The sequence below is a fragment of the Durio zibethinus genome, chromosome 8, assembly GCF_047325235.1.
Source record: "Durio zibethinus cultivar Kanyao isolate XHJ-2024 chromosome 8, ASM4732523v1, whole genome shotgun sequence".
Taxonomy (NCBI): domain Eukaryota; kingdom Viridiplantae; phylum Streptophyta; class Magnoliopsida; order Malvales; family Malvaceae; genus Durio; species Durio zibethinus.
Genome location: NC_143169.1, coordinates 25256024 through 25392437, shown reverse-complemented (window position 1 = coordinate 25392437; position 136414 = coordinate 25256024). Strand labels below are relative to the sequence as shown.

The window sequence follows — 136414 nt, the reverse complement described above, 5'->3', positions numbered from 1 at the left end:
TGTTCCGGAGAACTTAATCAAGATGAGGTTGAATCACCAGAGAGAAAGCTGTGTATACATGGTTTGCATGGCTTGCATTGCTTACTGCTCGATACTTCTATCTTTTGGAAGAGGTAAATTTGCTGGAGAAACTAGGAATACCTGCAGGTTGTTTGTAAATATGTAGGTACTAAGTTTTGTAGTGTTAGATTTATCTACATCTGAATTATTTTCAATGAAATTCTCCACAATGTGTCTTGCTTGTAGTTTTATCATGCACCAGTTGCTTATCTGAAGTTGATAAACATGAATATGCTTTATTCCTTTATCCCTCCCATGATCTACTTCAGCCTTTTTTATCTCTTTCTTATTGCAGGAAAAATGAACTCCATCAAGTGGCCCAACAAGCTTCTAACATTGAGGATTTAATTGAAGTTATCCGTACATCATTATCCATAATGTCCAAGCAGTGGTCAGATGCCATGCACACTTTTCATGAGAAGTTTGATTCTCTATCTAGTTTAATAATTGACCATGGTAACTTTTGATTAGAGTACTAATAATTGCATATTCCATTTCTGCTGCATATCCATTTATTGATTTCTATCACATGCATATAGGGTTGGACTCGTCTCCCCAAGAGGAGTTTCTGAGCCTTCTAGGTGGTGCTCGAACTAGTCCACCAGTTCATCAGTTTCTTGTTAACTCTCTGGGTGAATTGGTAAACTTGCATTATGTAATGATTTTTTTTTCTCACAAGAGAATTAGTTTTCATATTTTATTCAATGAATTTCTTACTAAATAGGGAGTGAAGCGTGTGTCAAAGGTCGTTTGTGGTGCTGGAAAAGAGCTTCAGAATATTGTTCTTGATCATCTTCAGGTGCATGGTTGAATTTTTCTCTGCAATTCATTGAATAATCACGATTTAGAAGAATCTTATTATTAGTTGTTATCACATCATGAAACATCTCATGGAAATTTGGTGGATCAGGTTGACAGATCCACAATTTAGGTGCATAAATGAAAGTTAAGCTTCCAACTAAGGCTGCGCAATTTGCAGTTTGCTTATACAATCTATTTTCTATTTAAAATTTTTGTGGCCCAAACTGTTTGTTACAGCCAAATTGGGTATATGCTGAATTTTAGGGTTTTCCATCTACTTTCTTAATCTAATGAATGTTAGCGATATTATGTTAAAACCTATCAGCTTAGATGGTTGCTCTTTAGGACAAGGATGAGTTAACAATATATGGTTAAAATAGCAATGCCTTGATGTACATAAACCTCTATGAAACCGTGGTGTGACACTTTCTGTTATCGTGTTGAGACAATGTTTAATTGTGACGATCTATTTCAAAAATAGAATATCTATTTTAGGCGTTAATTTTCTATCTACTTATCACAAAATGTTATATGGTGAGCACTTCTGATGTGATCCTGCTGAAGCTGAAAATCCCTTTCTCAGCCTGCTGCAGAAATTATTGTATTCAGGATGGGAGAGCTAAGAGGTCTTTCAAGATGGCGAACTCGTTTTAAGGGTATTGGCCTGGATGAGACTCTGATTGATAATGCAACAGAAAAATCTGGAATGTTACTAGTACAAGTTGAGCGGTTTATGAGGGTGCTTTCCTCTGTGGTACAGCAGGTGTGCTAACTTGAGAGCCTTAATATTTGAATTTATTTTCTTTCTTTCTTTCTTCCTCCATTTCTATTTCTTAATTCCCCTTTCCACCCCCCCCCCCCCCCCCCCCCAAAAAAAAAGAAAAAAAAAAACCAAATTACAACACTGAAACACACACACACAAACATAATTCTGATGAGATACTTCAAACTAGTTTGCTTTAAGTAGTCTGAGTAAACAATTTGTCTTCTGCTCCAAATGAACAGCTAAGTTTCCAAAATAATGAGATTAGAAAATGAAGATTATTTGGTCTTTTAGACTGTAATCTTCTTATCAGAACAATTTCATCCTGCTGCGGTATTTTGTAATTTCTTCATGTAGTGAATAAATAATGTGGAATCTTGCTTATATGGGACTTGTTTCCTAAATTTTCAATCAATTTTGAAACATTGGATATGCAATATACGAACCTCTTCTAAGTGCCAAATCTCCTCTCTGCCTAATTTGTCAGTTTGTCTTGCCTTTGGATCAGTTGGAATAATAATGACAAAAGGTAGGAGACTTTTTGGTACAAATGAAATGCTGGAGATGCATGTCTTTTCTGTCAAGAAGAATTTACAATGCACTCACTGATTGACAGTCAACCACAATTCTCTTTGATGTTATGATGAATTTCACTAATTGTAATCTTTAAAAAACAAGATATGGATCATAACTGTTCTGTGAAGTGATTGCTAATACATATTGGTAAACAGATGTGACATTATAGGCTTGAAATGACAAAAAGCAGTTTCAACTATTATTATTATTATTATTATTATTATTATTATTAAGCAATTAAGTTTTTGACTGTGCAGGTGAGGTTTTGTTAACATCCTTTCCTGCAGTATGGAATGAAAGTGAATAATTTTCTTCTCATGGAATTGTGTTATTGTTCTGTTGGAGTTCTGATATCTGTCTTTGCTTTCAGTTTTCAAATTTCTTTAATTGGCTACTAAAATGTATAAAGCTACTTATGCAAGAGCCAAGTGATCAGCTTCTACCCTATAATAGGTATGTTTTTCAGATGTCTTTCCATTCCCGTTTATAATTATACTTGATTTGGTAGCCTTACATTTTGCCTTTGACAGCGAACTTCTTGTTATATTCCTGAAGTTTTTATACGACCAAGATCCTATTAAGCCCTTTCTGGAGCCATCTGAAGTTGATATTGAAACTGATATGTGAGTTATCTTTTCAACCATAATAGTCTGTAACTAATTGATGTATGTTTAATTTTTTTTCTTACTTTGGTCTGTCATGTAACAAAGACTTATGCATATTGTTTGTCACTTAAGCTTACACAAAAATGTGGCTGACAGCATGTCTACACATATATTTTACGTATACTTATGTTCTTGAGCTAGCAGGCAGGCTTTTTATCTACAGGAAGAAAAATGTACTCCTTATAAACAATCAATTTGAATGATGCTGAATCTACTGATTAAGGATGTAAAAATGTAAAACTTTTTTAGTTTAGAACTTATCAGGCGGCATACTTAGCATTAACTCCCCTTCAATGACTGAGCATTAACTCTTCTTCGATGACTGTTAATTTAAATGCATATGCATATGGCATGCATGAATGTGAACTTATGCATGCATCTCTAATAGATGTATGATGTATGATGCATGCGGGTAAATATTTTGTGCATCAACAGTGTCATTTTTTATCCTTGAGAGAATCTGCTGTTTGTAATCGTTCAGGGAAACACTGCAAAGAGTTAGAGAGTTGGTTCATTTTGGGGGATTTTCAGATTGTGGATATCTGCGAAGGACATTAGCAGAGGAATTTCAACAGATGGAGTCTAGGTACTTCGGCTTTCTATTGCCTTCATCATGCTATCAGTAAATACTGTTAATAGAGATTTTATCATGGTTGAAGCACGCACCATGTTCTGCTGACTCCTGAATATGCATAGGAATTATGTAAATGTAAATATAAATGATTGATTGTTGAAGCAGAACTTAATGTCAACGATTATTGCTTCCAAGGAAATGGGTTTTCAATGGAATCACACTAATATATGTAGTAATTTAGCCTTCTGTATTCATTTCATTTGCATTGCTTTTCTGCTGTTTTTCAAATCAAAAAGTGCCTTATCAAAGGCTCTGCAATTTCAGTTTCAAGGAGGCTTTCCTTATGCCTTTTACTACAATTTCATGTAAGATACTTTGTAAGGGTGTGCTACCACTATTTGCTCTCCCATCTTCACCAGCATCCATGTCTTTAAGTCTTCCTATGTCGGTAACATACTACAAGGTAGTCCCCTGCCTGCCTTTCCCTCTTTTTCAATCTCTAATCATGGTCATACATTTCTTGGTTTCTATATTTAAATGAAAGTTGTAAATGCTACATATTTTGTATTATCATTTCTAACATTGGTAGCAATTTAGGTTTGTATCTTGTTTGATTCTTCTGCAACGATGTTTTCTCTTTTCTTGTTGAAGGATGGCTCCACAACTTTATCACCTTATCAGACTCGTGAACATGGGTTTATTGATTATATTTCTTTCCAAATACCTGGTGACTCTTCCTCAGACATTGCTAATTGTATAGGCATATCAAGGGGATTCATGCATAGTTTGAGCAATAGTACTGAGGAGTCTAATCTGGAAGCTATTTTGCTTTCTGTTCCTGATGGTTATCACTGTGTGGATCTATCTTTATATAAGGTGAAACCATTCCTTTCTCTTCTTTTGAATCTAACAAGGAAAAGCCAAAGTGTTTTTGGTTGTATAATGATTCAGCCTTTGCTTTTTTAGTTTGAGGTTTTTGGGATGTTTTCTAACTCGTTTGATCCTTAAAAAAAAAAAATCTAAAACAGGAAGGTCAAATTGTTTTGTTATTAAATGAAACAACCGCTGCTTCTGAAAGCTCTGGAGAATCTTGTATGATGATCGTCCAAGCTAATGATCTCCCATTTGTGTCTATTTCTAGATCCACTTTTATAGACCTTTGGAACTTAAATCAGCTAAAGGTAAATATTGCTTCTCATAGATCCTATTCACACTTGGACTAATTGATAAGACCTTTAACTTGATTGTTTCTGCTGCTCAATATCACTACAAATTCAAATACTCCATATTTTTACATGCCTGTGAACACCAGTTACCGTAGTTTCATGTTCCTTGAACATTTCAATATCGTTGTAAACTCGTGTAGATTTGTCACTTTTACATGTTTTGATATCCTTCTGATAATTTTTTGCACTTACGTCCTTAGACCACACAATTGGACCATGCTTTTATTAATGGCCCGCCTTACTGTTGGTGAAAACGTATACATATTTTGCTCCTGTCATTATGAACTACAAACTATACCCTGGTTTTTCCTTCTCCATCTGAAGCATCTTTTTTTCATCTCCTCCCTTGTTTCTGTAATTTATGTGAGCATATATAGTTCCGCGAGCTGATATACTTTGCTTATAGCTTAGTTGCAATTGTGTACTTTGTAGTGGAGTACTTACTAGTTGTAAACTATATCTATGTGCATATAGGACTCTGTTCGGTACTTACAACTGGAGAATGAAAAGGTTCGAATTATTCCTCACTCTGTCGTCGCTCCTCTGGCAGTTAGTGGTAAACTTTCAAACTAAAACATCCTTGCACTGCCCTATATGTCAATTCGGTTGGATCTTCTTGACGTTTATGTTCAAATTTATTGTAACAGCATCTAGAGGCGTAGCTTGTGTTTTTGCTGCAAGAAAGCGTGCCTTGGTCTACATACTGGATGAAGATGAAGATAATGTTTCGGATACCGAATGACTGTTCCCTCTGACGTTCATCATATTTCTCTGCAAACTTTTTGTCAACTATAAGAAAAAAAATTGTTATATATATTTATATATTATAGAGATTGTATTGCACTAACGCCGAATCTTAGGGTTCTAGTTTGAGAGATTAGTTGGCAGACAAAAATGTTTTTCTTGTTTCACGAGCTTATCTGCATTCGTTTTCTTAATAAGACGGATTAATGTTTTCAAGGTGCCCCGCAGAGGAAAAGCAGAGAGACAGAGACAGGCAGAGTCAAAGAGATTCATAGATAATGAAAGGACATTGAAGGGTGGCTTGGGATCTCCTGAGAGGGATCAGATGAGCACATTGTATTCTTAACTATGGTTGGACCTACCCTCTGTTATGTACGCTGTCATATTTCCTCAATTATGTCGAACTTGATCCCCGCATAAGGGGCGGGCAAGTATTTTCATGTAGCCATCCATGCACTATGCAGCCGTGAACAAGACATTTCCATAACTCCCTTAAACAGAGCTTCCTCATGGACAACTTTTTAAGCACAAAAAACCATAATAGCCTCAAGTGAGAATATGAATCTCATTGTAATACAGGAGGAAAGGCCCAGGGTAAATAAAAACAGAGTTCCATTATGCAGCAATGAGATTTTAAGCGGGGTTATCACTACCACTGACATTTACTTTTCATGTCACAAGTCAAAAAACATAAAACATGCCCCTTTTATTTCGTTAGATCTCAACAGAAGAAAATACGTAGCAGAGATGCTAGTCAAGTAGTAACATACATCTGTTACACCTGCCACTAGAAGTCGTGCTGGATACGCTTCCCGTTGATAACATTTCAAGCCTCTGCCGTTAGGACACTAACTGAACCGAAACCTACTAGTTATGATGGAAGCTTACCGTACAGAGAAGAAATGTCCAAGCAGAAAGGTCCCTGGATGGCAGAGTTAGAATCCAACCTATGCAAGGGTTTGAAGAGACAGACCCTGCCAAAAACTCAAAAGTCCTTGAGTCCTTGCTCTGGTTGGGTTAGAATCGGGCAGGGAGATGGAAGGATGCCTACTAACACCGCATCCAGACAGCTTTGCCTCAAACGCTAAATCTATGAATCATCCACCTCAACAAGGTGTGCCCGCCTTTCAGCAGCCTTTTTCCTAATAAAGATGCCCCATCTCAGAGCTGCCTTGAGCTTGAGCCATCCAACTACAGCTTTGCCAGATGAACGAGAACCTTTGTTAACAAAACCATAATTCAGAGATGGGGTGGGCGTATATGTTGAGGAATAAGGATGACCATCTTCAGAAGCATTAAAGGGAGGATGTTCATGGCTTCCCATGTTAAAGATACGAAGCAAATGCTGCATATCTTCATTTTCAAGCATCTCATTACTTCTCATTCGAATCTCCTCCTCTGAGAAGATATCCTCGACTCCCTTATAAGTAGGAATATTTGATGTGGCAGCACCATGGAAACCTGGCATGGATGACTGAGATGGACCAAGCGCTAGCTCATTCTCATTTCCTGAAAGCTGGACCTGCTGTGAATCACTGACCAAGGGGTTCTGTAGAGTGAATGAAGCACCGTTCAACAAAGTCTGAGAATTAAGATGTACATTTCGTGATTGCATCGACATTCTGGCAGCCATACTATCGTCATAACCTAGAGAGACGGAGAACAAAGTCAAACAAACATGTACAGATGGAAAAATTTAATATGCAAGTAACAGTCTGAAAAGCAAGAAAGCAGACACCATGAGTAAGGAACCTTTTTCATTTTATTGTACTTTTAAGAAAAGAGCAAGGAAGAGGGATTGTTTTCACTTCACCTATGTACTCAAAAGTAGTTTGTAAAAAATGACAATTTTATATGAAATTCAAGTTCATGTTCAGTCAAGGATTTATACCTCCAAAATCCATGGGAGGCTGCTCCGAAGGAACTGAAACTGACAGGCTTGGCAGAGTCTGCTGCTGGTTAATCAAACTTGGATAACCTTGCGGATCCATTGGAACTTTGGCTTCTGAAGCACCTGCACTATCATCTTCGTTACAGCCTAGTAGAGACTCGCCATCATACTCTATAACATGCATCCAATTTTCATATGCCTTCTTTACCAAGTCATCCACATAAACCTATAAGAACATAACGATTGGAAGTTTTCTCAAGCTTTTTTTGTATGTATCATTTATATTATGGCACGAACATTAAGGAACATAGGCAAGTGCTGTACCAAATTAAGTACTCGAAACAAAAGAGTAGTTGAATTCAACTTGTTAAAACAAAAGACTGACTTTCAAACAAAGTTTGCACAGCTCCAACCAACATAAAAAAGGTAAATCATATGGGAAAATTAGGGGAAGGAGTAGACAATCTTCCATTTTATTATTAATACATGAACACATTGTAAACTAAACGGGTTTGAAGATAAATGCAAACTAAATCAAATACATATCAGAAGTGCAAGTTTTTTTTACCTTCTGATCATCTGAAAGAGAATCAGCTGCATAATATTGTCCATTAGCAATTAGGCCACTCAACTCATAGATGTTGTTAAAGACTATGCCAACACTCCTCACATCGTCAGGGTAATAAACATAAAGTTTCCCACTTAGAACACAAGTTTTTGCATGCTCCACCAGAACATCCCACATCTTATTAGACATTCCACTTCCAAGAATCTACAAGAAATGGATCCAAAAATAGTTACAGACAGAAGAACAAAATATAATTCTAATTTGAGGGTGAGACGCAAAAGTCTTACATTTCTCAGCCTCTGTAAGTCTGTAACCACAAGTCGTAGAAAGTTTTCAACTGTAAAAATTCCAGCTTTATGGAGCCTCTTGTGAAATGACCCATCTTTGCCAATCTTCTCCAATCTCCAGACCTCATCGTTTAATGCAGGCGGATAGTGTTTCTTGTATACTGTTAAGGAAAAACAAGGAAAAGGCAATGATTAACTGGCTGTCAAATAACCAAAGTCTATTTTCGCTTAACAAATACAGATGTTAAAACTTACATTCTCCTCGGTGATCCTTAACAGTGAAGGCATCTGTTTTCGCTTCACGAATTCGGATGGCTTCACAAGAGCCAGAGGCAACCTTTAGCCCTAGCCTGAATTTCCTGCTCCTAATCCAGCTCGAGTTGTCAGTAAATGTTAGCTCCCCTAGTGTTCCTACACCATCCTTCAGCATCACCTGCAGATCTCCAGTTAGTAGTGGCTTCTTCCCTTCGCGCTCTTTGACAATGTGGCTGTCAAATTCTTCTTGAGTCCAGTCATCATCATCTTCCTTGTTGAAATCACCCTCAAGCACAACAACATCGAGTCTCACTGAGGATTCTGGACCACATGTGATGACATGACCAGTGTTTGTATCAATCAAGACAATATGGATAGTAGCACCCTGCTCCCCTTCGACTTTTGCTCCAGTAAAGAGAGGGAGGGACAACCTGGATCTAAAGTGCAGCTGCAAATTTCTTCCACCAGGTCCTTCTATCCGTTTAGGAGAAGACCTGCATTTTCTATATCATTTCAAGAACGAAAACAAGAGGTAGAGGCATAACAAACACTTTCCAAAATACACTAATGGTACATATACACACAAAACACATTAATTTGAAGAATGCAGGGAGGAAGTGCATCAATCGGAACAACAGTCACCAGACTTCTGAATAATCAAGAGAGAGGTCATGCCAAATATGCTATCCTAAATGGAGAGATGAAATTTGAAGCGAAATAACATGGGAATTAATGCAATAAAGGACACAACAGGTCTATAACAGATGATAATGTTAGCACAAGCACAACAGTGATGGGGCACATTTGTTAAGGAAAAACAAAATGCACCAGTACAACACAAGGGTAATTCCAAACCTCCTCTTATTTATTTTGCAGTACAATATTAATGGAGGTTCAGCAATGACAAATAAAGAAACTTTCCAAATGTATTGAAACCATTTTATTCTGATATTTACAAGATTTAAAGCTAAAATAAAAGAGTTCATACTTAGCAGTAAGCTTGGCAGGGCCTAGTTTTGCTAAAGCACGTTCCACTTCTTCACTGACCTGTTAATATAGCCGATACCAGAAGAGTTATGAGTTTATAGAACATCACCCCTCCAAATGAGAACATTAACTAAGTAAGAACTTCAAAGAGAAGAATAAAATTCAGGATCTTACAACTCTCCGAAGAATAGGCTCCAATGATGAGCAAAGTTTCTGCAGACCATCCACCTTCAGAGCTTCAACAATCACACTGCATTAAGGTCAAAGCTCTATGTTTACAAAACAACTTCTTTAGTATTTCCCCACTGACAAATAGCAGGAGTTTCAATAAAATTTTGACACAAAGATGAATCAAACCCCAGTCAGAAGTATACATCAAATATAGATTCCTCAGTAGTCAATATCAGTAAAGTCAAGGCAAGAAAGACTTTTTTTTATCAGTTTCCTAAGGTCTGTCAAGAAACTGCAACTGCACCAACACCCACGTCCCATTTTAACCTTGCTGACATGACAGAGTTAGTGACACAAGTATGGCCTTCGTGCTTTTTTTTCACATTTTCTCTTGATTTGTCAACTTTTTTTATTTTATTAATCAAATTAGAATAATCCAAAATTATTTCTTTTAAATTAAAAAACATTTTTTTTATAAAAGAGAAAACCCCACATTTTATTTCTTGTGACAGCAGTTAAGAGTTTTTTTTTTTTTTTTTTTTTCTGTTCCAACAACTTCTTACAGCATCTAAACCATTTAATAATAACTTTTTTTCAGATTCAGTTCACTCAAGGCTCGATAAAACCCTTTTCCTTACATCAACAAAAAAAAAAACGAAAAACATGAAAGACAGACAAAAAATAACAAAATGTTTGATTTGGAACAGAAAAGAAGGATAAAGATAGACCTTGCAAGGGCTGGTCGTTTCCTTTCAGGCCCTTCATCACCAGAACTCGAATCCAAACCTCTCTTATCTCGCGCCATACTATTCGACCTCTCCATATACCTCGTTTGCATCTTCAAACTCAGTCTGTTTGGTTGCCAAGAAAATACCAGAAAAAAATACTAAAATCAAATCAAACTCTTCTGTTTTTTTTCTGCTCTTCACTTTGAACTTTTCTTTTCTTAAAAAACAAACACAAACTCGAAAACCTTCTCTTTCTCTTCAATTGCGATTCAATTATATCCAGAAAAAATGAATCAAATTTCTCTCTCTCACTTTTTCCTTTCTTTTCATTTTAATTTTCCAAAAAAATTGAAAGAGAAAGGTAAAAAAGAGGGAAGCGGGAAAGCGAAAAGATGGAGAATTGGGTTTTATGGAGAGAAGCTTCAAGGAAACGTCTGCGAATTTTCCTAATTGTTTTTGTTTGTCGACTTGTTTCTACAGTGACGGCTTTGGTACTGTGGCTACTCTGTCTTGTTCACTAGCTTCCATGGTTATTGATTGAAAGAGTGTTGCTTTCGAAAAGACAAATGCTAACTAGCAAGTTTTAAGCTCATAGCAACAGGCAAAAAGTAACCATCTTTTCCTATCGTTCGTCAAAGATTCCAGAAAAGTTTTTTGTTTTTCATAGAGGCAAAAAGCAATTTTGGTCCCATTCCTTCTCTAAGAGACAAAAAACATGATCAGACTCTGTTATATGACAATGAAAGAGTTTTTTTCTTCTAAACAATAAGAATCTATCCTTTTATCTTGTAGGGTTTCTTGCTCTGGCGTGTCTTCAAAGTAATAATAATTGGAGAAAAAAAGATAAGAAGCAAAGCCCCAAAACATAAGCACCACTGAAACAAGTTGATGCTTTAAGTATTGTGCCCCGAAATGCATGCTACAGATGGAACAAATCCCCTACATGTGAGAGAGCTCAACACACTTAAAACTGGAAGCAAAAACGTCTGGCATATTTGAACTCGAATGGAAAAGGAACAATCATGTGTTACAAGCGGGAGTTTTTCCGTTAAAAACTGTTACGTAACGGCATCAAGACGCAATATGATCATATTATTTTAAAATAAATTTTAAAGTAATATAAATTTTTTTTTATTAATTATTTTAAAATTCGTTAATAAATTGATATAATTTATATCTTTAATCTAATTAATGATATATTTTCATACATCCAAATACAAATTATATAAAATATAAAATCGTTTCATAAAATCTCATTGGTCAATATTATCTTTGACGATTAAGTAATTTTCTCATTTGATCTTTTGGTTTTTCATAAAATTAAGCAAACTCATCACTTACTCATCTGTAAAGAAAAAACAAAAAAAGAATGAACAAATCACAGCTAAACAAGTATAAGCTCACACATGTTATCAAATCAAGCATCGTTTTTATGCATATCATATAGATCATTCAAAATATTCATCAAATCATAATGTCAAAATATTTTAAATATTATCATTACCTCAAATATTTCGTAGATCATAAATCAAATCAAAACATGTCAATTCATCAATTATTAATCACAAATCATTGTTAAATACATATTTTATCAAATCATGGATCAATTTTTTATTACGCCTGAAGCAATAATCACAACAATACAGAAGCAATAGACAACAATCAATAATCAAATACGCAAGAAAAATAAAGCACACCAAGATTTACATGGAAAACCCTTCAGTGTAAAGGAAAAAAATCACGGGCCACCAGAAAAATCTTCACTATCAAATAATAGTTATACAAAGTTCTTCTCTAGCTAAAACTAGAGCTAATCAACAACTAGAGAAACAATTGGAGAAATCTCATCAAATAAGTGACTCAACAAATACACCCTGGATTTATTCCTAGAGAGCTTCAAACCCGATCTTCACCGTTCAAAATGTAGAACTCTGAATCATAAACCTCCTAACAAGGTTCCAACTCAATCGGACCACGGATCGACTTCCGTTCAACCAACTCTCCCTTCTCTTTTTTCTCTCTCTACTTTTCCTGGCTTTTTTTCTTTTTTTGCTTGATTTTCGACACACACCTAAAACAACCCCACCTCTTTTTTATTAAGTAGCTAGGGCTCTGTGTAAAATAAAAGATCAAGGCTTATGGCCTTTACTTGGTCCAAAACCACTTACATGGGACTGGACCCTATTTTTCTAACAATCTCCCCCTCCAGCCCCATTAGGAGGAGATTCATCACCATAACAGTTTCATTTGGAACTTACCTTGGCCAGGAAACTCATTCCGACCAAGTTACTACAAAGCTCAAGCTTTTTTCTGGAAAGTATCTTAGTCAACATATCTGTTACATTCTTATTAGTATGGACTTTCTTCAATAACATCTACTGTTCTTCAATCACTGAACGTAACCAATGATATCTAACATCAATGTGCTTTGTTCTAGCATGGTACATGGTATTCTTACTCAAATCTAAAGCACTCTGGCTATCACAAAATACCATATACTCTTTCTGATTCAACCCGAATTCAAGAAGAAAACGTTTCATCCAAAGCATTTTTTTACATGCTTCGATTGCTGTAATATACTCAGCCTCTGTAGTTGATAAAGCAACACACTTCTGCAATTTAGATTGCCAAGATACAGCTCTTCTTACAAAAGTGAACAAATACCCTGAAGTAGATTTTCTACCATTAAGATCGCCTACCATGTCAGTATCAGTAAACCCTTCTAGAACTGATTGTGAAACTCCATAAGTCAAGCACATTTTTGAGGTACCCCTCAAATATCTAAAAATCCATTTCACTGCTTCCTAGTGAACCTTTCCTAGTTAAAAAGAAATCTGCTCACTACACCAACTGCATGAGCAATGTCAGGCCTTGTATAAACCATAAGATACATTAAAGAACCGACTGCAGAAGAATAAGGAATACTAGACATAGCTAGTTGCTCTTCCTTAGACACTGGATAAGATTTCTTACTTAGATGAAAATGGTTGGTAAGTGAACTGCTAACTGATTTAGTATGTTGCATGTTGAATCTACCAAGCACTCGTTCAACATACTTTTTTTGTGACAATCACAGCTTTTCAGCTCTCTTATCCCGGATAATGTCCATATCAAAAATCTGCTTTGCTGAACCTAAATCCTTCATATCAAAGGACTTAGACAATTGTTCTTTCAACCTGCAAACCATACTAGCATCTTATCTTACAATCAATATATCATCAACATATAATAATAGGATAATGAAGTTACCATTAGAAAATTGTTTAACATACACATAAGAATCCGCTGCTGTTCTTTTATAGCTATGACTCATCATAAAAGAATCAAACTTCTTGTACCACTATCACGGAGCTTGTTTCAAGCCATATAAGTTTTTTTTCAATTTGTAAACTAAATGTTCTTTCCCCCTTTCACTTCAAAACCCTTAGGTTGATTCATATAAATGTCCTCTTGTAAATCACCATGCAAAAATACAGTTTTAACATCAAGTTGCTCAAGTTCAAGATTCAAACTAGCTGCCAATCCCAGTACCACTCAAATAAAACTCATTTTTACAACTAAAGCAAAAATCTCATCAAAATCGATGCTTGGTTTCTGAGAAAAACTTTTTACTACCAATCGAGCTTTGTACCTCACTAGTTTATCACCATCTTTTTTTAACTTGAATACCCATTTATTCTTTAATGGCCTCTTCCCTGTTGAAAGTTTAACAAGATCATAAGTACCATTCTTTTGTAATGACCCCATCTCTTCTTTTATTACTTTTAACCAGTGCTCTCTATCCGGAGTAACCTACACATCTTGGAAGCTTTCTAGCTCCCCTTTACTGGTAACTAAAATAAAATATAAACTTGAATACCTGGTAGATGGTCTGTGCTCTCTAGTAGATCTCTTGGGCTGAGACTCTACATCACTTGATGTCGAAGGTAGCTCTCCCTACTCAACACTCTCAAGTAGAGAAGATTGACCCATCTGCTCAAAACTAATAGCATCTGGCTCATCACCAACTGTGGCTGGCTCATTCATATCTCCAAGTTCTATTTCTTGCTTATTTTCACCATCTGTGGCTCTTTCCTGTGGAATCTTTATCGGTGTTAAAATATCACACTCAACAGTAACTCGTGTAGTCTTCTCATTTTTTTAAGGTCTGCTATGATTTTTTTTTCATGAAAGACCACATCTCTGCTTCTTACTGTCTTTCTCTTTACTAGATCCCATATCCTATAACCAAATTCTTCATCACCATATCTTACAAACACACATTGTATGGCTTTACTGTCAAGCTTTGATCTCTGCTCTTTTGGTACATGTATGAATACTTTACACCAAAAAACTTTCAAATGAGAGTATGAAGTATCTTTTTCTGTCCACACTCTTTCTGGAATGTCAAAGCCCAAAGGAACTGATGGTGACCTGTTAAGTAAATAACAATCTGTGTTGACTGCTTCACCCTAGAATGGCTTTGGTAATTTTACCATCCTCAACATACATCTGATTTTTTTCACAATGGTGCGATTCATTCTTTCAACTATACTATTATGTTACGGTATTCCAAGTTCTATCCTTTCATGCCTGATCCCATGCTTTGAACAATATTCTTCAAAGCCTTTAGATGTGTATTCTCCACCATTATCAGTTCGAATACACTTCAAGGGTAACCCTGTCATCCTTTCAACCATGGCATAAAATTTTTGAAAATACTGCAGTACCTAACTTTTGTATTTCAACATATACACCCAAGTCTTACGTGAAGCATCATCAATAAAAGTAACAAAATATCTACTACCACCTAATGACTTAACCTCAATGAGACCACATACGTCAGAATAAATTAATTTCAATCTATTTTCTTTTCTCTGAGAACTTTTACGAAAAGAAACTCTATGATGCTTACCAAACAAACAATAATCACATGAATCGAGAGACATATTTTTGGTCAAAAGAATGAGAGACTGCCTTGCCAAAACCTGTAACCTTTTTTCACTCATGTGTGCCAGCCTCCTGTGCTACAAGTTTGCTGAAGTATCATTTTCAACGGTATTTACCTGGTTACCGTTCAATTACATCCATGTCTTATACATTGTGCAGCATAGTTTTCCCCTTGTAATTACCATAGATTCTTTGAGAAGCTTCCACTATCTATTCTTTTGTCGACTTTCATATCCCTCCTTATCAAGGACATTAATAGCAAGTAAGTTCATTCTTATATCTGAAATGTGTTTGACATCCCTCAAAGTCAACATGCAGCCTGTACTACTTTGTACAATAATATCACCAATCCCAATAATCTGTGACACACTTTTATTTCTTATTTTGGTACAACTAAAGTCTCCTACTTTGTAAGTTGTAAATAACTCTCTTAGGAACACAATGAAATACCGCTCTTGTGTCAACTATCCACTCAATATCGGGATCACTAACATGATTACAATCACTATGTGTACAAATCAAAGTAACTGAATCACTATCTGAATTCACTACTGTAACATTACCATCATCTAAACTCTTGTCTTTCTCATCTTTTCGCTCTTGCTTCAAGATTTTACATTTTCGTTTTATATGACCTGTCTTACCACAATAGAAACACTTCACTTTACCTCTAGACTTGGATCTATGTTTAGACTTACCACGGCCTTTTGGATCTTGACCTCTGTCGATGTTTCTACCCCTGTTCTCTATAACCAGAGCTTGATTCTTAGGGTCTACATCTTTTTACCTTGCTTTTTCATTAAGCATACTGTCTTTTGCCATCTCCAATGTCACCCTATAATCAGGAGTTGAATTAAGAACAGTCACAATTAGAGTATTTCAGCTGTCTGGTAATGAACCCAAAAGAAATAATACCTTCATTTCATCATCCATTTTAAGCTCTATAGTAGTCATCCGATTAAATATATCTTAAAAATCACTCAAGTGCTCTGTAACAGATCGTCCATCCCTATACTATAAAGTTACAAACCTTTTAACAAGCATAACTTTATTCATACCTGTTTTTCTCTTATACAATGCTACTAACTTTTTTCAAACAATGTGAGCATCTGACTCCTGCGCTACATAATGGAACACATTGATATCAATCCATTTTTTGATTGTAGCCAGCGTCTTTCTACCTAGCTTCTTTCAGCTTTCATCTTTCATATCTGCTGGTTTAGTCGAATCACCCAATACTAGCTCATACAAATCTTTGCAGTATAGATGATCTTTCATCATAGGCTTTCAAATTAAATAATTCGATGCTGTCAATTTTATCATGGAACTTGTATCACCCTTCATGATCCCAAACAGAATTTACTTCTATCCTGAGTTGCTTCTGTATCGATGTCTCAAAATAACCCTCGCTCTGATACCACTTGTTGCACCTGAAGCAATACTCACAACAATACAGAAGCAATAGACAACAATCATTAATCAAATACGCAAGAAAAATAAAGCACACCAAGATTTACTTGGAAAACACTCTAGTGTAGAGGAAAAAAACTACGGGCCACCAAAAAAATCTTCACTATCAAATAATAGTTATACAAAGTTCTTCTCTAGCTCAAACTAGAACTAATCAACAACTAGAGAAAACAATTGAAGAAATCTCACCAAATAAATGACTCAACAAATACACCATGGATTTGTTCTTAGAGAGCTTCAAACCCGATCTTCACCGTTCAGAATATAGAACTCTGAATCATAAATCTCCTGACAAGGTTTCAACTCAATCAGACCACGGATCGACTTCCGTTCAACCAACTCTCCCTTCTCTTTTTTCTCTCTCTGCTTTTTCTGACTTTTTTTTTCTGCTTGATTTTCGACACACACCTAAAACAACCCCACCTTTTTTTTATTAAGTAGCTAGGGCTCTGTGTAAAATAAAAGATCAAGGCCCATGGCCTTTACTTAGTCCAAAACCACTTACATGGGACTGGACCCCATTTTTCTAACATTTTTAAAATCATCATAAATCATCATCATTATCATTCGTTTATCATTAACTACGGTCACTATTATAACCCGTGACATTGACCATATCGACAATTTCATCTTCATAATCATTATTAATTATTATAACCCACTAGCTAGGACCTTATGTTAAGTACTATAAACCGTTAGTAGGGTCGTATGATCATGTTTATGCTAACTACTATAATACGTTAACCAGGGCTATAAAATTAGTTCTAGTGTCGATGATCTCACTTTCCAATGATGTAAAAATCTATGTATCATAAAATCGTTCTTTAAACATAAATCATATTTTTATTTCATTCATAAGCATGATCCAATATGTATATAGAAAAATACAAAATAATCATATGCTTGATCTTATTTTCATACATAAAAAATAATGAAATAAAACATTCATTCATTTAAAAACATATATATATATATACATAGATTTGAAGATAAGCAAAGTGTGTGAGATTTTACTTACTTTTTTTTTTTTATTTCACCACTTAATTATTTCTCCCAAAATAATTAATAGCCTATTCAAGATAATTTCAACATAATAGAAATTAATCAACCTATTTCGAGACAAATAATACAAAAAATAATTAAGTTAAACAAATGTTAACTCAACTAATTAATAATGACAACCTGAGCTCCTTTCACTAAAACAACCATATCTCAAGATATCCAACCAGAATTAAGTTCTCTTTAATATGTTAGAAACTAGAATTGATAAGCTTTCTAACCATATATGGCCCATCTCGTAATTCCTTGTAGATTAATTATAATAATTTTTGCAATCCACGTCAGATGGTGCTACCAGTTAGCCTATATACCTTCTAATAAAAATTACGTATTTATTCATAGGAAACTCCAAATTCAATTTTGCTTATTTCGTTGGAAAGTAGACTCAATAAGCTTTTCAAATATATATGGCTTAATCTGTAAATCTTTGTATAAAAATTAAGAAAAAATTTTTAATTCTTCTCTGCTGCTGCTATTAAGCAACTTACATATCCTTAAATAAAAATGAGACAAGTTTTCATGAAAAACTCATATTCGACTTTCGTTTATTTTATTAAAAAGTAGATTCAACACGTTTTCCAACAATACATAATGATCATAGCAATAACCTATCCATTAATACAATATTTTATTTTTATTCAGTATTGCAAATCAGAGTGTCTCATTTAGAGATAGAATTTCTCCTTCAATCATAATTTTCTTGGTTTCTTCTCAAAACTTTAACTCCAAATAATATCAGCCAACATAATATATCTCTTAAATAAAAAGATGACATATACTCACTTTTTAAGAGATTTACTCAATTGTAGTCTCCGATTTTGAATCTTGTACTTGATTTTTCGTGCTCTCCAACCTTAAGGAAGACGAAGAATAAGAACTCCATGTTCTTTTTGTTTCACGATAGCTAAATTTTCTTTCATCTAATACTTTAATTATTTTTTTTACTAATTAATCTCTTAATAAACTGATAAATTTTGGTATTAGTCTAACCCAATCATCATTTGGGCTGAGGTATTATATTCTCCCCTCCTTATAAAAAGTTTTGTCCTTAAAACTTGATTTACATCCATATCTTATTCTTCCATCTTTGAAATCATTTCTCTTTCCATATAATTGTTTCATTAAACTTTTATAAAAGGCAGCAATTCCATCTCAAAACTTATTCTTTCCAATCAATCATTCAAAAAAGATATTTTCAATATGTTAAAACTTATATCATTTTGAAATTCTAAATACTCATATCCTACCACATGGCTTCTACTAAGATATTCTCTTAACATAGATTCATCATGTACACTAGAAATAAAAGGTAACAGTATTCTTTATTTTGAACTTCTTTCACTTTACTAAGAACTTCAAATGTCCTTACATAAAGCAAACTTAAACTTTTTTACTTATAATCCTCGTAACGAGTATAAATGATTAACCACTTGAAGCTATAAATCATTTCTCTAAATTCTAGTATAATTCTTTTGCTTACTTTAAACCATTGCTTAATCAACCAAAATTTATTAGCCATTTTTTCATGAATTCAAGAAATAAAAGTTTTTCTTCTTTGTCCTTATCCCAATAAGTTTAAGATTTAGATCTACTTCCATACAAAATCTCAAAATGAATCATTGAATATTTGTTTTATGATTATCATTATAAAATATTTCTCTTCAAGTCATCACATAAGCTTTTTTTAAAAGAATGTCAATTAATGATAAAGCCTCAAAAATAAAAGAATCATAAAATATTTTTACTCAAAATCCATTAGTCCTTATTTATTAAAGATTCATTACTTTCTCAACTAACAATAGCATAAAAATTTAGAATTTAAATCAAATTAGGCTTTCATTGAACACTCTGATATTTTCTTCTAGTAAAATTCAAACAAATTAACTTTCATAGCATTATTTTATAACAAAAAAAAAAAAAAAACATATGTCCACAAATTTTCATGTAATTCGCTTTATGTCAGGTATTCATAATCATACACAACTTTAAAGTTGAATAACAATATTAACAAATCCTTTAGTCACAAAAAAAAAAAATCATATAACACTTTAGTTTTCTTTTCTTCTCCATCGACAATATAAAATTTTCTATCAATTAACCATTGGAATACATATGAAATCAATTTAATAGATCATATCCATAAATTTACACTATGTAAATTCAAACATAAATCTTTGGTTATCCAAGTTGTCTCCAATTTCGAATATTGTTCTTTTTTATTTAATAGAGCAATTATCATATAACAATTGATTCTTTATAATCCCCACAAACATCATAATGTCTTAAATTTTCTTTTTACCAAATATATTGCTATCATCTCTGAGTCAAAGTCAAAACCTATGCATCATAATTCATAAGTAAAATTCTCTTATAGAATTTAAACAATAAAAACTTCAAATACTTGAATTCGTATTGAAAGTATAGTTATGAACAATAACTAAAACCATCACATTATTTTCAAAAAAATTCTCAAATTTCTCCAAAATCAATATATACTCAGTATCACCAAGTACACAAAATCATTATTTATAAGATTTCAAACAATCTTTTGCACTTGTAAGATTTTAAACAATCATTTTTAGCTAAAACATATATATTTTTCTATAAATTGATTACTTCTTCAAAACTAACTTTTTTACTAATCATTTAGATAACCATACCTTTAATTTATATCCACAAATTTAATTCCTTGCTAAGTACACAACCTTGTATCACAATAGACAATGTTCTCCATAAATATAAAATTCAAAAAAATCAAATAGTATACTTTAATTAGAAACTATAACCACAAAATAATCACTTGAGCCTTTAAAAAAAGTACACCTCAAATAAGAATTTAATGATCAAACTTTAAATTAACTATTCAAACGTCCAACTTATATAATCAAACCTTAAATACTTTTTCAATAAAAATGTAAAATCAAATCAAGTAAATATCCTTCTTTATGAATATAAAACTATTTACCACAATTATAATATTTCGGACTAAATCCATCAAAATAATTTTTCAAACACTATAATCCATAAATAATTACTTCAAAATTTCAACATATCATTGTATTCCAACTCCAATATTCTATACTTTTAATTCCAACAATGTACAGTCATATACCACTCTTAATTTATGATTAAGGATTCACTTTACACTTATCAAATACTTCAAAATCTCATTAAGTCAAAGGTCTTTTCTCAAACCCATATGATCTTCAATGATCAAATCATTTTCTTAAGTAATCTTTTAATTCATAAAATATATCTCATTATAAATTGTTTTGAAAATCTCTTCAACTTATAAAATCACATTATATCAAAGTAATTACACTTTCTTTTAACTACAAGATTTAAAAGCAATATATAAATATCAACAAAAATAATTACTCAATTAACTTATTGAATCATTAATTTCTCAATGTTTATTGAAACTTTAATTACTCTAAAATTCATCGAATCACTTACTTATACTCACGAATATAGTCTATGGATCAAACTATATCTTTGAAAAATTATCATATTATCTAGAGGTCGTCATCTAAATTCTTAAAAATCTTCACATAATATACAAATCATAACCATGCTCATAGAACATCTCTTTCAATCAATGGATCATAAGCTACATTTTTTAAAAATCATTATTAATCTAATTGTTATAGTTTAAAGATCTTTAACCTCTCATATAGTTTAAAGATCATAACTTAGACTCTTAAAAAATCTTCAAGAAACATAACTTAGGCTTTTAAAAAAAATCTAATCATAGTCTAGCTTTTAAAAATTTTTCAAAAATCGTAACTTAAGTTCTGATATCACTTTATGTCACGTTCTGAGACGAAGATGCAATACGACTATATTACTTTGAAGTAAACCTTAAAATAATATGAAGCATTCTTTCTTAATTATTCTAAAATTCCTTAATAAATTAATATAGTCTGTCAAGTAAAATTCATATCTTTAATCTAACTAATGATACATCTCCATATATCTAAATACAAACTATATAAAAATACAAAACCGTTTTATAAGATCTCATTGACCAACATTATTTTTGATGATTAAGTAATTTTTTTCATTTGATCTTCTAGCTTTTCACAAAACTAAGCAAACTTATTACTTACTTACCTGTAAAGAAAAAAAAAATAGACCATAACTCAGCAAGTATAGGCTCACATACTTTACCAGATCAAGCATCGTTTTTATACATATCATATAAATCATTCAAAATATTCATCAAATCATAATGTCAAAATATTTTAAAAATTATCATTATGTCAAATATTTCGTAGATCATAATCAATATCAAAACATGTCAATTTATCAATTATGAATCATAAATCATGGTTAAATACATATTTCATATAAATTATGGATCAATCTTTAAAATTATTATAAATCATTATTATCATTCATTTATCATTAGTTACGGTCACTGCTATAACTCGTGACATTAGCCGTATCGATAATTTTATTCTCATGATCATTACTAACTATTATAACCCGCTAGCCAGAGCCTTACGTTAACTACTATAACCTGTTAGCAGGGCCGTATGATCATGTCTATGCTAACTACTATAACCCATTAGCCAAGGTTGTAAAACTAGTTTTGGTGTCGATAATCTCACTTTTCAGGGATGTAAAAACGTAACTATCATAAAATCATTCCTTAAACAAAAATCATTTTCCCATTTCATTTATAAGTATGATCCATCATTTATGTAAAAAAATACAAAATAATCATATACTTGATCTTATTTTCATACATCGAAAATAATGAAATAAAACATTCATTCATTTATAAACATATATACATATATATATTTATATACATAGATTTGAAGATAAGTAAAGTGTGTGAGATTCTACTTATCTTTTTTTGATTTCACCACTTAGATTTTTTTTTCAAAATAATTAATGGCCTATTCAAGATAATTTCAACATAATACAAATTAATCAACCTATTTCGAGGTCAATGATACAAAAAACAATTAAGTTAAACAATGATTAACTCAACTCATTAATACTGATAACTTGAGCTCTTTTCACTAAAACAACCATATCTTAAGATATCCAATTGGAATTAAGATCTCTTTAATACGTTAGAAATTATACTTGATAAGCTTTCTAATTATATATGACCCACCTCGTAATTCCTTGTAGATTAATTTATAATAATTTTTGTAATCCACATCAGATGCTACTACTACCAGTTAGCCTGTATACCTTTTAATAAAAATTACGTATTTGTTCATAGGAAACTCCAAATTTAATTTCGCTTGTTTCGTTGGAAAGTAATCTCAATAAACTTTCCAAACATATATTGTTTAATCTATAAATCCTTGTACAAAAATTAAGAGAAATTTCGTAATTCCTCCCTGCTGCTGTTAATAGGTAACCTGCATATTTTTAAATAAAAATTAGACAACTCTTTATGAAAAACTCGGATTCAACTTTCATTTATTTTATTAAAAAGTAGATTCAACATGATTTTCAATAATATATAATGATATGACAATAACCTATCCATTAATACAAAATTCTATTTTTATTTACTATTGCAAATCATAACATCTCATCTAAAAATAGAATTTCTCTTTCAATGATAATTTTCTTAGTTTTTTCTCAAAACTTTAACTCCAAATAATAACAATCAACATTACATATCTCTTAAATAAAAAGATAGCATATGCTCACATTTAAGATATTAACTCGATTATAGTCTCCGATTTTAAATCTTGTACTTGATTTTTCATGCTCTCTAATCTTAAAAAAGATGAAAAAGTAAAACTCAATTTCCTTTCTATTTCACGATAACTAAATTTTCTTTCATCCAAAAATTCAATAATTTTTTTTTACTAATTAATATTTTAATAAATTGATAAACTTTGATATTAATCTAATCCAATTACCAGCTGAGGTACTACAAATACAGCTTTGGCAATCGAAAAACTATGATAAAGTCAACAGGTTACTTGCCACGTGCTGAGACAATAAGACATCGCAACCATCCAAGCAGACGATGTCTGCTGATGTGTGGCTTGCTAAACCTGTATTACATTCTTCCATGTTACAGAACACCTCGTATCCATGACTAGAAAAAATTTTGTTCAAGATAATTAATGGATGTTCTTGTTCCTTTTGTTCCCCTTATTTCTGCCTCTTTTACTAGGTGGCTTAGATCTTTTGTGTACCAACTTTCTTGAATGGTTTACTTTTACTCACAGGTAAGTTGTGTTTTCTATCAACTCCAACTGATCTGAGCATTGCCATATGCATCTTTTTGCTAGTAAAGTCTTCTTCTTACCCGCGAGAAATATCACTAGTTGTCAAAGTGACAGTAATGTTGCCACTATCATACATTGTTGTCCCCTCCACCAGTAAACAAAACCCAACCACATAAGAAGAAATAAAACAGGAGGTTCAGGCCAGCGTCGTAAAGAAAAGCCACAGTGCAATATGAACAATAAAAGACTTGTAAATCATTTTTCTCAATGAAGCATTATAGTAACTTGTAAATCCATCAGCTTTGTATGATTAGAAAAATATGAGAAATTGATGCAGTTGGCTCTCTTTCTTCATCCTGCTCATTGTTCTCATCACTTTCATCAGATCCTTAGACTGTGCTGGCTGGTACTCCCCCATATAAGGCAAATTCTTTTTCTAACTTTCTCTGAAGAATTCATCAACCAAAAGAACTAACTTAAGATTGTTTTCAAGCTAGATGAGAAACCAAATATTAACATATAAGTAGCAGTGTATGTGCAATAAACAAAAAAGACAAAGTTAAATGAAAAAAAAATTAAAATGAGTGACAACCATGGAAGATCAACATGACCTCCAAGAAAAACAAGAATCTACTAGGATATAATTAGCACATTAGCACACATATGAACTCGCAGTGGTATCTCCCAATTCATTATATAATCTCATTGCATTTTGAACAGGTGTCAGCAACTGAAAAGTTTCCTGCTGTCAAATACCCTTGATTGCCCAGGAAAGTAAACAGATGTCAGAATGAATTAGAAGCACAACATTCCCCATTCAACATGCTTGTTATTTGAATCTAATTAGCAGATGAATGGTCATAATCCTTTCAAACTGGCTCCTGGGGCGAAGGCCAACTTAGTAACTAATCCCATAAAGTTTATATTGCAATGCCTCGGATAAGTACTTTATATTTGTAAATATAGGGCAACTGAGAAAAAGCAATGAACTTATTTCCTTTAGTTCCATGGATAAATTTACAGTAATAATTACAAGCAATGCTTCAACAGCCATAATTATACAAATTTAACACAATAACCAAGGCAAAAAGAGTAAATTTAACAATAATAGTCGCAGTTTGAAGACATTTGAATCGAAATAAGCGGAATTGTACCAAAAAAGTTAAACAAAATTGAATCTTTAAAAAAAAGGATGAACCTTTTTGCGCTGTTCAATACGCTTGTGGCGTTCAGCCTCCTCTTGCTTCTTCTGGGCTTCCTTTCTTCGCTTCTTCTTCCTCTTGTGGAACCCAGTCAGGTAATCCCTTATCACCGATTATCAATACGAAGCAAAGCCAAAGGTTCGCTTTTTTCTTCAAAAAGAAAATGAAAAAACTATCTATGATGAAAATAAAGCACGGACTGCGCCTGTGCTTTGGTACCTTAGATCCTTCTCGTTGAAAGAAACGAAGAGGGCTTTGTTCTTGAGGGCTCTCTTCTTTATGTCGCGGCCTCGGGGATTTGACAGCTGCTCCAGTGCTTCCTATTCGTACTCTTCTTCCATTGCAGCGAACAGATAGCTCTCGACTTTAGGAGGCTCCACCAACCGATGTTTTGCATAAGAAAAAACAAAAAAAAAAGAAGATTAACTTTGGATTGAAGTAATTTTTGGCTTACTAATACAGTCCAGTACATCCTTCGAGACAGGCCCTTGGTATTTTGTCTTTGAACCCAAAAAGTTGACGTCACTTCGGCCTTTGGATATGGGCTTCCCGCATTCTGACAGCATTTGTACGGCCATGTCATTTGTACAGGAGCTGGGATTTTCCTTCTTTCGTTCAACAGGACTCTCACTGTTCATGTTCTAGCTTTGACCCTACTCTTCTTCGACGACCTGATCAGTCACTGTTAGATACTACACATAGACAAATGCTCTTCCAACGTAGTGAACTTCAACATTATAGCCACATGCTTGCTGAAAACATATAAAGTACAAAACTACTATACCCCGGTCTGAGTATCCACGTTCACTAGTGTACATAATAAGGTAATTATTGGGTCATTTAGTGGTCAAGGGTATAATGATTTTTTTTATGTAAGAAATTTTTAATAAATAATTAAAAGTAATATTGATATTTATGTGACATCAATTTAGTAGTATTTTTATTGTTTTTTAATAATTTTTTATCATTTATTTATAAATATAAAGATTTAAGTATCATTAAGATAAATTCAATTTATTTTTATTTATTTATTATTTATTTATTATACTTATTTTGATTTACATATTAAAATACAAACATAAAAATTATCTGTTTTTGCTTTTAATCATCAATTTTTTATTTTTTTAAAAATACTTTGAGATCAAAATTCGATACAAGTAATAATATTGTCCTGTACTGAAATTTTGCATTCGCGCACTCTTTTTTTACGGTTCTGCTGTCCATCATCGACCACTACATTGCAAGGGTTTCTCCCAGGAAAGAGACAACAAGGAAAGCAACATTGTTAGATGTGGTCCAGATTCAAATGTTTGCCTTATAGTATTCGTCGCAAACCAAAATATCTTAAATCTGTTCTTGTCCTCTCTCCTCCACTTCATTTATCTTCACCGCTGATGTTCCAGAGTTTTCCCTTTAGCTTCCATAAATATATATCCTGAAATATTCAAGTTTTTGACAAAAAAAAAAAAAACAGTTTACAACTGTTCGTCGGAAAGAATATATTCTGTTTCCTTGAGGAAAAATATCCCTTGAAGCTAGAAAACAAAACTAGTTTGAGCACCAATTGTCAAAGACTACTACCCTATGATTCTATAGTTTTTATTTTTTCTCTATTCCCATTGAAGATAGGTTTTGAAATTAGAGGCCGTATTGAATCAATTGAAAGAATCCCCAATACCTGTTCATTGCTATTGGCCAAAAAAAAAATTCCAGTTCATTGCTCTGTTTGGCAAGCAAACATCTTACAATTCCATATTTGATTACCAAATTGAGAACTTGGACTTTAATCTTATAAAGTTTTCATTTTTATAATATTTAATTTTACTGTCATCTGTTCTCAACCCAAAGATCAAGAAAGGTTTTTCTTGTGAATATATACAAGAATGATGTAAATCATTAAAAAAAATGGTATTTTGGAGTAATATTAGAAAAAAAAAAAAAAGGAATAAAAGCAAAAGTACCTTACGTGAAAATGCATGACCAAAGTACAAAACAAGAGTTGAACAAAGTACTTATTTATTACTATAAAAATGCATTTATATTCTTTTTATTTTTGGGTTGATTATATGTCTCTCTGCTCTCACTTAAATTTTGGCCCTTTCTCTCTCTAAGGCCCCTACCTTTAACCCCATTCTTTCTCTCTTATTCATCATGATTGTGCAGATCAGCCTCAACCAATCTTTTTTTGCTGTTTTTATAGTTTTCTTCGTTGGTTGTTTTTCATGAAGAGAAAAAGCTTAGAATTTACGTATGGGTTTTTTGAAGTTTTGAAAAAAGAAAGCAATAATAGGATGACGTTGACTTCGGGGGCAGCTTCGGCTTCTAAGATTTGCTTCAATTCGGACTGTAATCACTTGAAATCGGAAAGACCGACGAAAGGGTGGCGGTTGCGAACGGGAGAGTTGGCTGAGCTCTGTGACCGATGCGCGTGAGTTTCACTTCTCTGTTGACTTAGCCGCTTTCTTTTTTTGTTTATTTTGTTTGTTTTATTTAGTTTGAAATTAAGTTTAGTTGCCGAAATGTTGTCCTTTTAGGGTTGTCCCAGAGGTTAATTTGGGAAATTTGTTCACTTGAATTAAATGTTCAAAATACTTTACTAAAAATCAGTAACTTTTTTTTTTTAATAAATGCGGAGTCTTTAAAGTGAATTATTTCATTATTTATTGCCATGTTATAATCTGAATTAAGCTGTTTGTCACTTAGTTCTGCTTTTGAGGAGAGAAGATTTTGTGATGTGTTTCACTTGAATGCTTCGGGTTGGAGGAACTGTGAGTCATGTGGGAAGGTTAGTAGAAACATTTATTAAAGTTGATTTACTTTCTATAATTTGGTGCTATGATATAGAGTGTGTGCTTTGATCTTCCCTAGTTTTAGTTTTGGATTCTTTTTAGTGAGTTTACCTCTGTTTACAAAGGTTCTTTCTCCGCAGCGGGTACATTGCGGATGCATTGTTTCAGTTCATGAATTTACTCTGTTGGATGCTGGAGGAATAGAATGCATAGCATGTGCGAGGAAAAATGTTGTTTTGGTGAGCATGGATGATTTACTATGTTATTCTGATGTGTCTCTTCCTGTATCTGTTTTTAGACTTTAGATTGGAAATGTTACTTTTAAGAATAGGGGCATAATCTGCCATTGTTTGTTACTTTGTGATCATGTATGAACAAAAGACATCCTTTTTCTAGCAGATGTTCTCTTACCTTTGAGTTGAGGTTTTCTGCGGCTTCAACCATATTTCCTAGTCAATAGGATTCCTTGGCTGTGGAATATGTTATAAACCTTGTTATTTCACTTTTCATCTCAGGGGTCAAATACTTCGTGGCCACCTTCTTTGCTCTTCCACTCATCTTTGTCTGAGAGATTTAAAGACTATTCTGCAAAAGGTTGGAGTCAGCTAGGTGGTTCAGGTCCTGTACCTTGGAGGCAAGCCCCCATTTTGTTCAATTCTTTGACTCCTCAGCCTGAGTTGCATTCTAGAGTGCCCTATGAAGTTGACTTATACACTGGTATGGACAGACTAAACATCTCCAAAAGATTATCTACTCCTTACCTGGAAATGAAGAAAATCGACGACTTTTCTGAAAGTTTAATGAATGGAACCCTGAAGCTTGGTGCACATGATATACATGAGAATGGAGATACAGGTTCAGAAAAATTTTCCCTGTATCAATCATGGTAGTCTTAGGAAACATATACCTGGGAACATTAATGCCTGTGTATGTAAGATGTGGATGTCTACACTGATGCTTGGACACACATTTTGTTCTGCAAAAATTGTCTGTAAAAACAACTTATTGATGCCTGCTGAACCTCTTGTGAACTATTTGTTGTCCAGGAATCCATTGTGAGGAGCGGCATAGTTCTTGTTTAACTAAATCTCAGCAGCCTTCTCTGAAGGAGGAGTCTAATCCATCATTTGTGTTGGCTGTACCTTATACATCTCCAGATGAAGCAAATGGTCAAATTGGGGTTTCCAGCACTCATTTGCAACCAAACCCCCAATCTTCACTGGTCAAGCAATTTCCTAGTAATCTACATAATAGGCTTCACTCATCAGGTGAAACTCAGGTTCGTGATGGGAGGCCTCGACCCGATGGCCGTGGAAGGAATCAATTATTTCCTCGTTATTGGCCTAGGTTTACAGAGCAAGACCTGCAGCAAATACCTGGAGAGTATCCTTTGATTTTATAAGGCATTCTTGATAATTTGTAATTGCATTGAACATACAAGGTCATTTACTCATAATAATTGATTTTGCAAAGTTAATTAATTTTTAAAAACAAGCTTTGTTCTTGCATGAGAGTCTTTTATTCTATATTAATTTTGGGGAAATAAGCCTCCACTAACAATTCTGAAAAGTTGGATTATTGTCTAAAAGATTTTTTAATCGCATAACTGTTAGTACCTATATGTCAGTTAAATCCATTCTTTAATTACATTGTGTTATGGTTATACTTAACCATATTTAAGTTCAAATTCTGTAATCACTCCTTTGTTTGAGAAAATGTTGAGTGCTAGTGATACTGGGCGAATCGGACGTCTAGTGCTGCCCAAAAAATGTGCAGAGGTGAGTCATTGCTCTTACCTACTTAAGAGTTTTTAATTTGATCAGCATTTGTTGTTTTCATAGCTCTGCAATAAAAATCTACAGATTGATGGTCATAAAAAGCTTGGCAGTAAAAAGTTTTTGCTTACATCAATTCTCTAGTTTGTTATTTTGTGGCAATGTAGCAGGTTTTGACTTTATGCATGTTTGGTCTCACTTCGCATCCTTCATTTTTTTTTTACTGGATGCTTTCATCTGGTTTTGTACTGTCAGTAATTTAATGATTCTTTTGTTGAGGTTAAATATAAGCCTGTGTTTGGTGTCGTGCACCTTAGTTGCTCATCAATTGTTACCTAGATTAATCTCACATACTAATTTGCACTCATCATGAGACAGGCCTATTTCCCACCAATATCTCAGCCCGAAGGTTTACCTCTTGAAGTCCAGGATTCAAAAGGAAAGGAATGGATATTTCAGTTCCGCTTCTGGCCGAACAATAATAGCAGAATGTACGTTTTAGAGGGGGTTACTCCTTGCATACAGAATATGCAATTGCAAGCGGGTGATGTAGGTAACAAATTGACATCACTGGAATACAATGATATAGAGATTTCAATGTTTTGTGCTATGAGGCCCAAAGTCTGCCATGTTCAAGTTATAGCTTAATCTATGCCTCTCCTCTGTCAGTTTTATTCTTTAGAATTTTTCTGGTTTCTTTTAATTGCTCCTTGGATTTACCAGTTCATATATATGTTAATGACAGGGTCTAATTGTGTTGCCTATTGCCCTATTCATTTTTGGTTGTCCAGCAATTGTGTGTTTCTCACCCTTGTGCATATGCTTTGTTTCCTGTGATGCATCATGATTTGAGACTTCTGTTTTGAAACTGATGGTTATGTTGTTTCCTCAGTAACATTTAGTCGGTTAGAGCCTGGAGGGAAGTTGGTCATGGGTTTCAGAAAGGCTTCAACTGCTTCAGCATCTGAGCAGGTTGGGCTTGCACAATAATTTAGTACCTTATATTCTGATTGTGCATCTGTATGCTCTAGAGCTAAGATAACATGCAATACAACTGGTTCATATAAAGGCTTTTGTTCCCCTTCTTCTTAGTTCCAATTCAGGATGCAATTACAAATCTATCATTGTCACGCCCCGAGATCAAGACGTAACACGGCCATATTACCTTGAAGAAAATCTCAAAGTAATACGAAGCCTTCTTTCTTAAACATTCTAAACTTCTTCAATAAAATAATCTACCAAGTAAAATTTATATCTTTAATCCAACTGATGATACATCTTTATATATCCAAATACAAACCATATAAAATACAAAATTGTCTCTTAAAATCTCATTGGCTAACATATTCTCCGACGATTAAGTAATCTTACCCATTTCATCCTTTAGCTTCACACAAGACTAACCAAACTTATCACTTAGTCATCTGTAAAGAAAAAGTAAAAAGGGAATGAGCAAACAACAGCTCAGTAAGTATAGGTTCACACACCTTACCAGATCAAGCATCATTTTTTTACACATCATATAGATCATTCAAAACATTCATCAAATCATAATATCGAAATATTTCAAAATCATCGTTTTGTCAAATATTTCATAAATTCATAACTCAATGTCAAAATATGTCATTTCATAAATCATTGCAAAATATGCAATCATTCAAATATCATAATCAAACCAAATCATGGATCAATCATTAAAAATCATCGTAAATCATCATTATCATAAATCATCATTATCAATCAAATCGATATCATTCAAATCGTTAGCTACGGTCACTGTTATAACCCGTGACATTGGCCGTATCGACAATTTTATTCTCATGATCATTGTTAACTATTATAACCCGTTAGCCAGGGTCGTAGAACTAAGTTCTGGTGTCGATGATCCCACTTCCCAGGGATATAAAAACGTAGCTATCATAAAATCATTCTTTAAACATAAATCATTTTCTCATTTCATTCATAAGCGTGATCCAACATTTATATAGAAAAACACAAAATAATCATATGCTTGATCCTATTTTCATACACGGAAAATAATGAAATAAAACATTCTTTCATTTAGAAACATATATATATACATAGATTCAAAAACAAGCAAAGTGTGTGAGATTCTACTTACCTCCATTCGATTCCACCACTTAATTTTTCCCTCAAAATAATTAATAGCCTATCCAAGATCATTTCAACAGATCAGAATTTAATCAACCTTTTTTGGGACCATGTATACAAAAATCAACTAAGTTACACAAGGGTTAACTTAACTAATTAATATTGGCAGCCTGACCTCTTTTCATTAAAACAGTCATATCTCAATATATCCAAATCGAAATTATGCTCTCTTTAATGAGTTAGAAACTAGACTTGATAAGCTTTCTAACCATATATGGCACACCTCGTAATTCCTTGTAGATTAATTATAACAAATTTTGAAATCCACGTCATATACTGCTGCCAAATAGCCTGTATACCTTCTAATGAAAATTATATATTTATTCACAGGAAACTCCAAATTCAATTCCGCTTATTTCATTGGAAAGTAGACTCAATAAGCTTTCCAAACATATATGGCTTAATCTGTAAATCCTTGTATACAAATTAAGGAAAATTTCGTAATTCAACCTTGATGCTGTTGTCTTACAACCTGCATATCCTTAAGTTAAAATTAGACAACTCTTCATAGAAAACTCGGATTTGACTTTCGTTTGTTTCATTAGAAACTACATTCAACATGCTTTCCAATGATATATAATAATCACAACAATAATCTATCCATTAATACAAAATTCTATTTTAATTCATTATTACAGATCACAACATCTCATCCAAAAACAGAATTTCTCCTTCAATCTTTAAAAACTCAAATCCTTACTTTCAACCTTTAAACTCCATTCAATAATCATCAATAAATCTTAAGAACATGAAATAAACAAAGCCTAGTAATTTATCTAAATAGATCATCAAGATTAATGAAGGATTTCATGATTTTTCTTGATTTTTCTCTCAAAACTTCAACTCCAAATAATAGCAATCAACTTGATATTTCTTTCAAATAAAAAGAGGGTATGTACTCACCTTTAAGGGATTAACTTGATTGTAGCCTCTGATTGTGAATCTCCAACTTGATTTTTCATATTCTCTAACCCTAAGGAAGATGAGGAAGAAGAACTCTATTTCCTTTCTGTTTCACAATAGTTAGGTTTTTTTTCATGTAATACTTTAGCCCTTTTTCTTTTACTAAATAATGTCTTAATAAACTGATGGGCTTTAGTATTAGTCTAGCCCAATTATTATTTGGGCTGGGGTATTACAATCATGGTAAAACATATTCATTGGTTATGATAAATGTTTTTCTTTCCATAAGTTATATTTGATTGTTTGTAAATTTAGTTTTTGTGTAGCCTCCATTGACTCAACAGATTCAAATAGCAATTTAAATACATTTATATGTGTTTTCATTGGCAGGACAATGAAGCCAAAAATAGTAGTGGAGTTTCTACACATGGAGATGTTAGTGTCTCAAAACCTAAAACTGGTGATATTACTTAACTATTAATTATTTTAGAGATTACTCAGATTCACATAGGTTTTCTACAAATCAACCAGGCTAAAGTGGCAGATCCTTCCTCATGGTCAAAAGTGGATAAGTCAGGATACATAGCAAAGGAAGCATTAGGAACCAAACTAGCAGTTTCCAGAAAGAGGAAGGATGGCACGCTTGGTTCAAAGGGCAAGCACCTAAGAATTGATAATGAAGACCTCATTGTGCTGAAACTAACATGGGAAGAAGCTCAAGGGCTACTCTGTCCCCCTCCTAATCATGTAGCCGGTGTTGTAGTGATTGAAGGTTTTGAGTTTGAAGAATATGAGGTATGGGATTTCTTTATTTAATCTGTTTCTCTTTTTCGCTACTTGTAATATCTGTTGTGATTGAAATCACTTTTGATTGTAAGTGGCAGCAATGGAAGCCAGTTATATTTCGTCATTGTGGTATTTGTTTCTCATTTATTGGCAAAGTAAACTCCTGTAACATGTATATCTAAGAATTTCTATGATTGATACACCTTGACGAAGCCATATAGGGTTGCTCAAGAACCTTTATATTGTTAGTTTTTTACGGATGCTACCGCAGATCCAGAATAATTAGATGCAAGAACATATTCATTCTCTCATTCTAGCCTTTTTCAGTTTTTTATTTTCTTAAAGATGTAATCCCTTTTTGTCACTGACTGTTCATTTTTCTTTTGCTAGAATGTGATGGTGTTTATTGTTTACTAATTAAATCAATTTATTACTTTTGGGTTGCCTATTAGTAGTATTTTGATACATTATATATTCCATAAATTGTATCCCTTTCTAGGGGATTCTCTCTTTCTTTTCCGTAATTGTTCCAGAATTTCTCAATTTTGTTGTATTTGTTAATAACAGGATGCACCAGTTCTTGGGAAGCCAACATTATTAGCAACTGATAATTTGGGGTAAATCACTTTCTTTTGGATGTCCAAGCTTTATATTAAAGAAAAATTGATTAACTTAGCACATGACTGTGATTTGGTTAATTTTGTGGTTTTGTTGAAATCTCTATAATTCCTGTATAATATTGAAATATTCTATTGTACTTACAGTATGGTTGACACCTTGGTGGGTTTATTCAAATATTTTGTGAAATCATAATGAAAATAAAGTCCAAAGATTACTCAGTTTGTTGGCCATTTAGGAAGCTAGAGTTGTTGTAAACCAAGCAAATACCAATGTCTGTTTCTTTTGTGGCAGGGAAAATATTCAGTGGGCTCAATGCGAAGATTGTTTTAAGTGGCGTAGATTGCCTTCCAATGTTCTTCTTCCTTCGAAGTGGACATGTTCCAGTAACTCATGGGATCCAGAAAAGTAAGCACTCATTCGAGTGTTTTTCTCTATTTTGCCAATGCCGTCTTTTGCTAGGATGCTCAAATAATGCTAAATACGGTCATACATTTTCATTTCTAGGCAACATGTAAATGTGCTGTTTAACTTTCTCAACCAAATCAATTTAATGCCCTACCTGCCAAAAAAGAGAAATGAAAGGAAAAAGGACCCTGGAAAAAAAAAAGTGAAAAACACTAAAATTAGTTTTTGTGTGGGCATTGCTTGACTGCGTTTTTTATCTACCATGCTGGCAGATCTTTTTGTTCAGCCAGTCAAGAATTGACAACAGAACAGCTGGAAAATCTGCTGCCACACTGTAATCCAGGTATTTGTTGCTTGAAGAAAACAAAATACTACTTACATTTTGTATGACTGAACTGGAGCAAAGTATGAATGAATTTGATTTCTTGATTATGTTTGTTGTGTAAAATGCTGATTCTTGTTGTTCATTTCCCATTGTGAGATTAGCAAATTGGTCTTGTGATTGTGATTGACAGCTGCTTTTAACAAAATGAAGGCCGCTAAACAGGGACCAGAAAATGTAGATGCTTTAGCGGGGTTGGATGCTCTTGCCAACCTAGCTATCTTGGGAGAGGGTAAGGCTCTCCCTGCTTCATCTCAGGCCACAACAAAGCACCCCCGGCATAGACCTGGTTGCTCATGTATTGTATGCATTCAGCCCCCAAGTGGGAAGGGCCCCAAACACAAGGAGACATGTACTTGTAATGTCTGCCAATCAGTGAAGAGACGCTTCCGCACCCTCATGCTGCAGCGTGAGAAGAAACAGTCACAAAAAGAAGAAGAAACGACGCGCAAGAAGCAGCAACTTTCATTGCAGGATAAAGTATTGGATGATGACCCTCTCCCCTGTACTAATGCAGGATATGGCAGTCCAAACCCAAAAAAAGTTATCACTGAGGGTTCAGATGATGATCCTAACAGAGTAAAATCCTCAACTTCAACTTTTAAAGGTCAAATTGACTTGAATATCCAGCCAGAGCGAGAAGAAGAGCTATCACCTGGTTCAGATTCTGGCATTACGATGAGATTGCTTCAAGATGCCACTGAGAGGTACCTTAGGCAGCAATGTATATTGAGCTCTAGCGGCAATAGTAATTCAGAAGTTACTCAGACACAACCTCGTGGAGGCACAGAAGGAGAAAAGATCACCACCAGTGTCAACCTTGGAGCCAGTAATCAACATGCTGACAGGGACCATCCTGCAGTTTTCTCTATTAAAACATCTGCACCCACATCAGCCACTAGGTAGATCAACGTACCATATGTTACATTGACCATTAACAAATAATCACTATCTTGTTGAGGGCGGTACAGTTTTGGTTACACGTATATCCACATCGGCATTGTTCTTCACGGCTATCCAGTTTGGGTGATTGGTTTTTTTACTGTCATCCTCTCCACACTAATGTGAGAGGATGCCCAACCACTGAAAAAAAAAAATGGGGAAGGGCTTTGATGATGCAAATATAGCCCATTGGGGTAGAGGTTGAAGCTATGTTAGTTCATGTTAGGAGCTCACCTGCTACACTTGGAGAAGAATCGAGGACGTAAATTAAGTGCCTGCTTTTCCAGTCAGTAAAAGAGAAATTGCATTCTGTTGATTTTATATTGTTTTATTGCCTTGCGTGTGATATTTCATCTAGTCAGATCGAAGAGCGTGCACAAGGGTAATGGAGTATAATCTTCAAACCTGTCCTAGATTGACTGGTAAACTGAAAATCATGTGATTTTTTCATCAAAAAGAAAAATTGTGATTTTCGTTTTCAAAAAGAATTCTATACACTGGAGCCATTGTTTAAGTAGGTTGTGCAGAGAAATGAAAGAAAAAAATCCATCGTATCAACTAGTTTCTGACATGTTTTAAGGGGTTTGAACTATGCCAAGTGACAAGACATAAGCTGCTACTTTGCTGGGGTCAAATTTAAGGATTCCAAATCAGCATTAAGAGGATTAGATTCAAGGTCTAAACCTGGATGGATTAAAAATTGGCGACTTGGAGATGGAATAGATAGAAATGGACGTGATGAATAGATTGAACACGGGCATTTTGCTGCTTAAGAGGATTGTGATGGATTCATGGATAAAAAAGGATGACCAGGTCAACCAAGCTATCTTGGTATCCACTGAAAAGAGAAGTGCCATGGATTGTTCTCAAACTAACTGAATGGTCTGCCTTTTTTTAGATTAGCTATTCTCAAATAACCTTGTGCCTCTAATACCTTCTTTCTTGCCAAAAATAAGAGAAATTAGCCTGTTCCTGGATTGATGACAGTTTTCCTTTTGTCACCTCCTCCCTCACTTGCCGATTGCGGTTGATGAAGAGAAAGACAAAGCCCCATGTTTCCCTGAAATTCCAAATGCAGTAAGAAAGACATTACAGATTAATATTAGACTAGTTCAAACACAGCTTCATCAATCCTTCGGGGTAAACTTCATAAATATTTACCCAAAAAAATAAGTAGCCATTTCAAGAAGGAATAATTTGTAAAGTTCTGTCAAGATGAATGATTTGATCTCAAGTTCGTTCAAGAAATATACAGAACTGAAGCACCAAGCCTACCTGGACGACGTGGAAGCTGGAAATGAGAGCGTTAATCTGGATAAATTCTTTGAAGATGTTGAGAATGTAAAGGAAGACATGAAAAATGTGGAACGCTTGTACAAGGGATTACAAGAAGCCAATGAAGAAAGCAAAACTGTCCACAATGCAAAGACCATGAAACAACTACGTGCCCGAATGGACACCGATGTTGAGCAGGTGCTTAAAAGAGTCAAAATCATCAAGGGAAAGCTTGAAGGTTTAGAACGCTCCAATGCAGCTAGTCGAAACGTTCCAGGTTGTGGTCCTGGATCATCTGCAGATAGAACCAGAACCTCAGTGGTTAGTGGTTTGGGAAAGAAGCTGAAAGACTTGATGGATGATTTTCAAGGATTGAGATCAAGAATGCAATCAGAATATAAAGAAACAGTGGAACGCAGGTATTTTACGATCACGGGGCAGAAGGCTGATGAAGACACAATTGAGAATTTGATATCAAGTGGTGAGAGCGAAAGCTTTCTGCAAAGGGCCATTCAGGAACAAGGAAGAGGTCAGATTATGGATACCATATCAGAAATTCAAGAAAGACATGATGCTGTTAAGGAGATAGAGAAGAATTTGATTGAACTCCATCAGATATTTCTGGACATGGCTGCCCTTGTGGAAGCTCAGGGTCACCAACTCAACGACATTGAAAGTCATGTCGCTTATGCTAGTTCCTTTGTAAGACGAGGAACCGATCACCTTCAGGAGGCTAGGGAATATCAGAAGGACTCGAGGAAGTGGACATGTATAGCAATAGTTGCTGGTGCTGTCCTCGTTATAGTCCTCCTCTTACCACTGTTACCAACAATTATAAATCTATTGTAGGAAGAGGGGAAAATCCCTCTTGAGATGTATTCTGATTTTCAGCCTAACAAAATTCAGTTTAGATCGTACATATAGCAAGTTTCTCAGAAACTATTGTTTTTTTTTTTCACGTGAGAAAGCAGTGTCCTAGTCCTAGACGAGTTCTATCACAAAAATAGCACAATTGGGAATGACAGTAGAGGAAATTCCTTCACCATTGAGCATTCTTGATTCTTCTATCCCATCAAGGGTTCCAAAAGGAGAGCTAGTTTGTGTCAACAACGTTGGCTGAATGACATATTCAGATGTTAAATTGACCTCGTTCAAAACAGCTGTTTGACATCCCTTTTTTAAATCAAATTTCACTGTTTTGCTCATTCGTATATGAAAAAGAATGCCTGACCTTGAATGGTATTATACTGGATTTCAAAACTTTCTGATATATTGGATAAACTATTAACATACAAGACAACAATCACTCGCGCATAATGAAAAATAAACTACCATGGCAAAAACAATAGGCTTACAGAACCAAATCAAAGCACAAATTCATTCTCACAGAATGATACCATAAAGAATCTCTCCATAATCGGCACATAATAACATCTTGAGCTTAAAAAATCCAATAATTCCCAAAACGTATACACTGTTACCAACTTAAAAATCCATTGCAGAATTCACCGGGAACCCACAAGTTTGCAGCAACAAACACAAATAACGTATATTGGATTGCTTCATGTGCCAGCATTAGGCAAAGCTGCCATAAATGAATTGTATGAAGATTCCAAGTCAAAGTGGAGCTGCCTAGCTTGCTGCTCTGTTAACTCATCTGCCGCCCCCATCTTCGACAATCTTGAAATCCATTCCTTCATTTTTGTCTTCCCCTCGAAATCAGGTGGCAAAATACCAAGCTTATTAAGTGATGCTGAGAGGTCAGACAACAAAGGATGAACTTGATCAACTGCCACCATGTTGAGTTTCAATGAATCCATGGCAGTAATAAAATTCTGCACACATTCAGCCACAATGGCAGCTGAGGTAGTAGCAGAGGCAGCAGCAGCAGCCCGGTGCTCCACAGTAGCAGGCACCCCAGAGGTCACCAGACGATTTATAGCAGCCGGGCAATCCATTTTATATGTATCTGCAAACCGTTCAATGCTAGGGACTGTGTCTTTGAGTGTAGAAGCTAAGGTTTTGAAATGCGCAATAAGCTTTTGGCACTCAGTTTCATATTCAGATGATGAAATAATATCCCTCACATAAGCCTTCTCAAGCTTCTCTGTTGCTTTGATAATGGCGTACAGATCTGCAAAATTCTCATACATTTCTCTCTCCCGCTTGTCGTTCCATAGCTTAACCTCCATTTAGGCAAGACTTGGTTATTATATTGAATAAACGGGTCAACTTGGGATCAAATAAAAAGCGGTTTTGTGTTTGACTATGGAGGATTGGAGAAGAGATCGGGACACGCGCAAAGAGAACCAGCCTTTTATTCACTGCCAAACAATTGATTCAACAAAAACAAAATTCAGATTGATATCCGTACATCATTAATAAAGATTCTATTTTTCGTCATACCACATGAATCCAACCTAATTGAAATCATTATAGAAAAAGGAAATGAAAGATACCCAGAAAGAAAAACATGAACTTTATGATTTGTTCATCATCAAACACGAAAAATATCAAAATTTTAACATTATTCTTATACCCAGAAAGAAAACCATGAACTTTATGATTTCTTCATCATCAAAAACGAAAAATATAGAAACTTTATCATTATCCTTTAGTTCTACCTGATTTCTTAAGCAACCAACAAAGCAACTACGCTAACAGCACAAGAAAGATATGATCAAGAACGAAAACTGAAAGAACCCAAGAGAGCTTCTTACCTTAGTTCATTCCAAAGTCATAAAAAATTCTATTATGTTGACAGTGCAAATTATAGGAAAAAGAAAGAAATAAGAAAGTTTATTCGTAAAAAAAAACAAATAAAATATAATAATGACTTACGATTGCAAGAGAAGTGAAACGCGGCTTTGAATGTCGTGCAGTGGGTGTGGTGTTGTTTGCAGCAGAAGAGAAACGGAGGGATTGCGTGTGGGATGGAACAAATGATTAGGTGCTTACGGCATCTACGTGTAGCGGTTGGGAATGACGTTATTATAAGCTGTAGGATTGCCTTTCAGTTTTCCTTTTTAACCCATTAATCAGTTCCTTTTAAGCCGATTAAATATATTGATGGTTGTTAAGTTTCAAGAAGATCCGTAATTGTTCTTTAAAAAATTACTTATATATATATATATATATATATATATATGGATCATTGCACCACAAACCAACCATGGGCCCATGTGGTAAGTGTGAAACATATGGATCATTAACCATGGGCCATGGAGGATTAATCAAAGCCTATCACAGTGCTCCGAAGTTCATGTTCCAGTGAGTAGAACTTTAATTACTCCAGTGATGATCGAAAGAAAAGGAAAATCAAGCTTTTTTACATTATTATTTCATAAGCACAATTCTTGTAAGAAAGAATTATTATATAATAAAAATGAAACCAGTATCCAATAAATATAAAAATGACTAGAAGGACATACAAATCTTAATGAGAATGCACAAAAAAATAGTTCCTTTTTTCTTTTAAGAAGATATACTCCCCTTTGATTATGTACAATGCAATGAAGATATATCTGCTGTGTCAATGAGTCACCGCTTTGTAAGCATCCCTTGTGTTAATGACGAGAAGTCATAATCTTTTCCCCATTGTGTTGGAGTAATTGAAGGAGCTGGCGATGCTGAGATAGGCCTACCTCCAATACTTTTCATGCTGATGGCTTGTGGAACTACTGGCCGCGGATTGTAAAAACTGCAGGTGCAACCAAATTAGTGACAAGTTAGATGAAAGTGATTACTTGTTGATCAAACAAAAAATGCATTTGAACAAAGTGCTTGTGAAACTCAGTCATCGTGTATCTGCATGCTTCCACACCTCTCTCGAGTTTTTATGTCTGTGTCGCTTGTATTGTGCTAATCAGATAATTGGCTTCAAATAGAACTCTTCATGCCAGGGTCGATGAAGGTATGAAACAGTATATTCAGTGTGCTGTGATCCAACCTTGATAAACTATGAATCTGGTGATTGGACTTTAGTTTCTTTTTTCTAGAAGGACCAGTTTGCTTTTAGATTTATAAAATTTTCAAGAACTAAAGCTAATAAAATTGATCAATTACAGGAAAGTTAGAAAGAAGCAAATTTTAGATGGTCAAGCTGAAATAATTTGTGTATACACCTGGAAGTAGGAAAATTAACTGAATTTCCCGCTGGATGCATCTGTTGGTTGCTTCCCATCTGGTAATGAAAACAACAAAATAATGAGATAGGATGAGAGATGAAGTTACAATCTGGAAATAGAACAATGGTGGAACTGGAAGCATGTTGCAAGCAAACCTGCATATGTTTCTGTAGACCGACGACTGGCATCACCATTCCAGGAACTTGGTGGCCAATGCTTCCGAAATTTGGAGCAGGAAAGTGCAAGCCATTGGAGTTGAATTGATGGGCTTTGGCAGGGAAGGCTTGGTATCCACCAATAGGCTTTGCAGCAGTACCCATGATAGACTGTTGTTGGGAAAGCATAGCAAGTTGTTGTTGATGGACAGAAAATGGAGACACCATACTTGACTGCAAAAAGTTCACAACTAAATGGTAAAAACATAGACCTCGAAACAAAAAATTACAAACAATCAAGCTTATAAGTGGTTAAAATATATCAGCGGGAGAACATCAAACTCATGTTTGTGTTAGTCATCAAAGAAAAAATCATTTAAATTTAAACAGTAAATCTCTACTTTCAAACTTCCTTGAATGGGCAGTGACTTGACATGGTACTCAACTATAAATTCCATGTTACTGATATAACTACAATGCTCAAGATAATGAAGATTCCAAGTTGAAATAATAATCAAATGAAGCTATTCTGTTACAAAAGCACCAAACAATATTCAATATACAGTTTCATATTTCAACCAAGAGACACCTTTACCTTCTCAAAGAGGTTCACAACATCATGTTTGATATCTCCAGGTGGTTTCTCTGAAAGCTTTTGTTTCACTGTTGCTGAATCTCTAAATAAATCCTCGGTTCCGCTTTCAAGTTGCACCATGCTTTGACTAAAGTTTAATGAATCACTTGCTTCCCTGGAGGATTTTTTTTCAGTAGCTGCAAAGTGATAGGGTGAAGATTAAAAGTAACACCAAATATAAAGTACTATATTTAACAACATTCTCAGCAAGAAACTATGAAGTGACAAGCTCAATGAAAAGGCTTTAAAAGTAGTAATAGTTGTATTGACAAGATTATTACGACAAGAAACATACATGGAAAACCAGCCCAAGAATTATTATGAGCAGAAGTGTTGGAGTCATTTTCTCTAGAATCCCCCATGGAGAGCAAATTGAAAAGTTCAGTAGCATAATCGACTTTGGGTGATGCTACTGATGCAGTAGTATTAACATGCCGCTTTATTGATTCAGCCTTTGAGACTGAAGGAGTAGTCGTAACCTCCTGCTTTACAGATTCAGCCATTGAGGCTGAAAATTTGGAATTCAGTAGAGGTTCTTGTGGTCTTGTATCAGGTGTAACCTACAGATCAAGCACACTTATTCATTTCTATGTCACATACATGTAATAAAGAAAAATACTTTAAAATGTTCATTTTGGGGTATAAATTTGAAATTTGTTTTCTTTCATGTTTTCTAGCACCTCCAAGGATATCAGCATTTCATAAGAGACCCCACTGTGTTATTTATATATTTTGAAAAGGTTCCACTTCCCATCTAAGCAACAAAACAGTTCCTATTGTATCAGGTTTTCACTTCCCATCTAAGCAATATAATCTAATAAAACAAAAAATTTATAACTTGCATCAACATTGAATCAAAGAATCATTGCTTTTAATATTCAAAATTTCAATGAACACCAAAAGAAAAAAGAAACATAAGGCAAACCAAACAATTGTTTTCATTTGCAACATACTATGAATTTCCTCTGTTTGATAGGCAGCAAAGTTAACAACACAGAGTTCTTACTGCACCAATAGGAAATGTATTCACTAACAATCAGTGTATAAGACCAAACGGAGACTGCTCTTACCTTCTGAGGAACATTTACAAGCACTTGCGAGCAACTTTTAGGAGTGGGAGTTCTGTTTATTTTAACAGGTGGGTGAGTAATTTTCTTCTCCTCAGGAACATGATTTACATTATTCACATACTTATACCCACCACTTCTGGCTTCTATTCTCTGAAGTGATGCCTTCTCTTCACTCACACTCGAAGGTGACTTTGCCTTTCGACCCCTGGGAATCCATCTTTTTTCTACATATCTATTGAAGAAAATAAGCATCCTTAGGTAAAAGTTTAGGTACTAAAACTACTTCTGACAAAGCAATAGAAAAAAATCAAGCATAAAATTAAAAGTTTTAGAAGGGTAATTTGTACGAAGTTGTACTTTGCACGAATGAAATTCTCAATTCCAACTCTGTCATAATTGGGAGGCAACTCTGCTTCCCAGTAATTATTTGATTTTTCATTCCCCATGGCTGCAAGAAAGAAGAAAACAGTATTGCTATCATCACCTGATTTTGATATGCGATGGTAATCAAAGAAATAACTCTGGGGCATACATTGAGTAAAAGAAACCTGTTCTGGAAGCCATGTGTCTAAAGTGGCAGACCTCACCTGCATAAGATCAAATATAATCTCCATAAACATGTTAACAAGAAATTAAACTATAATTACAAAATATGAATCAATGACACCTATTGTCAGGAGTCAGGGGAAAAGAGAAGCAAACTTTATAACGAAACAACATAACCAAACCTTTGATATGTGTACTCCAAGACTTCTGTGAATTCCTGAACACTGCATGCAAATGAATATTCCTAGATTAACACTAGCCCATCGTGGTCCCCTGCATAGAAGACAAGCCATTATGCATCAGAGTCCAAGTCCTTTACAGTAACTCAGGCGCCTAGTTTTAAAATTCTATATTGTTCCTAATCTTACCATACAAAGACACAGTAAAACATTACTATGAGCTACAATGTTACCAGATACATACTTGCTTTTGCAGTCTGCACACTCTTTATTTTCAGGCAACTTAAGAAGGCCATCCAATATCTGCAGATGAGGACAGGTTAAATTCATATTGGTAGCATGGACACAAAAACTTGCAGGTCTAGTTTCAGGTCACCACATTCAAGGAACTTTAATGTCAACAAAATAGACTAAATTCGTTTCATATACGGTAGCAATGGGCATTGCCTGTCAAAGAAAGTTCAGATGAAGCTGAAATTGCAATTAGATGTATATTTCAACTGAGACAAAATTACTATTCTGCACGCAAACATACACATGCTTGCGCACCAAGGAAGCAGAAACTATATGTTTAGGAAATTTAATTGGCACTTGAGGTACAGTATATGGCAAACAATGTGAATCACATAAAAACAACACTAATGGAAGAGAACAATGCCACATCTTGTCTTTCCTATTTTACTAAATTCAAATAAATTTTACAAATTCGATAATAAAATGGCCTAAGGCATTTAAACTAACTGCAACATGTTAAATAGAAAATATTGCAACATCAAAGAGTAAAAGACCTAATATTGGCTGCACCATCTTCATGATTAGCTATAGAAAAACGTATCTATGTGGGCCTTAGTTTCAGGCACCCTGGGATCACCAAACATAATTGACAGCTAAAATATAAAGGGCAATGCAACTTGCTTTATTGGAAAATAACTGGAAATCATATAAGACAAATACTTTAAAACTATTCCAAATTGGCCAATTAAGCTTAAGATTAATTAAATAAACACATATAAGGAAGCAAATATTGGCAGATAACATAATTTTAATCCGGGACAAAAGCTATTCCAAAATCACAGAAAGTTCAAATATTTCAAAACAAAAATGATATCAGATTCTTCACTATGGCCTTGCTTTAGTGAGTTCATCAACAGAAGGGTAAAAAAAAAAAAAAACTTGAAACCATTAAATTAGACGTAAAATGTTTAATCATCAAACATATCAAAATTCAGACTTTGCCAATAAGAAAAATAGAGTCTAGAGCAAAAGAAAACACTAAAGCTTAAATTGGTAATAAACAAAGACACAAAAAAAGTGAAAATACATAGAGAAAACCTTTCCGTGTTTGGCATTAAGTTGTTTAGAAACGTTAGCCTTCTGGTTCATGATGCAAACTGTCTCTCCCTTTGCTCGAAAGCTATCTTTTTTTTCCTCTCTCTCTCCGCAAAAAGCTGTCTTTTTTTGTCTGAAAAATCTTTATTTGAATCAGAGAAAACTCGAAAGGAGAAAGAAACAAACAAAGAAGGGATAAGAAGGAGAAGAGTCAAAAGGGAAATGAGAAATGGCAAAGCGGGTGTCTTTCTTTTGCTTTTGGTTTGTGTTTGCTTGACTTTCTTCTCTTCTGTACTCTTTGGTTTATTCTCTTTGGTTGGAGGCTGGCGTGTACACACTCGTCAAAGTGGGGCTCCCACTTTTGGTGGCCTTATTTTTCTAAGACCTTTTCCTTCCTGTTTTCTGTTTGGTTGCCTAGAAAGCGGAAGCCTATAAGATTCTCTTTACTGTTAAAAAGAAAAAAAGTTTTTTTAATTTCTCTTTTTGGGTTTTTCATTTTTTCTCTGTAGTAATAATAATTAATAACAAGATTTGTCTAAAATGGTAATTGATGTACCATACAATCTGAAATAATTCCCACTTCTAAGTTCTAACCTTAAAGTTACCTTTTTTAATCCATGAAATATTTGATTTTTCAAAAAATGTTAGAAGATATTTTCCAGCATGTCAACGTTTGGTTGTGTCTGATAACAGGTCAAACAAAAAAGTTATGTTTTGCAACTTCTAAAAATTTGATCATTTGAGATATTTCATTATTACCTTCTCTTTAATTCTTTTTTTTAATTTTAAGAACCCTACTTTTGTCACTATAAATTTTATGTAAAGAACTTTTCATCATAAATTTATGGGATTCTTAATCCTCACTCTTTATTATAACCTTCTTGAAAAAAAATATATTTTATTTGCAATATAAATTATGAACCTCGTTTCAGTCTTTCTATGCATATATTTGTTGTTCTTTTATTTTATGACTTGAAAGTTGCTCGTTTGACCACTATGGGAAACAAACACAGGGCGGCAGAAAAGAAGCAAAGTCCCTCAAATTCATAGTCACTGGCCACAGCTTAACTCCAAGTTTCAAGCATTGTAAGCCTCGCTTAGTATCGTACATTCAGGCACTTTGTAGAATTCTTGTCATGCTTCTTTTGATTCAGACAATGGAAAACAAGACAAAACTTAAACATCTTACAAATGTTATATCTGTCTCCTCTTAATCCTATATTTTGCTCATGTTAGTAATCAAATTTTTATAAGCATTATCTTGCAAAGTTTACTTCCATATCCTTGTACCCCATTTTTTTTCGTTATTTTAAAAATTTGCTGAATTGAATTATGGATATCAAGAAATCATTGTCACTGGCTGTTGTTTTAGTATCAGTTTTTGTGGTTTACTGCTTTGAAAGTGTACTATCTACCACAGTCACATATGATCATAGAGCACTGGTTATTGATGGCCAGAGGAGGGTGTTGCAATCGGGTTCTATCCATTATCCTAGAAGCACCCCAGAGGTTCGTTTTATGTCCATCTTAAATATGCATGCATTTGATGCTTGCTCTGTTTAGTGATAACATGGATTGAAATTTTCAGGTGTGGCCGGAACTTATTAGGAAATCCAAGGAAGGCGGATTGGACGTGATCGAGACTTATGTTTTCTGGAACTACCATGAACCAGTTAGAGGACAGGTATACAATAGCTTCAATGTTTGCTATTATTACTATTATCATCAATCTTGTTTGTGGTGAGTGGAGTAAGTTTCAAGGATTAAGGATGGTTAATAGGCTTAGAGTTTCCAGGAGTCAGCTGGTCTGGACTCTGAAGCATGTTGCCAAGTTAAATCTTTCATTTGGTTCTTTTTCTTTTAGTTTTTGAGATAGTTACTTTGAAATATTTTCTTTTTTTGGGCAGTACTACTTTGAAGGCAGGTTTGACCTGGTGAAGTTTGTGAAAACAGTGCAGGAAGCTGGCCTTCTGGTTCACTTGAGGATTGGGCCATATGCTTGTGCCGAATGGAATTATGGGTCTGTAATAGCATTTTAATTGTTGCCTTTTTTTTTCTTTTTTTTTGCTATGGTGTGTCTAATCTGTAATTAATAATTTGGACTTATCTTTGTCACCGTTTTTATTCCCACGGTGCTTACTCTACTCTATCTCCATAATAGTTGTCAAAAAAGAATCATTTTGTTTTGGTCCAAGATGAATATTAGCTCAAAGCGGTCATATGTAGGAAGAATTTCCTCTCTAGTTTAGGTGAAAGGATTTTTGAACTACTAAATTTTTTTTCATGGCAGTGGATTCCCTATTTGGTTACATTTCATTCCTGGAATTCAGTTCCGAACTACAAATGATTTGTTTAAGGTATTTTTCTTCTCTCTCTGTGCGTGTATGGGTAAACCATTCGAGGTGAATTTTGTCAAAATGGTTAGTTTTGGTAGTTCCCTACCTTATAGCAAGACTTTATTTGAATGATGATGCATACCAGTCCTTATCCACCTGATATCCTTGTGTAAGATAGGTGTTTTTCTGTTGTTGTCACCACAGAATGAAATGCTGCGTTTTCTCACCAAAATTGTAGGACTAATGAAGGAAGAGAATCTCTTTGCATCACAAGGAGGGCCAATCATTCTTGCTCAGGTGATTTACTATTTCTTTTCAATTCACAAGCTTTAGTCTACTTTATATTTTCTTCATATGTTTCTTTTGGTGGTAATTTTTTCGTTGTTTGGTAAAGCTCACCAATCAATAATCAAACAAGTCGATTCTGGACTGTCTAGTAGAACTCATGTCTCATATAATCATGTAACACTAACAGGTTGAAAATGAATATGAGCTTGTTGAATGGACATATGGGGTTGCAGGAGAATTATATGTCAAATGGGCTGCAGAAACTGCTGTCAGTCTTAATACAACAGTACCTTGGGTTATGTGCCGGCAACGAGATGCACCTGATCCAATAGTAAGTTAAGGTTTGCCTGATATATAGATGGTATATTATTGGTATCCTATATCCATTTCATATGGTTGATGAATTTCGACATTTATCATGCTAACATTAACATTTTGTATGATTTACACAACTTTTACTGGTGCAAAAAATATTGCTTTCTAACTAATTGCATTTGAAAAGTTAGCAGTTTAAACCAGTCTTCTATAATGAAAAGCTGCGTGCAGATAAACACATGCAATGGATTTTATTGTGATCAATTCACTCCAAATTCCCCATCGAAACCGAAAATGTGGACTGAGAACTACAGTGGATGGTAATTACCTCTTTCTTATCTGACAGAATTGTTTACTTCTGCCAAGTCATTGCAATCAATGGTAGTTATAGCAGTAAAGCAAACATCTTAAAACTTGACGGTGCAGGTTTAAATCATTTGGATATCCAATTCCTCATCGACCTGTTGAGGACCTTGCTTTTGCCATTGCACGTTTTTTTGAAACTGGTGGAACTTTTCACAACTACTATATGGTGAGTTGTTAACTTGGTAAACATGTGAATCAATCTATAAGTATGTTAACAGTATGATTACGTTCTGTGGCCGAGCCCTGCAGTACTTCGGAGGAACCAATTTTGGGAGAACAGCTGGAGGTCCTCTTGTTGCAACAAGCTATGATTATGATGCCCCAATAGATGAATATGGTAAACTTTCTTTTGTTTGGTTCATGTAGCACTAATCTTTCCAAAAACATGACATTTCCCCTGGTGCCATGCCTCACCATTTTATATTAGCTGAACCGATTATATCTCCCATTTTAAAGTACAAAGTTGGAATGATAATGGACCATCTGCCAAAGAGGTTTGCTTATAGATATGATTATCCAATAAATCCTGTTTCATTTCAAACTACATTAGGAATACGATGTCGATGTTCATGCAGGTTTTATTAGACAGCCAAAATGGGGCCACCTACGTGACTTGCACTTGGCAGTAAAACACTGTGAGGAGTATTTGATCAGCTCTGATCCAACTCACCAGCAGCTTGGTCATAATTTAGAGGTAATTTTAGCAGTTTCAACATGTTTCTCTCTCTATCTCTCTTTTACATGAGAAAATAAGCATATAGCTATAAGCTCTGGTTACAGTCATGCAAATGAAGAGGTCAATAAATTTTTTGCACTCTCTACATATGATATGAGGTGCTATTGTAGGCTGACTAATAAGATACAAGCTCATTGAAGTATCTTGAAGCTGTAATAAGCTAAGACCATCCAATGGCATTCCAATTTTCCTTCTTGTAGTTGCCTCTCCTTTGTTTACAGTTTGTGCCTGAGGTATTTTAGATCAAAGCAGCCTTTTTGGTACAAAATATGCACATTCTTAAAACTTTTTTTTTCCAGTTTCATGCCATTTACATGTTCTTATCATTACTTGTTATCCATATCTGCATTAGTAATCATGTTAACATATTTTTGCCTTCTTCCTTTTCAAATTTTGAAGGCACATATCTACTATAAATCCTCCAATGCGTGTGCTGCTTTCCTTGCTAATTATGACGGCAATCTAGATGCAAATGTTACATTTAATGGAAATTTATACTGCCTTCCAGCTTGGTCCGTAAGCATCCTTCCAGACTGTAAGAATGTCATTTTTAACACAGCAAAGGTATTTCCTTTTATTTTCTTCTGGCAATTCGTTATTTATATGATTTATTGTAACACATATCTTCTCTGAGCTCATCATGGTAATCTTTTGGTTTCCAATAGCTTTGCGCTACTATGTCGTTAACCTTGTTCCTTGCAATGTTTTTCTTGATTGAAGGTTGTGACACACAGAAACTCTGATGAAAACCCATTTGCTCATAAAACTACTGTTAATAAGTTTCTATTATCAGCATCATCATGGAGCTGGTATGAGGAAAAGCCAGGTGTTTGGGGCAATAACTCCTTTACAGAGTCGCGTTTATTAGAGCAGATTAATACAACAAAGGACATTAGTGATTACCTATGGTACACAACAAGGTAAACTACTAATATTTGTTACTCTTTCTTCGTTATAAAGGTAGTCATATCCTTTCCAACTTTAATTTGTTGATGAAGCTAGAACTGCAAATAGACCATATTTAGTTGCTTATTGAAATTTGATTGAAACATTATATCATCATTTTCGTCTATTTATTGTGTCAAAAAATTTTTTTTTTCTGATAGTTTGGTTCAGTTCAGTTTATTGACTATTTTTGATGGATTGGGGATGAGCCCCTTCTGCATGTTTTATGTGATGTTTTTATTTGAAATTAAGACAATGAGACTCCTAGAACTTTTAGATGATATTCTTATTAAATCAATGAACTTATTGTTTTTGTCCTTTCTATCAAGTACATGAACTGTTTAAAATGTTCAATTGAGCGCGTTTCATGTGGTGATAATGCTGCATTCTAAACCAGAAAATAAGCAGGAAGGAGAATAGGCATTTTTCTTGGAGCTGGCACTGAAGAATTAGAACCAAGTTTATAGGATAAAAGTTTACTTCCCAAGGATCTTAACACAAATAAACTCTGACATGCTATATTCATTGCATTAGATTGTTTGACCTTTGTTTCTTACAATGCTTCATTGTATTGGCAGTATAAATATCATGTCTGATCAATCAAAAGAGGCGTTCTTGCTTATTGAAAGTTTGGGACATGCAGCACTTGTTTTTGTCAACAAAAGGCTTGTAGGTAAATACTGTAATTTTTGCCGTGAAATACTTTCTGCCTACTGTTATTATCATCAACTTCAGCATTAACATTCAATATTAAGAGTCAATAGTGTACCTAATTCCTATTTTAACCTGTGAAAGTTCTAATCTTGATGATATACAAATTTTTCTTAAGTGTCTCTGTTCAAGATGTGACTGCGCTTTCAGCTACATCTTTAAGATTGAAAATTAATCAGCTTGTAGTTCAGTTTTAAACAAGATATATTTCTGTTGATTCTGCTCAGGAATCACCAGCTTCTTTAGGCATTTCTTTAATTGATATGAAACTCAGTGACTTTCTTTTCTCTGAAAACAACTTCTTTCTTCAAAGACCATTCAATGGTGATAGAGATGGTCTCAGTGTGTTCTCAGACTTTCTGTTCTGTCATACTAAATTCACTCTTCCATCTAGCTCTGGTTGCTTTTTTTGGTTCATAAATTTAATATTTTCATTGTAACATAGCAAATTACTTGGGAGTACATAACTGTGATTAGATGCACTTTGCTCAATTCTATATATCAATTTTCCAGTTTGATTTACATGTCCGATCATAGTATACATCCTGACTTTTGTCCATCTCAATATGAAAGTTTTCGTTCTTATATTCATTTTTTTGAAGCTATCCTACGAAGAATGAGTTTATTGTCATAACAATATAACCTGGTGATGGTATAACCAAAAAGGGAAACCAAACGACTGGACAACAACTATGTTCAACTTTGTAGGTTGACTGCTGTAAAACCGAATTACAATCTTCTCATAAAATAAATTGCAGAAATTTATTTCTGTAATTCCATCATATTTCTCCCTTGAATTCATTTGATGTCATCATTCTAAATTCTTCAATGTTCTCATGCTGACCAACTTTGAAGCTGAATTCAAAAGTTTATGTGATGTTCCTTTTATCTTCTATGTTTTACAGCATTTGGATATGGGAATCATGATGATGCAAGCTTTTCAATAAACGAGAAAATTAGCCTTGTTGAGGGAAATAATACACTGGATGTGTTGAGCATGATGGTTGGTCTGCAGGTAAACAAAATTTCTTAAACTTATGACAAGTATGTTTACTCGTTCAGATACGGTATGTTCATTCTGTAAGGAGATTTGAGTACTGGAAAAAGGGAAAAATAAGATGTAGGCAAAGGAAGCATTTTCACATTTTATTGAAACAGTGGTTTGATAATTGTTCTAAAGATTCAGTTCCAGACCCTCTTTCCCGATTACTCTGCAACTCTTTGGAGAAATACTAAACCTGCAGGCATCTAGATTCTTATTAAGGTGTCTTTGGTATCAAGGACTAAGGGTTACTGACTTTTATTTGTTTATTACTTCTATATGCTTCAGAACTTTGGGCCATGGTTCGATGTTCAAGGGGCAGGAATTTTTGCTGTGGTTCTTGTTGACCCATGGAATGACAAATATGATGTTTCTCCTGGAGAATGGACATATCAGGTTAAAGTCTGCATATCAACAAAATTATCTGGGATATGTTGAATTATATATCCTGTGTTGTAAATTCAGAGGAATTTTGACTGCACGATAGTAAATTAATTTAGATGTATACCCTTGCTTTTTATCCAATCAGATCATGATCCATTTTCCTTCAGCATTTTCGAATTCATCACTGAAGAAGGTTTACACTTAAAACTACTTTCCAATCTTGCATATGATGTCTGAGGCTTGAGCAGCCAATGGGCGAAGGAATTATTTGTGTTCATTGTTAATGGAATTTCTAACCAGGATTCTAATGCTATGAATCACATTTGTCAGGTGGGACTTGAGGGAGAGTACCTTGGACTAGATAAAGTAAGTCTTGCAAATAGTTCGCTGTGGAAAAAGGGCAGTATTCCACCTGTTAACCAGACTTTGATATGGTACAAGGTGAGTCCTCTTCTTCAGTATCACACAATAAACTCTTTGTTAATGCAGTTATAAACTTTGGGTTATCGTCCCCTAATGCACTGGTGAAAGTTAGTTTACTTACTCAAGGTTGATTGTTAATAGCTGGTTGGAGCATTTGTAGTCTAATTTTCAGTTTCTTGTCCCAGGTTATTTTCCTTGCTCCTGAAGGAAAGGGTCCTTTAGCCTTGAATCTCACTTGCATGGGGAAGGGTCAAGCTTGGGTCAACGGACAGAGCATAGGGCGATACTGGCCTGCCTATCTCTCACCATCTGAAGGTTGTAACAAGACTTGTGATTACAGAGGAGAATATGATCCCACAAAATGTCAAAAGAATTGTGGCCAGCCTGCTCAGACATTGTAAGGTTTTGAAACATTTGATTTTGATCCTAATACATGATTGTCAATCCTGAAGAATTAATCATGCTGTCCAGATATCATATCCCGCGCTCTTGGATACAACCTGGTGAGAACCTATTAGTCCTTCATGAAGAGCTTGGTGGTGACCCTACAAAGATTTCTGTGCTGACACGAAGTGGCCAAGAGATCTGTTCATTTATATCTGAGAAAGATCCTCAGCCAGCTGATTCTTGGAAACCAAACTTAGGCTTCGTCCCTCAAAGTCCTGAAGCTCGACTGAGCTGTGAACAAGGATGGCGCATTACTTCAATTAACTTTGCCAGTTTTGGATCTCCACAAGGAAATTGTGGTGCATTTAGGACAGGGATTTGTCACAAAGACGTACTATCAACGGTTCAGAAGGTAAGAAAAACCTTTCCTTTCTCATATAAGGTTCAGGTACTTATTGTTGCACTAAAAGCCTCAAATCCAATCACACCAACGAAAGCGAAATCAAACAATAAATCAAACACATAAGAGACAATAATTTAACGTGGTTCGGTCCAACTGACCTACATCCACGGATGAGAAACAAGATCCACTAGTTATAGAAAATTACAAACATACATCAAATCATCAATCTCACTCAACAATCAATACTCATAAGACACTCTCAATCTCCTCTAGTCCTATAGAGTATTCTCAACCCAAACAAACACAAACCCAAACTCTTGTGCACCCTTTCAACATAACCAAACACATACCCATATCCTCTAGTCCTATAGAGTATTCTCAACCCAAACAAACACAAACCCAAACTCTTGTGCACCCTTTCAACATAACCAAACACATACCCATATGCTCCCATACATCATACTTATGTGGACCCTCTCAGTCTCCTCTAGTCCACTCACAAACAAATATACACACCCATAAGACATAGAGCCCCAATACTCCTATGAGGTGTCTATCCCACAAAACCCTACAACTCTCTTACATCTTTTTCTCATACCTAACCCTGTAGAGACTTCACCTATTTATAACCATACAAACTTGTCCATTAAGAATCCCTCTCCTCTTAGAATTCTTCTCCTGTAAGTCAAATTTGCCTATTAAGAATCCATTTCCTTTTAAAATTCTTCTCTTGCAAGTTAAACTTACCTATTAAGAATCATCTTTCTCTTGAAATTCTTTTTTTGCAAGTCTTCTTGTCCATCAAGCAATATCTGACAAATCTCAAACAAATCTTTAACAAATCTCAAACAAATCTCTTATGAGATTTGAGTCAATATTTCCAACAATCTTCACCTTGACTCAAATTTCATCAATCATCTATCTTCATGCTAGACATGCTTGGCTCCACATGCAATGAAAGTCTCACAATCATCTTCTCTTGTGTGTCTTCACGCTTCATACAAACTGATCTTTAATCCTCAAAACTTGAACTCGAACTCTTGAATTGAGCTCCTCTAAGCTTATTTCTTCCCATGTCTTAAACCAAACTCTTCCCATATCTCGAACTGTCAATTCTTCCCATGTCTCAAACCATCAACTCTTTCCACATCTTGAATCTTTAACTCTTCTCACGTTTCGAACCTTCAACTTTGATACCACTTGTTGAGGAACACCACAGCTCTGATACCACTTGTTGGGGAATACCACAGCTCTGATATCATTTGTTGGGCTAAAAGCCTCTAATCCAATCACACCAGCGGAAGCGAAATCAAACAATAAATCAAACATATAAGAGACAATAATTTAACGTGGTTCGGTCCAACTGATATACATCCACGGATGAGAAACAAGATCCACTAGTTATAGAAAATTACAAACATACATCAAATCATCAACCTCACTCAACAATCAATACTCATAAGAAACTCTCAATCTCCTCTAATCCTATAGAGTATTCTCAACCCAAACAAACACAAACCCAAACCCTTATGCACCCTTTTAACATAACCAAACACATACCCATATACTTCCATACACCATACTTATGTGGACCCTCTCAGTCTCCTCTAGTCTACTCACAAACAAACATACACACCTATAAGACGTAGAGCCCCAATACTCCTATAGGGTGTCTATCCCACAAAATCCTACAACTCTCTTACATCTTTTTCTCATACCTAACCTTGTAGAGACTTCACCTATTTATAACCATACAAACTTGTCCATTAAGAATCCCTCTCCTCTTAGAATTCTTCTCCTGTAAGTCAAACTTGCCTATTAAGAATCCATTTTCTTTTAGAATTCTTCTCTTACAAGTTAAACTTATCTATTAAGAATCCTCTTTCTCTTGAAATTCTTCTTTTGCAAGTCTTCTTGTCCATCAAGCAATATCTGACAAATCTCAAACAAATCTCAAACAAATCTCTTATGAGATTTGAGTCAATATTTCCAACACCTATTTGCCAACAAATTTCTCAGTTGAGCCTATTGTGCATAAGAAAATCTGTCCGTTCTTGAACAAATTTCTTTGTCATCTTTGGTTGAATTTGTAGGCTTGCATTGGTCAGGAGAAGTGCTCGATACCCGTTTCCACAGCTAACCTTGGTGACCCTTGCGCTGGTGTGCTGAAAACCCTTGCAATTGAAGCTATATGCAGCGACTAAAAATCCAATTCTTATTGCAAGGATTTCTTTTTTTTTTCTTTTCTTCTATAAAGATTAATTTATGCAAAGGAACACATTAGAGGATGGCTCCTTTTTTTTTAATCACAATACTGTTTATTTTGGCAAGCATTTATGCATTCAATATCAAAATTTCCATGACTCAGCCTAATGGGCTTTAACTTTTATACATAAAAAGAATAAAAAAAAAGAAACAAAAATCAAGACTGAAGTTAAATTATTCTCAGACCAACAAAGCTGACAGAAATTTCTTACAGAAAGGATCTAAACCTATAATAAGCTGCAAGACTATCTCAGCATTCTTATGAAATGAGCAGTATTTTCCCAATATGCTTGCCACTTTCCATAAGCCGGTGAGCTTCGGCTGCTTCTCCTAGTGGGAAGTGTTTATATACTACCGGCTTCACCTTACCTGAGATAATTGCAGGCCAAACATTCTTCTCCACCTCAGTAACAATTGCTGCTTTTTCTTCTGCACTTCTAGTTCGCAAGGCAGCCGCTGCATAACAAAGCAATGAAAGATATTATATCAGTTAAAAAGTTTTTCTGTACATTTCTCTGCTAAAAAATTATATCTTTCTACTTTCATTGTCACACTACAAAATACAGAATAAAGGGTCTGGTGGCTTTTGTGCACATAATAATACCCTGGATTGTTAGCCGTTTTCCGAACATAGATCCAATATTTATTTGTGCGACAAATCCACTCAAGGAGCCAATGATAAAGAGCCTGCCATCAATATTTAAGCTGTCAAGGTTTTGCTGAAGGTAGGCTGCTCCAACAGAATCCAGAATAACATCAACGCCTGCCATAAATAAGGGAAAATTTTAGTTCCAAAATACTGGTCTTTTCAATGTTGAAGAACTCTAAGAAATTGATACAATTTCTACCTTTGCCTCCTGACTCTTCTTTTACCCTTGCTACAAAGTCCTCTGTCTTGTAATTGATGCAGACATCGGCTCCAAGATCCTTGCAAAAGGCTAATTTTTGCTCATTCCCTATGTATATATAATAGATGAATACATGCAAACAAAATTTTATGCCGTATATATATGATCACAAGTGCAAATAAACCTGCTGTGACAAAAACTTTTGCTCCTCTGAACTTTGCAATCTGAATGGCAAATGTACCAATTCCACTGGAGCCCCCATGGATCTACACCAGATCAATTCTTAACATTATCAGTATAGATTATCATGCATCTGGGGAAAAAAGTAATCTAGGATAATGTTACCAGAAGTGTTTCACCAACGCATAGCCTACTCATCATAAAAACGGTTGACCAGACTGTGCAAGCTACCTCTGGGAGAGAGGCAGCATCTGACAATGTAACACCTGATGGAACAGGAAGAACTTGCCCCACTGGAACAGCCACTTTCTCGGCATACCCTCCTCCGCTTAGAAGAGCACACACCTTTAATTAGCAATAAAAGTAAAATAAAACCATTAAAAGAGAAGCTCATGTTAAGGTAGTTGACTTTTGTATGCAAGGACACCTGTATGTATACGTATGTATAAACATATTTTCATACGTACATAGGTAGACATATGCTTACAGATGAATTCACCTTATCTCCTACTTTCCAGCGAGAAACATTTTCTCCAATGGATTCAATGATGCCTGAGCACTCAAGACCTGGATAAGGGCTAGCACCTTGAGGTGGAGGGTAAAAGCCTTGTCTTTGATAGATGTCACCACGGTTCAGGGCTGCAGCCTCAACTTTGATTAGGACTTCATCATCTTTGATTTTGGGGTCTTCTACTTCTTGTAGCTGCAATACTTCTGGATTACCTGCACTTGTTATCACTACAGCCTTCATCACGGGATTTCGAGTCTTTTGGACAGCAACCGCTTGCTTGTATATTTTAACTTATTGGTAGTGGCCGATGGAATTCTAAATTTTATATGGTTTATGTTCTTATGGTTGTCGAAGATGATGCATGTAACAAGTGATTCCAAAAGAATAGCTGCTTGAACATTGTTTTTGTTTGGTAATAGAAAGTGATTGGTTCTTGTAATTTAGTATAAAAACAGCTTTGACTTGCAACTTGTTTTTGTTTGGAACTGGCTAATTACTATTCTCCCCCATGCGTGCTTCACCAAAACCCTTATTCTGTTCCACAGTGCCAGAAAGATGCTGATGCATTTCTATCCTGATGATGAGTTTGCAGGGGAAATTAATAGCTTCCTATCGTCCTTCATAAATATCTGATGCTATTTGATTCTGTTATAAAACTTTCAAACAAAATATCCAATAAAAACAATGTGTACTCTATTCAAGAGAAGTTACTGAAAGTAAATGAAAGAAATTGATTGTACATTTTCAAAGGAATGCCCTGGCAATACGACTATCTCTAATGGTACCAGTGTCATTATGGCGTTTAACAGTGACTCGACTACTTCCTGCTTCTTTAGTGAGCCCTTTCTTCCTCATTATATCTCTCAAGTTATCAACAGAATCCCACCTTCCAATAGTGGCATAGAAATTTGAAAGCAGCACGTAATTCCCAGGCTTGTCTGGTTCTAATTCCAATAGATGTTTCGCAGCAAGCTCACCTCTAGCAATATCTTGATTAAGACTACAAGCGTTTAGCAATGCTATCCATATTACTGCTGTAGGCCTGGTACCATTCTTAATCATATCATCGAGAAGACACCATGCCTCATCTATTTGGCCAGCCCGACCTAGAACATCAATGAAGCAAGCATAATGTTCTTGATGCAGGTCAAGACCATACTTCTCCCTCATTAAATTAAAACACTTTTGGCCTTCTTCAACCAGCCCTGAATGCCCGCAAGCAGATAAAACAGCAAGAAATGTTACAGAATTGGGCATAACTCCATTTCCTTTCACCTCCATCAGCTTGAATAGCTCAAGAGCTTCAAGCCCATATCCATGACTCCCATATGCATCTATCATACTCGTCCATGAAACCACACATTTGTGTAAAATCCCATCAAACAATGATCTTGCATTCAAAATCTTCCCGCACTTTGCATACATATCCAATATGACATTACATAATTGAGTATCATCAGTAAACCCAAACCGTAATGCCACACAATGAATTTGCTTTCCAACCCACAAATCCGAGTTTTCAGAGCAAGCTCCAAGAGCAGTAGTAAGTGCAACTACATTGGGTCTCATTTTACTCATAATTGAAAATGCCTCTTTGTACTTTCGATTTTTGATGCAGCCTCTGATCAAAGAGTTGAACATTACACTGTCCATCATATTGTTCAAACTAGAGAAAACTTTCAGGGCTTCACTAATACGCTCAATATCTGAGTAAAAGTCGATAAGTGCAGTACCCAAAATCACCAAATCACGGCCAAACACAACAACCAAACCATGAATCTGCTTTCCTTGTTCAAAAGCCTTCAAAGAAGAACAAGCTTTTAGCACAGAACACAATGTAAACTCGCTATGGGGCACTTTTTCCCTTCTCATTGTTGCGAAAACATCAAGTGCTTTTTTAGCAAGACCATGCCTCAAAAAGCTTGAAATCAAAGCATTCCATGTCACAACATCCTTCAGTTCAATTTCTTCAAACGCCCTAGCTGAGTCATCCAAGCATCCATACTTTGAATAAAGGTTCATTAGTGCAGTTTTGGCTACTGTTCCCGCATCCACACCTGTTTTAACCATTAGTCCATGCAATTGCTTTCCATGTTTTGTGCCCGGCAACGCAGAGCATGCACTCAAAACTGGTGTAAAAGTATGTGCGTTAAGGTCACAGCATGAAAAATGCATGTGACAAAAGAGAGCCCATGTTGCTTGAATGTCGCCATTCCGAAAATATGAGACAAGTTGACCATTAAATGAGTAGATATCTCGAAGGGGCAATTCTTTGAGGGAGCGGCGGATGTGGGCATATCGTTTCTGACGTTTTATTAACAAGACTTCGATTGAAGCAATAGCTTGAAGGTTTCTGGTTTGGTAACTAAGACAACGAATGCAACGATGAGACACAGACATAAATCTGTGAGACCAAAGGCCGCCTTGTCTGTGAAGCAGCAATTAAGGAGAAAAAAAAAATCAACCGCAGTTTTTAAGAAGTTATAACAATAAATAAAAGAACAAAATTTGAAATTAAGATAAAGTTCTACAATCAAAATATTAAACTCAAGAACCAATGAACTTCCATTCGACACACAATTGTAGTTACAGCCACCAAAAAGTTATACAGCTCAACCCAAAGATACAAACTTTAATCTCACAGGAAAATGTTTAAATCTAATTTCTAAAACAAACCCAACAATCAAACACAAGAAACAGGATGAAAATTTTCCCTTCTTTTCTTATGAACCAACAACATGATATAGTATCCAAATTTTATGAAACACTTAAAGGTATGGAAAACCATAAGGTGAAAATGAATAAACAGCTTACCTTATAAAATCAGGATGACAACTCTATTTTCCTCTGTACTGACAAATGGTTGGCCGGGTCATAGGGGAAGGAGTTGTCTGCCTTCGTGGTTGGGTTGGATAAAGGCAACTCAACTGAACAAAGGGGTAGGAGAGGAGAGACATGATGGTTTGGCAACATGGATGCAGTTGTGCTGATCGGGTTTATTCTCACCCCAGCGGTCCAGAACCACCAATGCTATTGTCTTAACCTTTGGAAGCTTCGGTTGATCCTCCAACTAGCTCCCCATCTTTTTCTTTCTTTTCTACCGAACAGACAATAAAATCAATTAAGCGGAAGCTTTGAGAGAAGAACAACAGAGGATTGAACAGCCAAGCCTCAAGGACGAAAAAGAAAGCCCATTAACTAAGAGAGAAAATAGATAAAAGCTTGGAATACTGGGCCATATAAGCCCAAAAAAATCCATCAATTCTGGGTCCAACCTCTAGAACCACAAGGATTTAATTCGTTAAAGGTTGGGTCCAGTTCAGCTACAATCAAGCCCCCAAACCCAAATGATTCAGTGATTAGATTATAGTATTTGTAAGCAGACAAGAGACCGGGGATTGACGATCGTAACGGGACTTCGGAGGAAAGATTTAAATGAAATTCATGAAATTTTTAATTAAAAATAATTAAATAAAAGTTAAAATTGATAGATTAAAAGGTTTTTTTATAAAAATTAAGTATGTAAAATTTGAAAAAATTTTAATAAATTTTGATATATATTTTTAGATAAATATTTTTAATAAAAATATTAATAAAATTTTTACCGTTAAATAAATATGAATCAAATTTGAATTATAAATAATATTTATAATTTTTTTTTATATATTATTAATTTTCATATTAAACTCGATTAATCTATTAATTTGAAATTTTTATTAAATCATTTTAAAAAATAAATTTCACAAACTTCGCTTCGTTTTCTTGCGACTTCGTAGGGGAGTTCCTTCAGTTTTTCCTTCATATTGATATATATATATATATATATATATATATATATATATATATATCTTGGTGCAAGGGAAGGAAAGTTGGGAATTGCAATCCCATCTTCTGTTTACGCTTGAAGCATTTAAAGATATCGAATCACATGATGGTACTGGTGAGTTTAATTCTGCCCGGTCGTGAGTCTCATAACTCGTTATCACCTTTTTTTTTTTTTTTCATAGATCATCCAAATCCTAGTATGGCTATAATATTCTCAAATTTGATGGACTCAGACCTGACTCAAATTACTGTCCCTATGATTCCATTTCATTTTTTTGTTTAGGTGACAATGACAATTCAGTTTCACAATCAGCCCCAAGCTTCCCACCAGTTTCACCTCCATTATTGTCTCTTTCACATATCCAATCTGAAGTACAGACCCTTTCCTTCTCACATATCAAATCATTGTCTCTGCTCAGATATAGATATGGAAGGCAACTCAAGGACATACTTGCAAGGGCTTTTGGGTGGTTTTCCATCTACCGTACCTGATGCTGATTTTATACAAGCTGTAGACACTACTCTTTTTTTGGGCTTCGAACTGATGGTGTCGTTCTGAGGCTTCTTAACCAGACGTTACACACCACTCATGAAATGAAGCTCTCTATAAATAGAACAAATTCATACATGAAAATCATTCAAGCCTTGTATAGGGTGTTTGGTAATCAAACTCCAGAGAGAAAAAAAAATAAACTTTACAGAAAGTAGCAATCAAAACAAGTTACAGAGATATGTGCCAGGATCGAGAAATAGCAAGCTCTATGTGCTCCTTCCCTGGCAAAGTGCATATAGGACATGAGGTTAATGTATATCCCGTTGCCGCTAGCCTGCCCCATTACATGGCAGCTGCCGCAGCTCTTAGTGCAATCTCACGCTTCATCTCAGCAGCTTTACCACTTCCACGAAAATACACGTATACTTGCTGAAAAGCCAACAGCAAATGATGTTAGAAATCCCATACGCGCATGTGTATGTGGGCTTTGCAATGAATCAGGTTGGGGACTGAACGAACCTGGATAACCCAGATGCTTATAACTGATTCAACACAGAACAACCCAAAACCAATGAAGTAGAAGATCTACACAAACAAAAGAAATTTCACAGAAATGGTCAAGAGAAATCGAGAGAAATATCTTTCTCAACTTTTGGGCTAACATCAACTGCAATCGCAAAGTTCAAGACTTCAGCAGTACAAGAAACATCCCTTCTGTTCGCATCTATATCCCACTTAACACCGCAATGTAATACATTCATGCTACAGATTAAGCAAATGCTTAACTGTTTTAATGATGAATGTGATTGTGGGTATAAAACTTCTACTAGGTTTAAGCATATACTTACCCCGACCACAGCATTGCCACCAACAAGATCGACTGCAGGTAGGATCCCACTGTATGGGACAAAACAACCATAGTAAGAAATAAGAAGAAAAAGTTGAACTAGAATACCAATTTTGCATCTCAAATACTTGCAGTGCCTTTATGTTGCTCTCAGATAATAGCTGATCTATTATCTCGTATTTGAAATAGAAGAATTCCAAAAAATAAAGTGCACTTTTTAGGAGGATAAGTGCATCATGTCTACTCTAATACATTGATATAGTTGCAAATAAAGACAGAGATGCAATTCCCATCACAACTTAATATAGATTGCCAAAGATAAGTTAAAAATAGTTTAGGAACACACGTGAGTGATTTCCCTTTAAAAACTATAGGGGGAGCCACCGCAGCGAAGATGGAAAAGCCGATGTGAAGCTAAAAACAGGAAGGAAAAGGATTAAAAGAATCAGTAACTGCCAACTCCTAGAAGGAAAAAAAAAACATATCTATCAGGAGAAACATGAGAGATTACCAAATAAAACAGGAAGAACCATCCAAACCTGAAAGCACTTTCATTCCTGCATGATAATCATAAGGTAAGAAAATAATTCAAATTAAAATAAGGGCATTAGCAAGTAAAAGGAATATGAACGGCTAGGTTTAAGAAACTAGCAAAAGAAGTTGGCATTGGTGCCAAGCCAACACTAAAAAAAAAAACTCTGCAATATTAAGAAAAAGTGTGGAGTTTATTAAATACCTAAAAGTACGATACAGCGGGCGATACCACAATACATAGGCTCCTGGGACCCCTGCTATGAAGTAGATGATAGCCAAAAACCAGATCCTCACACCTAAATAATAATAAATAATGTAAAACACAACATAATTTTAACATTATATTCAAAAGGAAAACAACAAATATGGAAGTACATCTCTAAACTAACCTTCCCCTCTGATCCATGCTGCAGTAACAGCTATGATGTTCCACAGAAGGCACAGAACCAATCCTGCATAGAATCACCATACATCACTTAACACCTGCCAGCCTTTTTCAACCAAAATGTTAAACAAAATAAAGCATGATACAAATAATCACCCAATGCAATCTTCAAAGAGTACAAATTCATGTAATGCAGCAAAAAATTTATTTTCGGCCAATAATATCAAACATTGAGCAATGCTTAGATTCACCAAGCATAGAACAAAAGAAAAAGAAAAAACAGTAGCAATAAGCCCTCAAAAAAAACTTACATACCTAAAAATGTTGAAAATGCAACATACTGCAATCTTTGTAGATGAATTGGTATATCATTTGCAATATCATGATGAATGATAGGAAAAAATGGCGGCCAATTTTTCTCTTCCAGGACAATTCCAGCTGCAAAACAGAGAAGTAAAACTCTAGTTCATGGCAGAAATATAAGAGTAATTAACCATAAAAGGAAATAGAATCAGGTCAAAATATTTTGCAAAAGAAATGAGATGTAGATCAAATATTGAAACTAGGAATAAAACTAAATATGATCAGTGTGACTAGTCAAATTACAAAAAGAAAATGAAAGGTACCTCTTGCTGCTGCCTCTTCTTTCCGTCTCACTTCCTGCATAGAATAAGCTGATCAGTGAAAATTGTAGGGATGCAATGATTTATGAGGTGCCAAAGTGCAGTAACAAAATAAAGATTTGCTATTTATTCATGAAACAGACATTCATAAATGAAAACTTGCTTCCTAAAACCATCCAAATAACGTAGAAAGCTAAATTACGCAGAACTAACACATATGATATCCCATTACGGCCTAAATGTTTCTTAATAGTAATTTGTAAGACAAGAATCATTGAGGTACATTTGGCTTTTCATTACATCAAAATCTAAATTTGCTAATAACATATCTTTGAGAGCAAATTGAGAGAATAAAAATAAATCCATGATTCTCTAGAATATAATCATGAATTTAAACTTATAAAATTTCCTCTATGACATACCTGCTCCCGCCTTCTCAGTTCAGCCTCCTTAGCCTGGAGTTCCTTCTCTTTCTTCTTCAAATCAGACATTTAAACAGCAAAAGCAAAACAGTGAGATTCAACGCTTAACCAAATTATGGAAATGGCATTTGGAGACAGGCCTTCACCAACCTGATAATGTGATCCTCCTGAAGCTGTATCAAGAGGGATGTCAATTGTTGCCTCACGATCATAATTAAAACCGGCAGGTTCAGGAGGTAGTGGTGAAAGTCTAGAGTTTGATGCAGGTGGAGCACTTGGAATATTCTGAAAATTTATTGATAATACGTGTTCAAGAAGCAAGTAATATAAGCAAATATTCCGGATGTTCAGAAGCAATACTAACAGGCCAAATTAAACATGACCAAATCACAACAAATATGGCAAGTAACATATTTTTTTCTTAATTAAATCATCCTAAACCTTGATCAAATGCAAGCTAACACATATATTACAAAGAGGCCCTAATTAATCACTACCAATTTTACTTACTGAAATTCCTTGCAAATTAGCGAAATTTATGGAATTTCAGCATGCTCAAGGGATTAAAAAGTGGTAGTTTAGCAACAAATCACCTCAAGCTATGGTTTTACATAGCATCGGTGACTACTTAGTATCCATGTCTAAAAGATAAATTTGAAACCTAGACTTCCAAAACAGAGTTGATAACCAAAACAGAGGCACTCCCCACAGACACTCAGGGGATGAAAAACAACCAAAGCCATATGCAAAATTCCAGACCTTTCACCCATTACCTTATAAGATATATGTCCTAAAAGTACTATCATTTTAACTTCAACAACAAGTTTTGAATTAAACGTTCCCTTGAATCTTTATAAACAAGGATTTAGTTTACCGTTGAAAAAAGACCTCCACCAAATTTAGACTTGCCAGGTGCCTTCCCTCTCACTGCTGGATCCTGGTAGAAATTATTAAAAAATTCATATTAAAAACGAAGTTGCCTAGCATCCCTAAACTAATTATTGGCAGATAAATAAAGTTATAAAGCCTGAAAATGTATCATAGTCTGCATTACATGGACAAAAGGTTCATCTAAGTGCAAAAATGAAAACCATAAGAATTCCTCTTCTTCTTAACTGCCACAGCAGGAATTACACATTTGGAAGAATATAGGTTACTAAAAGGTACTTGACATGGCAAGTGGATTAACAAAAGAGTTAATACTAAAGAAAAGAAATAATTTCTCTCTGAGTATCATGCATATATATATGATTAAATAAAACACAGTGAAAACATTTTCCAAATCCCTTTCCTCAAAATTAATAATAATAGTAAAAAAAAAGCATCAGCTTTAGCACTAGGAAAGTGATTACATTTGAAACAAATTGATGATCGATTTAACAATTGAACAAGCTTAAATGAATTTTGTACTGAATTTAATACATCTTCATTAACAACAAAAAATGATCACGAAATCAAATTAAAATCTCGAAGATATCACAAAATAAAAACAAGTCAACGGATAATCTATTACTAAACCTTCCAGCAAAGCCCTAGAATTTCAAAAATCTTCAATAAAAAGCAACAGAGCAACCATAATTGAACTTCAAAATTCAACTCCACCAAACATCACCAAATAACAGAAACAAACAAAGAGATAAACGAAAAAAAGAGAGAAAGACAGAGAAACCGACTGAGAAAGGATTAACTTCTTCTTCTTCTTCTTCAGCAAAGGGATTTTTATCGTAACGACCAGCCATCACCTTATAGTTTTTATCTCTAAAACCTGAAAATCTTATCAAAACCAGAGAACAAAAAAAAAAAAAAAAAAGGAGAAGCTTTTCGAAGAGCAAATTGAATTACTCAAGTTAAGAAGCCGACCTTTTCTAGAGAGAGAAACCTGCTTTCGCTGTTGAGGTAAGAGAGAGAAGTTTGACTTTTCGTTGCAGTCAACAGTTTGTACGAATTTGTTGAAATAATAAATTAAAACAGCCGGAAAATAGAAATAATCTTTTCCTTTTTCTTTTGGATAAATATATAAATTGATTTTTTTTTTTTTTGAACGAGAGAGACCGATTTTCATATGCCTTGTTTGGGGTGAAATTCCTTTTTTAGGTCAACGCTAGTAAATTCACATTTAAAGCGGACCAAACTCTTTTATGTTAAAATGAATTAAATTAATTGATATAGAAGAATAAAATGCGACTTTAATTTATTAAATTATATTATATAAAATTAGACATAAAATTTTGAACGTCGAGAAGGGTTGTTTTGTTGAAGTTGAATAACATGAAGAAGAAAAATAAATTAGAAAAATAAATTAAATTTAAGGACATTTGAAATTGAATAGTTGACTTGGTTACAAGAGGACAACAACAAAAACAAAAACGTCATTGGCAACGTTGTTGTTCATTTGTTTTTCTTCTAGAATAATGTCCCTCTTCATGTCGATTTCAATATTAAATTTTTAATTTCAGTGATTAAGATTTAAAATCAACCAAAAGAGTTTTGTCTGAATGAAATATATGGCCAAGCTTAATTTCATCGTCATTCTTGAGAAAACTCATTACATTTCAATATGCTAATGTTTACAGTAAAATATATCAAAGAGGATTGGTCTTAATCTGCTGTTTTTAGTGGATGGCTAAGGATATAGCCATCGATGATCAGAATGAGGTTGCTTTGCTATCGTGCTTGATTAGCTCCTTGCAGCCATTGCCGTTTCTCTTGCAGTACTACGTCTAGCCTCTGCAGCCCTACCACTGCCTCGGAAATACCGATACACTTTCTGTAAAAGATGGATAAACAATGATGTTAGAATATCCAAAATAAATCAAATCATCAAAAGATGAATCAAAGATTAAAATGAAACCTGAAGGACCCAAATGCTTAACAGCGTCTCAGCACAGAATAATCCAAACCCAACGAAGTAGAAGATCTGTATAAAGAAAAGTTAAATCGACATGGTCAAGGTTTCAGCTTCGGCTTCAGCTTCAGCTTCAACATTACAAGCAATGTGTGTAACTTCAAGAGAAGAAATGAGATTGAGAGCCAGTAATCTTTACCCCAACAAAAGCATTCTGGGCTATAACCCACAATGCACTCAGGATTCCCCTGCAGCACCCCATAACAGAAGAGAAAGTTATAATCAAGATGTGGGGAAAATAATTCAACCTTTCAACTCCAAAACTTGGTCTCTAGTTCATTGCATCAGCTAAGAGGAAAAAGAAATCATTGATCTGTTTTGGTTCACACCATCAAATCCACTGCATGCAAACCATTGATGTTGGCAAGTTAATATCAATGTTAAGGAACTTACGGGAGTGATAACCCTTGATTATATATAGGAGGAGCAATCGCAGCAAAGATGCAGAAGCAGATATGTATCTGAAACCAGAAACTAGTTAGGAAGCTGCCAGCTCAAGGGGGAAAAAAGGTTCACCAGATAAATAGAATGCATTACCATATAAAATATGAAAAACCATCCGAACCTAAAAGCACTGTCTTTCCTGCAAGATGATCATAAATGATATGGTAGCAGAATGATAAGAACATTATTCAAAGTTAAAACAAAATGATTGAACAGGTTTTAGTACCTGCAAGCGCGATAAAGTGGACGCCACCACAATAGATAGGCTCCTGGTACCCCTAGCACAAAATAGATGATGGCAAGGAACCAGATCCCGATTCCTAGATGTAAAAGTTTTAAGATTCAACTCTCAGAATCTAAACAACAAATTATTATAATGGAAAAGGAAAAACAAGAAGATTTCTGATCCAACCTGCCCCTTTGAGGCTTGCTGCTGATACAGCTATGATATTCCAGAAAAGGCATAGGACCAATCCTGCACAAAATTACCATTCATCGGTTTATATGCATCCTAGGCATCGGTGCTATATTTACAATTCAAAACATTTGTTCAAGTAAAATCTGTGTAATAAGCAAATCTAAGCTATGAATTTAACAAGAAGCTAACGTACCTAAGTATGTAGAGAAAGCTACATATTGCGTTCGTTGTAGATAATCTGGTATTTCATTTGCAATATCAAGGTGAATGATGGGAAAAAATGGAGGCCAATTTTTCACATCCAGAAAAACTCCAGCTGCAATACAGAAGAGGACCAATTATTAGTGCCAAGACCAGCAGCCGGGGCTGTTTTTAGGAATAATCACATTTCCTTTTTAATTGGCATTTCAATTTTGAGAATAAAATCAAACAGACTAATTCAGTTAACTTGAAGAAGTTCAAAATACCCAGAAGAGAAAGACCAATCAAAGTGTAATGGCAAATACAAAGTTACCTCTAGCCAGAGCTTCTTCTTTCTTTTTAATTTCCTGCATTCCCCCAAAAGAAGTTGATGAGTGAGAATTTTGAACAAGAGCAATGATTCACCAAATGCTTAAGGCCATTGCGTAAAATCTATATCTTGCAACTTATAATGATCAAGATAATTGATGTTAATTAAGTATTTAACGTGAAATAAGGTTCAGTTCAGTTAGTTCATACAATTACTTTAAAATGTGCATCTCAAATTTTAGAACCGTAATCTCTTTTACTATTCTCAAGCTGCAAGCCTGTAGCCTCTTTTGTACAAAAAAAAAGTTAAAGTCGTTTAGGTAATCCAAAGCTTTAGCATAGTCCAATATCATTAGTCCATGATAGTTTAGAATCTGCATTAATTCAAAGTTTTTTGAACACGTCTGTGAGGTATTACCTCCTCTCTCTTTCTGATTTCAGCTTCCTTGGCCAGGAGTTCTCTCTCTTTTTGCTTTAAATTCTACTTCTCAAACAGGGTAAAAATTGATGTTCAGTTGAATGACATTGTATAAATAGTTAAGGGTTGGAGTTGCTTAAGCATATACAAACTCATCAGTTCCACGAGAATCAGAAAATTGGGACTTGACTTACCGTTGCTTTATCAAGAGTAATGTCAATGACTGGATTGCGATCATAATTGTAGGTGGCAGGTTCAGGAGGTAGCACTGGGAGCTTTGAGTGTGAATAATGTGAAGGATTCTGGAAGTTTACCAATTATCCAATCTTGTTAGTGTAAAATTTTTGTTTGGAAGACCTCAAAACAACAAACAAAATTCAGATTTCAAGTTTACAACATAATCACCAAAACCACCAATGATATATAAGAAAACAAAAGATTGCTTTATTGTTCAAACTTTCCAATATATCCTTTAATTAGTAAACACAAAAACCCGAAAGCGAAAAACCCAGAATTTTGCTCGATTGGTTTATGCAGCTGGCATCTAACGAGTCTCTTTCCCTATCTGCTAAAAAAAACAAACGCTAAAAGGAACAAAAAGCTATAGTATAGATGGCAATTCTTTAACGAAAATCAAGATTGAATTCAACTCAACTTCTGTAAGTACACAATAATATTTAGTGATTAAAAGACAACAACTTAATGATAGTCTGTAGTAACCTCCAACAACAAGGTCTCTTCAAGTGATCAATTAAGTCTAAACCATTATATATTGATTTTAGCATTCAATAACATGATAAAAAAGTTGTCAGATCCAAAATTTGCTGAGCTTGGTAGATTACATATAAGTAAACGCATGGTATAGCTTTAATTTTGATTTTGATTTTGATTCAGATTTGTCTTGGAACTAGAGGCTTAAGAGTCCAATGAAAAATCAACGTGATGTAATGGTGCTTTGAGAATCCATTCCCACCGACCATTCAAATAAAGCGTACCATATATATAGACATCAAAGGAATAATCTTAGCTAGTTGTTTTGGTATTGGTCTTTACATATCAACTAATTGAACTTTAAAGTTATATATACGTGTGTGCGCATGTATGCGCGTGTTTAAGTAGACATATAAAAATGTTCTATGGTTGAGAGAGATGAAACTCACAGAAAAAGGATTGACATCTTCTTCCTCCTCAAAAGGGTTCCGATCACGGTGACCAGCCATGAGTAGGGTTAAGTATTTCTACGGAGTCAGAAGAAACCTGAATGTAGAATACTAAGATGGTCTAAACATACAGAGTTTAATTGTATAAGAAGCAACCTGAGTTGCTCAAAAAATTGGAATGTATTTTCTTTGGTTCTACCAATGCGAAGGCAACATTTTCTTTGCCAAGGGAAGTGTTCTTATATACAGAGAAATGAACTGATTTGTCTTCAATCAAATGTAACATTCCGTTGAAGTAACAAATGAGAAGGACGGCAAGAAAGTAGATAACATAGGAATAATGCTTGGCTTTCATTTTTTTTTTTCAAAGAAACGGATTGATCAAAGAAATATTTTGTTTTATAGCTTGTTTCATTGTTTCTGTTGGAGAGCGAATTGGAAATATTTGACATGCTATTTCAGAAGAAAGCACATGTTGTAAGGATTAAGTTTCTTAACACATTTAACACTTTATTTGTTTAAAATTCATATGGTTAGCTACATAATTGAGATGACTTTATCAAAACAAAGCAGAGATAAATTTCTTATGTCTGAAAAGAATATGCACCTTCGATAATACTTATGTGAAATTTTATCTTATAAAATGAAATGTTCCTTTAACACAGGGATGCAAGAATGGCAACCTTTGGTGATTCATTAACTAATCTACAGTTTGGGTTTTTATGTTCAATTTCAAATTTTGTTTTGCCTTACCTCCACAAGATTGGGAAAAGAAGAAAGTACAAAATGAAAAAAAAAAATTTCCTTTTATAGTCATTATCGGATATTAATTCAAGTGAAAAAAAAATATTTACGTATTTTTTATATGTGTGGAATCTGAATCTGTTAAAAAAATGTGAGAAGATAATTTTTTATAAATTCGTTAAATCCGATAAAAAATGTACTAAAAGAAATTTAACAATCTCGTACCATTAAATAAAAAAAGCAAGACAAACTCGAAGAGCTTAGAACATTGTTTTGGCCATCTTTCTCTTGTTCACTGTCTGGGTGAAAAGGACCACCAATCTTATAAAAGAGTAAAAAATAAAAAAAAACCCAAGGTAACGTAATCGTATCGTCTGTCTTTCCATGAAATTGAAGTACAAATACAGTTACATTTGTAAGAAAGATAGAGGGCCTTGATCATTTTCTTGTACATTTTCGAGCGGCAAGGACAAATGAATCCGAATAAGATCATAAAATATTGCTTTGGTATTTCTTCTTGCATGAATTATCTCTAAGAGAAATATATACATGTAGAATAAAATGCATGAATTATGAATATTGAAATAATGAAATAATTATGAGAATCCGACAAAAGGCTAGAGGACGTTAAAAAAAAGTATGGATTACATTGACAATACCGTATCTGTGTGTGAGGAAGCTGAACTAATAAATCCGACGAGCTTGGTTAGATCAAGAGTTTAAACTTAGCTGTGTTGCCGTTTATGTTTTCTGCGCCTTTGATATTTTGGAAATGGATCCACCCAACTCTTGTCCCCGTCTACAGCTTGATTCCATCGCTCTTTAAAGTTCCCAAGTGGATTGCCTCCGAATCTGCATCCACAAGTATATGAATTCATCAGAAATCGTTGTACAGGCCTATCAAAGAATCTAAACACAAACACAATCATGTCCCGCAAGGCTATAAGATATCTCTTTTCTTGTTTTCCGATAATTGAATTGTATTTATTCATCTGAAGAAGTGGGGTAAAAACTCCCGCTTCAAGGCCATAATATCAACTGCCAACGATATTTCATTAACTATAGAGAACTATCATATTCATATGGTTATTAAGAGGTCTTGCCCAAAGCCACTTATCCATCGTGAATCATTGAGTTGAAGTAAAAGTTTCAATTTGCCAGAGGAACTAAAAACGATATATCTATTATGACAGCAATTTCTTATCTAATCAAGGAATGTGACCCGTGCAGAGGTACTGATTATAAGGGATAATTGTGGATTAAGGAATTATTAATCACACCTCAGTTCGTAGATCAAATCCTGAAGCTCCATGTCTCTGCACATAAGCAGGAAAATTCATTAAGAAACCATGTGAATTACAATATCTAGAGCAGCATGACAGCCTGGATGAATCTGAAAGGAAATCTGTCTCTTATCATAGGGAAGAAGGCAAAGCAAAACCTTTCTGGTTGTCCTCCTTGTGGAATGTCCACTCCCACCCAAACTTTGTATGCCCTTATGAACAATGTACTCACTATCAATCACGCCCACCTTCTTTGAGCGATCACCCTGAATATTAACATATGCATCCGTAATAAATATTATATTGGTCAGCTGTTTGTAGAAATATATGCTTATTAGAATGAAAGGGAAATGAACTATAAAGATTGAGTATCAACAAGGGCTAAGCAGGTCCAAAATAGCGTCAAGTGAATTTTACCTGTGCACAATACCCTAGTTTCATATCCACTCCCCATCCATGAACAAGATCATTCTGAATGGAAAAAAAAAAGGAAAAGGCTTAGAGATTAATATTTAATAGCAAAAGTAAACAGAAAATGAGAAAATGATACGTGTTATGATACATGGTGCAAATTGACAGAAAAGGAAAGAGTAGATAATTTGGAAATGCAAAGCAGAGAATTAAGCAAAGAATCAACACTGCCATCGTTAAAATTCTATGTAGATTTGGACATGTAAGGTTACCTGTATGAGATGCCATGCACAATGCCAGGCAGATCTTGAAAACAGAGGAGCCATTCCCTCCATAAATCTACAAAGGTGATATGAATGATTAAAATTAGTACTGACTAATTGGATAATTACAATAGATATTCTTCAAGATTTTCATCAATCCGCTTATCATCAGTCTTATCTACTGGACAGTCAGATGGCTTTACCAGCTCACAGCAGAGGATCTCAGGTGGAGTTTGGAAGATGAAAATGGGGGCAAATCCTTTTTAGGACTTGTATCCAAGCAATTGTCCATGACACTTTTAAAAGTTATCAAGAATAATGATATAGGATAGGAAATTTACATTGCTTTTTTTTTCAAATATTTTGACAGATGACATTATTACCATTAAATTGCTTTAAAATATTCTATAATGCTACTGAGCAATGTGATGATAACATAACTCACCCAGTGCATGGTGGCCCCTCACTTGCATTCGAACACTTTGTTTTACCTCTGAGGTCATAGACTCTCCTGTGCTTGCCAAAACTTTTCATGTAAGTATACATAAATAATATGTAAGCGTTTTATGAACTGTCATAGATCATCTCATTCACCTATGAAACTTCTTCATTCTTGAGCATATAGTGATTCTGTGATGTATTTCTGTTGAATTTGGGTCTAAAGCAGGCTGAGAAATCTCTAAACCTCATAGCTTCACAATTTCTAGGTACCTGGAGAAAGAAGACTGACCTATTAGTCAAATTGTTTGGGTTTTCCCCGAATGAAAGTATGCTACTTTCATTAAGCAACAAATATAAGCCTCGCAAAGCACAAATAGTAACCAAGTGAAAGATTGAAATAAAAGTTGAGAAAACCAGACAGAAGATTATATTATCATCGAATAACACATAACATTATGTATAGGCAAGATAACATCAAGATATTGCAGGCAACAGAAATTTACCTTCTTGGATCAAAATGCTCCACCCCCAAATCTTCATCCCAGAGAAATATGTAGTCATAAATAGACACAATATCTGGATGTAGAAAACGCTTAGCAAACCACCTGAAAGAGGGAAGAGATCACTAAGCATATTCAATTAAAAGAAATATGCAAACCGAAGAAACACCATACTGAAGTAGCAACAAATACAACGATCATTTGGGCAATTCAATCAGGAAATTCCAGTAGAAAGAATATGGATAAAATAAAATGATCAATAACATTTATCTAAGATATAGGCTTTCTATTTTTCAAGCAGTTCCAAAGTCTGACCCTATTCTACAGCAGACCAAATTCCTGGAGTCAGCAAATACAAACTTTAATTCATGATGTTACACGTGCACTTGACAGCAGCACAAACTGCAGATTCAACAATACAAATTCACAGTGTTAGATGCAAATGGAAGAATCATACAACCACTGATTAAGGTGTTATTATTTTACAGGAAGTCCCTAGTTGGAAAACTCTAACCTAAAACGACTCAAAACCTTTATTCCCCCAACTATCCTGTTGCTTGAATTATGAAATGGGTTACATTTTGAATCCAAGAGATAACATAAGTTTAACTCATTAGAAACTGCTTCAGTGAGATAACCTACAATATGTGCAGTCTGTGCTTAGATATGCATCAATCTCAATATGAGCATACAAATCCACTAACATGTTTCATAAGACAGAACAAAACAAATCATTTCACCAAGAGGGAGTCTTGCCACTTTGTTTGGTTATGAGCTACTATATGAATGGCTTTGTCACCCCAGTCAAGATCCCACCATCCATCCATATTGCCATCATAATGGAAATTAATGGTAAAATTCGCTGCAAGAAACTGAATTTAACAAAATTAAGCTAAGAATTTGCAGTTCATCAAATTTGAAAGTCATCAGGACAAGAAGCAATACCTTTCGCACAATGTCATCAACATTTTCTTTTTGCTTGATACCGACTGGCATTGCGAGCAAGTTCTTATTTGTGGTAACATTAACCTGCAATGTGATAGCTGTCCAACGTCATGAACAATTGTAAACAAGCTGATCTTATATCTTAGAATAAAGATTCATGCCAGCATGCAAAAAGATTAGAGTCTTACCTTTGACCATGAACTACTCCTTGACCATAGAGGCCTTAGCTCCAAATCTGAACGATCTTGCATGATGCCACGAGGCAAACCTTTTAATTTTGTAGAAGGCAATTGATATTCCTATGCATGAACATAATAAGCGCAACTTGGGTGTTGAGAAAACAATGACGATGAGGGAAATGCGACCAAACAGAATACCAAGGGGAACACTTATAATGAATTACCAATTACACATTAAGTTATACTAAAACATAGTCTGAAGAAAAAACAAGGTGAAAGGTTTAAAGTTCTACAAGCTCAGGATCAAAGGAACTAAAAACTGACATTACATGGTATATGCCAGAATTAGCATGCTCACCTCTACTGTTTCAAAAGGGTGCAATTTTGTTTCAATCTGACAGTAACAGAAAAGCATTTAAAAGAGATCAGAATATAGCTTTAGCAAGCCTCATAAGGTGAGGTAATCTTCAGTGAGTAATCAGACACCTAATCCCAATAAACCAATGCCAATATGAAATTAGTGGGCTAAAAAAGGTAACAAAAGATCCCAGATTAACCACTAAAGGCCAGGAATAACAAATCCCATTTATCTCATAATTGCAAACCAAAACCAGTAAAATCTTCAGAATAAGAGGAGTTGGCATACCTGTGTCTCATGGTATTGATAATTTGTGGTTCTATATACAATAAACAACATAACTGGACAAATAAGTTCCATAAATGGAAGCTGCTTCATTTTAAATCTGCAGTTTCCGTGCAACAGGATCAAATATTTAGAAGCTTTAAAAATAAAATGCTACTGAAACTTCTATATTTGAAGATGTTCAAACTTTAAGTACAAGGAAGAGCATACCTCGTCAGATAAAGCATTTCTTTTCTTGACAAGTGCATTCCATGATTTAAATGTCTTCATAGACAATCAATGCTTTAATATTATCCTCATAACATACTGCAGGAAATTGCATGTAGAGAGAAAAAAAAAGTTTAACATCAAAAGTTTTTCGAGGTAAATGTAACAATTAACAACCTACCAACTTAATTTTCTAGTGAAAGACTATAAATCAAAATAACAAAAAGACCCAAATTTTATTTCTTTTTTTTTTTTGGCCTCAGCAACTGATTTAAGGAATTTGAAGTTGCAAAAAGAAGATAAAAGACATAAAACCTGAGAAAAGGGGATGAAGGAGAAGAGATGAAATAGGTGAAGCCATTAAATCATGAAATTCAAGATGAAGGATGTGCATGTGCATTTGTGGTATAAAAATGGCCAAATTTCAAAAGAAAAAATAAGAAGCTTCACATTGCCATTCTAAATTTGGAAATTCCACCGACACCCGCAAAATCTAGTAAATAATAGAACAGAATCCAATTACAAAGATTTAACGTTAACCACCACTTTTCCTTCAGTCATCAAAATTTCACAGCAACTATTACAAGAAAAAAGAAGCTAAATAAATAAATGGCCCCCGAGATTAAAGGGTTATTTGAAACATAGAGAAAATCGTTGCAAAAGAAAAAAAAAAGAACTTTTTTCTTTTTGAGCATTTGTTAGATCTAAGACTAGCAATTACTCTTTTAAGCTCCTGATTGAGATTTGAAACGAAAAGAAATTTAAAAAAATAAAGAAAAATCATTGTAAAGAGCAAAGTTTCGATTTTTTGATTGAAAAAGTAGAGAGAGAAAGGAGATTGAAGTATAAGAGGCTGTATAAGGAAAAAAAATCTTAAAACCGGATATTGATCCGCCATTGTCAAAAATAAAAAGAAAAAAAATAAAGGTAAATTGAGGAGAGATAATACAATGCATAAGGGACCTTGGAGATTGAATGGAGGCGAAGTGATTAATCAAAGCTGAAGCTAGAAAAGAGTAGAGCTTTGGAAAATTGTCGGTCGTCTGATTCAACAAAACCAGGTTCGATGAATCAGCAAAAACAGAGAGAAACAGGAGACAGGGAGGAAAGGGTCGAAAAAAAAAAAAAAAACGAAAGAAGAGGATGCAACGCCACGTTTCAAAGGGGCACCTTTGCTTTTGCATTTGTATGGGGTTTCAGGTTTGGTTTGGTTTGGTTATATGAGTTGTCGAGAAGCGGATCGCCGACGTCTCCCCCTGTGACAACAGCTCCCTCTCCTTCAATTACACATTTTTTTTTTAATATAACAGAGTAAAAAAGAAGGAATTTTTTTTATTTCCCATCTTTCATGTAACAACAGCTGCAACAAACATCGCCGGCGTCTGTCTATCTGTCTCTTCCTTGTTTTTCTATGTTCTCAAGATATCCCATCCAGCTTGAATTTAGCATTTTTTTTTTTTTTTGGGTCGTTCAATGTAAAAGAATGAACAAGAGAAAAAAGAAAAAGCTTCAAGGAATTGATGTATATTTCATTGAATATTATAGCTGACGAGTATATTTGCATTGGCACATGCTTACATACATGGATTTTTAACAGAAAGATTACAAACAGCACTATGCTGAATCAAAGAATGACAAAGCAATTTCGGTGGTGTACCAGAAACATTGAGATTCACAAGCTGGGTTCTTCCATCTTCATGTGGTAACCGGTTTCAAATGATGATACTTACTCGAGCTACCAATCGGGTACTGGCAAATGCGGGCAGAGCGAAATACGGTAAGGTGGCAACTGGCAAGGCAAAAGTGGTGTCGGCCCAGCCACTTTTTTCATGCTTCAGCAGCAGATGGTTTTGGTGGCGCCATGGTGGAATTCATCGTCATTCTTGAAGAACTAGATTCAGTTCCTGTGCACATCTTGCTATCGCACCACCTCTCCTGTAGTAACACAAAGGAAAAGACATTTATCATGTTGGCTGTTCGTTTACTCGAATAAAAACCAGTTAGGCTACACGAGGCTTTCATCACAGGATGTTCAAGTCATATAAACATCTCACCTTAGGAGTGGTGGAAGAAGTTTTTGTATCTTTTGCAGCTGCATAAAACACTGATTGCAGCATTCTCGCCTGCGTTCAAATTTTGAAAAACAATTAGTTCATAGTGGCTTCATCAAACCCATAATAGATGAGAGACTGAAAGGCAGATATCCATAAATGAGTATTAAATCAATAGCACCTCTGCTCAGCGTGAAGATCAACGCCAACACCGCGTGGGGCTGAAACGGTTGAGCGAATCACAGGACCAAAAACTGCTACAAGCTTCTGGAGCATCTCCAATGAGACATTTACATGCCTGCATTTTCACATCACAAGCACAAATATCAGCATAAATATCATAAGTAGAAAGGCCCATTTGTTTAAATGTAGAAAAAAGAGATATAATATAAATCAAATTTGCACCCACATGCCCAAAAGGAATTCATTTCTTGATACCCACTTCATTATTTTATTTTTCAAGAGAATAAAACTTTTGTTTTTGAAAGCAATGGATGGAGTAAATGTTTAGAAAAATATCTTACATTACCAAGAACTGCAAGTTTGTTTTGAAATTACCTTTCCATTTTGCTATCTAATAAGCCCATAAGCACAGGAAGCAGGCCAGAAAACAGATCTAAGGTGAGAATCTCCATTTTTTCCATGAGAACACTGATTACATCTGCTTGCACCTGCACTAGAAGTAATTGAGTCTGAGCAAGATAGAATACGCATGAGAAGCCTCTAATTACTACTTGTAAGCATCATTCAAACATAATAAAGCAACACACATGAAATCTTCCCATAAATACCCACAGAATGATCTGGCAGCTTCCGCAAGGCACCAATTGCTCCTTTAATGTCGTTCTTTTCCCAAAAATGCCGCACTACCTACACGTTCACCAAAAATCAATTAAGAAATCCAACCAAAGAATGAAAAATAAATAAATAAATAAGATCAGAGGCAAACAAAGTACTGAAACATGAATGATGGAGATTTCTTTTCCCATTTTCTTTTTACCAAACTTAAATTGCTTTCTTTTCACCAGAACAAAAGTTTGCCACCCGTCATAGATGTTTAGATGCACGTGCACATGTTCTAAACCATAACTACTAGTATAATATTCTACACTCCATTGATTATGCAATTCCAAGAAAAAAAAAAAAAAAAAGTAACACCTAAAATCCTCCAATTATATCCAAAAATCAATTAAGAAATCCAACCAAAGAATGAAAAATAAATAAATAAATAAGATCAGAGGCAAACAAAGTACTGAAACATAAATGATGGAGATTTCTTTTCCCATTTTCTTTTTACCAAACTTAAATTGCTTTCTTTTCGCCAGAACAAAAGTTTGCCACCCGTCATAGATGTTTAGATGCACGTGCACATGTTCTAAACCATAACTACTAGTATAATATTCTGCACTCCATTGATTATGCAATTCCAAGAAAAAAAAAAAAAAAAAAGCAACACCTAAAATCCTCCAATTATATCCACAAATAAACAGCTAAATTTACCTGTAACTTTGTCAAGCGTGACCGGAATGTGCTTAAGACTACATCATGCATTTGCATCAGACTTTCAGTTATGTTTCCATCGTTAGCAGAGATTGACTCGCCCCTTGTAATTTGGCTTTCACTAATAGTGACATTCCCATCATTAGCAGAACTCAATCCCCTCCTAGAAATTTGATTTTCAGTAATTGTACCATTTGGTCCACTCCTATCATTAGCAGAGGTTGCTTCCCTTCTAGAAAGTTGATTTCTAGAAATGATCCCATCAGAAATGGAAGTTGATTCCCTTCTTGTAATTAGGTTTCCAGTAACGATCCCATCCAAAGCAGAGGTTGATTCCCTTCTAGAAATTTGATTTCCAGTATTGATCCTATCAGGTGCGAAGGTTGATTCCTTTCTAGAAGTTTGATTTCCAGAAATGATCCTACCAGGGGTGAAGTTTAATTCCCTTCTAGAAATTTGATCTCCAGTAATGATCCCATCAGAAGTAGGGGTTGATTCCCTTCTATAAATCTCACTTCCAGTAATGCTTCCCTCAGAGCTAGAAGTTGCTTCCATTCTAGAAATTTGACTTCCTGCACAGTTTCCATTATTGGCAGAGACTGATTCTGTTTTGGAGATTTGTGTCTCTCCTTTCTGTGAGGTTAAAATATGAGAAATGAATTTCATTCAGTCACAAAGTCAACAAATGTACATGCATATGTAAGTCTGTCCAACTTGGTTTAGATTTTAGACAGCTTCTTTAATATATGCATCATGCAAAAGCTGAAATTTGAAAAGTGAAGAAAAGATACACTTAAGCTTACCATTATGGCTGGTGTACCATCTGTTTCAGGTACCACAGGGGGTATACAAATACTTGCCGGACCACCACTGCTGTTTAACTTCTCTCTTTGTTCAAACCTCTCAACCAGAGTGCGCGTTCTCCCTGGAACAACAGCCACTGCCAAAGAGAAATTTCTGAGTATCAAATTACATTTAGTTTATATCTTATAAGACCTATCTGGAAAAAATAGCAAACCTCCATTGACAAATTTGACAGAGTTTGAGTCTTTGTTGCAATTGAGGGATTCATTACCTGAAAATGATAAGAAAAAATTAATTAATAATCATAAACAACTATAAGAATAAAAAATATTCCACAAATTATCACAAGATAGATAATAAGAAAAACAAAATAACGTACAAATGTATAACCATTAGTGACTTATGAAGAAATGATAACATGACGTGCAATAAAACTTACAAGTTTCTTGATTAGGGGGTGTCTGTTGTGATAACATCTTGTCAGATTTCTCTGTAACACTCTTGATGTTTGAATCGTTTTCATCACAGGAATTTTTGGCTCCATCCTGTGACACATGCCTAGTTTGAGAATTCAGATCCATTGCACTGTCTAACCTGCTTTTTATATGGCTAAGAGTTGCTGGTTCAACTGCAGCTGACAACTTTTCAACATCAAACTTGTTGACAGATAGTCTTCTAACATGAGCTGGTTTGAGCAACATGCCCGGTTTAGTCCTTGAAAAGGTGATAGTTTCTTTTCCAGAACTTGTAAAATCTCTCCCAACAGGATTGTCCCGTGGAACAACACTGGGTGTGATAAAAGACTTGTTATCCGATTGTCCGTTAGATTTAGCATTAATTCCTACTCCAGGACTCTGCTTCTCTGCTGCCAGATTACTTATTTCACTGGCATCCAATGGGAGTACCACCTTTGGAGAATTCAAAGAGCCATCTTTCTGTGTAGCAATAGGATTACTGCCAGCAGCTTTTCACAGAAAGAAAATATAGCTTAAGAACTTTTACAAAAATTTTACAATTGGAAATTAAATTCTCCTTCACGTTTATTTATGGTTATTATTGACCACGCAAACAAAGTAATAATAGGTAGAACAACCAGTTCAAAGAATAAAAACAACTGAAAAGAGAACTTACTGTCAACATATATGTTCTTTATTTCCTTTGTCTCATAATCAGGCGACACAGGCCGTGATCCCAAACTTGACCTCATGCCACTCCCTGTTTTCTCTGAAGAATAACTTCCCTCAAGATTAAATTTCTTCTCTGTACGATCATTTCGGCCATATGGCTCAATATGCTGAGACATGTGCAAACAAGGCTTTTAAGAAGAAAGTTTAAGACCAGTAAGTGTTTAATCAGGTTTAGACTTAAAGAGCAACAGGTCCAAATTGAACCAACAGCAACAGGTCCAAATTGAATCAACATAAAGGGAAACCGAGCTAAGAAAAGGATGATTGTAATTACCCCTACATCTGCCACCCAAACTCCAACAGAATTTTGATAGTACGAACAACCCAAAAGTTTGCCTTCATTGATGCAGAGGTCACCAAGCGTTGACCATCCCATATCAACAGAATCATGACAAACTACTGGCTCCCATGAATAAACCTACAATTATGACAACGAAAATTCAGATGTTTGCTTTTTAATTCAGATGGAATCAAGCTGGTTTTACAATGGAAGGTAAAACCTTCAAACCACTGTCTGATCCACAGAACAGGGTTCTCCCATCAGGATGGAAGGTAATTGAGCGAACCCCTGTAGCCTGAAAAGAAAGAACATAAACATTTTAAAGAAGTATGATGAAAAAGGTTTATTATCAATAATGGGAGTTTTTATTTAATTTTTTCTTTTCCTTTAAAGTGAGAGAATATGTTTCTCAAACTTGATTACCAAAAACAGAACGCTTAATACTTATCCAACACAAACTGTGTTAAAATTTTTATAGGAAATTTGCAGGATCATGACAAGAATAACAAAGTTTATTAAGTTATATAATATGCCTCCAATACAGAAACATTAGGTTAAGTGAAGAGTAGAGTAAAACAAGTTTTCCTGGCATTCTAAACAGCACCAATTCTTGGGCAAAGCAAAAAAGTTTTTGTCTTCCTATTAAAGAAAAAGAAAAGTGAAAACCATTCTATGACTGCTTTCCTTCCCCCAAATGAATATATAAAGTAAATGACTAATAGCTACATAAAATAAGTATCTTCAGCGCAGGGAAGGGCAGGACGGAGGATAAGCCTATATACCTCAGGTCTGCAAGATCCAATCAGTTCAAAGGTTTCTAAATCCCAGAATTTTACTGTTCTGTCAGCTGAACCTGAAAATTTTGGTCACATATCAATTATGATATTCCCAAGAAAACGCTGGTTTCTAGAGGCATAAAAAGAATGAACAATTCACAAATACTAGGTAATATGGTCCACATGCAAAATGACAAAAGGAACAAAGTTGAAAGCTGTGAATTATCTATATATTTTTACAAAAGAACAATGCATGAGACATGGAGTGACAAGTCATTATCCTAAATTAATGATTAAAAGTTGACTGAAAAAAAAAATTAAAAACAAATCTTTGCGAGCAGGTTGAGGAAGTCTATTACATAACCCCACCTTAACCTGAAAAAAAAAAAAAATTATCATGCTGGCAATGACAAGCAATACAGAAAAATCCAAATGCAACTATGATAAACTCACTGACTCCTACTGAATAACACTCACCTGTGGCAAGGAGAAACTCAAGAGGATGGAAATCTATGGAGCAAACGTGTCCTTCATGAAACTTAAACTCATTCAAGAGTTTTCCAGCAGTAAGATCCCACACCTGTTCAGCAGTGACATTAGAGAAATAGAACTGATGACTCATTCAATGCAGATGATGGTGCGATCACCAATTACCTTTACAACATTATCAAATCCACCGGAAACTAACCAGCGACCATCAGGAGTGAATCTAATTGTACTAATGCCTCGAGTATGGCCCTTGTATGTGTGGATACATCCCTTTTTTCTGATATCCCAGATCTTTAGATTTGTGTCCATGGAACCAGATGCAAAGAACTCACCAAATGGATGGAATTCCATGGCAGTGCAATTAGATCTGTGTCCAGTAAGTCCACGAACCACTACACTTCAAGAACAACATCAAGCATTTTGCAAGTTAATTATTACCCAAATTCAATTTGGTATAAAAGCTGATGATCCACCTGTTCCAATATTTAAACAGGTAAAATTCAAAAGTAAGAATTGGAGTTTCAGAATATCTTATCTAGCATTTTTCTTTATATCTAATAAGCTCCTACCATGATGCTGTTATCATTTGACATCCAAATGATAGAGAACATTATAACAAGCTGTTTCAATCGGGCTCTTAACATTATTTCCTGAGCAAAAATCAAAGTCTTACTCTTTGTTTCTTCCAGATCCCAAAGCTTCATCACACCTGTAGATGCTCCAGCAAGCACCAAAACTTCTGCCGAATCAAAAGCTAAAGATTCTACCGGACTAGTATGACCACAGAGACTCTGCACATTAACAAGTATGGATACTCTTATTCTTTTATACAAAATACAACATCACCCTTATTCTTATTGGTATCTATTGATCCAAAACGTGAATTCAAGCGACAAAAACAACTACCGCGTAAGAGATACCGTCCAAAAGCTAAACTTGGCAAGAATCTAAGTAAGACGGAAGCATATAATACATACCATTAAAGAATTGGGTTTCCCAATTGCCCAAACATTGACTTTATGATCATCTCCACCCGTAATAAGAAGTCTACATGTCTTTTTTCCCAAACTTAGACAATTCACATTTGCTGTATGAGCCACAAATTCCTCTATATTCATTTCATCAAGGAAGTAAGTACATAGTAAACCCAAAAAAAGCCCCAAATAGCCTTTGAATTTTCATTTTTAGACATTTTTAGAAATTTGTTTTCTTCAACTTGAGGTTACTTATGTTCAGACTAGCATATCTGTTAAAGAATAAATCGTTATAAAAGCTTCAAAATTTTCCCCTTTTCCTCAATTTTCTTAACTGGCACACGGCCTGAGTTAATCAATAAAATTTTAAAATTAAAAAAAAAAAAAGAGAATAACAAATTTGAGCTGAAATTTATAATAAAATGCAAAATAAACTAAGAATTCATTTGAGAACTTAAACGAATTTAAGCGACAGCACCTAATTCAAGTTAAGCATTTCAATAATAATAATAATAATAATAATAATAAAAGGAAAATTTTAAGCTTAAGGATACGCAGCTTATATCCACGCTTCGCCATTCTCCACAAAACAAAATCCAAAGTGAGATCGGAATCGAATTGGAACCGCGATTATAATTAACTTCACTTTAAACTCTTCTTCAAGATTCAACTAAAAAAAAAGCGAAAATCGAAAACTTAAAAAAAATGTTTACTTTTCTTGGAATGCAAATCCGCCAAGAAAAACCAGGAATCAAATTCTGGTGAGAACTTGACAGCCTCCTAAAAAAATAAAATAAAAATCAAAGAAATCGAAATTTCAGACGAAAATTAAAAATAAAAAATAAAGGATTACTTGCTTTTCCTTTTTTTTATTTCTTTTTGTCATATGACGCGAAGCCCTTTTTTTTTTTTCTTAAGGCTCGGTCTTTAGCTGTTGGAATAGTTAAATTACTTAATTGCCCATTGTCTTCTACTTGTGGACGTGTCGGTTGGGACCCGGTTTAACCTCGTGGTTTAGGTTTTTTTGTCTTTTTACCTCTTTTTTTAAATATTTTTATAAAAAAAATTTTTTTGCCAATAAAAAAATTTGTTAATTTCTTAAATTTTCTTAGATTTTGGAAAATTATGGCTGTAACAGTAAGTAAATAGTAAAGATTAAGAAAGAACTAAAAGGGGTTTGCGGCAAAAACAATTAACAAGTTGGGAGATTCCTTAAAATTAATTTTCTTTTTTTTTTTGCAAATTAAGAATTTTAGGATAATTTAGACGTAAATTGATAAATTAATTGACTTGAGGTGGTTAGCTTGTCAATTGGTTCATTAACTACTCTAAATTATTTTTCTCCTTTCTTGTTTGCACATACTTTTTACGACATTGATTTGTAATATCCACTCCATTTTATTAGTATTATTATAAATAAAAATAATAAAAAAAAGTTTTGCATGAATTTTTGAATTAAATAAAAATAAATATAACATTTGATATAAATTTAAATTTAAATAAAATAAAGGTAAGTAAAAAAGTCGAAATGAAAAATGTGTTAGATTTATCATAAAAATAATTAAAAATATTAAAAATATATTTTAAAATATGCACAAATACTCGAATTAATCAAATATATAAAAAATAAAAGAGATAAAGAGAGAAAGCAAAGTAAAAAAATAAATGCATGCTTGTGATTAATTAGGCATACAATTTTCAATCTTAAAATCATATATAAACATTGATTAGGTGGTAGCCAAAATGTTGTTATAATGTGGCTATTAAGGCATAGCAACATCTAAATTCAAAGTTATAATGATTTATTATTAATGGGAAAGATGACTAATGTATGGATAGCTATTGATCCGAAAAAACCTAAGATTTGTAGTGTATTTAAAGCAAAGAGATGCAATGATGATTAGACTGTTGAGTGCCATAAGATATGCTGCTTCTTTTGGGTCACGTGGAGGAAATGGTTGGCAAAATGAATTAAATATTGTGATCTATATGTAGTTATATAATGATAAGGTAGTCTAAAATTGGATGGTGAGACCACATGAACCATCAAAAAGCAGCCATTATATTATATTATATGTCACTACTGAAGGTCCTATTGCAATTGATATTATACAAAAATTTTGCTTAAATAAATAAGTTCTAAAAGAAAAGGTCGGAGATGAGCTCATTCAAATTTTGTGTGTTTTGACCACCTTGTACATTGAAGCTGGTCAAACGTCAAATTTATCAAAGCTAAACTTAATTGTTGCCTGGGGCAATTTGGATTCTGGAGCCAAAAAGGAATGTTCCTGCAAAACACACGTTGATCAAAAGATTACTGTCTTTTGAAGACTTTGATTTATCCTTTCATTTCTTTCGAATGAAATAATGAATTCGTATTTAATAATTTAAAAATAATGATTATAAATTATATATTTAAAATAATTTAAATAATAAATTATTGATTAGATTTAAATATAAAATTTATGTTAAAAATTATGATTCTTACCAATTAAACCAACATTTTATTGATTCCTTAATCTTAATTCTTATGTTATATATAACGCATATTGCTCGTAAGATTGATAATCTAATTCATTACCGTTAAGTTTTAATCAAATTTAATTCGTTCATATAAAAATAATTTTTTTTAAATCAAATTTTAGGTATAATGTTTTTGAAAAAAAAAATTAAGATTTAATCAAAATTTAAATTTTATACAAATTCATTTATGACTATATTTGATATATATATTATTTATTTAATTTAATTTGTATATTTATATTTATATTTAAAAAATAATATTATATATTAATATATTAATATTTTATTAATTTCGAATATTATGAATTTAAATATATGTAAATTAAATCAAATTTAAATATAAAAAATAATATTTTAATATCAAATTATTGGATTCGGAATATTAAAAAACATATCGGAACTCGAAATATAAGGAGTTGTCAGACGCAAATTTTGACAGATGATCTACAGCTGACATGACAGCGGTAAAATGTACAGTGCCAGGGACAACATGGATAGCTCTTTTCCAGCACAATAGATGAGAGAGTCATCCCTTATGGCTCTTTTAACATCGTCTTCAAATTTAACCAAGTTGGCACCTATGGAGGTCCTAATCAAATTCAATGCAGTATCAGATGAGTTTTTATCAATAAATATGAATAAAAAAACATGTGGCTCTAAGTCATCTGTCACCTAGTAACTACTGATCACCGTGATATCTCGTTGTCTTGTTCTACCAATCAAAGGTGATTTGGAGTTTAGCAGCACCAAACTCCCCTGTTCATATACCAGATTTTGGAATTTTTGCAGTTGCCTACATGGTATCCATGTGGGTTCACATGCTTGTTAATCGTTTGAATCTCATCTCTCTTCCTCGTCTAGATCAAAACAAGAAACAAGTCATTTGACTGTCTGGGCACGACCCGACATCCCAATTCTTACATCTTAAACATCCATCAAATCCAAGAATCTCTGCCTTCAACTTCCAATCTTAAGGGCCAAAAAACAATCCGCCAAAAGGAAAATTTTTAAAAATGATATCAGAAAGTTACACAGAAGGCAAACAGTTAGCTCCTTCCCACTGGAAAGAAATGATTGAAAGACCAACTGAGCAGAATCATAGGCTATTGGATAGAACCCAAATGAGCTGGGGGCCTTGAACAAAAGGGATCGTATGATATGAAATGGGACATTGTGCTGCTGTTATCTACGCACATCGGAATATTTTGATGTTGTAACTTGCAAGTTTTAAATAGAGGCGGTCATTTTGATTAATTCGATTAATTTTAAATTAAATTATTTAAATTAAATCAAATTAAATTATTTTTATTAATTAAATTAAATTTATTAATTTTAAAAATTAATCGATTAAATTTAATTCAATCGATTTAATTAAAAATTTTATTAATTAAATAATAAATATATTTAAATTAATTTATATTTTAAACTTTTAATTTTTTATATTTTAAATAAATTAAATAAAATTATAACATAAAATATTTAAGTATCAAAATTTTATGTTAAAAACTCTAATAATTTATAAAATAAAATGATCAATTTTATATATATTTTATTTTATATTTGAATTATATTATATTTAGGTTAAATTTTTTATTAATTTGATTAATCAAAAATTAAAATTTTTTAAAAATTATTTTATTAATTGATTAAAATTAATTTATTAATTAATTAATTTAATTGATTAATTCGAGTAAAATTAAATTATGAATACTCCTGATTTTAACCGCTTATTTGATAGGTTACGGGCTTTGAGGTATTGTGGTATTGCCATTCACTGTTGTTGACCATAAAATTGATAGAGTGGAAGGTGGATGCACGGGTTCATTGGGCTGTCAACTTGCAATTAAATCTGGATAACTACCTCACACCAATTTGCATCCATGTGGACCATTTTTTTTCTTTCTCCCCAACGCTGGGATTGTACCAACTCTGACGTATTATAGCCAACACCAGTAGTACTATTCCATCATCTTTAAAACAGCTTTACAGCTTTGCTTGGTTGGGTGCCAATAACTTCTTTTGGTTGAGAAAAATGTACTACTAGCGTTCAGTAAAAAAGTTGTTGACCTATTACTCCAAATTAGAATTAAATTTCGTAATGTAAAATATGATATTATATTAATAAATAATTGATTCAATTAGATTTTAAAAAAAAATTTTAAATTCGAATTTTATCGATAATTATTTATTAAATTATTTCGAATGTATGATATGTAATTATTTATTTTAGATTATCAAATATGATACATTTTATTTTAATTTAAAAAATTAAGTAATTTGTCTATTTCAAATTTTTTTTAAATGATATTATAATATAATATAAATATAATATAAAATTATAATAATTATTATATATATTTAATAAAATAAAATAAAATATTTTATATTTTTATATTTACATAAATTATTATATATAATTTTTATATAAATATATAAATATAAATATTTTATATTATATAAATACAAGAATCATTAAATTTATTTAAGATCTATAATATCAAAATTCAATGATCATTCCTATTTAATTAAGGTTTGATTTGAGTGGATGAAAAAGAATTTGCACAACTATAAATGTCTTATTATGATTTAATGTTTTTCGGGTACGCGTTCAAATCAAGCTTTAAATTGTTTTAGCGACGGGCAAACTTGCTTTTGAACATGCTTTGATAATATGAGACCAAGCCAGTTATTAATGCAGATAAGCCGCATCTCCATTTCTGGTCTTTCAGTCTTGCCTTTTCAACACTCGAAAAATAATTTGCAATCGGACGGGAGAAGACAAAGGCTATTTCCCAATCATGCCCTATTTATTGTTTCACTTACCATTCCTGCTGCCTGCCACTGCATAAATGCATTATTTGCAAAATTCTCCGGAGCTATTCTAATCCATTGATTGCTTGCGGAGTCTTCGCCTCTCCTCCGATTGAGTATCGAATCTACTGAGATTTCTGGACACTTGCCTGCATAAATGCATGTGTTCACTGCTCATGTAAGAGAGTCCTCCGTAAGTTTGTGTTTTTCATACATTTTATTGTTCATTAAGTCGATTTCATTAATTTTAAATTGAAAATATTCGAAATTAAATTAATCAAAATATATTATATTATTTTTATTAATTAAATTAATTTTTTAATTATAAAAATTAATTAGATCGATTTGATTAATTTTTTTAATTAATAAAATAATAAAATAAATTAAGTTAAATTATATTTTTAATTTTTTATATTTAAATCAATTTAACTATAATCATCTAATAAAACTATTTAAATATCAAAATATTAAATTAAAAACTTAAAATAAAATTAATAATTTTATATATTTATTTTATTTTATTTTTACTAAAATTTTACTTAATTTAATTTTTGAATTGAATTAATTAAAAATAAAATTTTTTTTAATTATTTTTAATAAATTATCAAAATTAATTTTATAACCGCAATTCGATAAATTAATTTAATTACAATCGAACTTTGAAAACTCTTAATTTTGTCCCAAGTAGAACTCAACATAAATTTTATTTTAAAATAAAAACCCTCAGCAAGTCAAACTTGATTTCCTTTGAAGAGCAAACTGATCCAAACAGAAAATGGATTGAATGTATACTACCCTGAATCAACTTGAAAATCAGTATGAACTAAACTGAAAAATATTAACTATTACTGCAACAAATTTCAACTCCAATCAGACAATTCCCCACTTCTTTGAGCTAGAAAAAGTGTAAAAATCCTAAATTGTTCGTGCATTTTTTCTTCTTCGCAATTATTGCCTCCTCTGTTTGGAGCTTGATCTGATCATGTAACTGGGATGGCTTTTGAGGGTGTAATTGATTGAATTTAAACCTATATAATATTAAGTTTGAGTTGAACTTGAAATTTAAGATTCAAAATTCGGTTTGAATTTGATTAAATTTTTTTTAATTCGAATCTAACTTGAGATAAAAATTAAATTATTCGAATTTATTTGATTAAGTTCAATTAACATATAAAAATAAATTTAATTTTTATATTTAATAAAATTTTGATTATTTATATCTAAATTCGATATATTTTATTAATTAAAATATAAATATTTAATAAAATTTATCTACTATTTAAATTAGATATAAAAATATTTAAATTCAATTCGATAATAATTAAATTATTTGAATTCGAATTAATTTGATAATAATTAAATCAAATTCAAATTTTATTTAAATTAAATATGAATAACTTATTAATATTAATATATTATTTATAACTCTAAAAAAATGAGCATTTTCATGCAACGTAATTTATTTAAATACTTTTTTGTAAATTCATTGAAACTTGTAGGTCACGTGGTCAAACCCCAAACCATGAAGCCAATCACCACCGATAGATCACCTCTACCCCTACATAAGTTTCGAATAATACGGTTTAGTGGCCCCAATCAACCGTCCATTTGATTTAGATTAGACAACCCGTAAGAAAAGATCACACCAGAATCACATGTACCGACGGCAGTAAACATACAAAAATACCCTCCAACAAGAACATGCGCCGCTCGTTAAAAATATGCACAAATCACAGGACTTTGTATTTTGCATTAAGAGCAACAAAAAGAATAAAAAAAAAAAATCATATAAAAGCAGAGTTTCGAACTCGAAAGAGAGGTGTTGGTAATTCGGGTTCGTACTTGGTTTATACTTTATATATTTATTTAAATTTAATTTAATTAAGAATTATAAATCTTAAAGTTTTTTTAAATTTAACCTAAATTATAAAAATAAATTTTAAAATTTATTTATTAAAATTAATTTATGTAATAAAAATTTAAAAAATATGATTAAATTAAATTTAATAAAATTATATTGGAATCACATATATAAAAATAAAAATTGTATATTATATATTATATAAATTAAAAATAAAAATTATATAAAAGTAAAAATTAAGATTAATAATATATACTTTTTATTTTTAATTTATATATAAAAATTAATTTTTATATAATTTGCATATATATAAATAAAAAATTTCAATATATATATGAATTTCAATAAGAATAAATCGAGCCGAATTTTAAATTTTTGTATTTAAATATATTTAAAATTTAAATGAATTTTAAAATTATATCTAAATTTTTTTAAAGACTTTAATTTTTTATTAAAATTTTCTCAAAACTTAACTGATAATCTTATTTTTGAACAGATCCAACCCGAAAGGACTTGAATGAGAAAGAACAAAAATGTGAAGGTCACTACCAGAAATAGCAAGAAGTTATGATACTGATAGTGACAGGTGATGATGTTAGAATAAATGCATTTCATTGACTCTCCACCTACATCATACTACGGAACATTCACATTCACTTCCCGTTTAACTACACTACTCCTTGTCTCCTCCTCCTGTCTTTCTTCATTTCTTAAGCCGAAGTTTCAGCCTTCAGAAGAAGAAAAGCTTCGTTTTTGAGCTTAACCCAACAATGCCATTGCCACCTTGTTTCTGAGTCAAGCTATAGCTTTTATTTCCTCAAATGGGTTGCTGTATAAGCACTAACAGAGGTTCCCCTCGTGGAAAGGAAGCACATTTACAAGTGGGTCTTGAATCTTTTCACCAAAAACCAAGTCTTGAAAGCAGAGCTCCACCACCTTCAGCTGAAGAAGAAACTGTGAAAGAAGTTTTATCTGAAACTCCAAAGTCCAAAGCTCACATCTTTATCGCACAGGAGGAAGAAGAGAACAAGAAAACACAGATAGAAAAGCCGGTCTTTGTCAAGATCCAAGAAAAGGAAAGCCGCAATTTTAGCATCAAGACTGAGCCGAAATCGCCTGTCATTGAAGAGTCAGCTTCAGAAGATTTTTCCGAGATTTGCAGTGTGAGTTTAAGTGAAAGCGTTTCAACTATAACTGACAGAAGAGATGAAGAAGAAGAACTGAGGCAACAAAAAGTGTTCAGATCTCCAGCTAGAACCGGTTCAAGGAACAGGGTCTTGGGTCGGTCACCGACACGGAAACCTGACCAATCACCTGGCAGAAGAAATGGGGTTGTCAATGGGGGATCATCAGTGAGGTTGGTCCAAAGCAGGGAACCCACGGTGAGACGTGGATCAAGACCCGACCCTCCAATGAAGGATCCGGGTGAGAGTTCAGGAAGGAGGTCTAGATCACCTGCTGTCAATAGATCTGTAATGGGTCGGAGCCCATCTGGAAGAAGGACTAATCAATCTCCTGGTAGGGTCAGACGTGATCCAGCAGAGTGTGGTAATAGCAAAAAAGTGGAGCAGCAGCATGTTAATACAACTACAATGGAAGGGAAATGGCCAAGTAGCAATAATAATGGTGCTACAACAAGTGCTCCAAACGAATCTCTTGAAAATCCTCTTGTCTCCCTTGAATGTTTCATCTTTCTTTAGATATGAAGAAATGTGCCTTAACTTCATCTTGTAATTTCACTTCTTTTTTAATTTGGGAATATTTTTTTTAAGTCAAAGGTCAATCTGGATCAGAAGGGGAGATTCTGTTGTGCAAGTTTGGGATTTTAGATATCAGAGTTGAGGAGTGGGTGGGATGTTGTCTTTGTCTGCCACTGGTGGATTTGGAATTTTGGATACTTGGATACGAAATGCCCTTAATTGACCTGTGATTATCATTAATTTATTTCCCTATTTTATTATTTTCTACTCGTCTTTGCTGCTGTAGGAAAGATTTGCATTTCTGCAAGACTGAAACAAGGATTCAATCTCGTACAAAATCATTGCTCCTTTTTCCTCTTTATTCAAAAATTTAAGGCTTGAATCATTATGGAATCCTAACATCTATATTCAATCCAAGAAATGAAAGAACAGCGTGCCTAGGGCGGGCCAAAGTCTAGTTCAAATAAAAGTAAGAATATCTCCCCCTTCTGTTGTTTTCGGTTTGGTGAAAAGGAGTTCTTGGTGAGACATCTTCAAGTGCAAAGCTTGATCTTTAGACATTAATCATGGTTAGATCAGATAAATGAGGTGGTAATAATTATGTTTTTGAAACTGGGATCTTGAGCAAGGCTATCAAGCACTTTGGGGCATGCCAATATTTGCAAATCTTTTTAAGATCCAACTTTTTGTCACAAGACCATGAAGAATATGCATGCATGGGTTCTCATGCTGACAGCTGACTCCTCCATTGCCAGAAAGAAAGAAACAGACAAAGGGCTCCATGCTGGGCCCCACGCTGCTCTTTATAACGCCTGAATGAGAGAAAGTAATGGAGGACCAAAAGGGAAGCATAAGTGACTTGCCCGACTTAAATATCCTGTGATCCTAAATGTCAAATTAAAATCACACCAGAAAATGTAGTAAACAAATATGAAGGTGCAAGTTGAAAATTTGGAGTATGGAAAGAGTGAAATCCATATTTGTAGCCGTTGAAGATTAATGAGTAAAGACAGTAGGAGTGGTCCTATATTCAATATTAATTCCGTTGATGGAATATGTTGGTGGACTCTCCACAAAGGAATAATGGGGGAAGAGCAGATCAGTTATTTTGGACTGTTTCTTTAGCTTTCTATAGTCGTCTCTTTCATAAGCCAAGGCAAAGATGGAACGTCCCAAAGTTCAAAAATTTTCAACCAAATTGGCTCTGGATTTTGTTTCCATCATAAAAGATGATTATGGAACCTAGGTGTTTTCAACTAGAGGACATGTTTTTGCCCCTACAAGCTACAGTTGGATGGAACTTAGGTTTTCGGTTTTGGGTTGTTATATCAGATTTAGATTGAGAAACAAAAGTCTTCGATGCAACGGCCATTTTCTAAGGCTTCTGCTCTGAAGAATACAAGAGAGTTTCATTTCATAGGGGAAACTCAATGGAAAAAATAGTTCATGCCTATAAGCAAAGACATGCATGCAAAGGGTACTCTCCCAGAGGATTTTACTTATTAGACATCCTAGAGAAACTAGACATGTACATTTCGGGCAGTTACAATGGAACTTGGAAATGAACTCAGAACATGAACGACCCGATGACCTCGGATCATGTAATGAGAAAGAGACTCTGATTGGAACAAAAAGAAAACCCTAGTGTTTAGAGTACGGATATAGCTACAAGTATGTGGCTCTTGCTTTCCAAAGTCTGAAGGAATCTATGTAGCTGCATTCTGCTTGCTCTGTCATGGGATGGGAACTTGGTTTAACTTTTGCTTAGGCTTAGGCTTGGTGGTTGGCATCTCTTGCTTGCCATCAGTTTTGGGCCTTGGAAGATTCATTTTCTTTAGTTTTTCGTTTCTTAGGCCCTGAGCAGAGTCCCAGGGCTCAGCTTGTAGGTCACTAGTCCCATTGTGAGACGTGAAATGAGAAGATATCCATGCGAGTGGAGAGCCTGAAGTGTTGTGTTAAATCTTTTTTACTGCTGGATTCCTTCTCCGATCTCACCCTTACGGGGTCTAAAACCAGCCTGATAGGCTGTAGATAATATCAATTCAACTTATATGGCTGAAAGCAGAAAAGATGGGGAGCTAAACGAGAGGTTAATCCTTACAAACCAACTGGAAATGGGTTCACAATCAGATAAATTGCCATACAATTGGGCACAAATGTCCTTCCTTATTGTCAACTCTCACAACAAAGTCGGTTAACGGCTTAGAGAGAAAGGTAAAAGGGGCAAAATCTTATCAGATAACTCAAGCAACAAACATTCGTCAACTCAAGTTGAGAATACTCCATGGCAGTGAAATTACTTTGACAGAATCTGCCCTAAATGGATCATCATGTCTTGTTTTCAACACCAAAAATTCTAGTGGAAACGGAGGTCCAAATTCACTGTTTTATATTAATTACTCCCATCTGTAACAAGCTGCCGTTGAAGCTTCTTCCCATACTCTCAAACAACAATTATATAATGTACCTCAAATTTTTACACGTAAAATTATCCATTTGATGGGCAATCCAAACCATCTTCAGGATCCAAGTCACTACCTCGAAAAATTTTAAACATGAAATGGTGGAAATTGACAGCAAGGCAATTTGAGTAGGCCAAAGCCAGCCAGCCAACTAAAAACTATCTCTATATACACAATATTTCGATGTTATGGCCAAGAAGCCAAAAAAAAAAAAAAAGGGCAACTCTGATCCAGACTAGACAGTCTTGCCTGTTCATAGAAAACCTCCAGCCAAAGAGTAATCTTAATCATTGTTCGGTGTAGCAGCATGTGCAGTGGGATTTCTCAACTTTGATTTTCTCCTACTGAACTTGCATTAATGTTTATGGAGTTTGATGCAGGATTGACTGATGAGTTGGGTTGATGCCAAGGCAATGATGGGCGTTCGGAGGCATATGCAACAGGAGCTGGGTGTGCAATGAAGGTGGGAATCTCATCCCCAGGCATTAATACTGAAACTCCATTGGTGTATATTGTCATCTGCACAAAGTAAATTACCTTTATATGATCTTTCAATGGAGATTAAGATTCTTTTCTAGGAAATTAAAAGAGCATTTTGTAACATAATTCCTGGAACTAAAAAACTTACAGAAAAAAATTACACCCAAATCCATGTGACATTAACAAAACCAAATGAAATGCTCTAACATAGTTCTCTGAAAAATCATACATATGTCCAGGATGCAACTTGTGATGGATGAATAGTAGGTCAAACCTTGCCTAGGCTTTAAACGCAGCAATCATAGTCCATATATGGACTCATTGAAATTTCTAAAGTTAAGAACTTTTGATATGATAGTTCCAATGTAGAAGACAAACAATAATATCAAGGGAATTAGAAAAAAGAAGTTACTTGCAACATCAATAAAAGAATAAAAATAAGCATGTTGCAATCCTTTGGCTTAATCTTTTATTGTTAACTCAGGTAAAAAGGGTAAAAGGATAACGATATTATCTAAAAAATGAACACATGCATAACATTGCAGGTTATCAAAATATCATATCACAGGAGCCGAGAGAAAAATCTGTGGTGAAAATGATACAACAGAGACATAGCTTAGAGACATAATTTATGACACCGGTAAAAAAATTATTAAAAAACAAAAAACAAGTCATTTCAGACCATGAAATTACATTTTTCATTCTCCGAATCCTACGTGAGGTTTGCGTTGAAAGCTGAAACAAGTAACCTCTAATTTGCTTATCAATTTCCCCTCTTATCTCAAATTGGTTCATAATTTGACAAAAATTTTAGTAATTAGTTACATATTGTGTTATGGCCTATCATCTGTTTCAGCACCATGGTAAAGAATGCTTTTCCAGAATTGCCATTAAGCAGGATAAGTTGCTCATGTCAACTAGAACGTATCTTGTTTGTTGACATAGAGGCACTGTCTAAAAGATTTGGCCCGCAAATGCAACTAACTATACCTCAACTAAACAATTTCAATGCCCCCCAACAGGTGCTACTCAAAACTCTACCTGGGACATTATGTCTCAAGATGACAGGGTGCGAATATGGGTCCTTAAGCACAAAATCATGAGTATGGAGTATCTTATGAATTGATTTAGACCTATCAACAGGAACTCCACGGACATTCTAATATATGAATATCCCACTGTTGGATAGATTGAACCATTTGGAAGGTTTCAAACCTGCTTGTAAATAAACACAACTTCACAGCAAAGAGATAAATAATAAGCATTACATCACTTAGGGAAAACCTCCTTTCATATGCTCTATCCCACAATTATAACCCAAAAACAGAAAAATAGGTGTGGAATGATAGGCACATGGGCCTAATGTGACACATCAAAAGCCACGGAAAACAGTAGAGTAGACTACAAATGTGCCACATGATGGAGGACCACTCTGAGGATACCTTTGGGAAAAATTAACCTAATCTGAGATAGTTCATCTAAATTACCTTATCATCTCCCATAACGAAAGTGCATAACATGTAATCTCGTTATCCACAGAATTTATTGGTCAATTATCATAATGAAGCGAAAAGAGTGCAGATTGCGAACTGAAAGTAAGAAGGCAATAAACTGAAGCTTGTCCACCAAGGTTGACCATTTGTTCCCAATCCGAGGTACTGTAGATCAACAACAGAAAGGTTGACACTGGCAAGTCTGGTGATCAACAAGTAAAAGGGAGGGTCTAAACACAAACAATTATATCTATTTGTTAGACTCTTCGGTCTGGGACCAACCACTCAACTTCAGCAGAGCCTCCACTTCTTAGATGGGACATTGCCTAAACGATCATAAATACAACGAACAGAAAAGTCAACAACTCCAAAACTGATCAAACTTTTGACTAAAAGATGCAATTTTGCAATTGCAGGAAGGAAGAAAATTTAAGCAACTGAGATGCTTTATGCCATGAAGCATCAAATTGCCAGAAAATTAAGCTCTCATTGGCTAACTTTATGGTTAAAAAAGAAATGACTCGCCAATATAATCGTTTGAAACAGTCAGCACTTACCCATAAACAAAGTCAAAAGAGAGAACACATTATCCAAAAGTAAATTCAGTAGATGACCGGTTTAAGGGAGAAGGGAGGGTCCCCAAGAAAAAAAAAAAGAAAAAAAAGAGATCCAAAGGGCCATAGTTGATGAGAAATGGTGTACTATTCGTGGAGAATGGCTATCAAAGGAAATGAAACAGAGGAGGAAAACATTGAGCTTAGACAAGCAAGCAGAAAGAAAAAAAAATGTCGAGAATTTCTCTTTTGCCTAAACTAAAGAAAGTGAAGATATCATATCAATTAAGCAACTCTAACATGATTAACAGTAGTAGAAGTACAATTTACAAGAAATGTACATCACTGACAAAGCAAAGAAATTTTTAACTTGAGCCAAAAGGAAGGGTTTACTGCTATACAAAATGTACAATGCAGAGAAGCTTTATAGCAGATCAGATAATATTTAACATAGTAATTAAACCACCCAAACTGTCAAAAGAGAAGGAATTTCTTTTCCTTTTATCCTCCAATTAAACAACAGTCGCCATGTAAAGCAAAGTAACCACTTTTAACCCCAGAATATCATGGTAAACAATCAAATCCAAATAAAAAAAAAAAAAGAAAACTTTGCACAAAATAGAAGAAATCCCAGATGTGGAAACAAAAGGGTGACTCACTTTTGGTGATGGGTGGCTGAGTTTGCCATTGAAACTAAGCTGAGATTCAAGGTCACCATGGTTACGGCCACCGGGGGAAGAGTTGGGTCTAAGAAAGCGCTCAAAGATGGCCATGACTAAGAACATGGAGATGAGAATGGCAGTAGCAACAAAGCCAAAGGACACCGCATTGACAGAGTTGTCAAAGTGTCTCCACTGGTCCTGTCTTTGTGCATTCAATGGAGCTCCTACCGGTGGCCAACTGTAGAAGTAGCTTTCTTCCTCTCCCATTTTTTCAGCAATGAAAAAAAAGAAAGCAAAGAAAGAGGTTTTATCTCTTACTCAACTCATCACATAGCCCTTCATGAGATAGAGAAGGAGCCTTGGTAGTGTTAAAGTTATGGCAGTACTTAAGGTTTTTACACCAGAATCAAAAGCTTCTTGGAGTACTTAAACTGGTTAGGTTTGGGGCTTTGCGAGACAAAGAAAGACAGAGAGAGAGAGAGAGTGAGAGACAGACAGAAAGAGGGAAGCATGTGGGCTATCTTTACATGTAGGTGACCTGGAGGGTGAAAAAGATAACTTCGGAATTTGGAGAGGTTTTTTTTATATTTTTTAGTACTATTACTTGTTTTTTTTTTTGTTTTTTAAATTTTAATTGTTGGTGGAAGAACAAACAAAATTCTGGGTATTTGCAAATTAAAGTTTTCTATTCTTTGGACCGAGAGGCATATTAAAGTGTTGAAATTGACTTCTCAACCTATTGTTTCTTCGGCCTTCATGTCATCAAGGTCCAGGCCTTTGAGTTGGACAGGGTTCAGAAATTACAGCAGTTAAAAATTGATGCCACAGCACTCAATGCTGCGGTATGTCCTTAGAAGGTTTGAAGTTTGAACTAAGACATTGTTTACCATGAACTTAATCCTTTTTAATGTGTAATAAGTTTACTAAAAATTTTTAGATTAAATTTTCTTTTTGGGATGTGATTTAGTGAAATGGCACATCCATGGTTAAATTCCACTGTCCCTCTTTTTCTCTCTCTCTCCTTTATTTTTTATTTTAATTTTCTGACAAAATTTCATGTTTAAGAAACAAAATGCTTTGATCAAAATCCTGTTCAATTATGCATTCTTGCTGTCCATCCTGTTCAAACCAGCTTTGCACCACTTTACATGGCCAGTTTCACAATCATGCCTGACATCTTATAAAATTTTTATGCTCATAATGCAAACCTCTTTAATAGGAAAGGAAGACTGCAACAGGACACCCAACATGCAAGATTAAAAGATGTAAGCTTCCCCCATCCAGAGTTGCTACCAAGGCATGAAAATGTCCAGCAGACCCAAAGGAAATTAGTAATATTTTCTTTTCCATTTTCCCTTTCAACAGTACACTTTATGAAATGATAATTGTAGACGGATTAAAACACTAAGCTATGTGATGGGGCCATTGCCAGCTCCATAAGTTCCCCCCCCCCCTTTTTTTTTTCTCTTTTTTTTTGTTTGTTTCACTTCGGGGACCAATCTAATAAGAAAACCTTAGCTTGTTTTCTCCTGCTTGCTTTATAGTCTTGAACTTCCTTCAGCAGGAAAGGGCATGGGGGGGTATTCGTGAAATTAGTGGAAGGATTGATGGGAACAGTTGAAGAATGCTAGTGTCCAAAGCAAGAATTGCACTGATACAGACAGAAAGAGAGGGCAACGGATTACAACATGGGAACTGATATAAAATCATGAAGACAAAAGTACCATCTGGCATCTGTTTCTTTTTTTCTTTCTTCTTCAATCTTGAAAAGGGCAACTCTGAAAAGTGGTCCCTGAGGAGCCCCCCCACCCTGCAGGCTTTGGGGCGATAGTGTATGATTATGTGGCATCCGACATAGCAGTTTTTTGATCCAACGTGGCATCACATCATTAGTCCCACGGCTCCTTCATGGTGAATCCTTCTGGTACAAGAATCATAGCTCAACAAACCAAGAGACTGGCAACCAAACTGTTCAATGTTTTACAATATATGCACGTCTTTGTTGATGCAAGTTTTCGTTGATGAGATGACACAAATAGGTCAGAAAGTCCTATGTTGTAAGAACCATAGATGATGATTTGCTTGTTTTCAAGCTTTTTCATAACTAAAAACATTTGCTTTAGTTGATGAGATGATATAAAATAGGTAAGAAAGTCCCCTGTTGTAAACATGCCAATTTATGAGATGGCATAGCCATTAGCCAATAGCCAAAAACAGTGTTTTGGCCTCATCAAATAGTTAAGGGATCGGCATCATCCGCTAACAATCTGCTGATTAGGGAAGGTGCGGTGCCATTTTCAACGCACTGTGGCGGCTCCCTAAATGGTTAAGCCTGATAGTCCCATGAGACCCCATTTACGAACCCAAATTCATAAACACTCCACATGCACCAACCTCCTTGGAGGCTTGAAACTCCGGCAGGGTCCCACATGTGCCTCTTCCACGTGTCACGTCCACCCTCGTCTTCCACGTGGAAAAACAAAGTCCGCCCCTTAAAAATGAACTCCAACTTCGAAACCGGTATTAGTAAAGGATAATAATTTTTGCCTAAGCAAAAGCTCTCTCTCTCTATTTCCCATGACAAATACGACACATCAGGTTTCTTCTGTCGGCCTTTCAAGGCTCTAACCAACAAATGGACATCTAAATTCTTGAGATTGTCAAATACTTTTAACGGCCCAGATCACCTTTTACATTCTAATGTATCTTGGCCGTTGATTTTGGTGCCAGTAGGGATCATAGTCAAATGGGTCAAACATTGTTAATCTGACGCGTGTACTGTTCATCACACGTATGATAGCTTGTCCAAGTGAGAATCTGACCAAGGAAGGGTACGCCAGGTGCACGGTGGTTTCTGTGTCAGGTAGTTGTGGCCTCGTGGGGTCATGGATCATGGTCAGGGGGCGGCATGGTGGATTGTGCTAAGCTCGGCTGAGGCAGCTGATGAGCTGAGGGCTCACGTGAAAGGATCTTTTACGTGCTTTTATAGGCGTGAGTTTTTGGTCTACTTTCTCTTCTTTTTAGGGCAGGAAAAGCCTGGTCATATGACGTTCTTGAATCTTGACCACTTGATGACTTGGGATTGGGCTCCTCCTTTTTAAGGTTTGCAGGCCAGTGGCTAATTATCATTTGAACCAATTCTTCTTTTTTGCATTTGCTGCATGAGAAGGTCTTACAGACCATTTGGGCTTTTCTCATTCCAGCTGAGGTCTGGGGTAAAAGCTTGAGACATTGGAAAATTGTGTCCATTTCACATGGTCCCAGTCTGAAAGCAGGCAGCATCATTTCTTGCTTCAAAATGTGTAAAAAAATAGTATTTATATAGTTCAAAACTATGATTTGATAAACCTCTTGGCAAGTTTGGTAAAACCAGGAGGAGAAACAGCTGAAGAACCCAATGTGGGATTGAAACTGTGAGAGCTGTTTCATTAGTGAATTGTTTCAAACAGCAAAAGCAAAATTGTATCATGTTATGCCTAATGGTGCACATTTGAACCATTGGTCCAACTGAACATAGCATCGAAATACAAAAGGTGACACTTCAACACCAAGATCGACAAATTCATCAGATTCACTTGAATTTTGAGGCCTTTGCCATACCAATAATGTAAATAGGCTTGAATATAGTTATAGCCTTATAGCTTAGTTTATGCTATGATGAATCTAATTCGGGGCTGGGAACCATTGTGACAAAGCAGGAATTTGGATATTTATAAAACACGTTTTTGTTACTCTGATTCAAAAGATGAAGGAAAGGAAAAAAAAAATCCTTGAAAGTCCACATTTCATCAATGAACACACATATTACTACTAGTAAGAGAGCACGTACATGCTTTGGAACCCACACTTAATAGTAAAAAAGAAATCATAGGGGTAGGAAGCAAATCAATATGAGATACTACTGCCACGATCTGGAATCTCACACTTTTGTTCTCCTTAACCCAACATAAACTCTATTCTAGGCAGTTGGGTTTGCTTATCAAGAAATATCCTTTGCTTCATGCCAATAAAGTGATTAAAATTTCTTTTATATATTGATGGCATGCTCTTGGGATCCTATCATGTATCTTCTTATATTATACTCTTAGGAGTATCTTTTTATCTGCTTTTGATCTGTATATGGATTTGAGAAGTGAGAATATTAGGCTTTGTTTTTATCTTTTTTTTTGTTTAAGGCAACAGACAGCAACCATGGCATGTGACTTTGACAAATCAAACTGCTAATGCAGTTTTGTCAAAGTCAATGAACTGCTTAATCCTGTTGCAATACCTGTGGAACTTGACTTTGATGTATGCACATTAAAAAAAAAAAAGGAGAGTTTTGTGATTTTTTTTCTCTTTTTTGATGAAACCTACTCTTTCTGATATTATATGAATAAGATCAATCTTCATCTTCTTTAACCATTTGAACCATGAAAACATATAAAGCATTTATCAGATTTTAACTTTTGGACTTTGACACCAGACACAGACAAGCACCTAAAACTTACTTTCATGCCCTGAACAAGAATATCCTACAAGGATAAGCACAGCCCTGGGAAAAGCCAATTTCTCCCCCAAGTTAGAACTATAGCATTTCCTTGGAAGCAAGCTCCACGTATATTTTTCATCACCATGACGCCAATGTGTGGGGTTCTAATTTCCAAGGTGCTATGTGCTTGTAAATGTGCACAACTCCCGATATCAATGAAACAGCAGTTTGGTAGTTAATAATTGTGCTCAACGACCTTCAAGACGGAATGAAATTGAAATGAGGCCAAAAATAATGAAAAATATCCGTTTGAGATTCCATTTATAGCAGAAGCAGCAGGCCTAAATACTAGTACAAGTTTGCTGCAGAGAAATTCTGCAAAGGCACATGAGGAAGCACCACCAATAAAGAAAGTGAAAGCACTAACAAGGAAATCCAGCTAATTTTGAGAGAGCTGGGACTGATTAAGCTGACACGTGACACCTTTATCTTGAATGAATAGTATTGGCTTTGCATATTGTTACATTGCATAGTTTCGAGTATTAGCTCGCTTAGGGTAAGTCTAAAACTCCTCCGGATCTAACTCCCCAAGAGTCCATTGATCCAAAAAAGGGGTCTACCAATCAAAAATTTCAAGTTGAGAACATGGACCAAACTTGAAGATATTGCCATGTGATGTGACCAAAACCTGACACTTCAAAATTCAAAACAATAAGAACGGGCAAAAGCCCATAACCAGGAAATGGAATATTTTCTAGAGGGGTTGGTGCCAAAACTTGTGACAAAGATTGCCATGTTGGCTTAGAATGACCGGTCATCTGACAGGGGACCAGCAATTTCCTTATGAGGCAAAAGTAGAAAAAAGAAACAAGGAAAAAGCATTGAATTGAGGAGTGGAGTTGTGAAATGAGACAAAAGGGAATTTACTGAGAACATGGAAAAGCAAAATGGCAAGACAAAAAGAGAGGAGTAGAAGTAGAGAAGATTATGTAAAACGGACACCTTTCCTCACTCTTCTAGGATCCAAAAAACTAAAAAGGATACTGTGATTTTGATTGATTACTTGCTGCTTTGTTCACCTTTGGATACTAACTCAAACATGATATGTGAGGGCAGCAAGAAAGGAAGAGGTCACAGGCATGAATTTTGCTTACTTTGTTGTTGTCCTTGGCTTTATTGATTAATCGGTTGTTAAATGAAACTGGTTAAGCTTGGACTTTTCAATTCTGCACCAGCAGCAGGCAGAACTGGCAAATGGTCCCAATTGAATTCACTTTCCATCCACCATAGTTTGTTTAGGGGTATATAAATTTAAGAAAGTGAATGACAAGAAATACAAGAGAAGAATTACTGTAAATTATGACCTGTGACTAAAGTTGAGAGTAAAAATTAGGAAGGGACATTAGTGAACTTGACAGAGCTTAAAAGATTAACAAACAAAGATGTGCGGTGAGAAATGAGGAGGTAGTTGAATCAAAGAGGCCTCTCTCGATGGAAAGCAAACGTATCTGATGGTGATACTACGACCATAGGGTAGGCTCTCTGCCCACTGTAACCCTTTTTTGTTTTGTTTTCTCTCTCACTTTTGAATGGAATTTCAGCATCCCAATGTAATTCCAAAGAAAAAAGCAGCATTGCTGTTAAGACTGCAAGTGAAGCTGCGCAACTTCTTTGAAAGACCAAAAGATTACACTCTAGTCTGTAGTCGGTACTCACTTTCATTTTCATTTCCTTTTCCTTCTTTTTCCTTTTCTGTTTATCTCAACTCTCCTATTGAAAAGTTTTTGAGGTTTTTGTGTGTAGTCTTTATTGTTATTCCATTCTTCTGCATCATATTACTGGATCGCAAACCATTCTGATTCTCCTCCCCTTTTTAAAAGCCTCCTCTCTTGCTCTTTCTCCTGATTTGCCTAGAGGTTCATTGAGTTTTGCTTACAATAAGAGAAAAAATGGGAGCATATATGGATTTCGTGGGAAGGTTGGAATGGGTGAATAGTTATGGTAAGAAGCGATGCAGAAGTCTTTTTTGGAGAGTGAAGGCATCATTGAAGAAAGCTGTGAAGAGTAGGAACAAACAGCAGTTGAAGTTCCAGTATGATCCCTCGAGTTATGCTCTCAATTTTGATGATGGTCGTTGCCATTCGGGCGTAGAAACAAATTCAATCGAACTTACTCGATTTCAGGATTGTTCAGAGTGCAAGAACATCATGTGGGTTCATGTTCTTTGGGTCAAATCGTGAACCAATCTTTTGGTTTTGATGTTCTTTGTTCATTCTGTTATGTAGAAAAGCACTGGAGTTTAAGCTAGTAGCTATGATTTTCGGTTGGCAGACACCGAAGTAGTTTGGGGAGAAGTTTGGTCTTTAAATAATTTGCATTTTTATCGATATTTACTTGTTCTTTCGCATTCTCTAATGCAGGTTTTCATTTTCCATCTTTCAACCCCATTTTGAGATGTATGAACAAAAAACTTTTTCATTTGAATTACACCATAGACGAACATGTTGGTTTATACTTGCTGCATGGCGACTGACCCAACCATTTGCACCATTTCTGGTGATTGTGCTTGATCTCAGTTGACAATATCAATGAGATAAGAGAGCTTGAATGTGGACGAACCAGAAAGGAGATAAGTTTCTGTAAACATAGGAATAATTGCACAGCTTTATGCTTCTTTTTTTTTTTTTTTTTTTTTTGCTTTAAATTGCCGAATGGAATCCCCGTTGAAGGGATAAATGCATTATCATCAATTGTACAACGGCTTAAGGGCACTGACTTCACCTAAGAACAAAGTTAACACCAAACAAAGGCAACTAAATTCTTCTAAAACGAAAATAAACACCAACCGCATCTTAATAAATGACATCCAACAAATTCCTAGCTGTAGTCACTGGGAAGAGGTTACAAGCATAATTACTTAATTCCATTCAGCTCAATCTCTAGCAAATCCAAGGCAATTTGATTCCTCCACAATGACTTGCAAACCTTTCAAACTGCAGGATCTTCAAGTGTCGCATTTGACAAATCATTTATGCGAGGATAAGCAGCTTTCTCATCCAGTTGATTCTGAGCCCATATCAGCATCTTTAGCAAGCTTGGAAGCTTTGGGTCTGTACTCCAATATGCAGGTTAAGCAAATTTAATTAATTCATGCAGACTGAAGAAATAGTCTCAAATTTTAAATCAAAACTTAAATAAGTAAAAGGTTAGAATTGAAAAAAGAAGTAGCAGATTACAGGCAATCACTGAAATCCCTTTTGCTTGTTAAACATAAAAAAAGTTAATTGGACCAAAACCGGCAGACATTTGATGCACAATTTTGACATTTACCATCCAAGTTAGAGAAATTAGGTAAACAAAGTACATCTGATCAGTGATGCCTTCTAAATGTCACAAGAGCACAGAAAAGCTTCTTTGACCTGACAGTATTCAGTAGAAGGACATATAGATAAATAAATCACATGGTAGCTGCGTGAATATTGCCACTTACCACTAAAAGGGAAACAATATTTTATTGCTGATAAAGAATTAAAGAAAGAATGGCAAATAACATGCCAGTTGCTTTGTAATGTCTATCTACGATGATGCTACACTGAAAACATTTGCATTCTTCCCTTTTTTTTTTTTTTCTTTTTTTGTTGATCAGCAACCAGGTATTAAGGCCAGACCACTAAAGAACAAAGTCGGTTGGGAATAAAAATGAAAGGTAATCCCTAATCTAGAAGAGAAATACACAGTAAGAAGTACGTGATCAGACTTAAAAGTTTCATTCCCCATAGAACGTTAATTTAAAGCCTAGAAAACTTGATATCAAGTAACTTGCTAAAACAATGTTGTGGGCCAAGGCAGGAAGGTCAAACTCTTTTAATGACTAGGTATACTAACTTACAAACAATTTGTCATCTGCTCCCCAAAAGTAAATAAATAAAGAATATAAAGGATAGCATACAAACCTTTTTCATGACTCTGGCTAGTAAGAATGGCTGCATTCACCTCACTTGCTGTTTTAAGGCGCTGTGATATGTCCAGAAGCTCTCCAACTGGGCAGTTTGAAACATCTTCAAAAGCCAGGAGTGAAACAGTTCTCTCCAACTCTTCTAAAAAGCTTTGCTGCAGAAAAAAATGTCATCTTACATCCAAGTATTAGCAACAACTGATTAACGCTGGTTACATGTAGAAAATGTTAAGAAGCAAAAAGAATGCATAAGAAAGTTCTCATGCATTAATGAAGAGGAGTTACATTTTCTTCTCCCCTAGGTGCAAGCTCCTCTTGAGCAAACTCTAGGGCTTCTTCTACTTTTCCATTCCGAATCAATTCTATCAGTCTCTGCTGTTGAAGATGGAAAAAGAGTTGGGGATTTGTATCCAATATCTGCAAAAAACCGAATTTCAAAAAGTGAAGATAGTTTCAAAAGAATAGTATGACATTATTTTTCCTTCACAGCATGTATCAGAAAAATATTCATATCTGAAAAGAATTCCTCTACCTTTATTGACAGATTTCGAAGATTGCTTAGCCACCACCAAATTTGGGATTATTCATTCAAATCGAAACAGCTTAAAATATGAGTGCCCCTTTTTAAACACCCAACTTCTCTCAATACTATTGTTGATGACAGACAATTAAGAAAAACAACTCTCACTAGAAGTATAACAAGGTCCTAATAATGGATTCCCTAATGGTTGATCTAGCTCTGGCTAAAACAAGATACATGGAATATAAAATCCTCTAACTCATTCTTACTAGTCAAAATTGAAAAAATTTGCAACTGTGACAGGTACCTTTCATATTGCACATTATTACTTCTTCCATTATATTATTAAGACAAATTTAGATTTTCATAGAGACTAGAGGAAGGAAAGATGTATAGTAACAATGAATCAATGATATAAAACAGATCCTGTGTTCATTTGAAAAAGTAACTCAATAGTTTTAACATTATAAGTAATCAACAGAGTTTTAGTAGTTTTAACGTTGTAATAAAATATCCCACCTCGGGATTTAAATCGTTAACTTTCTCAATCGCATCCTCAACATTTCCACATTGTACAGCCTTTTTAACAGCCATGCGATCCGTGATTGTTGCAAGATCAATATCTGCTATTCCACAATAAGGAAAATAAACCTTACACTTTAAGAACACTAACAATAGAGCACAAGCGTAAGCATTGATTTTCTTTGTAGGATACGCTCAGTTCCAGATTCGATCCGGAATTTTTCAGCAGCTTCAACATAACCCTCAGTAACAAGAAAATTCATCACCAATTTATTCATGTCTTCTTTCCTGATTTTAACATCATTCAATCTCTTTTTCCACTCTTCCCGTGTAATCACTTTCTTCGAGGTAGCCTGTCAACAAAACAATTTAAACATAAAAAAAAAAAATTAACTCCATCATGATACAATTTGAAACATGAAATGCTACTACAAAGCCTTCAATATTCCATTTAAAGGCAATCTATTATGTCTCTCACTCATACTTCAATACAAATAAAAAAACCAACTTCAAATTCTTAAAAGAATAAAAAAAACCAATGATCAAATTATCCCAAATATCAAATCATAATTAATAACCAAAAAAACAATTTAAACATAAAAAAAAAATTCCATCGTGATACAATTTGAAACATAAACTGCTCCTATAATGCCTTCACTATTCGATTAAGGCAATCTATTATGTCTCTCACGCACACTTCAATACAAATAAAAAACCAATGATCAAATTATCCCCAAATATCAAATCATAATTAATAACCAACGAATGTACCATTTGCTCTTCGATTTCAGCTAGTTGACGAATCACAATCCAGAACGATGACATCAGTGCTCCAACTTCACTCCCATTTGATTTCCCAAACGTGCTCGAATATCCCTAAATATATATATATATCAGAAAAGGAGAAAAACCCAAACTTTTCACATTAAAAAGATTTCGACTTTTTCATCTCCAAACTCCACCGAACAATTAGTAAACAAAACAAAACCCTAATCCTGCTGAAATTAGGAAAATTAAATACCTTTGATAGAGATGGATTTAGAAATGATTGAAATTGCAACGATTATGCATTTATATGAAAAAAAAAAACCTACTAACGATTAAAAAAAGGGTTATTTGGATTTCCAAAGCGTTCTTGCTGCGATCCCTTTCTTTTCTTTTATGCTCTGCTCCTGCCTTTTTTGTTTCCTTCGGGATATTAAAAAAAAAAAAAGCGGTTTAAAAGGATTCGATCCGATTAGAATTTGATGGGCCTTAACCGACATCGTTTTGACATGAGATTTGGGCTCCAGATTTTTGCTCTTTCTAGTCCATCGAATCTGGGTCTCTTAGTCCATGGGCCTTGATTAATCCAAATAAATATCCATTAGTCAGTAACATCTTTTCAGTGAAGAAATTATTTTTTTCCTATTCATTATTTTAAATCGTGACGAAGTTATAAATTTACGGGTTGAGTTAAATATTATCACGTGTCATTTTATTTATTATATAAATTCATTAATTATTTTAAATACACTTAGTAGAATATGTGACGGTCCACTAATTTAGGTGAAATTAAAAATTTTCATCCACGGTCTATAAGATTTTTTTATATTCAATAATGCAAAAATATTTATAAAATCTTTTTTTTTTTGAATATTTTGAACAATACATATTCAGTAATTTTGGAAGAAGTTTCTTACCTGACTTTCAATTTAAAACTTTGGACAGCTAAAATATGGTTAATTTTTTTTTCAATGTAAAATTTATTGCAACTAATTTGTTTTTATTAGAAATTGTTATGATTTGATGATTTAGAAATTAATTTTGAAAGCTGACATGGCATGCATGCAGTACAGACTGTTTGTTCTAATTTTTTCGCCAAACTGACAACTTGTGTGCGTGCGAATCAGATCAGACAGCAGTCGAAAGACACGAGGATTGTCTGATTGTCGGAATCTAACTTTAATTGTGTTGTCTTAGACCATGATTAGAAGCTTTTTTAAAGTTTACACCCTTTTGGGTAAAGTTCCGAGTAGACATATTCTATTGGTACCTTTTTTTTTTTTTTTTTTTTGTGTAACGAATTTACTGAGAAAATCAGTGAGCAATTTATTGAATATTCTAAAGAAACCCAATAGCTAATTTTATCTTTATATAAATGATATATTAATATTTATAAATTATTTGAATTCAATTCAAACGAAATTTAAATTTAATTTAATTATTATCGAATCTAATTTGAGTTTAAATTTTAGTAATTTAATTTATTTATTGAATTAAATTTAAATATTTTTATATTTAATTCAAATAGTTTACAAATTTAATCAAAATTTTATATTTTAATATATATTTATTATTTTAATTAACAAAATATTTTAAATTCAAGTTCGAACATAAATAATTAAACTTTTATCGAATATAAAAATTAAATTTATTTTTATATATTAATTAAATTTAATCAAACGAGTTCGAGTAATTTAATTTTTATCTCAAATTTAATTCAAACTAAACAAATAAAAATAGATTCAATTTAAAATGAGTTTCAAGTCAAGCTTAAATTCAATATTGTATTGACTCAAACTTGATCGATTACATCCTTAATCTTTGTAGTTCAAATTTTAATCGTTTTCTCATCAATTTTATTTGTATGATATGTATATATTTACGTTAATTATAGTGTGATTTATTAATAAAATATTAAAATTTTAATTTTAATAATTAAATATTTAATTTTGATATTTTTAAATATAAAATATATATATTCATTTCATCTTAAAGTTTTTTATTTGAATATATCAAAATCATAAAAATGTAATAATGGGTGATATTTATTTATTATCCATTCAAAAGTTTTAAAAATAATAATAGTATAATTTATTAATAAAATATTAATATTTTAATTTTAATAATTAAAACTTCATTTATAAAATTTCAAAATAATTTATTGGTATAAAGATTAATTTGATTGTTTCATTTTTTTTAAAATCTTTGATATTCTATAATTATTTTAAATTTTAATTAATTTAAAATTAAAATCGAATCAAAATTTATAAAAAAAATAAATTTTTTTAATAAATTTTTTTATTTATAAAATTTAAAATCAAAATTTTATTTAAGAAAAACTAAATTCTTTATCCCTGATTTTGTTGCTTATAAAAGAAGCGATGGGGATAAGGCAATAGCAAATGTTTAGTACTGCTACTATTGCTGTTTACCTTTCACGTCCTAGTACTGGTACTTGCTCTAAAAGCTATACGCCCTATCTTTTTTACTTTTGTTAATATCTTGAACTTTTCCTTCTAGAAGGTCGGTGACAGTGACGTAAGAATAAATTTATAACGTAAAAAATATATGATGTTAAAATAATTTAATTTAAAATTTTAATAAAATTTAGATGTAAATTTAATAAAATAAAAATATATTTTATATTTTTATATTAATACAATAATATATAATTTTATATAAAAATAATATAAATATAAAAATAATTAATATTTTATATGATATAAATACATAAATTATTATATTTATCTTAAAATTAAAAGATAAGCTTGGATTGCTATGCAAGGAATTTTTTCCTATGCATTTGAATTAGCTAAGAAACTAAAAATATTTAATTAAATTTAGAGTAATTTATCCATAAATTTTTGATTTAGTGACTAAAAATGTTTAAAGAGACATCAAAAACTTGATTTTGAATTAGATTTTTTCGCTCCTCTTTATTTATACTAAAATTTTATCCTTCAAATGTAAAAAAAAAAAAAAATTAAAGTAATTTTTACTCTATATCTATTGATGCTTTGGTATTATTTATTAGTCTCATGATTTTTTCCAGTTACATTTAGTAGAAGATAATAATTTCATTAATAAATTCAATAAAATCACAAATTCGCTAAAAAATTTGGTTTGCTACTTTATCTAAGGTTTTGTTATCGAATCTTTCAAAATTATTAAAATTCATAATATTTAACAAAAATATTATAAATAATATTTTAACTAATTTTAAATATATTCATTAAAAAAAACCCTTTATCTCGGTCATCAACTTTAGAAATTTCACCAGAGCCAGTGGCACAACTGTCGTCCATTTCTTCTAGGTGAATTTAATTTAATCACTTTTTTGGCGGCGCGTGCGCTTCACCATTTTTATTTGATAGCGTTCGAAATAATTACTTGGAGGTTGAGAGAAATGAACTCACGGGAGAAGAGGTGGCTGAACTTCATCGAAGCACGAAGAGGGTCAAGGATAAGCATGAAACAATCGATGATAAAGCTGGGAGTGTTCTTCTTGAAAGTCCCCACGTATTTACTTTTGATTTATCAAAACGTTTGTATAAATGTTTATATGTTACATTAAAACCTTACAACATACTAATGTTTATAATTAAGTTAATATATACATATGGAACATACCAATGTGCATGTATTTTTTCTTTATGTAAGAATTTACAAAAAAATAATATGAGAACTTTAAATCAAATTAAAAATTAAATAATTTAATTTAATTAATTTATATAATTATTTTTAAAAAATAATTTTTAATAAATTTAAATTTAAAATTTAATACTTATAATTAATTTTTTAAATTTAAATTACAACCTTCTTTATAAAAATATTTAAATCACGCCTATATATTTCAGGCTAAATAGCTAATTGAGAGCTTTTTTACATGTCTTTTGTAGGCATGCTGAGTCAGCATTTTAATCTTGCATAAATCACGCGCGTTTGACTCGCGTGTCACCTCCACCGACTTCCCCAACTGCGCCGGACCGCCACACCTAATATTACTCGGAAAAATCGAATGTGAAAAACGACAATGCGACGATTTGAAACCGCCAAAGCGAACTTTGTTATATCCGGTGAATTGGCGGGGGTTTACAAGAGCTTTTGGTTGGGGTTTTTAGTTTTTCTTCTTTTTTTCTGATGTTGATGATGGGGGAAGATAACTATAACGATAGCTCCGGTTTCTTGCCAAGTGGGGATCCCTCGGCCGATTATAAGTTCAACGACTTCGCTGCCGGTGGTCTTTGCATCGATCTCGACATCTTCAATAGCATTCTTGAAGAGAATCCTAATCATCTGCAGGTAGTTATTTTCTCGCGGTTAAATTAGGTGACATCTTTAGGGTTTGGAGCATGAAGATTCTGGTGGAATCCTAATCTCAAAGTGTGAAATTTTGACTCATGTATCCTAGCGAGTTGACTCATCTCCACGTATTGAGTGATAAGCAAGGAGTCAGTGTCCGCGTAATTTTAAGCTGATTTATGAGAATATAGATTTTTATAGCTTGATTGAAATCAATGAAATAGAATTTATTTTATTTGAGAACTACTGAATTCTAATACTGATTTTTTTTTTTTGGAATTTATTGATTTCAAGTACTTCCTTTGTGAATTTGAAATTCTGTAATTTAAAGCAATCTTATTTAAGTTACTGAAATCGTAATTGACTTTGCCATTGTAAAAGCTTGTGTGCGATAATCATAAGAGATTGAACTGATATTTGATTAACTTTTTATGACTCCTGTTATAGATGAAAGTCCAATCTATTTTTTCTTTCTTTTCTTTTTTGGGTAGTTCAACTTATCTTTGCCAAATTGCAGAATAACCCAGAAGATCCATCACTTCGAAATATATCTCCAGGGGAATCAGCTCCCAAGTCCATCCAGTTTCAAACTGGTAAAATTTTCTTTGCACAAATGTTTTTTTATATTTTTTCCTTATATAATGAATTTCTTATTATGATATTTTCTTTCTTGGCATTTGAAGAATTGCCTTCCTTGGGGTTTACTTTTGGAGATCTTTTAAGATATAATTCTGAGGTTCCAGATGATAGGGCAGAGTCTCTAGATGGTTCATTTGATTATCATGGGAAATAAGAACCCTCTGCACATAATTGTTCTCCAGTCCAGACAACCTCTGCAAGTTTTAAAGAGTGGTTTCCAAATGGTCAAGGGACATCCTATGCAGAGTGGGTGGGAATGTCTCTGTCTAAGATGCCCAGCTGTATTACAGCATCTAGTTTTGCTGAGATAGATGGCAACCATGTTATAGATCATGGAGATAATTTAAATTTTGATCTTGAGGATAATATGACTGCTATACAGTTCAAGAATACTGCTGAGAAGTTTGACCACAAAAGTACGTTATCCACTACCTAACTAAACCTAAACAATGTCATTCAGTCGTGCATTTTGAAACTTTTGCATATCATTGCTTGAATGCTCTGTACTGTGCCTGAAATTTTTGGTGGAAATGCTGTTTCTTGTTTACTGAATATTACACATGCTTTGCACAGCACCACTGTTGAGAATATAAACTCAATATTCAATCATTATGATGACTACACCTTGGAAACCCTGGAAGCTCCTGAAAATAAGGTAGCTAGTTCTATGAAGTTTTCCTCCTTTGATGCTGATACGACATCACATAATATTACTTCTAATGAGTCTACCATCTGCCCCGGTTCTGATATTGTTAGTGATGTTAGTGATCCTTGCACAGTCATACGTCATCGCACGAACAGAGATGATGAATATTTTTCTGATTACTCAACACACTATTGGTCTAGGTTCTTAAATTTTATGTTTGAAGAAAGTAAGGAGGGTGAAGTAGTGGAATTTCCAACTAAGAGTGCATGCTTAAGTAGTAGGATAATTTTCAATGCTCAGGGCGGGGCTGATAATAGGTCTATGTCACAGCTCTCAATGACTGATTTCTCTGATGTAAAGCAACAGCGTTTTGAAGGCGGAGGGAATGGACATGTTTTACGAGCCTGTGGAAATTTGTCATACATTGCTAATGAAGGACTTTTTGATGAGAAAGGATCAATGCAGCCATTCAATCATTCTCAACCTTGCATTACAAACAACAAGCAAGCAGTTTGTGTAAAGAATGAAGATAATAAATTGATTTCTTCTGGCAACATCATCAGGCATACCGCTGAAGCTTTAGATGAAGCTAGCTGGAGAAAATCTACTAGCAGGATTGATAACTCATTATCTGTTGATGAAGACTTGAAGCAGTTGTTGTCTGATATTTCACCTTCTATATCAAATCAGGAGTTTATGGTTAATGGCAAGGATACTCATCATTATCATCAAGATATTAATCTAAATGTTAGTAGTCAATCTTCTCTCGGTGGTGTGCATTTGAATTTAATTTCCTCAGAGCAACATTTTTCCAGCGCTCACCCAATTACTTCAACCAAGGTGCAGTTAGGTTGTATTGGGGATGAAAGAGAGAGTAAGTTGATTCCTTCAAGGCATATGGGTCTTTCAAAAGTCTATCCTGAATCTATTCACAGCAATTCATCAGATTGCAGATCCCATGTTGATGCTGATCCTGATATATGTATTCTTGAAGTTATCAGTCAACCTGCCCGCGCCAATCAATCCCTGGTGCTTATCAAGAAGACTTCTATTTTGTGAAATACGACATTTAGTAATCTGCTTCATAACTCAGGAATTGGGGGGTATCAGGTTCAAGGGAAATGATGAGCAGTTAATTTTTTTGGGTTGCATTGCAGGTTAGTGCTGTTTGTTTGAGATTGCACTGTTCTTGCTTTTAGCAGCAATGGATTGGTATGTTTGAGATTGTGGTATGCATCACAAGGTCTTTCCCAGCCAAAGTCTGAAGCTAGTCCTCCAGATGGTGTTTTGACAGCATCTCTTTTACGACATCAGGTTTGAGTTGTTCCATTTTGTACTTTTTTTCTTCATTTTCAGTTTACGAATGTTGAGGTTTCATGAAGTTTTGTACTTAAGAGATTGGCCAGTGGTATTTTCATAAGGTGAAAATGGCTTTGGTTGAAGATTTGATTTGAAAAGGACCTTTGCATATGGTTTATGGTTTGGTTATCAATGAATGCCTTAACAGGCATGACTTATCTGCAAGAAAGAATAACATAGCTAAAATATAGCTAAAATATACTTATCCTGAGCAAGTTGGATAAATTTGGCTCAAAAGTTGTTATATATGGTGATTGCTTGCTAATCTCTTTCTTTGAACGGTGCATTGTTAATTTTTTGTGTCTTCTTTTTATACTTTACCTTTTTTAAAGGTTAGATATTTACTATTGCGGTAAGAAGAAACCTTAGGCAACGGGATTATGTTATTTTCTTTGTTGTAGTTTGATTTAAGGCACTATTGCTATTTATTAACTATGGTGTAACTGTTGATTTTGAAGCTGAAAATTGGTTTTTTCCATGTTTCTTTACTGGTTTTCTGTATGTTTGAGTATAGAAGGTGCCAAGGTTCTCTTGCATGCTCCTTTGTGAGTGTATATGTTTCAGTTTCAATTCCTATCTAACATATTCCTTGGACAGAGAATTGCTTTGTCATGGATGACCCAGAAGGAGAAAGCCGGTTCAAACTGTTTGAGAGGTATTCTTGCAGACGATCAGGCCAACTGCCATATTCTGACATTGTCTTACGCTAGTTACACCATTAGTAAATTACTTTCAGTATATATTTTTTCTTGCAGGGATTAGGAAAAACTGTATCAACAATTGCACTTATATTCTTAATGAAAGGCCTCCGTCTTCTAGAGCATCTTCTCAAGATATGAGAAGGGTTGAGCTGGAAACACTAAATTTGGATGATGATGATGATGAAGGGACGAAGCAAGAATCTGATAACGGTAAAGTTTTGACAAATGGTGCTTTAAAGAAAAGCTCTTCTTCATCAGGGCAAGGAAAGGGAAAGGCAGCTGCTGGAACTCTCATTGTATGTGCCACAAGTGTACTGCAACAATGGGCGGAGGAGTTACACAGTAAGGTCACGAGTAAAGCTAACATCTCCACTCTAGTATACCATGGAAGCAACAGAACAAAGGATCCTTTTTAGTTAGCAAAGTATGATGTTGTCCTTACCACATATTCAATTGTTAGCATGGAGGTCCCAAAGCAGCCTCCTGTTCATGGAGATAATGATGTGAAAGGGAAGTTGGAAGGTGACTATGCCTCATCTATGGATATTCCACCAAGCGGGAAAAGGAAATGCCCTCCTAGTTCTAATAAAAAAGGAGTGAATCATAAGGAGGGAATAGATGAATTGCTTCTTGATTCTGTTTCTTGACCTCCTGCAAAAGTTGGATGGTTTAGAATTGTTCTGGATGAGGCCCAAAAGCATAAAAAAACAATAAAACTCAAGTTGCTAGGGCCTGTTGGGGCCTTCTTGCTAAATGTAGATGGTGCTTGTCTGGGACTCCGATTCAAAATGCCATTGATGACCTTTATAGCTACTTGAGATTTCTGAGATATGACCCATATGCTGCTTATAAGTCATTCTGTTCTTTCATAAAGATCCCCGATTACTAAAAATCCTGCAAAAGGGTATCCAAAATTGCAAGCTATCTTGCAGACAATAATGTTACGTTGCACCAAAGGTACTAATTAATTTTACTTGGTCTTGCTTTGAAATGTGGTTCTATTGTGATGTTCCCAATCCAATTTTTATATCCCTGGTTGTAGAATTTCCTTGATGATGTTATTTGCTGCAACTAAGTGCAATCACTTATGATCAACTTGTATTCTTTGTGCAGGTACTCTGCTTGATGGGAAACCCATTATTAACTTGCCACCTAAAGTGATAGAACTGAAAAAGGTGGAATTCACAAAGGATGAACGTGAGTTCTACTCCTGACTGGAGACTGATTCATGTGCTCTGTTTAAAGTATCGTTTTAGTCTAATTAAATTTAGATTTTCATTGCAGATCTTCTACATTTCTTGTAGCTTTACAGGATATACCTACTGACACTAATAGTTTATTTGGTCACATTATTCTCTTCTGTGGTACGTTCTGTTTTTCTATGCTAATTTTGAAATCATTATCAGGAGTATGCAGCCGCTGGGACTGTCAAACAAAACTATGTGAATATCTTGTTGATGCTTTTCCGCCTTCGCCAACCCTGCAACCATCCTCTTCTTGTTAGGGATTTTGATTCAAATTCTTCATGGAAATCATCAATTGAGACTGCAAAGAAGCTTCCTCAGGAGAAGCTAACATATTTTCTGAGTTGTTTATCATCTTTGGCACTCTGTGGCATCTGCAATGTATGTTGTTATTTCAGCTTTTTTTAAAGTTGGTTTCCATATGCTTTAAAAACTGCTTCTGTTTTACAATATTTCTGATGATTTATACTCACCTAAACACATTTCTGTTTGTTCATATGGTTTTTAAAGGATTTGAGTGATAAACTAATGATTTTCACTCAATTGAGTATAGATGAAATATTTTTTTGGATATGTTTAAATGCTTCAGCTTGAGGTATGCAGAAGGATCATATTTTGTGGTCAATATTCCTAAGAATTGTACTTGTTGTTGAATAACTTTCTTAATTACACTTTTTATCTCAGCTTTTGGTCAATAGTATTTTTTGCAATAATTTTTATTTTAGTTATTCTTTTGGCCATGCTTGAACTCTTAAGTCTTAAACATCTGTTCTGACATTCTGCTTATTTTCTGTAGGATCCACCAGAAGATGGTGTTGTTGCTGTTTGTGGTCATGTTTTCTGCAACCAATGCATCTCTGAACATCTTACTGCTGATGACACCCAGTGTCCCACCACAAATAGCAAAGTTCGACTCACTGCATCTTCTGTGTTTTCAAAAGCCACTTTAAATATTTCTCTCTCTGAGCAGTCTGGTCCAGATAGTTCCCTTGATTGTGCTGGTTCTAAAGTTGTTGAGGTAAGTGGGCCTTGTTCTGAGGATGGCTTGTACAATTCTTCCAAAATTAGGGCTGCCCTTGAGGTCCTGCAATCACTAACTAAGCCTCAAGATCATAGATTAAAGACTATTGGCTGTCCAGAAAGTTCGTCCAATCTCCATTCGGGGGATTCACCTAATGGTTTTCCTGATGAAAAAAATCTGGTTACGGGTGAAAGTTTGAATGATTCCTGTAATGTACTTGGAGAGAAAGCCATAGTTTTTCTCCAGTGGACAAGGATGCTGAATTTATTTGAAGCCTGTCTTAAAAGTTCTTCTATCCAATATCGAAGACTTGATGAAACTATGTCAGTTGCTGCTAGAGATAAAGCAGTGAAAGATTTGAACACCTTACCAGAGGTATAATAACATCTATTTTTGACCTCTATTATTTTGTATTCTACCATGTGGTAGTGCGAGATTCTGGTGTTTAGTGATTCGATTTATTTACTTGTGATATTGATTCCTTTGCTTGTAGGTATCTGTTATGATTATGTCTTTGAAAGCTGTCAGTCTTGGGCTGAACATGGTTGCAGCTTGCCATGTTCTTCTCCTGGATCTTTGGTGGAACCCTACAACTGAGGACCAGGCAATTGGTAGAGCACATCGAATTGGGCAGACTCGCCCTGTAACTGTTTTACAATTAACTGTGAAAGATACAGTTGAAGATCGTATTTTAGCTCTTCAGGTAACCTTTTCCCCCACCTATGCAGGTTAACACTTTTTCCTTCTCTTTCATAGTGAACACTATAACTTTTGTGAAGCTCAAAATTATGTGTGATGCCATATGGTTGGTAGCTGCCGAGAAAATCTTGGACGTATCTGATAGCGTTACTGGACTGACAAGTTGACGACCAGTGTTATAAACATGGATAAAGCTGTCCGTATGCCATACAGAAAATTTTGGGCCTGTACCTGAGCTAAGCATGGTCGGAATGCTTATTTCACTATCTAAATAACATAATTCTAAACTAAATATGAAACTGTATTAAATTTGGGTATCATAAGTTCGTGCCTATGGCCAAGCCTGAGTTTGCTCTTCAAGGTCCTAGACTGAATTTGTTTCATCCAGTGGACACCTGTACCTGTTTGCTGGAATATTAAGTTAAAACTAAATTGTGCTCGGTTAAATGTCCCTGGTGAAATGGTTTCCTGGCACCAATAGAACTTCTATGCTTACTTTCACCCAGAATATTATTAGTTTTAACTTTTTTTTATCTTTTAATTTTAATTCTTTTAAGTTTTTAAATTAACAGCAAAAGAAAAGGAAGATGGTAGCATTTGCATTTGGGGAGGATGAAACTGGTGGTCGTCAGACTCGCCTCACAGTAGAAGACTTGGAATACTTGTTTATGGCATGACATTTCACTCTTACAATTACAGTGGTAAGTTTTTACTTTTCTTAAATTGGCAAATGTTAGACTTTGCATCCCATGGTTGGTGCATCTTGTTGGGGATGGAAAGATTGCATCCCTAGCTTCTTCCTGTAGAACCATTTCCTGACCATCTTCCCCGCCTACCTGACGCCATTCTGCTAACCCAAGTACCATTTATAGGTTCTCTTGGACATGAGGGCAAGAAGTAAGGGTCTTCTGACACTATGCCGTTTAGTCACGAAAATCCTCATGATACCCTTTAGCCACGAAAATGAGTTTTTTTTTGTTTTCTTTTGCAACCGATACTTCTCAACCTCTCATCACCCTGTGGCATTGTATAGGATCTAGGACAAGTGGGCTATAACAAGATAATAGAGTTGGAATGGGTGATTCTTTCAGTCTGAGTTGTAAATAATAAGTATTCTACTTTTTTTGTTCTTTTTCTTTTTCTTTTTTCAAAGATACAGAAATTAAAAGTTATAGCTTCATTGGTAATTTTGATTTTACTATTTCTCCTGTAGTGTATTCTTTCATTAATTTCAAGGCCCGATTACCATATATTGTATTAATCATTCATTTTGGTGTTTCTTCGGATTGACTATTAAATTTGAACCGCTTCTTGATTGCTTCTGTCATTAGATAAGAACCATGCCCTAAGAACATAAAACCTCTGTCATACAAATTGTTATACAAATGCAATACAATTTCAGAATTACTCTTTTGGTATCTTGTTTCTTCAAGCATGCAGTGGAAGCTACTTTCAATTTTATGACCATGTCTGCCGTGCATTTGAGCCATAAAAGAATAATTTAAAAGGAAGCTGCAAAATGAGTTGGTTATGGATATACTTTGAGCATAAAAACGGCACAGGAAGCAGATGAACAGAAAAATTTTCCGTTTGTTTGGTTCCATAGGGACTTGGTGACCATTGTTGGACCCGAATTTTTTATTCAAAATTGTCACAGTTGAGAAAATAAATAAAAATATTATTATTATTATTATTATTATTTAGTTTATAGGAAGGTAACGGTTGTATAAAGAGGAATAGAGATGACGGGATTAAAATTTACGTTTACATGTCTTTTTTAAAGTTTTTTAATCATTAAATCAGGTCAAGAGGTGAAAGATAAAATAAAAATATTATTTTTTATAAAAATGAGTGGTAAAAAAATTTTTTAAATTACGATTTAATATGATTTTTTTTTATATTAAGATATCGTGTTACATCTATCATTCAACGAAGAAAAAATATCACTACGAACAATTCAATGTTGTCATCGGTTTCACCAAACAACAACAACGAGTGCCACATTCCTTCATAGATTTTTATGGTCTTGTCGCAAGCATATTTATTCACTATTTCTACAACAAAAATACAAATCAATCTTTTGAAAAAGAAAGAGTGTGGTTTGGGCATGCATGACGCAACCAAAGTAGGCTTATATTTGAAAATGACAGAGAGGAGAAAACAATGATTTCAGTTTGATCATTTTCCTTCCACGAAAGAACAATGTTGTTATTATTTGTTAAACCATTTTGATTTCTCTAGAAAGATAACCAGACTCTTTTTATATAATCTTCTCATTTATACCATCTGCAACAGTCATTTACCTCAGTTAGTAAATGCAGCTTCATTCAAAATCAACACTTTTAAGATAAACTCTGAAGGTAAGAGTAACTAAATTAATATCTTATTGGAGGAATATCAATAAAATTTGTGATATTTCAATCTCATATTGAAATATTTTTAAAAATATGTTATGATATATATAGAGATTTAAATTTAAATTTGTGAGAAATTTTTTGTGAGATAAAATAGTAAAATTTTCGAATTAAAATATACAATATTTCACTGGTTGAGTGTGAATTTTCATAAATGATATCAGAGTGGTTACCAATCATATGAGAGCTAAGTTCAACACCGTAAGAGCTACCTCTAGAATCTCAATATCTGGTGTGATATTGTAATCTATGTGTGCATTATGTTGAGCTTGCCTAATGTTTGATGTTTGAACTTGTGACCTATGTGTATTGTGTGAATTTTGTGTTAGGTTTGTTCAATATTTAGTGTGATTCGATAGATTTATGTATTTTATGTTAAGCTTGATACAGACATCAAACTTTAACAAGAGTAATTTTTAATGTCTTAATTTCACATTGTGATAAATGAGATTCTGTTATAATATATATGTAAATATTTAAACTTAAATTTGTAAAATATTTTTTATGAAATAAAATTATAAAATTTTTAAATAAAAAAAATAATAAAGTATAGATTTTCACAATAACTCCCATAAACAAAAAAGAATCGAGAGTAATCTTACGTTTATGACACAAAATTGTAAGATCTTTCATCAAAACGATCAAGTTAGATGTCAATCTCCACAGCTACTCCATTGGTAAGAAGAAATCGAGAGTAATCTTGATTACGTCCAAGGCTGCTACTGATGTTCATTTAACTAGCCACTTCGTGGACGACCCATTGAAAGCAGAGATTCAATTAATCTGGAGGGGAAAAAAAAGCTGAAGAAATGCCAAATGCAGATGGGAAATCGTAGCGTACAGTCCTTCTAACAGGCACATGGGAAATATCCCCATAATTTCATAACATGTGATATTGACTTTAGGAGTATCTTTTTTAAACTCCCCAAATTCAACGCTAATAGGAATTCTCCCATTAGCATTAAACAAGAAAATTGTGTACGTGGAAACATATCAACATAAATCGTTCTAAAAAATAGAAATTACAATCTTTTTAATTAGCTTTTCAGATTATTCTATAATTTTTAGATTAAGCTTTATACGGGAAAAGCAGATTGAGGACACAAGGGAAATACAATACCGGAAATTCATGAAATATATATATTTATATTTCCGCCCTGAAACAACGTTTGAAGAGAAATTCATGAAAACTTCACTAGGGTGCGGTAACCAATCGATGCATGGTCCTGGAATTTTCAAACACGAAAGTGAATCTTCGTTACTCGTACAAAATTAAATTTCCAAGTATCAACTGAGATTCATCATTGAAATTTCGCTGTCCTATCAGCATTGCTTCTCTTCTTCCAACATTTCAAGTCTTGAAGAAAGATGAAGCAGACCTCTGCTTACTCGAATTATGACGAAGAAATTAAACAGCAATTTTATTGAATCTTGAACATATTACAAGAAATTATTTCTGTCCTAATGTAAGTTACAACAGGTTTTGAATTGTATCAATTTGGTCACTTATTGTCAATAATGGGAGGTCAGGAAAAAAAAAAAAGAAGAATTTTACAAAATTTTTCAGATTATTTGGAGATCTCCTCTTGGTATATGAAAAAAAAAAAGATTAATTAAATAAAAAACATTAAACCTTGCTGTTAAAGGCAAAAAGGCCTTAAAGAATATCTTCATTCTTATTCATGATGCTGCACAATATATGTACTCTTCTTGCTTGATGAATTTTCCACTTCCAACTCCATCAAGTTCTTATTGATAGCGTCGGTTGCAGTGTTCAAGAATTCCGACCAGTCGCTGCTTACCCAAAAATGAAAAAGAAATAAAAAAAAACTAAAACCCAAGTCAGAAATTCCATTCAATGATTATATAAATTCTAGTTTTAATAAATAAATAAATAAATAAAAGAACATTAGAATGGTATTCATACCCTGTTAAAGTGTCAAATGTAAGTCCAACGGTGTATTTTGCCTCTTCAAGAGCCCAGCCAAACCTTTGCAGCTGTTTGGCTTGACGTGTTCCATAATTCTTAACCTGAAGCTGAGACGGTTTCACGTCACAAAATATTGGTATAAACCTTTTCTTACTCTCCGTTAGTAGGGCAAGCTCGTGAAGGCAAAAGTAGGACTCGCAATAGTTGGGCGAGAAGATTGCCACACCTAGTTTACAGTTCCGGATCGCCGGATTAATTTTCTCGAGCATCCTGTCACCAGGCTTGATGTTCCTGCTATCCAGGAAAGGCCTTAGCCCCATCCTGAAAATATGGTCATGAAGCAACCCTGCAATGGTTCTCTTTGTATCAATTCCTCTATGGTTAATAAAGATATCGCAGATGGGTGGAGCAGCCGCCTGGATTGACGTTTGCGGCTGAATGATTTTACGACACAAGTTCTTGGCAGATGAAGAACAACGCTGCTGCATGACTCCTTGGAGAAGCTAAAGCAAAGAGGAATAATTTTTATTCAAGTGTATATAATTGGTTCTTGGCTTTTAATGTTTTTGTTTGGAACAGTTTGGGAAGAACTTGAGGGGTACATGATGCTGAGATATCATGCATTTATAGGTTTGAAAAGATCTGATAACATTTGTTTTAAGGATTGAAATTTTGATTCTTAAAGCGAAGAATTTTAGAATTCTACGGTTTTGTTTGACGGCATACAAAGAAGAAGCCTTGATTACTTGACCCCTCAACGCTTTTTCTGCTGATTGGTTAACCCTTCAAACACGTTTAATGAATTTTTTTTTATTTAGTTTTCAATTCATTGACACAGTCTCTCCTGAAATATTGCATGTTAATAAAATATTAATTAAGGACTATAAATCTTTTTTTGGGCTCGTCATGGGATCGCAAAAATAAAATCATGTAGGGCATAGTGCCCTTTTCCTTTCTTTCTTTTTCTTGCTAATTAAATCCTTTTTTTTTTATAACATAAAAGGTGATTAATAATGATGATGGTGTATACCCAACTAATAATTAATGAAGGAAATCATCAAGCCTAATTAACATTATATATCACAAGACAAGGTCAAATTATGCTAGAAATTTTTATATTTTATGAAAATTTGAAATTTAATTTTTACATTGTAATTTATATAAAATTAGTTTTTATATTATTTTAATTTGATAATTTTAGTATAATTATTAATTTTATTGTTAAAAATACTGACGTGATCGTTGACTTGATGACATGGATGTTGATTTTATTGACATGATATTAACTTGCTTATGTGATAGTTTGAATTGATGAAATCATTTGTTAAATTATGTAAATGATTTTTTTATTTATACAAAATTTGAAATTTAGTTTATGTACTTGTATGTAATTTGAAACGTAATCCTTATATTGTATAAAATTTAAAATTTAGTCTTTTTAATATAGAAAAATTTTAAATTTCTTAAAATTTTTTTAGTTTTTAAAAAATTAAGTTTTAAAATATTTAAATCACTAATATAAAAATATTTTTTTGAAATATATTAGATTTTATTATATATAATTAATTATTAATAGTATCATATTAGTAATAATGTTATTATTATTTATATTAATAAATTATAATATTAATAATTTAATTAATATATCAAATTTAATATTATTTTAATTAAATTAAATATATTATATAGCAAAATTTATAATGAATCAAACTATTGAATAAAGTTGTATTTGTAATAAATTTGAAATAGACCATGAATAAAATGATCATTCCATTCAATCAAATAAAATAAAAAATTTAAACTTAAATTCGTATGAGAAACAAGCTCTTATTCATTTCAATGATGAATTTTGAATTCTAACAAAACGAACAAAAAAAATAATTTATTTAATAAATCAAAACACCAATATCTATATTATACTAAGAACTTTCAATATTTTGATTTTCATAAAAAAATTTATCTAAATATATATGTTAAATTAAATAATAAAATTACCTTTAAAAACCAATATACATTAAGTTCAATAGATTTGATTTAGAATCTTAAATCCAAATTTGATTATAAAAAGATATTTAAATATTTTTTAATTTTAAAAAATAAAAACATTGTCATAATGGGGTAGCCTTTGAAATGATATTCTCTTAAACCTTTTTTTTTCTCCATTCTTAAGAAGTTTGGAGTGTGAATATAATAAAGAAATACAGAATTTTTTTGTAAAAATTTATATTTAATACGTGAGATATTATTTATTTTAATATAAAAATATTATAATTTTATTTTATAAAAAATATTTCACACATATAAATTTAAATATATATATATGTATCATATTTTTATATTCTTTCAATATAAAATTAACGTGTTACGTTTGTATCGACTTTTAATGAGGTGTCATTCAGTGCGGATAGCCGCCATTGCCGTTTTGCAAAAAAAGTGGAACTCAAAGTAGGATCTGTGGCACATATATATAAATGAAGAATAATATTAAAATTTTCATGATACATGCAATTTCCATTTACGTATCTGCAATACGCTAAAACGTTAGATCACTTGTCACGTTCAAATCCCATTTTTGTACAAAAATAAATTTTAAATCATTACATATGCTACACGTGGTTCAATCCATATTTTATCGGCTAATTAATCCATTAATGTTTAAGAATCTTATAAGTCAACTAAATCAATTTAATTTATAATTTACGTTTTAATTTAATTGATTCATATAATTATTTTTTAAAAAAATTATATTTAGTAAGTCTAAATTTTAATTTATAATATTTGTAATTTTTTTTATCTCTAAATCGTTATAATAAATAAAAAATAAGATAATTCCTTCAAAAGAAGGATTAAATTTTTTTTTATCAGAAATGAAAATTATTTAAAATTGAACATCATTGAATTAATAGAATTGTTTGTATTTACAAAAATAATGGTCAATGATTTTCATGTGATTATAAAAAAGTAAAAAGAAAATTAATTTATTATGAAATGTTGGTTGAAAAAAAAAATTCACGTTAAATTAAGATTTAATTATTAATCATATTGCATAGCTTAATTTAGTAAAAAAAAAAAAATTGACAGTTTAACAATGAATCGAAAGGAATTGTTTATAAAAATATAATAGAAATTTTTTTTTAGAAAAAAATGGATGAACCATTTAAATTGAATTTCACATGCTTAAATATTGATAGTACTTCAAAGTTGCCAACGTGAAGCAATTTGTCTTCTTCGTTATTACAGAAAGCTTGATTTCCCAGATTTGGAAATTTAAAACATAGCAGACAACTCAAATTTTGAAATTTCTTAATTGCCGAGAAAATTAAATTAATAAACTTTATATGTTTTTGCCATAGTTTTCCAGCACACAAAAAAATTAATAAATTTTAGGTCAGAAGTGTTGAATTGAAGGTTTATATGACTATTTTGTAGACTGCATTTCAGATTCAAATAAGACCACAAAACCTTCCTTTTTAAAAAAAAAAAATTTGTTACTAAATTAGCAACATAATTAAAGTGTAGCCCTTAAAAAGGGATAATTTTCTTAATTCAAAAGCTTAATGTTGAAGATTTCAAAAATAAAGATTCAATTTAGGGATTTCAAATTCAATCATGGATCATCTGGAAAGAGTATTTTGGAGTATTTACCAAGGAATGTTTCTGATTTTCCTTTTTGTTCTTTTATTATTTTTTTAAAAAAAATTAAATTTAATGCTTCAATTACCATGAAAATTCACAATGTCAAACGAATTAATTCAAAACTTTAAATAAAAGATTAGGGTTTGATTAATGAAATAATATTTTCAAACTAAAGTTTTTAAGTTATAATTTTATTGTCATCTAATTGTAACATGAATTTAATGATATGGGATCAAAATTTTGTGAAAATTCGTATTTAACTTATAAAGTATTATCTTTTTTTATTCGAAAATCTCACGATTTTATCTCATAAAAAATATTTTATAAGTTTGAATTTAGATTTTTTCATATATATCATATCATGTCTATACATTTTTTTTAATAAAAGATTAAGACAGTCAAAGTTTCTTTTATTTGAAAAACTGTAAAATAATTGGTTTGATTCAGTCCTTTGGAAAGAAACTTTGAGCAAACCCACGACTGAGTACTAGTGCTTTAGCCTCATTTTCCAGGTCATATGAACTCGAAAATGTGGAAATAAAATTGAACTCGGTTTCATATCAACTTTTTTGAATTCTCTCTTGACTGGTCTGGTCTGGTCTGGCCTGGCCTCTATGGATTCCTCCACTACAAGCATATAAGAATTGTGTTTTGATGCATATGATATTGTTTGAAAAGTTGGGTTTTCACTTTTCACGTCTAAACACAACTCAGATTTCAGGCTGATCAACACGAGATTTACCTCAAACTCCCAAACCCAGACCCCAAAATTTTCAGACGAAGTAAACCATTTCTTAATTTCTATTCGAGACTTCAGGAATTAATTGACTAATATACTTTTTCCTGTATCTGTAACCACTGCACTTTGCCTTTTTGCTTGATGCAATGAAATGGGCCTGACAAAGGGAATTTAGCTTCGTGAGGAGATTAAATGCTCAGACTTTTGCCTATAAACTCAAACTGAACCATTGAGAGTTTCATTTGGAGATGTGTAATGTGGAAAAGATTAATCAGAGAGGGTAGCTGCTATTTGCCTTTGACATTGTTGTTTAAATCTTGTTAATCTGATGAAAACTCTGAAGAAAAGAAAGGGAAGAGTCAATGAACCCAGTTCAGGTCTGATTTAGTAGTGTCAAGATCATGCAAATATGGACAAGTTTCACTTTTAAAACCTGCAAGGATGGTTCTGTTTCATTTTTTTTTTCCTTCTTTGAACAATGACATGTTTGTAACTTCCAAGCTATTACAGCCATTTAATTTGTAGTAGAACTTACAAATGTCAATTCAATTGCAATCCCAGGACTAGGATATATATCATGTCACCCACTTTCTCTTGTCTTGGTAGGTCAACTGAAGAGATTCTGATCTGTGAAAGTCATGTGCCTAAATTTGACCTTTAATTGGAAGCTACGGTCATGGCTGTAAACTTTCCTCCATTAGAACTTGCAAAAGCACATGGTTCGTGTATGCTTGTGAAATTGTGAGGAAAAACACTCATGTTGGAAAATCAATTCCTAGAAACTACCTACCCTAAAATGTGATTATAAACTGCACTTAAATTTGGGGCACGTTGAATTTGAAGGGAAATGAGATTTTTATGTTAAAGAATAAAGAATCTTAGTACAATTTGCAAACCTTAAATTTGGGGCACGTTGAATTTGAAGGGAAATGAGATTTTTATGTTAAAGAATAAAGAGTCTTAGCACAATTTGCAACATTGAAGGGGAAATCGAAATTGCAAAATAGTTTTTTGGTTTATTCTTTATAAATGCTTGCTACTCCACTGTTAACGTCACGTTTACGGTAAATATGATAATTCATAAATTTATATCATTTAAAATATCGATAATTTGTATATTTTTATAGTGTTTTACATTAAAATTACATATCATAATTTGTGTTAATACGAAAACATAAAAAATATTTTTTTTTAGTTTGAACCCATATATGATTCTTATTAAAAGTTTAAACCATGTCACATTTATTTTTTTTTTTCATATTATTTTCGTATCATATTATCCTATCGTGTTTTAAATTATCTTGATTTATCATAAAATAATTAATAATATAAGAGACAAATAGAGGGAGTGGTCTTAAATCTTATAGAAAAATGTCAATATTCCCAGCTAAGGCTTGACATATAGCTGTCTCACAGTCATTGTTGTCTCAAAACACATACAAAATCCAAGGAACGAATCCTAGGTTGTTAATTATTGTTAGCATTATTTGGGGGCCTTCATTTTCCAATCAGTCTCTGCATGTGCCAAAGCTTCATCGCCTTCCGCTGGCTTTCTCTCTCTTTGCTTTCCCTTTCATTCACATTCTTGTACGGGCAGTTGTTCATTCTTACAAACAAAAGCTACATCATTGACAATGTGACCAACACGTTCATCAACTCTTCGCTTTGCACTTTGCCAACACTTTCTCCATAAACACCAAACGAAACCCAAAAGCTTCCACTTCAAGAATATCATTAACTACGTCAAGCTCCCCCAGTTATCTTGCTTTTTGTTTGAGTTTCTCTAACAATGGATTCAACAACTCTCCTTGATCGTGCTTTGTTTCAATTCACTTCAACTCGAACTAAGTAATAGCTACAATGTGCTACTTACACTTTATTGCTATGAAATGACTGAGTTCTGTACTTTGGTCTAATGTGTTCTTTTTTTGGTTGTGAAGATTTGATCTGGTGCTCGTCTCCAGGGGAAAAAATGAGAAACTTGCTTCTGGGCTTTTCGAACCCTTCATTTCTCACCTCAAATTTGCAAAACATCAGATTTCAAAAGATGGGTTTTCGATTACTCTGCAGCCACCTGCCCCTGGTACCCCCTGGTTCACCAAAGCCACCTTTTAGATTCTATAAATCTAAAAGAGGTCAAGCTCGGATGCCAGAAATCTCCAAAACTGTTTACCTTTTTCAAACAGTTTATCTAAAAATGTTATGGTCAATGATGGGGTTTCTCACACTTGCATACCACCTTAAAAGAAGAAGCAGGACTAAATCAAGGCTCAGTGCAAAATTAGGGTATAGTTTTAAGAGGTCAATTCTCTTGACTTTTTTTTTTCTTAATTCTGACTTGTTTTACATTTAGGAAATCATATTCTTATGTTAAAAAATGCAATTAAGAGAAAATAAACCATAGGTTGTCATTCCATGATTTCTTGGACTGCAAGATTTGCCCACTGCTCCATAGTTTGCTATATTTAACTTAACCATAATTCAAAATTTCATGCAGTTACACTTGCGCGGTTATATTCATCAGGTCAGATGTTCAATTTTCAACACCTTCACTGGCTTCCTCCGGCTCTTTTTGTTAAAAAAAAAAACTAGGGTTTCTTTTTTTGTTTAAAAAAAATACTCATAAAAATATAGCTAAATGAACCATGCATCTTGCTCTGTTCAAAAGAATCAAGGTGAATTAAATTTAGTTTACGTTTCCCATAATCTTACAGAAGTGAAGAGCTTTTGTAGTTTAGCTGGCGACCATCCAAATTTAAAACCCATTATCATGATTTTGTTGGAGGTTGAAAAACTAACTCTAAAAAGCACAGACACTAAACCAGGAATGTCTAAAACAAACTTAGGCTTACGAGTCAGAGATATAAGCCTTTCTTTCTTTTTTTTTTTTTCTATCCTTGACTTCTCTTTTTAGGGAAAGTTCCAAACAATGTTAAAACAATTGTTTGTCTTTGTCATTTAAGGATTTTCTTTTTTCAGGCCACAAATCCAGCTTGCCTTCCAATACGCTGCATGAAATCAAATTTTTGAATGAATAACACCGCAACTGGGTTTTTGAATTTTTCTTTCTTGTTTACTTCCTCAAAATCTTGGAATATTGCCTCCCTTGCTGTTCTCATGTGAGTCTATATATGTTTTTTAATGGTTATCCAACAAGAATATCATCATCATTGTTCCATTGAAGCCTTTATCAAATCTTGGTCGGCGTTTGGTGATCATGCCAGCAATTTGCTGTGGTTTGGCACCAAATTTGTTTGGTCTCAAACCATTAAAATTTGTCCGGGTAATATTCAAATTTTCTCTCTTGCATTTTCTTAATTATTCTTTGACCAGTTTGAAGGAAATAAATATGGTGGTCAATCTGCAAAACTATTGTCTAAATGCACAAGTTAATAAGACCATTCAGACCCAGAGTTGTTCTGGTATTAGGCAACTGTTTTAAAATTCTAAAATTCAGTCCAATCCAGCATTTTGGCATTCTGAAGAACATGTTTACTTGTTTAAAGGCTATAATTGTATCATTTTCCAACTGCCTCCAAGGTTTCTGATAACATTCACCTTCCCATGTTCTCTTTTCAACTTTCCTAGAGTTCTCTTATGATTTTTATATGGTTAAATTTCTACAAATTTTCCATTGATACACATTCTTTTGTTGAATGATTGCATGAATTGTTGTAGCATATTAAGAATTGCATGCCATTTTGGAAGGCCTAAATAAGAAGCTGCAAATTGCAGCAAGAAATGCAATTCCAACGTAAGCCTCCTGACTGATAAAGAATCAACCAATTTTGACTCGTGATCATTTTCTTTTTCTTCCTTTTTCTCGTTCAACCTTGTTTATGAGGCCTATATCCGCATATGTGTGATGCATGTTGAATTAAAATTCCATAGTCCATCAGGAATATTGGTTAATTAGCTCTATTGTTAGCAATCCTGAAAGAAATTTTGAACTTGTGTAGGGACTGAAAACCTATCATAAATCTAGGGCATCCAAGAATCAAAAGGAAATGAAAGGCTCCAGGAAGAAAAGTTCATTTCAACCAATATGCAACTTCATTCTGATGATGGAGCTTAGGAAAAAAATTTTAACCTTTAGAGACATCATTGACCTACCACCTTGTAGCACCTCTGTTAACACAGAACAGGTAGGGTTTGCCTTCTTCTTTAGCAAATATCTGGGAGCAGCAAAAATACCTTCTCTTAAGTTTGTTTCTATAGTTCTATCTTCCTATGTGTCTTTCTGCAGCTGCTGATAGCGACAATGAAAGATCTCCATAACTTCTACCCTGAAAGCTTACCCCACTTCCGAGGGTTACAATTGAAAGGAAGAGCTCTTAATAAGGTTTGCCACTGTTCATAAAATTAGCTAAAAGTAGCTATTTGGTTTCTAGCATAACTTCAAGATTAATCCAATGCTAACAAACTACATGAAATGCCTAAACAGCTGCTGATCTGCTTTTGCAAGGCATTGCAAGGCCTTGGAGACACGTCAAAGATGTGCGATGAGTCGATAGACAAACATGAATATGACATATATGAGAATGGGAAATGCAAAAATGTTGATAAACTCGGTATGTAGTAAAATTTCTCAAAGATGTTACATGTTGGCAATCACTATTCTTCTGCGTTTTGTCTTTGTTTGAATCTGAGAAAAAGCTAAGAAAATTAATTTAAAGGTTTTGTGTTTATCATTTCCCTGCACTCTGGTATGCAAAAGGAGTCAAGTTACCTTCTGAACTTATTCTTGATTGAAGTTGATAACAGTTTTTTCCATTTTCCCCCATTGATCTTTGGCAGTTGAAATTGCTGTGGCCAAACTCAATGGCTTGATTAAGATAGCAAGAGAGAAATTTGATATGTTGGATGAAGATGACGAAAACAAAGATTTTGGTCCAAAGGCTAACACATTTGGAAAGGTCTTAAAGGATTCTTATTCTGACAACAGCTCCGGCTGCCCTTCTCCAGTGACACCAACTTCAGTCCTTCCCGAGTTGAAGAATGGTTCTCCAAAATCTCCTTATTCCTCGCCTCTTCTGTTGTCTCTCAGGGTTCAATCGCTGGGGAAACTGAATCCCATTGATGTGAAGCGACTCACGTTACATATGCTTCCAAATGTTGGACTCCAACTTCCCAGCTGTTTGAAACAAAATAAGATTACCGTTGAGGAACAAAAGGAAGATGCAAAGGGTAATATATCAGTGAAAGAAGCATCAATTGTTGATAAAACCAGAGATTCTACCACTCCTAATGAGACATCAGAGGATCCACTTTCTAATTCAGACAACGCTTCTTGTGATGGAACTACTGATGGAAGCAATACAGCACAACCAAAGTTCCCACCACATGTAGCACCAACACTATCATCATCACCATCTGTGATGCAACCTCCCAAGTTGTCGACAAACATGGAAGTAGCTGCAGAAAAATATCCAGCAACACCAGCAGAAGTTTCATCGCCACCCCCACCTTCACAGGGAGCAAAGTTGTCAACAGACATGGAGACAGAGATAGGACTACTTCCACCACCACCAGCACCATCAGCAGAAGTTTTATCGCCACCCCCACAATCACAACCGACAAAGTTGTCAACAGATATGCAAGTAGACATAAGACCACCACCACCACCACCGTTCTTGCAGCCAAATGTAGTATCAGGAGGATCACCAGTGCCCCCGCTCCCACCCCCAATTTTGCAACCAACTATAGAAGGCGCACAACCAACATTAGTAGCAACAGAATCACAGTTGCCCTCACCACTTTCAACGCTGTCGCTGACAAATACAGCCGCAACTGGAGTAACATTGCTGCCGCCAACACCACCTCCAGCCCCATTGAATTCAAATTTAGTGGCGACAGGGGCACCCCTTCCTCCACCTCCTCCACTCCCATTGCAGTCAAAAGTAATGGCTACCGGGGCACCACTTCAACCACCTCCTCCTAATGTATCCGGAAGTCCATCAGGAATATCACCACCCCCACCACCCATGATGCTTTCAAAAGGATCAGGATCATTGCCACCACCATCGCCACCCATGTCACAGGAGAATGGGGCTGCTCCACCACCTCCTCCACCTGCTGCGGTGAAATTCTTGCGCCACAAGAAAGCAAATACTAAATTGAAGAGATCAAGTCATATGGGTAATCTATATCGGGTTCTTAAGGGAAAAGTGGAAGGATGTCCTGTGCAAGGCAAATCGTCAAATGGAAAAAAGAGTGGGGTTGGAAGCAGCCCCAGTGGGAAACAAGGGATGGCTGATGCATTAGCAGAGATGACAAAGAGGCATGTTTCTCACAGCACTCTAATAAATAATAGGCGCCTGAACCTTATTCTTGTGAATTTTTGTTTTAAGAATAAGGAGAATTTTGTGAAATGCGTGACTTATCATATTCATTATTCTTTTTTGGTCTCAGATCAGCTTACTTCCAACAGATCGAAGGAGACGTTGAGACATATGCAAAATCAATCACAGAGCTCAAAACTGCCATAAGCACATTCAAAACAAAGGACATGACTGAGCTGCTCAGGTTCCACAAACATGTGGAATCCATTCTCGAGAACTTAACAGATGAAACTCAGGTTAATTTGAACTTGTTTATCTACTTTTACAGCCTTAAACAGATAATTCTATTACTTCATGAATCGATGTTTAAACTCCAAATGTTTTGTAATGCAGGTTCTAGCAAGGTTTGAAGGCTTCCCCACAAAAAAATTGGAAGCATTAAGGACAGCGTCAGCACTTTACTCAAAGTTAGACTCAATTATTGCTGAACTACAAAACTGGAAGATTGAGCCTCCTTTGGGACAGCTCCTTGACAAGGTCGAGCGTTACTTCAACAAGGTATGATTTGGTTCTTGAAATAAGCATAAGATTCATACCATTCTGATCATTACCTTTTAAAGGCATTCGCCACAACTAACCAAAATGCATAAATTAACACTAACTACTTACAGATCAAAGGGGACATAGATGTCCTTGAGCGAACCAAAGATGAAGAATCCAAGAAATTTAAGAGCCACAATATTGATTTTGACTTCCAAATTCTTGTACGAATCAAAGAAGCAATGGTTGATGTTTCCTCCAACTGCATAGAGTTGGCAATGAAGGTAACTCGATTCAGAATGCATTTACTTCTCAAATCTCAATCAATTTGAGGCTAGCTGTTATTGTCTGTGACAACATCATAATTGGAATTTTCCATTTTTTTGGGACTTATTTCAGGAGAGAAGAGAAGTAACGTTGGCAAACAATGAAGGGTCCAAAACCAAACCTGAAGCACAAAGGAAGGGGTGCCCTAAAATTCTGTGGAGAGCTTTCCAATTCGCTTTCCGGGTTTATACATTTGCCGGAGGACACGATGATCGTGCAGACAAGCTGACCCGAGAACTGGCTAACGAAATTGAGATGATCCTCAACACCAGTAATAATAATACCCATGTAAAGCATAGTATAGAACATATACCAAATTCATAATAATATAGCACATATACCATTTCCAATGGCTTTGTAAATTAACGCTACTTTTGTTCGAGCCGTGATTTTGATGAACTAGGAAATTAAAACTGCTTCAGGAGTTTGAAACAGGCTTTAAAGAAACCAGCAAACTCCTCCGCTTGAGATTGTTAAATGCTAATGTAATAGTATTCTGGATGCTGAACCTTTAGTTTTTTTTTGTGAGAAATGATGATTACAGGTTACGGATTGTCAGATTCCAGAGAAGACAGAAGCCAAGCCAATCCTGAGGTAGTCCTTGTCTGTTCTTTTCCGAATTCATGGACCACATCCTGTCTAACGTTGACATGAAGATGATGATGAAACCATAGAAAATGGGGTCTCTTCCCGTGCAGAATAGAAATTCACCATCATTGTTTTTCTTAATTTGTTTGAATCGAATTAATAAATTCACATTCAATGCCATTGTAATTAAGATCAAACAATTCCAGGAGGCTGGTGATCATTTGCAATGTGGAAGTAAATAGAGAAATAAAACCAGATTCTAGAAAAAAAAAAAACAAAAAAACAAAAAGAACTCTTATCTGACTTTAACTTAATTTTGGGCTCTACCATTACCATATGCAATCAAGTCACCTGATCTGACCATTACATCTTAGCATTTAGTTAAATAATTGATGCATATATTTCTTGTTTGATAAGTTAAATTTACATATTTTTCCTCATAATAAAAAAAAAAAGGAAAAAGGAGAAAGAAAACTTAAGATCAATGCATGTATATTGCCAATGAGATCA

At 34.0% G+C, this 136414-nt stretch overlaps 19 protein-coding genes, 3 long non-coding RNA genes and 4 pseudogenes across 52 annotated transcripts in view; 12 read left to right on the top strand and 14 right to left on the bottom strand.

Annotated features, from left to right (window-relative positions):
- LOC111278219 (anaphase-promoting complex subunit 4-like) overlaps positions 1-5849 on the top strand; it is a 9090-nt gene extending 3241 nt beyond the window's left edge. Inside the window, exons 7-19 of one of the 2 annotated variants that reach the window (XM_022864791.2) lie at positions 1-113; positions 356-516; positions 600-700; positions 785-859; positions 1445-1624; positions 2571-2653; positions 2731-2823; positions 3347-3451; positions 3764-3902; positions 4091-4315; positions 4468-4620; positions 5140-5221; positions 5313-5849. The exon at positions 1-113 is cut by the window's left edge and continues 39 nt beyond it. In XM_022864791.2, the coding sequence (XP_022720526.1) occupies positions 1-113; positions 356-516; positions 600-700; positions 785-859; positions 1445-1624; positions 2571-2653; positions 2731-2823; positions 3347-3451; positions 3764-3902; positions 4091-4315; positions 4468-4620; positions 5140-5221; positions 5313-5407 (1605 nt within the window). In that variant the 3' untranslated portion in view covers positions 5408-5849. Of the gene's footprint in view, positions 114-355; positions 517-599; positions 701-784; positions 860-1444; positions 1625-2570; positions 2654-2730; positions 2824-3346; positions 3452-3763; positions 3903-4036; positions 4316-4467; positions 4621-5139; positions 5222-5312 lie in introns of both variants that reach the window. The other variant, XM_022864790.2, reaches the window with a different exon arrangement.
- A 155-nt stretch (positions 5850-6004) lies between these two features.
- On the bottom strand, positions 6005-10860 carry LOC111278221 (calmodulin-binding protein 60 D-like). Of its 2 annotated transcripts, none has more exons than XM_022864794.2 (8): positions 10297-10860; positions 9572-9647; positions 9399-9457; positions 8411-8904; positions 8156-8316; positions 7869-8072; positions 7301-7526; positions 6005-7056 (listed from the first exon to the last, which is right to left on the bottom strand). In XM_022864794.2, the coding sequence occupies exons 1-8, from the start codon at positions 10404-10406 to the stop codon at positions 6500-6502; spliced, it is 1887 nt and encodes a 628-aa protein (XP_022720529.2). In that variant the 5' UTR covers positions 10407-10860; the 3' UTR covers positions 6005-6499. The 2 variants fall into 2 exon arrangements, with proteins under 2 accessions (XP_022720529.2, XP_022720528.2); XM_022864793.2 differs by having other exon boundaries at positions 8411-8913; positions 10297-10720.
- Positions 10861-23722: 12862 nt separating this feature from the next.
- Positions 23723-25509, bottom strand: LOC111278654 (uncharacterized). The gene is given in 5 exon segments (XM_089764965.1): positions 23723-23924; positions 23926-24112; positions 24291-24412; positions 25165-25270; positions 25388-25509. Coding segments are annotated over 5 exon segments (603 nt in total). The 3' UTR covers positions 23723-23858.
- A 1116-nt stretch (positions 25510-26625) lies between these two features.
- Positions 26626-36264, top strand: LOC111278211 (B3 domain-containing protein Os07g0563300-like). 2 transcript variants are annotated; one of them, XM_022864779.2, is made up of 14 exons: positions 26626-27596; positions 27872-27953; positions 28098-28196; positions 28473-28812; positions 29004-29340; positions 29639-29735; positions 30111-30285; positions 30625-30704; positions 33198-33242; positions 33339-33602; positions 34161-34210; positions 34506-34619; positions 34892-34962; positions 35135-36264. In XM_022864779.2, the coding sequence occupies exons 1-14, from the start codon at positions 27391-27393 to the stop codon at positions 35905-35907; spliced, it is 2733 nt and encodes a 910-aa protein (XP_022720514.2). In that variant the 5' UTR covers positions 26626-27390; the 3' UTR covers positions 35908-36264. The 2 variants fall into 2 exon arrangements, with proteins under 2 accessions (XP_022720514.2, XP_022720515.2); XM_022864780.2 differs by lacking the exon at positions 28098-28196 and having other exon boundaries at positions 27224-27596.
- Positions 31019-32938, bottom strand: LOC149517683 (uncharacterized). The gene is made up of 3 exons (XR_016344160.1): positions 32808-32938; positions 31855-31902; positions 31019-31156 (listed from the first exon to the last, which is right to left on the bottom strand). It is a non-coding gene; the product is annotated as an uncharacterized LOC149517683 (long non-coding RNA).
- A 768-nt stretch (positions 36265-37032) lies between the features above and the next one.
- LOC111278217 (syntaxin-124 pseudogene) lies at positions 37033-38137 on the top strand (annotated as a pseudogene).
- A 432-nt stretch (positions 38138-38569) lies between these two features.
- Positions 38570-40199, bottom strand: LOC111278218 (vacuolar protein sorting-associated protein 28 homolog 2 pseudogene; annotated as a pseudogene). Of its 2 annotated transcripts, none has more exons than XR_016344159.1 (2): positions 40060-40199; positions 38570-39542 (listed from the first exon to the last, which is right to left on the bottom strand). The product of XR_016344159.1 is annotated as a vacuolar protein sorting-associated protein 28 homolog 2 pseudogene, transcript variant X2 (transcript). The 2 variants fall into 2 exon arrangements; XR_016344158.1 differs by having other exon boundaries at positions 39939-40073.
- Positions 40200-40516: 317 nt separating this feature from the next.
- LOC111278215 (ADP-ribosylation factor GTPase-activating protein AGD5-like) lies at positions 40517-45403 on the bottom strand. 2 transcript variants are annotated; one of them, XM_089764963.1, is made up of 11 exons: positions 45262-45403; positions 44174-44232; positions 43933-44023; positions 43753-43791; positions 43562-43652; positions 43205-43436; positions 42430-42694; positions 42096-42271; positions 41501-41734; positions 41343-41401; positions 40517-40918 (listed from the first exon to the last, which is right to left on the bottom strand). In XM_089764963.1, exons 4-11 carry the CDS (start codon positions 43766-43768, stop codon positions 40759-40761), a joined length of 1233 nt encoding a protein of 410 aa, XP_089621089.1. In that variant the 5' UTR covers positions 43769-43791; positions 43933-44023; positions 44174-44232; positions 45262-45403; the 3' UTR covers positions 40517-40758. The 2 variants fall into 2 exon arrangements, with proteins under 2 accessions (XP_089621089.1, XP_022720518.2); XM_022864783.2 differs by having other exon boundaries at positions 43737-43791; positions 45262-45397.
- Positions 45391-55927, top strand: LOC111278213 (beta-galactosidase 8-like). 6 transcript variants are annotated; one of them, XM_089764956.1, is made up of 22 exons: positions 45391-45519; positions 46272-46344; positions 46679-46767; positions 46847-46942; positions 47166-47278; positions 47549-47615; positions 47799-47891; positions 48070-48213; positions 48429-48517; positions 48624-48729; positions 48813-48900; positions 49139-49257; positions 49699-49863; positions 50020-50219; positions 50823-50917; positions 51861-51970; positions 52286-52393; positions 52527-52574; positions 52712-52822; positions 52990-53201; positions 53276-53603; positions 55688-55927. In XM_089764956.1, the coding sequence occupies exons 1-22, from the start codon at positions 45481-45483 to the stop codon at positions 55796-55798; spliced, it is 2604 nt and encodes an 867-aa protein (XP_089621082.1). In that variant the 5' UTR covers positions 45391-45480; the 3' UTR covers positions 55799-55927. The 6 variants fall into 6 exon arrangements, with proteins under 6 accessions (XP_089621082.1, XP_089621087.1, XP_089621084.1 ...); XM_089764961.1 differs by having other exon boundaries at positions 46637-46767; XM_089764958.1 differs by lacking the exon at positions 52527-52574.
- Positions 55928-56009: 82 nt separating this feature from the next.
- LOC111278216 (uncharacterized) lies at positions 56010-57880 on the bottom strand. 2 transcript variants are annotated; one of them, XM_022864787.2, is made up of 6 exons: positions 57387-57880; positions 57053-57232; positions 56892-56973; positions 56708-56797; positions 56464-56622; positions 56010-56315 (listed from the first exon to the last, which is right to left on the bottom strand). In XM_022864787.2, the coding sequence occupies exons 1-6, from the start codon at positions 57636-57638 to the stop codon at positions 56119-56121; spliced, it is 960 nt and encodes a 319-aa protein (XP_022720522.2). In that variant the 5' UTR covers positions 57639-57880; the 3' UTR covers positions 56010-56118. The 2 variants fall into 2 exon arrangements, with proteins under 2 accessions (XP_022720522.2, XP_022720521.2); XM_022864786.2 differs by having other exon boundaries at positions 56708-56815; positions 57387-57638.
- Positions 57881-58069: 189 nt separating this feature from the next.
- Positions 58070-59798, bottom strand: LOC111278214 (Tetratricopeptide repeat (TPR)-like superfamily protein). Its single transcript, XM_022864782.2, has one exon. The coding sequence runs from the start codon at positions 59796-59798 to the stop codon at positions 58143-58145; it is 1656 nt and encodes a 551-aa protein (XP_022720517.2). The 3' UTR covers positions 58070-58142.
- A 1362-nt stretch (positions 59799-61160) lies between these two features.
- Positions 61161-61857, top strand: LOC149517682 (uncharacterized). Its single transcript, XR_016344157.1, has 2 exons — positions 61161-61338; positions 61507-61857. It is a non-coding gene; the product is annotated as an uncharacterized LOC149517682 (long non-coding RNA).
- On the bottom strand, positions 61814-66508 carry LOC111278209 (secretory carrier-associated membrane protein 3-like). 4 transcript variants are annotated; one of them, XM_022864777.2, is made up of 14 exons: positions 66388-66504; positions 66201-66292; positions 65402-65464; positions 64678-64812; positions 64528-64578; positions 64109-64142; positions 63798-63920; positions 63487-63549; positions 63300-63393; positions 63075-63120; positions 62910-62977; positions 62565-62613; positions 62236-62301; positions 61814-62145 (listed from the first exon to the last, which is right to left on the bottom strand). In XM_022864777.2, exons 2-14 carry the CDS (start codon positions 66264-66266, stop codon positions 62059-62061), a joined length of 945 nt encoding a protein of 314 aa, XP_022720512.2. In that variant the 5' UTR covers positions 66267-66292; positions 66388-66504; the 3' UTR covers positions 61814-62058. The 4 variants fall into 4 exon arrangements, with proteins under 4 accessions (XP_022720512.2, XP_022720511.2, XP_089621080.1 ...); XM_022864776.2 differs by having other exon boundaries at positions 64528-64581; positions 66388-66499; XM_089764954.1 differs by lacking the exon at positions 62910-62977 and having other exon boundaries at positions 64528-64581; positions 66388-66508.
- Positions 66509-66941: 433 nt separating this feature from the next.
- Positions 66942-70442, bottom strand: LOC111278489 (secretory carrier-associated membrane protein 5-like). The gene is made up of 12 exons (XM_089764955.1): positions 70383-70442; positions 69417-69524; positions 69223-69285; positions 68809-68842; positions 68488-68610; positions 68289-68351; positions 68103-68196; positions 67970-68015; positions 67826-67893; positions 67572-67620; positions 67379-67444; positions 66942-67294 (listed from the first exon to the last, which is right to left on the bottom strand). The coding sequence occupies exons 1-12, from the start codon at positions 70440-70442 to the stop codon at positions 67205-67207; spliced, it is 864 nt and encodes a 287-aa protein (XP_089621081.1). The 3' UTR covers positions 66942-67204.
- A 1158-nt stretch (positions 70443-71600) lies between these two features.
- LOC111278210 (uncharacterized) lies at positions 71601-76870 on the bottom strand (annotated as a pseudogene). Its single transcript, XR_016344156.1, has 14 exons — positions 76002-76870; positions 75795-75891; positions 75507-75542; positions 75158-75268; positions 74970-75053; positions 74781-74896; positions 74028-74129; positions 73678-73794; positions 73529-73594; positions 73093-73159; positions 72827-72880; positions 72568-72675; positions 72407-72442; positions 71601-71978 (listed from the first exon to the last, which is right to left on the bottom strand). The product of XR_016344156.1 is annotated as an uncharacterized LOC111278210 (transcript).
- Positions 76871-77506: 636 nt separating this feature from the next.
- On the bottom strand, positions 77507-84945 carry LOC111278208 (katanin p80 WD40 repeat-containing subunit B1 homolog KTN80.1-like). Of its 9 annotated transcripts, none has more exons than XM_089764951.1 (19): positions 84773-84945; positions 84614-84639; positions 84063-84193; positions 83759-83876; positions 83251-83482; positions 83074-83176; positions 82603-82673; positions 82041-82115; positions 81815-81958; positions 81485-81647; positions 80793-81317; positions 80568-80624; positions 80353-80489; positions 79550-80182; positions 78820-78919; positions 78608-78725; positions 78231-78347; positions 78053-78121; positions 77507-77933 (listed from the first exon to the last, which is right to left on the bottom strand). In XM_089764951.1, the coding sequence occupies exons 5-19, from the start codon at positions 83434-83436 to the stop codon at positions 77876-77878; spliced, it is 2556 nt and encodes an 851-aa protein (XP_089621077.1). In that variant the 5' UTR covers positions 83437-83482; positions 83759-83876; positions 84063-84193; positions 84614-84639; positions 84773-84945; the 3' UTR covers positions 77507-77875. The 9 variants fall into 9 exon arrangements, 7 of the variants coding, with proteins under 7 accessions (XP_089621077.1, XP_089621074.1, XP_089621076.1 ...); XM_089764948.1 differs by having other exon boundaries at positions 83251-83477; XM_089764950.1 differs by having other exon boundaries at positions 78608-78720; positions 78845-78919; positions 83251-83477.
- A 6928-nt stretch (positions 84946-91873) lies between these two features.
- LOC111278736 (uncharacterized) lies at positions 91874-93280 on the top strand. The gene has a single exon (XM_022865360.2). The coding sequence runs from the start codon at positions 92076-92078 to the stop codon at positions 92952-92954; it is 879 nt and encodes a 292-aa protein (XP_022721095.1). The 5' UTR covers positions 91874-92075; the 3' UTR covers positions 92955-93280.
- A 2086-nt stretch (positions 93281-95366) lies between these two features.
- LOC111278653 (uncharacterized) lies at positions 95367-99074 on the bottom strand. The gene is made up of 2 exons (XM_022865278.2): positions 98603-99074; positions 95367-95935 (listed from the first exon to the last, which is right to left on the bottom strand). Exons 1-2 carry the CDS (start codon positions 98870-98872, stop codon positions 95741-95743), a joined length of 465 nt encoding a protein of 154 aa, XP_022721013.2. The 5' UTR covers positions 98873-99074; the 3' UTR covers positions 95367-95740.
- Positions 99075-104480: 5406 nt separating this feature from the next.
- On the top strand, positions 104481-104857 carry LOC149517681 (uncharacterized). The gene is made up of 2 exons (XR_016344154.1): positions 104481-104609; positions 104678-104857. It is a non-coding gene; the product is annotated as an uncharacterized LOC149517681 (long non-coding RNA).
- Positions 104858-105710: 853 nt separating this feature from the next.
- Positions 105711-109265, bottom strand: LOC111278206 (protein GID8 homolog). 5 transcript variants are annotated; one of them, XM_022864767.2, is made up of 7 exons: positions 109095-109265; positions 108845-108949; positions 108267-108426; positions 108071-108177; positions 107317-107448; positions 107030-107186; positions 105711-106186 (listed from the first exon to the last, which is right to left on the bottom strand). In XM_022864767.2, exons 2-7 carry the CDS (start codon positions 108896-108898, stop codon positions 106065-106067), a joined length of 732 nt encoding a protein of 243 aa, XP_022720502.1. In that variant the 5' UTR covers positions 108899-108949; positions 109095-109265; the 3' UTR covers positions 105711-106064. The 5 variants fall into 5 exon arrangements, with proteins under 5 accessions (XP_022720502.1, XP_022720505.1, XP_022720504.1 ...); XM_022864770.2 differs by having other exon boundaries at positions 108071-108174; XM_022864769.2 differs by having other exon boundaries at positions 109168-109265.
- Positions 109266-112541: 3276 nt separating this feature from the next.
- Positions 112542-114761, top strand: LOC111278204 (uncharacterized; annotated as a pseudogene). The gene is made up of 4 exons (XR_016344153.1): positions 112542-113140; positions 113658-113733; positions 113824-114195; positions 114626-114761. The product of XR_016344153.1 is annotated as an uncharacterized LOC111278204 (transcript).
- Positions 114202-116683, top strand: LOC149517680 (uncharacterized). The gene is made up of 4 exons (XM_089764945.1): positions 114202-115454; positions 115583-115739; positions 116382-116439; positions 116521-116683. Exons 1-2 carry the CDS (start codon positions 114276-114278, stop codon positions 115622-115624), a joined length of 1221 nt encoding a protein of 406 aa, XP_089621071.1. The 5' UTR covers positions 114202-114275; the 3' UTR covers positions 115625-115739; positions 116382-116439; positions 116521-116683.
- Positions 116684-116905: 222 nt separating this feature from the next.
- On the top strand, positions 116906-120710 carry LOC111278205 (helicase-like transcription factor CHR28). 2 transcript variants are annotated; one of them, XM_089764943.1, is made up of 7 exons: positions 117185-117442; positions 117599-117682; positions 117902-118110; positions 118526-119125; positions 119244-119453; positions 120022-120150; positions 120322-120710. In XM_089764943.1, the coding sequence occupies exons 1-6, from the start codon at positions 117424-117426 to the stop codon at positions 120124-120126; spliced, it is 1227 nt and encodes a 408-aa protein (XP_089621069.1). In that variant the 5' UTR covers positions 117185-117423; the 3' UTR covers positions 120127-120150; positions 120322-120710. The 2 variants fall into 2 exon arrangements, with proteins under 2 accessions (XP_089621070.1, XP_089621069.1); XM_089764944.1 differs by having other exon boundaries at positions 116906-117442; positions 120022-120710.
- Positions 120711-123105: 2395 nt separating this feature from the next.
- Positions 123106-124496, bottom strand: LOC149517679 (putative 2' cyclic ADP-D-ribose synthase BdTIR). Its single transcript, XM_089765150.1, has 2 exons — positions 123791-124496; positions 123106-123657 (listed from the first exon to the last, which is right to left on the bottom strand). Exons 1-2 carry the CDS (start codon positions 124279-124281, stop codon positions 123540-123542), a joined length of 609 nt encoding a protein of 202 aa, XP_089621276.1. The 5' UTR covers positions 124282-124496; the 3' UTR covers positions 123106-123539.
- Positions 124497-129697: 5201 nt separating this feature from the next.
- LOC149517678 (COP1-interacting protein 7-like) lies at positions 129698-130532 on the top strand. The gene is made up of 2 exons (XM_089765149.1): positions 129698-130016; positions 130109-130532. Exons 1-2 carry the CDS (start codon positions 129958-129960, stop codon positions 130281-130283), a joined length of 234 nt encoding a protein of 77 aa, XP_089621275.1. The 5' UTR covers positions 129698-129957; the 3' UTR covers positions 130284-130532.
- Positions 130533-131200: 668 nt separating this feature from the next.
- On the top strand, positions 131201-135833 carry LOC111278651 (uncharacterized). Its single transcript, XM_022865277.2, has 9 exons — positions 131201-131451; positions 132128-132313; positions 132415-132510; positions 132613-132739; positions 132966-134448; positions 134580-134745; positions 134843-135007; positions 135121-135273; positions 135389-135833. Exons 1-9 carry the CDS (start codon positions 131386-131388, stop codon positions 135638-135640), a joined length of 2694 nt encoding a protein of 897 aa, XP_022721012.2. The 5' UTR covers positions 131201-131385; the 3' UTR covers positions 135641-135833.
- Positions 135834-136414: the final 581 nt, after the last annotated feature.

Coding starts and splice junctions, on each gene's coding strand:
- LOC111278214 (XM_022864782.2), bottom strand. CDS start 59,798: ATGTCTGTGTCTCATCGTTGCATTCGTTGTCTTAGTTACCAAACCAGA.
- LOC111278208 (XM_089764947.1), bottom strand. CDS start 84,638: ATGGCGAAGCGTGGATATAAGCTGC. Junction 83,877..84,062: donor GGAAACCCAATTCTTTAATG/GTATGTATTATA, acceptor GTTAATGTGCAG/AGTCTCTGTGGTCATACTAG. Junction 81,318..81,484: donor AAAGAACATATATGTTGACA/GTAAGTTCTCTT, acceptor TTCTGTGAAAAG/CTGCTGGCAGTAATCCTATT.
- LOC111278213 (XM_089764961.1), top strand. CDS start 45,481: ATGAGAAATGGCAAAGCGGGTGTCTTTCTTTTGCTTTTG. Junction 46,768..46,846: donor ATCCTAGAAGCACCCCAGAG/GTTCGTTTTATG, acceptor TGAAATTTTCAG/GTGTGGCCGGAACTTATTAG. Junction 48,730..48,812: donor CTTTTCACAACTACTATATG/GTGAGTTGTTAA, acceptor CGAGCCCTGCAG/TACTTCGGAGGAACCAATTT.
- LOC111278221 (XM_022864793.2), bottom strand. CDS start 10,406: ATGCAAACGAGGTATATGGAGAGGTCGAATAGTATGGCGCGAGATAAG. Junction 9,458..9,571: donor AGCCTATTCTTCGGAGAGTT/GTAAGATCCTGA, acceptor CTATATTAACAG/GTCAGTGAAGAAGTGGAACG. Junction 7,527..7,868: donor CTCTTTCAGATGATCAGAAG/GTAAAAAAAACT, acceptor ATGTTCTTATAG/GTTTATGTGGATGACTTGGT.
- LOC111278489 (XM_089764955.1), bottom strand. CDS start 70,442: ATGGCTGGTCACCGTGATCGGAACCCTTTTGAGGAGGAAGAAGATGTC. Junction 68,843..69,222: donor AAATCAGAAAGAGAGAGGAG/GTAATACCTCAC, acceptor GGGGGAATGCAG/GAAATTAAAAAGAAAGAAGA. Junction 68,611..68,808: donor AGAAGAAGCTCTGGCTAGAG/GTAACTTTGTAT, acceptor TCTGTATTGCAG/CTGGAGTTTTTCTGGATGTG.
- LOC111278206 (XM_022864767.2), bottom strand. CDS start 108,898: ATGTCATCGTTCTGGATTGTGATTCGTCAACTAGCTGAAATCGAAGAG. Junction 108,178..108,266: donor GATCGAATCTGGAACTGAGC/GTATCCTACAAA, acceptor ATTGTGGAATAG/CAGATATTGATCTTGCAACA. Junction 107,187..107,316: donor CACCTAGGGGAGAAGAAAAT/GTAACTCCTCTT, acceptor TTTTTTCTGCAG/CAAAGCTTTTTAGAAGAGTT.
- LOC149517680 (XM_089764945.1), top strand. CDS start 114,276: ATGCTCTGTACTGTGCCTGAAATTTTTGGTGGAAATGCTGTTTCTTGT. Junction 115,455..115,582: donor CCCGCGCCAATCAATCCCTG/GTGCTTATCAAG, acceptor GTTGCATTGCAG/GTTAGTGCTGTTTGTTTGAG.
- LOC111278211 (XM_022864779.2), top strand. CDS start 27,391: ATGAAGAGAAAAAGCTTAGAATTTACGTATGGGTTTTTTGAAGTTTTG. Junction 29,736..30,110: donor TGCCCAAAAAATGTGCAGAG/GTGAGTCATTGC, acceptor ATCATGAGACAG/GCCTATTTCCCACCAATATC. Junction 30,286..30,624: donor ATTGCAAGCGGGTGATGTAG/GTAACAAATTGA, acceptor TTGTTTCCTCAG/TAACATTTAGTCGGTTAGAG.
- LOC149517679 (XM_089765150.1), bottom strand. CDS start 124,281: ATGCAGCAGCGTTGTTCTTCATCTGCCAAGAACTTGTGTCGTAAAATC. Junction 123,658..123,790: donor ACATTTGACACTTTAACAGG/GTATGAATACCA, acceptor TTGGGTAAGCAG/CGACTGGTCGGAATTCTTGA.
- LOC149517678 (XM_089765149.1), top strand. CDS start 129,958: ATGGATTCAACAACTCTCCTTGATCGTGCTTTGTTTCAATTCACTTCA. Junction 130,017..130,108: donor TTCACTTCAACTCGAACTAA/GTAATAGCTACA, acceptor TTGGTTGTGAAG/ATTTGATCTGGTGCTCGTCT.
- LOC111278653 (XM_022865278.2), bottom strand. CDS start 98,872: ATGGGAGAGGAAGAAAGCTACTTCTACAGTTGGCCACCGGTAGGAGCT. Junction 95,936..98,602: donor TCAGCCACCCATCACCAAAA/GTGAGTCACCCT, acceptor TACTTTGTGCAG/ATGACAATATACACCAATGG.
- LOC111278651 (XM_022865277.2), top strand. CDS start 131,386: ATGCCAGCAATTTGCTGTGGTTTGGCACCAAATTTGTTTGGTCTCAAA. Junction 132,511..132,612: donor AAGGAAGAGCTCTTAATAAG/GTTTGCCACTGT, acceptor ATGCCTAAACAG/CTGCTGATCTGCTTTTGCAA. Junction 135,008..135,120: donor TCGAGCGTTACTTCAACAAG/GTATGATTTGGT, acceptor AACTACTTACAG/ATCAAAGGGGACATAGATGT.
- LOC111278215 (XM_022864783.2), bottom strand. CDS start 45,312: ATGAACCAGAAGGCTAACGTTTCTAAACAACTTAATGCCAAACACGGA. Junction 44,233..45,261: donor TTAATGCCAAACACGGAAAG/GTTTTCTCTATG, acceptor CCTCATCTGCAG/ATATTGGATGGCCTTCTTAA. Junction 40,919..41,342: donor GTTAATTTTCCTACTTCCAG/GTGTATACACAA, acceptor TTGCACCTGCAG/TTTTTACAATCCGCGGCCAG.
- LOC111278205 (XM_089764944.1), top strand. Junction 117,683..117,901: donor GGAATTCACAAAGGATGAAC/GTGAGTTCTACT, acceptor AGGAGTATGCAG/CCGCTGGGACTGTCAAACAA. Junction 118,111..118,525: donor CACTCTGTGGCATCTGCAAT/GTATGTTGTTAT, acceptor TATTTTCTGTAG/GATCCACCAGAAGATGGTGT.
- LOC111278216 (XM_022864786.2), bottom strand. CDS start 57,638: ATGAAGGCTGTAGTGATAACAAGTGCAGGTAATCCAGAAGTATTGCAG. Junction 56,816..56,891: donor AAAAGTTTTTGTCACAGCAG/GTTTATTTGCAC, acceptor ATATATACATAG/GGAATGAGCAAAAATTAGCC. Junction 56,623..56,707: donor AGAAGAGTCAGGAGGCAAAG/GTAGAAATTGTA, acceptor TATTTATGGCAG/GCGTTGATGTTATTCTGGAT.
- LOC111278209 (XM_022864776.2), bottom strand. CDS start 66,266: ATGGCTGGTCGTTACGATAAAAATCCCTTTGCTGAAGAAGAAGAAGAA. Junction 62,614..62,909: donor TTTAAAGGGAAATCACTCAC/GTGTGTTCCTAA, acceptor TGTCCCATACAG/TGGGATCCTACCTGCAGTCG. Junction 62,146..62,235: donor TAAGCATCTGGGTTATCCAG/GTTCGTTCAGTC, acceptor TTGGCTTTTCAG/CAAGTATACGTGTATTTTCG.
- LOC111278736 (XM_022865360.2), top strand. CDS start 92,076: ATGGGTTGCTGTATAAGCACTAACAGAGGTTCCCCTCGTGGAAAGGAA.